The 140,559-nt window shown below is 29.9% G+C and overlaps 12 protein-coding genes and 1 long non-coding RNA gene across 21 annotated transcripts in view; 5 read left to right on the forward strand and 8 right to left on the reverse strand.

Moving 5' to 3' along the window:
• LOC114177796 (type I inositol polyphosphate 5-phosphatase 2-like) overlaps window positions 1–209 on the reverse strand; it is a 3,914-nt gene extending 3,705 nt beyond the window's left edge. The window contains exon 1 of the mRNA XM_028063335.1: window positions 1–209. This exon is cut by the window's left edge and continues 45 nt beyond it. The gene's annotated coding sequence lies outside the window, so the exon portion shown is untranslated.
• A 13,498-nt stretch (window positions 210–13,707) lies between these two features.
• Window positions 13,708–19,468, reverse strand: LOC114175302 (two-component response regulator-like APRR2). 2 transcript variants are annotated; one of them, XM_028060082.1, is made up of 12 exons: window positions 19,109–19,468; window positions 18,260–18,462; window positions 17,531–17,610; window positions 17,206–17,272; window positions 16,792–16,838; window positions 16,420–16,497; window positions 15,782–16,333; window positions 15,306–15,446; window positions 14,962–15,225; window positions 14,775–14,846; window positions 14,601–14,678; window positions 13,708–14,519 (listed from the first exon to the last, which is right to left on the reverse strand). In XM_028060082.1, the coding sequence occupies exons 2-12, from the start codon at window positions 18,387–18,389 to the stop codon at window positions 14,337–14,339; spliced, it is 1,692 nt and encodes a 563-aa protein (XP_027915883.1). In that variant the 5' UTR covers window positions 18,390–18,462; window positions 19,109–19,468; the 3' UTR covers window positions 13,708–14,336. The 2 variants fall into 2 exon arrangements, with proteins under 2 accessions (XP_027915883.1, XP_027915884.1); XM_028060083.1 differs by having other exon boundaries at window positions 13,708–14,498; window positions 19,109–19,465.
• Window positions 19,469–43,488: 24,020 nt separating this feature from the next.
• LOC114176723 (probable methyltransferase PMT14) lies at window positions 43,489–48,547 on the reverse strand. Of its 4 annotated transcripts, none has more exons than XM_028061855.1 (8): window positions 48,324–48,547; window positions 48,114–48,162; window positions 46,758–47,429; window positions 46,463–46,673; window positions 46,040–46,322; window positions 45,453–45,839; window positions 44,100–44,177; window positions 43,489–44,021 (listed from the first exon to the last, which is right to left on the reverse strand). In XM_028061855.1, exons 3-8 carry the CDS (start codon window positions 47,400–47,402, stop codon window positions 43,784–43,786), a joined length of 1,842 nt encoding a protein of 613 aa, XP_027917656.1. In that variant the 5' UTR covers window positions 47,403–47,429; window positions 48,114–48,162; window positions 48,324–48,547; the 3' UTR covers window positions 43,489–43,783. The 4 variants fall into 4 exon arrangements, with proteins under 4 accessions (XP_027917656.1, XP_027917657.1, XP_027917655.1 ...); XM_028061856.1 differs by having other exon boundaries at window positions 48,304–48,508; XM_028061854.1 differs by having other exon boundaries at window positions 48,114–48,507.
• A 6,460-nt stretch (window positions 48,548–55,007) lies between these two features.
• On the forward strand, window positions 55,008–56,923 carry LOC114179262 (vacuolar protein sorting-associated protein 55 homolog). Of its 2 annotated transcripts, XM_028065529.1 has the most exons (5): window positions 55,008–55,259; window positions 55,595–55,726; window positions 56,263–56,302; window positions 56,415–56,499; window positions 56,583–56,923. In XM_028065529.1, exons 2-5 carry the CDS (start codon window positions 55,628–55,630, stop codon window positions 56,773–56,775), a joined length of 417 nt encoding a protein of 138 aa, XP_027921330.1. In that variant the 5' UTR covers window positions 55,008–55,259; window positions 55,595–55,627; the 3' UTR covers window positions 56,776–56,923. The 2 variants fall into 2 exon arrangements, 1 of the variants encoding a protein (XP_027921330.1); XR_003603448.1 differs by lacking the exon at window positions 55,595–55,726 and having other exon boundaries at window positions 56,415–56,685.
• A 3,680-nt stretch (window positions 56,924–60,603) lies between these two features.
• Window positions 60,604–62,598, forward strand: LOC114179183 (probable purine permease 11). Its single transcript, XM_028065425.1, has 2 exons — window positions 60,604–60,787; window positions 61,389–62,598. The coding sequence occupies exons 1-2, from the start codon at window positions 60,751–60,753 to the stop codon at window positions 62,498–62,500; spliced, it is 1,149 nt and encodes a 382-aa protein (XP_027921226.1). The 5' UTR covers window positions 60,604–60,750; the 3' UTR covers window positions 62,501–62,598.
• Window positions 62,599–66,651: 4,053 nt separating this feature from the next.
• LOC114176952 (probable purine permease 11) lies at window positions 66,652–68,282 on the forward strand. Its single transcript, XM_028062156.1, has one exon. The coding sequence runs from the start codon at window positions 66,893–66,895 to the stop codon at window positions 67,979–67,981; it is 1,089 nt and encodes a 362-aa protein (XP_027917957.1). The 5' UTR covers window positions 66,652–66,892; the 3' UTR covers window positions 67,982–68,282.
• Window positions 68,283–68,291: 9 nt separating this feature from the next.
• On the reverse strand, window positions 68,292–69,990 carry LOC114176953. Its single transcript, XR_003603090.1, has 3 exons — window positions 69,813–69,990; window positions 69,236–69,326; window positions 68,292–68,543 (listed from the first exon to the last, which is right to left on the reverse strand). It is a non-coding gene; the product is annotated as an uncharacterized LOC114176953 (long non-coding RNA).
• Window positions 69,991–71,590: 1,600 nt separating this feature from the next.
• Window positions 71,591–76,862, forward strand: LOC114176636 (dynamin-related protein 1E-like). Its single transcript, XM_028061743.1, has 15 exons — window positions 71,591–71,902; window positions 71,990–72,053; window positions 72,232–72,339; window positions 72,999–73,100; window positions 73,636–73,686; window positions 73,787–73,848; window positions 74,297–74,387; window positions 74,501–74,565; window positions 74,702–74,896; window positions 75,016–75,135; window positions 75,220–75,290; window positions 75,483–75,708; window positions 75,898–75,948; window positions 76,032–76,400; window positions 76,569–76,862. Exons 1-15 carry the CDS (start codon window positions 71,774–71,776, stop codon window positions 76,695–76,697), a joined length of 1,833 nt encoding a protein of 610 aa, XP_027917544.1. The 5' UTR covers window positions 71,591–71,773; the 3' UTR covers window positions 76,698–76,862.
• A 5,701-nt stretch (window positions 76,863–82,563) lies between these two features.
• LOC114179460 (expansin-like B1) lies at window positions 82,564–84,084 on the forward strand. Its single transcript, XM_028065808.1, has 5 exons — window positions 82,564–82,842; window positions 82,935–83,041; window positions 83,207–83,388; window positions 83,504–83,636; window positions 83,788–84,084. The coding sequence occupies exons 1-5, from the start codon at window positions 82,719–82,721 to the stop codon at window positions 83,992–83,994; spliced, it is 753 nt and encodes a 250-aa protein (XP_027921609.1). The 5' UTR covers window positions 82,564–82,718; the 3' UTR covers window positions 83,995–84,084.
• LOC114179459 (pentatricopeptide repeat-containing protein At3g29230-like) lies at window positions 84,077–87,368 on the reverse strand. 2 transcript variants are annotated; one of them, XM_028065807.1, is made up of 2 exons: window positions 84,865–87,368; window positions 84,077–84,173 (listed from the first exon to the last, which is right to left on the reverse strand). In XM_028065807.1, the coding sequence occupies exon 1, from the start codon at window positions 87,236–87,238 to the stop codon at window positions 85,445–85,447; it is 1,794 nt and encodes a 597-aa protein (XP_027921608.1). In that variant the 5' UTR covers window positions 87,239–87,368; the 3' UTR covers window positions 84,077–84,173; window positions 84,865–85,444. The 2 variants fall into 2 exon arrangements, with proteins under 2 accessions (XP_027921608.1, XP_027921606.1); XM_028065805.1 differs by lacking the exon at window positions 84,077–84,173 and adding an exon at window positions 84,580–84,752.
• A 1,617-nt stretch (window positions 87,369–88,985) lies between these two features.
• LOC114176554 (ras-related protein RABH1b-like) lies at window positions 88,986–94,480 on the reverse strand. Of its 3 annotated transcripts, none has more exons than XM_028061628.1 (7): window positions 94,465–94,480; window positions 93,900–94,153; window positions 93,074–93,144; window positions 91,632–91,720; window positions 91,066–91,177; window positions 89,820–89,910; window positions 88,986–89,392 (listed from the first exon to the last, which is right to left on the reverse strand). In XM_028061628.1, the coding sequence occupies exons 2-7, from the start codon at window positions 94,014–94,016 to the stop codon at window positions 89,252–89,254; spliced, it is 621 nt and encodes a 206-aa protein (XP_027917429.1). In that variant the 5' UTR covers window positions 94,017–94,153; window positions 94,465–94,480; the 3' UTR covers window positions 88,986–89,251. The 3 variants fall into 3 exon arrangements, with proteins under 3 accessions (XP_027917429.1, XP_027917430.1, XP_027917428.1); XM_028061629.1 differs by lacking the exon at window positions 94,465–94,480 and adding an exon at window positions 94,221–94,337 and having other exon boundaries at window positions 93,900–94,071; XM_028061627.1 differs by lacking the exon at window positions 94,465–94,480 and having other exon boundaries at window positions 93,900–94,214.
• Window positions 94,481–96,279: 1,799 nt separating this feature from the next.
• Window positions 96,280–97,098, reverse strand: LOC114179505 (putative invertase inhibitor). The gene has a single exon (XM_028065863.1). It carries the CDS (start codon window positions 97,067–97,069, stop codon window positions 96,482–96,484), a length of 588 nt encoding a protein of 195 aa, XP_027921664.1. The 5' UTR covers window positions 97,070–97,098; the 3' UTR covers window positions 96,280–96,481.
• Window positions 97,099–130,478: 33,380 nt separating this feature from the next.
• Window positions 130,479–131,307, reverse strand: LOC114177302 (putative invertase inhibitor). Its single transcript, XM_028062582.1, has one exon. It carries the CDS (start codon window positions 131,234–131,236, stop codon window positions 130,682–130,684), a length of 555 nt encoding a protein of 184 aa, XP_027918383.1. The 5' UTR covers window positions 131,237–131,307; the 3' UTR covers window positions 130,479–130,681.
• Window positions 131,308–140,559: the final 9,252 nt, after the last annotated feature.

Here is a 140,559-nt window from a genome sequence, read left to right on the forward strand (position 1 = left end):
TACTATAACTGAACCAACAAGCACTTGTTTTGTGCAGTGTGCAAGATTTTCAGAGCCTAGCTCTTAAATATGGAAACTGTCACTGACATGGTTTGGGCACTATTTTGCAGCCAGCATTTAAATAAGAGGCCTTCTCAGATTGTAGGAATTAACAAAACAAAGTTGGAGTTTTTTGAGTGCTCAATTGTAGAGAGTTCCCATAGAGCCAAAAAGAAAAAGACAGAAAATGCGTGACCATATAGCATTATAGCTAGATATCCACAACCACAACTTGCAGAAGGAGAAAAGAAAAAACAAAGAATAAAAATAATAATAATAATAATAACAATACTGGTCCTAACACCACTTCTTCTAATTGTCTGATAATAAAACGCAGGAAAAGAAAGTCCTAAAAGGTAAACACTTACTAATTGAGATTTCAGGAGATACCTAAAAGAAAAATAAAAATAAACAGCAAACGTCACATTCAAGAGGAGATACATACAGAACAACTAACTATACTTTTGGTGTAATGTAACACTTCTCCATACCAGTATTTTCTTTTCCCCATATTCAGTCAATTATCACTTCTCACACGCGCTTCTCTCTCTTTCTATTTTTCTTTATTATACAAATAATTATGAATATAAATGATAAATGAAAGATAAATGATTGAGGCAGCATAAACAAATATACAATTTCTGGCCAACAGTATTCATACAAAATTATGTGATTAAACTTATGTGTATTTTATATTACATTAAGCAACTGGCTAACAGCAAAATGTAGCCCAATACATTGAAAATTTCAAATGGTTATTTGTTTATTATTGTTAGAACAATAATGCGCACTGTTACTACTATTGCTACTATACGTGCAGATTTAGCAGTGCCACAAAATGAAGAAATGAATACATCATCAAATACCAAAACCGATGACGACAGGGAACGAAAAGCAAGGATGCATACAAATAAAGGGTACAATCACAGCCAAGATCTGCTAATGACCCCACAAAAGAGGAAGCTTCTTTTAAAACAAGGAAGGATCTTATAAACAAAACCAGATTTATTTATTTTTTAATTCATGCTTAGCTCAAATGGGCAACTAATTAATAACCACAGTGTGAACTGATTAGGATTCATTATGGCAAGCCATAGTCGCCCATGTTGTCTTCTCTTTCATTTTCATCACTGCTGCTACTGTTATTATTTTTATTATTATTTTCTCTCCCATGCAAAAACAGGTTAGGAAATTGACAACCTTTGCATAAAAAAACACTGAAACAAAATTGACTATGACAAAGTGAAAGATGGAATGTGAGGGAGAGTGATGAGAGCATGGATGATGTAGGGCCACCGCACTATATGTGAAGAAGATAAACAGTTGAGTTTTGAACTGTGAATTTAATCATATTTTATGTCAATTTGATGAGCAAGTTGGTGGGGAATAACAGATTCACGACAACCTTCGTCTCTCACTCGCAGGTTAGTTACACCTTTCATTAACCGATAACCTAAAATAATGTTAACATTAACTTTTGCTCAACAATGAAAAAGAAGCAATTTTCTTACTATGGCCACGTGAAGATGTCAATCTTTCTCTCTCTCTCAACAGGAAGCTAAGGGGAGGATTTATGACAAGTTAAGAAAGTGTGAGAACATGTGAATGATTTCTTAATTATGTAATTTGATTGAATCCAATCATTAAGGGAATTTTTTATTTCGGAGTAGGATAGGGACTATATATGACTATGTCTTACGGTCGAAAATAGTCTAAATGTGAGTCAAAATTTCACATTGGATAGAATAGACAAAGTTAAATATTACAATCCTATAACCGATATGAAAAATATATATAACTCATCAATGATGTCAAATGTCTTATATGTGTAAGACTAATGTCATATAACTCTATGTAAAAAATGGATACTTAAAATTTTCATTAAAAAATAAATAATGTATATGAAGGAATTGTGGGAACATACTTGTACATCAAGTACACATGCTACACTCTCACAGGTGAATGAATATATAGAAGAAAGAACACATTCTTAGAGTGATGTTTTTGGGAGTTTCCATAATAACTATCTGTGATGATTTAAATTGAATGAGAGATTGGAATTATATAAGAAAGAATAAAGACATATGCATGGTGACATTGGTTATGTGGTTGTTACTTTCGTATACATTATTGAGGGTTTGTGATGGAAAACAAGACACAACACTGTGCTCCCTTCCCTTCCAAATTTGTCTTTCATACTTCATTCCTCTATTTCCTCATCTGCACCATCACTTGATAGAGCCACCATTTTTTCTCTCCAAACTTGTCTTTATATTACCTCTGTCATAAGGTTCACCTTACTCTGTTTCTGTCCATTGTCATCATAGGGTGCTCCTTCTTCTTCTATTCGGAACACTTTATTTTTTAAATCACTATTTAGGTGGTGGTTTTGTTAAAGAACTTGAAGGTAAACTTAATTAATAGGATAAAGTACTTGTGGATACATTCACATACTACTAGATTCATTTTTTAAAGTTACACATACATTTTCTTGTTATTGATTTTATTTTTTCTTGTCATTATTCTCTCCCTATATATATATATCAGTGAATTAGTGAATAAATATAATATACATAAGTTATTGTTTTTACCTCACTAATTCTGGGGTCACTTTTTTTTAGTTATTAATATCTCTCTATATCTTTCTATCTATACACAGATATATTGGGAAAATAAACGACTAGAGTTTATATGATAATATTCTACATTAAGTTTCATTATTTTAACGGTTAGTTTAAGATTTTAAATCAACTAAAAGAATATACAAAATATAAAAACTAAAAATATTTTAATCATGCTTCTATATTGCGTTTTTCAAAATATTTTAAATAAAAAATTAAAAAAGCAGACAAATAATACCCCATAACAATAAAAAAAAATAAATGAATACATGTTGCGAGATAGGATGGATCAGCGTGCACTTTGACCCACGCAGGTTGCGATAACGAGTTATATTATACACACTAACAAATTCAAATATCCTCCCATTTTACACTCCTTAGCAAATTATGAACTAATATATATTTATATATATATATACATTAAAAATGAATATTATAAAGACCAACTAAATGATTAAAGTTACAAAATATATACAGTCGTAATCTATCAATGCAATTCCTGAAACAAATATCTATTTGCATAATTACAAGATGACTCATAAAGTTTGAAACGTACAGGAAACAATGGCGACAGAGGCAATACTGAAGAGATAGAGTTATGATGAAAGAGTATTAGGAGTTTGGCAATTTGAGTTAACAAGCATTAACTTATCATAAGCTTTATTAGCATCTCATGAAGGTTGCAAATTATAACTCCAAAACCTCGCACTATGAATATAAGGAAAATTATATTTTAATTCTTATTAGTTATCTCTATTTTTTATTTTCTGATATGATTTAATATAAATCATTAATTTTTTTAAAAAAATAATATATTAATCAATAATTCATATTAAATAATTACCATAAAAAAAATAGGAGTCCTAATATATTATTCATAAATATAATCGACAAATATCAATTAATGAAAGAAGTATTAGTTGGCATTAAAATATGATTAACACATTTATGGTAAAGTTTAAACGGTGAGATTTGTGATAGCATTAATTTTGGTTGGGTGGTGCTGTCTGTTGCCATCATTGAAATTGAGTGAGCACAATAAGAATTTGGTTACGGCTGTGCTTTGAATGGCGTTCTTATCTTTTTACGTTTTCTCCTATTTTTGGCTGCTTTCAACCTCTTCTATCGCTGGCCTCCACTCTCTATCACAAATTATTAATCAAAAAATATCTATTAATATTTCAACTTTTAATTACTAATCATTTCATCAATTTAATATCCCAATTCAACTGCACTCACATACCACGCAGACCAAAATACCTTATTGCACTGTTGAAAGAGAAAGTTGTTGACTTCCTGCAATGGTTTTTTTTATTTATTTTTTCATTGAATTAGAGGGTTACTTTACTAATCTAAAATCAGAGTTCGTCAAAATCAGATTATAATTATTTATAGTTTGTAAGATTCAACTGTTGGTTAAAGTTTCGCCTTCAAAGAATTTCGGCAAATATAAGAAAAGAAAGAAAATTATATTCACGCAAGAATCGTATACAACAATTGACGTTCGTGAGAGAAGCACGAGTAGAAAAGAAAGATGTGATGGAGAAATAAAAATAAAAATCAGTTTAAATACGTTTGAAATGTGTAATCAAATTGTACGTTATTTTTAATTATAAAATGCATAACAATTTTTTTTTTCATTTTTACAATAATTACTTAAACTTATGCCTAACACAATTCTTAATTGATTGATAGAATAAAAGCATTGAAAATAATGAATGTTAATTAAATCGTAGAAGACATTTTATAACTTATAGATTTTTTTTAATATATAATTGGATTTTGTCCTATCATCACAAATTGTCAGTAGGGGGAATCTTGTGTAGACATAGCATATAAAAGTCAAATTTAGGTAAGAAAATGATTTGCTTCATAATATATAGTACACGTTCTTATAAAAGTTATTGAATTATAAGTGAATTATTTGGTACAATTTAATTTATGTACCGCATTGGAGTAAGTTTCAATTTCTACTTTCCACACAAAATAAGATGAGCCGTAATCATTGTTTTTGTTTTATTAGAGAAAAATATATATTTAATAAAATATTTGAGATGTCCAAACCCTTTACAATTTATGTATAAATATTGTTTATCTAGTAAAATAAATAAAATATTTAGAAACTTGGAGAACTGCCCTACTAACAAATATGTTTTCCTTGCTTACCAATCGAGTCAATCAACACCATTATGTTTACTAATCCAAGTTCAACACCATTACTTAATAAAAGAAAGAACTTATGTGCAATGAGCTCGTTGGCATAAGAATTCTTATGGTGTATGTGTGCTAGTGTTCTGTTTTGATTATTCCTTCCCAGCTTAATGGAATAGACATCGATATTATGCATATTTTGCATATTTCTTCTTTTGTTGTTAGGTTTCTAACGGTTCCTCAAAATTATACTTTCTTTCTTACTTAGCAAATACTCTAATTTTTTTAAAAGAAAGATTCTTGTTCAGTCTCAAGCTTATCGCAATACTTTCATGTACTCTTAAACTGTTTCTAACCTAAATAAGATTAAGTTAGTAGCTATTGTACAAAAAAATATTGTCCAAAAACATATGAAGTGGCATGATCATCCTAAATAATTTGTTGGTTAAAAAGAGCCAAGATACCATTGTGAATGCAATTTGTATACATTATTATTTGGACTGATGAAAATAACATGTCTTGAAAAGGCTTATATTATCTAGGATAATTAAGGAGTGAGTGTTAGTGACTATATAATGAACTTTAAGCCTATAAAATTTGAGAATGATTTCTGTATGTTGAATAAATTTGCACATAATAATTATTCTCTGATGGTTGTAATTTTTTTTTGATTTTGAGACTTTCATGTTATATTCTTATGTTCTTTATTTTAATTTTATTTCTCTATTAATAAATAAAGTGACTCTAGGAATTTCCTAACAATTATAAGTGTAAAAGTATAGTTTTGAATTTATTTATTTTTTTCGTTCATTAGGTCAGAAACCTAAAGTTTTAAAGCACCTGATCAGTCGCTTAAAGGAACGGTGAATGTGACACTGAGAATTTCGTAATAGTTTATTAACTGTTTGAACTTTTAGATGCCTTTCTTTTTGGATATGCAATGATGGATTAAGACTCCTTTTTTTTTCTTTTTCTTTTCTTTAATGCTTTCTGTACCGAGGATTACTATGCATATGTGCTGGCCTAAAAATCTAAATTATGATTAATATTTTTATAATTTGTATACATTTGTTTAATTGAGAATGAAGTAATGAACGGAGATGTTTTTGTTTATGATTGTGGACATGAAGCATATATATGTATCTAACTTACGTGATGCATAGCTGTGTTTCACAGAGGTTTGTGATGGCATTCTTATCACGAAAACAGCAGAACAGCCTTATGATGACATTACAAAAAGTTTACAGAAGGTGAGAAAGTTTTTGAGAATGTATTCTACGACACAAAATTATACCTTTGGGAAAGAAGGAACCAATGAGTTGTCATATTCTCCAACTAAACCACAAATATTGCAACCCTTCTTTAATTTCTTCACACCAATTACCTCTATAACACTGTATGGAGCTGAGAGGGACCTGCACTTTCCCACATTCAAATGCCTACACTCCCACCACTCATTGCTCATACCAGATATTTAATATTATATGTACGGATCAAAAAATTAAAGAATGCTTTATCTTCCTCGCTTCTTGTCTTTGTTTTTGTTCCGCCTAATAAAAAATGGTTCGCTTGTGCGGCTTTTTGGACGCTAGCAAGCCACACGTACACAATAATAATCTCCATTTCAGGGAATCAATCACTTAGATTCAGCTTCTCCTCTAAGAATAAGTTGCAAATACCGACCAAAAATGAGTTGGTAGGAGATTGCCCTAATTAATTATATTATTAATTTCAAATGAGTTGAATACCATGTCTTTCAAATGAAAATACACCAGCAAACGAATTGTTGAACCCCATTATTAGAGCGAAAACTATTTTTCTTGTATCGAAAAAGAACCAAGATGGATCTACAAAAAGGAAAGGATGTATACATGTATTTTTACAGTTAAATAAACTTTTGAAAAACATATTAATTAAAAATATATTGTAAACAATATCATCATATTATAAGGATAAGTCCTTATTGTCAAGAATAAATTATAATATACTTGTGAAATTGAGCAATAAACTATAGAGATAAATTGTATGAATCAAGTTGTTTGGTTTGAGGTCTTAAAAAATAAACTTTTCAACAGTATAGATTAATAAATATAATTTTTCTGATACCAACAACTTGGCAAATTAAGAACGATTTAAAATAAACAGCAATAATAATAATAATAAGTAAATACACCAAAAGCAAGTATTTTAAAGTATTTTCATTGCAAATACTTTGTACAATACTCGCACCACATCTTATTTCATTTGAAATGAATTTCACGTTATCACATCATTTCAGAATTTCTCACAAGTTTTATTTTAATGGTAAGATTTCGTAAGATCCATATTCAATAACTTCTTTATATGTTAATTTTTACAATTTAAGAATTAATTTAATTATATAATTAAATAATCTCATACAACATTCAATTCTTGAATTTAGCATTCTCACCTTAACCTATCTCAATCAAAATGTCTTATTGAATAAAATATTTTATGTTGAAGGTGCTCCTTAGGAGTAAGACGGTGGATATTATCCGAATTTATAACCGTTTTGACGGAAAATTTCTACATTAATTGGGTATGAGTATAAATATGAAAAATTTCTTATTTTTTCAATTGAGTATGAAAATGTAGATATTTGTTCTGTCTCTATTTTCATATTTATCAATAATGTTCGTCCCTGCTATATTATCATCATCGTTTAAATTATTAAAATATTATAGTCAATTAAATAACATTTATATATATATATATATATATATATATATATATATATATTACTATACATTTTTTATTTTTTCTTGCCATCCTGTTTAGGAGAGTGTATATTGGCTGGCAGGTTTCATTCTCTCTTGAAGCATTGGCGGAAGCAATTTGTTTAGCTTTCTTAATTACCATCAAATGCATGAGATTAACTACATTATAATGGCATCACTAATAAATAAAACCAACAACGCGTAATGAACTTTCTTAAAAGAGCCACCTTAACTGAAACTAATCCCACTTACTCCCATGCAAAATTGTAGTTATTTAATATTCATGTCCACAAACCGTCCTAGTTATCACAACCTTTCGCTCTAATTTTGGTATTATCCATAATGGCTCCTCTAATTTGTTTTTTACCCATTTTATAATATAAGGATTAGATATTATTATCGAAATGTGACGTGAGATTACCACACCTTATTGGTTGCAAGATCAATATAATATATTACGTGAGGTTTGAGCCACAAGCATGTGTGGTATACGAAATTTGATGCTAAAACTAAAGAGCACTTCCAACTTTGTTAATAATAATAATAATAATTATTCAGGACCTTTTAATATTATACATATTCAATGTTCAAAATTATGCACAGCTTTAGAATAATACCAGTAAGTTTCCAGAGCCTTCTTAGAGTTTTTAATATAACTCATCACGTCATCTTAATACTTATTAAAACATTAAAAAGAATTTGCATGGAGACTTTCACCTCAACCAACTAACCACCCTACATTATTTTATTTAGTGTTTTCTTTCTAGTGATCAATATTTTGAGTGGGTTGAGAAAATATATTTCTTTGTTACACTTCAAAAAGTGTCTGATACTTTCAGAAAGCAGAGGCCTTTTTCTTCATGCAGCCTACAGTTTGTAACTGCACCTTCACAAATTTCAAAGTCACTATTTTATCCTTGGTAAACTTGACTTTCGGATTACTTGTTTAAGAAATCTTTCAAAACAAGTTTTTTTTTTTAATTTTAAAAAATAATTTTCAGAAAAGGATTTTTGGAATAGACTTTTTAAAACTAGATTTGTTGAACAAGTTTTTTAAATGAATAAAATACATTCTGAAATAAACTTTTCAAAAACAATATATGTTACCTTTTCAAAACAGTATTTTAGAAATAACTTTTCAGAATGAGCTCTCTCTTCCTATGCTATTCAGAACAGAGGTGTAACAAAGACGATGACACTAGCTGTTGGTGAGAGATATTTTAATCTTTTTCTCTTAATATGGGATACATTTAGTAACAATGGAGGTGCAGAAGAAAACAAAAGTGTATCACTAATCATATCAGAACACCCTTTCGATGCCTGCTATTCCCACCTTAATTTTTCTTTTCTTCACCGCTACTACTCTCTTTCTCTTTCTCATGAACATCGCTCAAGTCATTTTGCAGAAATTTATTGTTGATACTTCCCGGATTACTCAATATTATGATTATTGTTACATATTACAAATTAATGATTGCCAATGTTATTTTAATAATTCATAAAATACGATACATTTAATCTTGACTCTCTTTTTTTCAACCAAGATGTCTTTAATCATTCACTTAATTACTCATATGGTACCCACATTTAAAAAATTGTCAATTGCATCTCAACTTTTGAAAAATGTCTCAATTAAATTATTTTTAGACAAAAAATTATTAACACCATTACAGCGTGTCACATATCATTCTCTGTTTTTTTTTTTTGTAAATTTTTTTTGCCACGTGTAAAGTTTCTAATGTTGCAAAACAATTGTCTTGATATCAATTTAGTTTCCATATATGTCTCTTTGATTCAATTTAGTTTCCTCTTTTGTCCTAATTTTTTTAATAATTAAAATATATTTTTATAATCCATTTTTTATAAGATTAAAACTAATTAAGTTAAATATTTTTACAAAATTAAGTATTGATATTTATATTAAAATTTAGTGGTAAAATAAATGATTAACAAAATATGGGTTAATAATATACAATAATGTATGTTATAAAGTAGTTTTAATAAAAAATATTATTATAACATTTATACAATTAATAAATTTTTTCTGGAAATGGAAAGAGACAATATTTTTATTTTGAAGAAAAAGAATTGTGTGCCTATATTACTCTATTAGTATAATATTTTTTTACCACTAAATTTTAATATAAATATTAGAGTATTTAATCTTGTAAAATTATTTATACTTAATTAGTTTTAATCTTATAAAAATAAATAGATTAAAAAATATAATTCAATTATTAAAAAAATTGGAACAAAATTGAATCAAGTATACAAAGATATTGAATCAATGAGACATATATGAAACTAAATTGAAATCAAGACAACTATTCTGACATGTAACACTGATATTGTCACGTGTGACACTAGAGATTTTACACATGGTAACAAAAAAATTTTACAAAACAAAAAGATTAAAAAATTAAAAAAAAAACAAAAGGTTGACATCTGGTGCGTTGTTAACAACATTAATAATTTGTTTTTTCTGAAAAGAACCTAATTGAGACAATTTTCAAGAGTTGAGATGCAATTAACATTCAATTGTTTAAAAAATTGAACAAAATTGAACCAAGTACACAAAGATGAGGACTAAATTGAATCAAGGAGACATATATGAGACTAAATTGAAATCAAGACAACTATCCTGACTTTTTTCACTGACATTGCCACGTGTGATACTAAAGACTTGACACATGATAACAAAAAAATTTTGCAAAACAAAAAAATTAAAAAATTAAAAAAATTAAAAAAAAAAACAAAAGGTTAACATGCGGTGCCTTGTTAACAACATTAATATTTTTTTTTCTGAAAAAAAAATCTCATTGAGACAATTTTCAATAATTGAGATGCAATTGAGATTTTTTTAATAACAAACACCAAACTAACACATCTATTAAAATAAATATAATCCGAGTAATCATTGTGAGCCATGAGCTCGTTCATGCCATTACTCCAGAAACTAAGTGCAACAAGAAGTGACCAGCGTGCATCCAAATGATGTCAATGGCAAGTAAGTTTATCTTTTCTTTTTTTCTAATTAAACACAAGAGTGTTAAATGTTAAATAAATATCGGTATCTGAAGGTTGTTTTGATGTTTAGGTAGGTATGTGAAAATATTGGTAGGAAATGTATGACGACATCTTCCGCAGCCCATGTTGTCCACAAGAAGTGATTTTGTATGTGGAATGACCAAAATAGTGTTGCAGAAAAGTAAAAAACTAAATCTTGCACCATCTAATATCGAAGACGCACACTGCTAAGGAGTACCCAAAACATAGAAATAATTGAGTAATACATGTTTGTTTTCCAAAGTCAGCTATTTGAAATTATTATCCACATTTAGTAATCAATAATGATTGTTTATTTGCTTGAGTTTTCCATCCAATTCAACAATCTAATCGATATTATTGAACAATGACTATACCACCTTACTCGAAAAATAATATTTTAATATGTATATCAAATCCAAACTGTTGTGTCGTGCTTGTGTTGAGTGAAGAAATTAGATTTCAGTTGTGGGAGAAAAATCCATGGTATGAAAACAACATCAAATCCTAGTTGTTCAAAGAAGACTTCTTCTGATAACCCTTAACTACAATTTTCTTGTTCCTTCTAAATTTTAGGGAACAACTACTCTATTTCACTTCTTAAACTATTTGCTATTCATATTATTAACCTCGAATTAATGTTCTTTCTCATTTTCTATTCACATAAATTATTTCTTTACCTTAATTGTTTCAGATTTTATATAAACTTTTGCTTGAATATCTTAATTAAGATACTCTAAATCACCTCGAACACGGTTAACTATTTTGTGCACTTATATTTATGTTTTTCCTCTTGATCTTTTAAGAAAAAATTAGTAACAGTGAGAACTAATCCTACTTTTTATTCACTATCTTTTTTAAGTTTAATTAGTAATTTAGTTTTTAAATTTAAATTTTTTATTTGTTTTTATTTTTATATTTGATTCGATTTTATTGAGTTATAATATTTTTTAAATAGTCAATTTAAGAAAAAAGACAATAAAAATCTTATTTAATAAATATTGAATCTCAATTGAGGAAAAAAAATAAGTATATAAATCAAAATAAATTAAAAATTTAAATATAAAAATTAAATTTTTAATTAAGTTTATATTATATACATAATTTGAAATTCTTAGTTCATGGTTAAAAAAAAAGTATATTCAGTTACAAATTTTACTTTTTCACATAACTTAATAGGGATATGATAAAAAAAAAAAAAGAATAAACAGTATAATAACGGGAGAATATTTACTTCCAGTCATGTTCTGATAAATGTCTTTTTACACCTAATACTAATACAATCACTCAACATTTACTTTTAAGGGTAATATAGTCATTTTAAAAAATTAATGTTAATAAAAAAGAAGAGATAAAAAATTTAAAAAATGTAAAATGGATATAAAAATTTATAAAGGGTAAAAGGTAATTCGAACTCTACAATGAAAGGGCATATATGGTCTAAGCTTAACTTTACTTCTCATATTTGTTCATTTTAATGTAGTTTGTAGATAATAAAGTAAAGATTAAGAGTAAAATATGATTTATATTTCTGATATTAGAAATACTATATACTACTATACATTTATATGCATTAACCTTCAAATTATTATTAAAATATATATTATCTTTTATAGGAATCTATTTGTTTTTCCCTATCTTTCTCATATGCAAACTAAGATTGTGACTCCTTATTATATAGAACTTTAAAAATTACTTGTAAATATACTTCTCAAGATGAAATCAAATATTGGTCGGACTATAATGTGTTGAAAGAAAATGTCGTAAGAAAATAATATTTAAATTGATAAATTTAAAATCTTTTTATACATAATTTGTAATAAATACTGATTTGAATTATTATATTTTATGAATTCAATCGTTAACATGTGTTTAAATTTTCAATTTTATTTTTGGTATAATAATGTTTTATTTAAATGTAAAAGTAAATTATATGAAGTTATTTTATTGATTCAAAATTACAAGAAGATTATTATTTTCTTAAAATTTGACCTAATATGAATCTGATTTGAAAAACACACTGTGAAATTTGTATAATCTATACTTGATCAACCTAATAAATCAAATAAATATGAATTTTAAAATATTAAATTTTGATTGTATTAAATTACATAAGTTAGAACGATGATAATTAAATGTTCTTTTGAATCATACAATTTGAAACTCTTGCATATATAATTACATATTATACTATCTAGAATAAAATTTTGTAGTCTGAAATATATAATTTATAATGTAAAAAAAATATAACATAATACATTTTTAGATTACCATATTTGAATACTATACTTTCAGATAATGTAAAGTAGAAAAGTAGTTGAAAAGTTAATTCCGTATATGGCATCAATTACGACAACTCACATTCTGCCTCCTCTACAAACCACTGCTAGCCATTCCCCATTAGTAAAAGGGAAGGAGAAGCTTGAATTCATGTAAAATATAAACCACACTATTCTTTTTACACAAATTAGGTAATTCTTGTGAAAATTATGATAATGAAAGAAGAAAGAGCCAACATTTATAGCAAACGGGTCCCTTTTTCAATACCCATGTGGTATGCAGGTTTTGCTTTTCAAAATAAAGGCAATAATAGTACCAAAAGTATGCCTAGGAGTGTACAATGAAGTAGGTACTATAAAAGTCCCAATAATAATTTTCTCATAAAATGGATACTAAAAAATATGTTCAATAAATTATTTAAATTTAAGTACTTTCAGCTTAGAACAACGAAGAGAAAAAAAAAAACGATTAAATGGTAATCATTAAAAAAGGGAAATTGTAAATTTAAATGAAAACATATATTTTACTTACTGTATTTCGGTTAAAATAAAATAACCTCTGTTAATATTTATTTACAAGATAAAAATGTGGTGTTAAGTCACAACAAAGAAGGTATTGAAACTTCTATAATACTTTACAAACACGTTTTTTGATAAATTTTCATCTATCATTCAATAAGGTGCTATCATGTCAACATTATGAACTAAGAGGGTCTTAATGCCGATTGTCTTTTTTTCAAAAAGGGAACAATGGAAGAAGAAATAAGGGATGTGCGACTTAGGATAGAAATCGATTCTAGATTTGGTAAAAATCAGAAGAAATGGAAGAAGAGCTAAACAGGTGTCAAAGTGGTGTACTCAACTTTATTCACGACGTGTACCCCATCATCATTATCATCTTCGTCTTCTTCATCATTATTATTATGCATCCCACAGACCCCCACCCCTCATAGATAGGAAAATCACTGTTATGGGTACACTTTATGCCCCCAAAAGTACCACATTTACAACAATTGATATCCCAGTTATGGTGATCATGTATTTACAACCACAAGTTTTGAAGAGAGCATCAATGGATGCGTGGCAAATTCTGCACCGCCCAAGTTGCCTATCGGCTGTTCACCACTGCAATAAAGCACACCTCACTTTTCTCTTCATTTATTACTTGTTGCCTTGTTTTGGCATGTGGCTTTGGATAGGAACAAACAAAGTCTACTTGTTGGTTTTCATCGTGGAATCTGTAACCAGACAGCGGAATAGTAGAGACCTAAAATTGGTTGGTGGGGTGGTGATGGGACCAAATAAGGTAAAACAAAATAGTCCCAACAACAACTCCTAGTTGGAACCTCATTACACTTAGGAAAACAAAAATAATTGCTACAGGGTGTTGTTGTTCATCTGGTGGACCCCCTTTTGGTTGGTCACCATCAGAACAACTCTTGGTGCATGCATCAATGTCACCCTCAATTTGAACCCTTGCTGCTCCTAGGAGGAATGCTGCAAATGCCTTGTCTTGATAACTCAGCCAACACACTGTCTGTGGAAGGGGGTTTCAGTCCCAAAGGCAATGGTAGCCATGGTTTGCTTACTGCCTCTTTCACAACCTTGTCAACAACCTCCTCTGCCTGCATGCATGCATCGTAACACTGGTTACTGCATTTAATTCTATTTCTTCTCTTACGATTACAAACCATTTATATATGACTCACAAGCCAATGGTTGCATACCGGATAATGCTCTAAGGAACTTTGTGGCATCGTAAACGTCTGACCTGTTGCATCCGCATTGAGCAACGCAGGCATGTTCTGAGGAATATCAATCGTACATAGAGACATTAATCATTAACATGCAAAATACTATAGATACTAGGTTAATATCTTCATTGTTATGCTGACACTCACCTTAGTGTAGGGAAAAGGAGCTTGAGGAGGTGGTACTGGTAACACTGGACAGCCCCATGCATCTGCATGCATCTGAAAGATCGAGTAACCACAGGTCAAACTACGTCTCACAAGCATGAGAGCTATATAATATACAAGAAAAACATCATATCCTCATCCTTGAGTTCTGAAAAAACAAAGATATTACCCCTGGAATCGGTTTCCAGTGCCAATGTTCAGCAGTAGGCTGCCACAAGGGATAACCAGGAGAGCTCCAAATATGCATGCCAGCTGTTTGAGTGCTAGATTGTCCCCACATAGGATATATAGGAGCCATAGGAAGGGTTTGATTAGAATGATATGGAGGAAAGGCCATAATTGGTCTTTGAACACAATAGATCCTTTCTCTTTGATTCAGCCATTTCCGATCTTCTTCCTTGGGAAAGATTTGTCTCCTATGCATTCTGTACTTCTGTTTATTTAAAAACTTGTTTAAGTATTGCAGATAAGAAATTGATCAACCATAACCAGTAATGTACTTTATGTAATTACCTGAAGATGGCTTGCCACATTATGCCTTGTCAAACCCTCCACTTTCATTATCTCTAATATTCTAGAAGGAATGGCTTGATCAATGCTTAGTTGCTCAACTGCCTTCACAAATTTTTTGTGCAGCTCAGGCGTCCAGTCTACCTGAGACCAAAACAAAACTGTAACTCGGTGGAAAGAGTACTTCCTAGATTTCCAATCATAGATTAGTTCTGTTTGACAATTCCATTATCAGTTTTTAGTTGATTATAACTTCATGATTATGAATATCGAATGGAATCTTGTCCGAGATTTCTTGATCAACTCCAAGAATGCAGACACAATAAATGGAAACATTGACAGATTAAACAGAAGTTTAGAAACATTTTTCTAAATGTGTCACATAGTCACTGTAATTTTCAAGCAAATAGCAGCATGGGCAAGTGGATTAGAATAACAGAAACATCGTAAGAAGAATGAATAGTCATAAAGCAACTTACTTTCATCTTCTTCCGCCTTGGCTTTATCTCACATGAATCACTAACAACGCCTACTATATTTGCAGATTTGGTATTTTTGTCAGGGTTGCTTAGAACCTTTCTTTTTTGTGTATGTAGAGAGGCAATACTCTCACCCTTGGAAGCATCAACTAAATCCACTTCCTCCCTAGCCAAAGTCATATCAGATTTCCTTTCTTGAGGAGTACTTTCAGTTTCAGCATTCAAATTTCCACAAGTAGTTTCGACAGATTTAGATTCTCCATCATGTTCCCCACTTTCTTTTTCTGTGGAGCAATTAGTCTGGTCTTGGCAATCACCATCGTCTAACAATCTTGTCCCATGCATCAATTGTGGGGTTGAAGGAGCTGGATATTTATCATTTCCAGGAGACAGTACATGATCATAATCAGTAAACCTGGCTGCCTCATCTATATCAATGGATACTTTATTTTCATCTTGTTCATTGTCTGTTGGGAGCTGCAACATAGTCACTAGAGATTCCTTGACAGGTTTAAGCGATTCACACAGGATACTTGTCCCAGAACTGAATGCCTGATTGAGTTCAATCACATGAGAAATTATTATTCTCATTAACTTAATAGTAAATACCATGGTAGTATCAATACAACATCGCAGACCTTGTGAACCACATGCTGCCAGATATTTCTGAGCTTGTCCTCAGAGAGTGGTTTGCTGAGGAACTCAACTGCACCAAGCTTAAAAAAAAATGGAGCTAAGAGTCAAGAAGCTTGCATTACCAATCAGAACCAAAAGAAAACGTACAGTGTCTAGTGAGTTAAAGATCATATTTTTGCACAAAAGATTGAACAGACAATTCAAATAAGTTATCAGTAATTTGGTCAATAATTACAATGAATCAAATGTTTGAATTAGCTAACTACAATAAGGAAAAAAAGTCTAACATTGAAATATAACATAGCAGTTAGCTTAGTTCAAATAATATAGCTTAATAAGATATTTAAGCATAAATAATGAGGATGTAAGCTTACCGCTATGCACTTCATCATGATGTTCAGGCAATGGTTGTTAGAAGTCACTACATGAAAAATTGGAAGTATCACTGGTAAGAAAGATTAAAATGAGCAGAAAACAGCTTTGAAGCAAACTTTTCCCCACATTTTCCATGCAATGCTATCTTTTAGATCATTCACAAGTTAAACTGATAAAAAATATTTAAAATGATAAGTTGCAGGTATGAAAACAACAGCATGCAATGCATTACAAGCTCTCCTAAATTGAACTTTAAAAGCATATCGATGTTTATCTCCTTATCTGTAACTGGTTTTGGTTCAGCATTCAAACGACATAATTGATTTGAGAAGACCATTATTATAGACCAAAGATTATAGTTCTAAAGAACTAACAGAGGTTAAACTAGCAAAGTCATTTTGGTCTATACTTACTAATTATTGGCAAGTCCTTGGCATTCTCAAGAAATTTGAAACCTCCCTGGCTACTGCTTGAACTCACCTGCAATTAGGATGAATGCATTCGGTTAAAAATGATATCATCAAAGTTATAACAATCATAAGATTCAGAAATAGAACTTTAACAAGATACAAGAATAGTCATCCCTTGTGATTCGAATTTAAAAACTTTCTAGTTATACCAATGAAAGAAGTATGTTTTATTAAGTTTGGCAGCAACAAAGACCTTCATTTTCTAATTTTAAATTTTGCAATTACGGCATGATGATTTTTCATTTTATAGAAAATGAAAATCCGTTACCTCTACTATGGCAATGTGGAAGTTTTGAGGTGTACTTGAGATTGCTGACAAAGCTTCATTCTCATCACAGAATGTAGAAACTGTAAAGAAACTCAAAACTTACTAAACAAATGAATAGAGAAAACAAGCATGTACATGACATAAGATATAATTTCAGTTAAAATTGTTTCATGAAGCCTTTTTTTACTAATAAATTCATGTCTAGGCAACTGAAAGGACAGTCAATGTGCAAAATTAGTGTAGACTCGATAGTTCAGACACAGATAACTGACCATTTTTTATACATCAGAACTTTACAACTTAGCCTATATAAGTCAGATAACTGACAGATTTTTATACTTTATATCTTTACAATTTAGACCACATTCAGTTTTGAAAACACATAGTTTTACTGTAAACAAAAACTTTAGCAGCTTCGTAAGATGCAAAGAAATCCAATATGTGAAAACACTGAGCATGCAAAATAAGGATTGTTTCAAATTTTGAAGGCTCCAAAGGGCAACTAAATTTTGTCAAAATTTCTAGGCTCCACAGAGGTACTAAAATCTGAGACCACAATTATACCAATTGACCATATACGAATTGTAAAGCAATGAGGCTTTAGAAGATGCCATCGGATAGAAAGATGGGGACCAACTTACCCACTATGGGCCATACGTGGGAATTGTTAGATGTAGATAAAGAAGTCAGCCATGGCATAACAAAAAGAAGGAATCCAAAAAGTCTTACCATTATAGTCCATGGCTTCAAGCTTTGCCCTTATCTCGGCAGCAGAAATGCTGTCTCCCTCAAGAAGAAGAACCTTGAGTCCTTTGGGAAAATCTTTCCATTCTTGTAAATCATTGGCAGTGAAAACCATAGCTGGCTTGGCATCGTTTCTCAGTCTCCCACAGAAAGTAAAGGATCAATACAGCTTAATCAAAGACCAATTCCTTCAGCACAACCATGAGATCACAAGCTTGATTCAGTTGGACAGGCTTCAGCATAAGACTTCATAACATCTTAAAACAAAACAAGAAGAAGAAAAAAAAAAAAAAAACTCCATTGCACACTCAATTTTGTTCAAATGGTAAACAGCTCATAAATAGGCAACAGAAAATGCAGAACACTGGCATGAGACCAAAGAGTCACGAAACAAGGTTCAGATCAAAACAGAATCCCACCAATTTTCTCAGGAAGCATTTTCTTCGAAAACCAGAATCAAAGACTCTCCTTTTGCATCCCAAATATCTCATTGCTGATTCCGCTCTCACAGAACAGCAAACAGACAAATATGTCATCCCAGAAATTAAGATCTCACGAAGACCAAAAAAAAAACTCCGCCTACCACTCATGACAGCAGAACAAAAGAAGAAGACTTTACACCAAAAAACGGGTCAGGCAAGCTATTCATATCCGTGAGTCCAATAAACAAGCTGAAGGCTCAAAAGGGTAGACATGCATGCACATATTTTAATTCCAAATGTACAAAATTCAAAGAAGCAACAAAGATGAACACTTGGACTTGATCCGAGAGAGAATTGGCATGCCCACACACACACACAAAAAAAAGTGTTCATGTGAAGCCATTTTCATTACCTCCGCATAAAAGAAAATGATTGTTCAGTTCCATTGCTTAAGCTTTGTTGTTTCTCCTCTTATTGCATTGTTAATAAACAGATGGGGAAGATGGAAGGAATGGAAGTTAAGGGAAGAGGAAAGTTAAGTGTTGGCTTTGGAGGGTGGTTCGTTCCTGTGACCACTGTGCAGTTGCCATCAGCAGTTACGGACCACAAGTAAGGCTCTCAAAAAGGTCGATGAACCTTTCTGCCACTTCTTCAAAGGTTAATATTCCAACACTACCCTTCTTCTGGGGATACCGGCAACTTCTTCACCCATCAACCAAGAACAAATGGTTGCAGGAAACCACGCTCAACTACTTATTAATATTATGGTAAAACTTTTAGGGGAATAGTTTCTAACCGATGTTGGACTTTTACAGGTTTTAACCATTTTTATGATAAAGTAACATAACTTCATAAGGTGTCTCCTCCTCATCAGTGCCACTAGACAATTATGAATTTATTTCTCTAGAAAATATAGTTAATGAATTTATAGTTGTTGGGTGCCCAATCATGGTGCATTGATATTCTGCGTATTTGCTTATGCATTAAATTGATCAATAATTAATTAAAATTGATTTTTTAACATAAAATTAATATGTGTTTGGTTTTTAAAATTAATTAAAAAATAAAAAATCATTTTAAATAAGAAACAAGTTATTTTTACTTCTAATGGAAAATCTTCTTTTAAGCAATTCTCCAACGAAACAAGGCAAGTAGGTAAATATTTCAACCCGTGTCGGTACAAAGACGTTTAACTTTACAAACTTTTTTTTTTCTTAGTATTGGAGGTAATTTTATTCAAATTGAATAAAGTAGATACCTAATCAAAAAAAAATATTTATTTGATTATTTTGTTGTTACTATTTTATTTTTAAAAAGGCAATTCGGTGCATTGAAAGAGAAACGTAATATAAATTTTAAAATTTAACTCTCAGAAAAGAGTTCAAAGGAAAATGCTTTTACTTCTTAGTTTTTAAACAGGAAATTTTGTTTAAAGTCTCGCATTTTAAAAGTTAAACTAAAAATCATTTATAAACATATTTTTCTATTAATGGTAGTAGCATATCACTGGATTCTCAAGCGATAACTTATATATAACTGAGTCATAACGATATTATTTTAATAAATTTGAAATAAAAAAGTGAAAAAGAAATTTATCATTAAATTGTGTAATAATTTAATAAGTATTTAATTTAATCTATTATTTTAAAAAAAAAATATATATATATATATATATATATATATATTAGAAGAATAATTATCTTGAATAAAAATATTTTTAAATATATTTTGTTGGAAGAGCTCTTTGAATTATTTTTATTCGCGTTGACAAAAAGTATTTTTAATTTGTTTTCATGTATAGTTTAGTTTTAAATTGAAACTCGATATTTAAAAGAATACTAATAATTTGAAATAACATATCACAATATAAATTATTTATTACAAATTTAAAATATAGTTTAGATTTAATATATTTTTTATCATTATTATTTATATTTTATTTAATTTCATTTTACTATTTTTATAGATTGTAGGATAAGTAATTACTTCAAGACATTAAGATTAACACATATTTCTTTATTTTTAGTACAATAAAAAATTACATTAATATAAAAAATCATTTCATTAATTTTATTTAAACTATTTTAGTAAATAAGATAATTTAACACATATTTAGTAATTAACATTTGTGACGTATGCCTGCGTGTTCAATTATATTAAACATTAACCAATTTCAAATAAACTAATACAATTAAGAATTTAAACTATTACAATAAAACTATAATTATTTTTATTATACTAGAAATAATATATATACCTTACGTTTTAATTTGACCACCTTTTTTAAACTGCTCAATATGATTTTTTTTTTCAAAGGTTATTTTTTTCTATTTTTAGTTATCTACTTTTTCCTAATTTTTTCCATATACCTTTTCTCTCTCATTCTAACCCAACCCTATCTCAACTTTAACAACACTATCAATAGTGGTGACAACAGGGGATGGGAACTAGAAAGGATGAAGGAGATTTCAATCAGAACAAACGAAATGGAATACAAAGTCTTCGAAGTTATATATATATAAAAGAAAATTATTTTTTACCGACGTTTGGTTGGAAAACTTTTGATAATATACACATGATATCACGTCAATGAATAAAAATAAAATTTTATGCAATTTGAAAAAAAAATGTTTGATATGTGTTATAAAGTAAATTTTATCAAATTTTGTCAAAATAATTATCAAATATGCTAAAATCCGCATATTAAAGGTAGGAGTTAGGATAAGAGATAAAAAAATAGAAAAAAAATAGACATATAAGAAAAAGAATAAAAAATTTTAAAAAATTATTGTGGATCGTCTAGATATATAGTGAATAGGGATTTAAAAATAAAAAATAGATACATAGTGAATAAGAATATTGACAAAAAGTAACCCACTGAGTAGTTTTTTTTTCTTTTTAAATAGAGATATTTGAAAAAAGCGATATGAAATTGAAAAATATAATAGAAAGACAAACAATATATTAAAATTTACATTTTTTATGGTGAGATAATTATTTATTAAAAATTTATATATAATATTTACATGGCTAAGTATTATTTATCATAAATTTTAAGTATATAAAACTAATAGTTAATTTATGCACTGGATAAACCAAAATATTAATAAAAATAAAATATAGATAACGCATTATCTCACATATTTTCACATGATTAAAAATTGTTCCGATTATGGCAAAAACACATATTTGAAAAGGGACAACTAACACACGTGGGTGAAGTTTAGCAAAATATTTGGTCAGAATAGATTGAGTTTGTGAAAATATTTTGATGTCCTACTAAGAATTCAAATAACTTATAACACGGTTTAGAAAAAAAGTTTGAAGCTAAGATAATTTTAGGAAGGATAATGTATTAACATATTCAAGATATTTAAGGTGAAAATTAAAATAATCCGTAATCATTAATAATTAAGTTTAAAATGTAAATTTATACAAATAAGATCTAATAATTTAGAAAATTTGTCATAGTTGAGTTACGATGTTGACTTATTATTTATAAATAATAATATTTTAAATAAAAAAAAGTTTTTCACTAAAATACTCTTAGGACATTACATAATTTCAACCATATAATGTGCTTCTAACTTATTGCTAAACACATAACTCTCAACGTGTTTATTACAAGCTAAAATGCTTCACGAACTTCATTCTAGCCATCATCTTTTACATTTTACTAATATTATTTTATTAAGCTGTGTGAGATATTCATTGTTGAATGATCAAATTAACTCTGAAGTTGAGAATGATTATTTTAGGAACTTCAAAAGTGTTTTCATTTAACTCCACTGGCTCAAAATTTCCATTTTATAACACACATATACAATTGTATGCATGTTAAAAGAAGTTATATTTAAGGAATATTATATTTCCAATGTAATATAATATAGTTCATCTTTAACATATACATGATGGCATTGAGTATGGTGGTCCTAATCACAAATTTGATATTTAATGTAAGTATGATGGTCCTTTAATCACAAATTTGATATTTAATGTAAGAACGATGGTCCTAATCACAAATTTGATATTTAATGTAAGGGTTAAATATGTTTTTGGTTATTTAATTTTTACTGAAAATTAGAATTAGTCCATCTTGGAAATTTTGAACCAATTTAGTCTTTATCTGTATAAATACGTGATTTAGTTTTTTAAACCAAATTTGTTTAAGTTTATTTTACATTTCAAACGCATTCTTCAGCTAACATTCAAGCGAACATGTGTTAAACGGTGTAAACAAACTAAAATACTATAATAAGGTATGTTTGAAACGTCAAATAAACTTAATAAAATTTGGTTAAAAGGATTAAATTCACACATTTACATAGTTGAGGGACCAATTTGGTTTAAGTTTTACAAGAAAGACCAATTACAATTTTCACTAAAAGTTGAAGAACAAAAAACATATTTAACCCTTAACGTAATTATCCATTTAAAATTCAAAATGTTGTTATTGTATTGAAGTTTTTTATCACAATGTTATGTGGAATAAGATATGTACAATATTTTTTAAAATTTTAATTAATAATACAAAGATAATATGATATCGATTATTATGTTATTGTTCCCTAGATATGTTAATAATAAACAAATATTAGAATTTAATATAAATTTTTATATTTTTAATTGGTATAATAAAACAAATAGTTTGTCTTTTTTTTTCTTAACACATCACACAAAAAAATTATAAATGAAAAAGTTCATATCATTATTTCTTATTTAATTGTTAAAATTTTCAATTATACTATCAAATTTTGTAGGTAAAATAGATGTCACCTCAAAAATATACTTTAATTCATAATTAAACATAATTAAAAAAAAGCTTATATTTCTTTCATAATCAAATAATTAACATTTCTCTATAGATTTTCAATTGTCTTTTAAAATTATAGTTTCATTGTTGTTTTAATTAAGAATAAAGATAGTTTAATCTATATTTTTTGACCTACTTTTAACTAATTCCTTCAATCACCATTAAATTATCTATTTTAATTCTTTTAAGTGATGTGATGTGATGATTTAATGGTGATTGAAGTGGTGAGTTAAAAGTAAGTAAAAAAAGTGAATTAAAATATATTTTTTCATCTTTTTGATCAATTTAAGTTGTGATTTTAACATTAACCATAGTCAAATAAATCATTCTTACATTATCCATTATCATGATCTTGTTGGACCTTAGTACACTACTCTCACAACTTACTTTTGGTATTTCTGCTAACCTTGTAGCATTCTAGTTGCATATAGCACTTAGGATCCTTCATTATACCACTGATTATTATTATTATTATTATTATTATTATTATATTTGTTATTTCTTGCTTAATAGTTTCATTGTAGTGTCTCTTAAACTTAGACTACTTGAAAGGACTTTTTTTTATTCATATAAACCATTTTTGAATTTTATTAACCTGAGTAGATTATTATTATTTTTTTTCAAATTATACCTTTTAATGTTTAAGTACAATTTCTTTTTGTGAAATATTAAATTCTCATATTTGTTTTTCTAATTTGGAGATTGTTTGTTATTGGAATCCTATTTTTTATGAACGAATTCTTAATAACGATTTTTTTTTTCTAGTTTTATAGATTTGTATATTTATTTATAATAATTATTTTATTAAAAATTTATAATTTTTGTATGAACTCATGTGAATATAAATTTAAAAATTATATTTAATTAAATATTTATAAATTAATCGGGAATAAATAATTTGAAAAGTGATTATAATAACTAAGATAATTTAAATATATTGTAATTATGATAATAGATAAATTATTATAATAAAATATTATAATTATGGTTTTTTTTTATAAAACTAATTTTGATAAATGTATATTTATTTGGTTAAAATAATTTGTGTAATATTTTTGTATAATAAGTTAGTAAAAAATAATAATAATATGATTGTTGGAGAAAATATTTGAAAAGAAATTTAATGTAAAGTTAAAAATTAGTAATATAAATTTAAAGCATTTAGGTTTATTTATAAAAATATTATTTAAAGAAAATAATAAAAAAGTATAGAATTTTTTTTAAAAAGTTTTATTTAGAAAAATATATAAATTTAAAATATAGCAAAATATTAAATTTTGTAATAAAAAGTTTAAAACATTAAAGGAATAAATTCAAATTCAAATTAGATAATTATTTATTGAAGTTATTAGTTATTTTAATTAAAGTTAATGATTAAAAAAATAATTATTTAGTACTAAAAAAATTAGAATAAATGTATTGTAAACAAAGAATACAAAATAAGATGAACTAAGGGAATTGGTTTGAATTAGGCAAATGTATATTTATATAGTTAAAATTTAATTTAATTTTTCTAACTTATTACACACAAAAATTATTGCATAACTTATTTTAACAAATTAATATAAATTTATCAAAATTAATTTTACAAAAAATAACCATAATTACAATATTTTTAAATTATATTATTTATTATAATCATTCTTCAAATTTATTATGCTTAATTAATTTATAAAGATTAAATTAATTTTTTTAAAAATTTATATACATCCAAATTTGTAAAACATTATAAATTTTAATATAATAATTAATTATGAATAAATATATAAATTTATAAAACAAGAAATAAATATTACAAAAAATTATTCTTCAAAAGACATAGATTAAGTCGTATTAATATGCAAAGTTAGATAAAGCATGACAAGAATTTAATATTTTGTGAAATAAAATTGTTCTCGAACAGTAAAAATGTTTAATTTGAAAAAAAAAAATTATGATGATCTATCCAAGTCAATAAAATTCATAAATGGTATATAACAGTAAAAAAGTCACTTGAAAGTTATAATCAATAATATTGTTAAACACATCTTAAAAAGACGTCCGACAAACTATAAGACACAAAAAAGACTAACAAGAATTTGTAAGCGTGAGAATGATGAAAGTATTAAAGAGAAAGATGAAAGAAAAATAGTTTAGAACATAAATTATCTTTGTAAAAGACAATTCTCTTTTTTTTCAAATGTGTTTTATTACTCTTGAAATTTTTTATAGATACATTGAAGGTATCACCACCAATGAGTCAAAATAATTCTCATTCCAGAGATTATAATTTCTAACTTAAAAAACCTTAAAACTACGTGTACATGGATTTTTATTTTTATTTTTTCTAACCGTTTTATTTTTAATTATTCAAATTTAATTATATTTTCATCTATATCCATAGTTAATAATACATGATAGTATTGGTATAATAAAAGTGTAAAGAATCCACACAAAAAAACTGTACAACTTAACTAGGGTTGGACAAAAATAACTTAATTGTAATGTACTTAAGTTAATTGTACTATTTTAAACTAAAAATAACTTAATTATTATTAGTAAAATTAAATTGTACTACTTTTAAGATAAAGGGTAAAATACTGTATTGGAAACAGTTAACTGTTTATACCAGTACAGTTAACTGTAGGTTTCATTTCTCTTGGAATCTCATTCAATTCGTTGCCTTGAATCACATTGGGTCCACAAGCAGAGTGACACACATCGATTCGATCACCACCGAGACTCAACCACCACCGAGACAGATCTTGTAATACACTTGGCTACTCTTTGATAGTATTATAATAATTTAACCACGGAAAATTCTAGATAACTGGTTAAAATTGCTTAACATTCTAAGTGCATCAAGTTAACAAAAGAATAAGAGTTCATACGAAATTTTAATGGTGACACTTACAAAACTTTTGGCTTTCTCTCTGACGAAAAACAAAATGACAAGTTGCAAACGTCTAACTTAGGCATGTCTATGGATTTTGGTTGGTAGCGTAATAGGTGAAAGGGTTTAAAGAAAAAGTTTATATCTACTTAATTCTTGACGGTGATGACTTTATTTTTGTGTACGAGTGTTTTCTTATAGAACTTGACTTGTCCTTTCCTATGTCTGACTTTGAGTGTAGTATGTTATCGGTGATGAATGTGTCTCTGAGTCAATTGCATATTATAGTGCATTGCCAGGCCTATGCATGCAGTGTGCCTCAATCTAATATGTTTTCAAGTTACTAATTGGAATTATAAGGAAGCTATGATACAACACTTTTGCAACATTAAGAATTTCACTATGGATTTGTTTGCTTGCTTCTTCTGTATATTCTTAGCTTCAAATGTGGTGAAGTCACTGTTTGCTTTGTTCATCATACCTTAAATTTTGATCTGCACTGTAGTCTTTTACATTTCATTCTTCCCTCATCATACCTCAATCTAATATTTTTTTACTAATATAAATATGTAATCAGGTTGGAGAACAAAACAGTCAAGTTTATAAGCTGCAATCTTGGATCAGATGGATTTTACATTGCCAGAAACCGTCGAAACTCTCACACCAGCTACTTCTGGGATTGATCCTTTACCTCCTTGTATGGCTACATCATCAACTGAGCATAGTAAAGGTCGGTCAGATGTGTGGGGGCATTTTACCAAACAAGATCCTTATTCTGAGAAGAAGGCTAAGTGCAATTATTGTGGTGATTTGATTAAATATTTGGTTGGAACAAGTGGGATGAGGAATCATTTGATAAGATGCAAGGAAAATCCTAATAGAGAAGCATTCAAAAGGAAAAAATTGTCATCATCAACTACAGAAGGGGCTAGTGTTGGCTCTTCACCAACTATTTCTAAGTTTGACCAAAATGCATCTCGAATGAAGTTGGTGAAGATGTTTGTGAAGTCTGAACTTCCTTTTCGATTTGTGGAAGATAAAGACTTTCGTGACTTTGTACGATCCTTGCAGCCACGGTTTGAGGTCCCATCCCGCACTACATTGAGGCGTGAAATGTGGGAACTCTATGAAGAGGAAAAAGCAAAGTTAAAAAATTTTCTATCAAAGCAGTGTGGGAGTGTTTTCTTAACTACAGACACATGGACTTCAATCCAAAACCTAAACTACATGAGTTTAACAACTCACTTTATTGATGAAGATTGGAAGCTTCATAAGAAAATTTTGAATTTTTCTCAAACAACAGGTCATTCAGGGGAGCTCATTGCTAAACATGTTGAGGCTTGTTTGAATAACTGGGAGTTGAAGCGAGTCCTTAATGTCACTGTGGATAATGCTACAACAAATGATGTTGGGGTCCAATATCTCAAAAGAAGGATGTTATCATGGAATTGTCTTGTCTTAAAGGGAGAATATGTTCATATGCGTTGTTGCGCACATATATTAAGTTTGATTGTGAAGGATGGGTTAAAAGAGATAAAAGATTCAATTTCAAAAATTCGGAGTGCAGTTAAATATGTGAAATCTTCTCCAGCTTGATTTGCTAGATTCAAGGCATGTGTTGAACAAGAGGGAATTTCTTATAAAGGTCTTATTTGCCTTGATGTTGAAACTAGATGGAATTCAACTTATCTAATGTTAGAGGCAAGCTCGAAGTACAAAGATGCCTTCGTCTTGTTAGATATGCAAGATAAGAAATTTGGTGCTGAAATGGCCAAAAGTAGTGGTGTGCCACTAGAAGAGGATTGGGAATATGCGAGGTCTGTTCTACCATTCTTAAAGATGTTTTATGACTCTACCATGCGTATTTCTGGTTCTTCTTACGTCACTAGTCATATGTATATGAAGGAAGTGTTTGGAATTGGTAAAAAGATTCGACAATATTCTGAGAGTACTGATGTGAGCATAAGATTGATGGCAATGAGGATGAAGGGTAAGTATGACAAATATTGGAGAAATCCAAATGGAATTAATATCTTATTATTGATTGCTGTTGTGCTTGACCCTAGGAGTAAGTTGGATTTTGTTAATTACTTCATTGACTATATATTTGAATCTAGCATGGCTAGTGGATTGAAATCAAAATTATTGTCATGTTTGAAAACACTTTATGATCAATATCAAGGGGTTGAGGAGGGTTCTCAAAGTAGCCAACAAGAATCTCAACTAGATGATGAAGATGATGATCCTCATGACATGAGCTTCTACCTAAGAGCTACAGGACGTAGATTTGATTATATATCAGAGCTTGATAAATATTTGAGAGAGGATCCTGAACCTTATACAAAGTCAGTTGAGCTTGATGTTTTACATTGGTGGAAGGTCAACTCAACTAGATTTCCTATCCTTGGAAACATGGCTCGAGAGGTGTTAGCCATTCCCATCTCTACCGTAGCATCAGAGTGTGCATTCAGTACAGGAGGAAGGGTGGTTAATCCTTATCGTAGTTGCCTAACGCCTAAAATAGTGGAAGTACTTGTTTGCACACAAGATTGGTTAAGAGGAACACCTTTCTCTATACTTTTTAACGAGGATCCTAAAGAGTTTGATGAATTTGAGCAAGGTGAGTTTATATGAAAACTTTATATACTTTTTAGTTGATATTTTTAAATTTATTTTAAGTTTTCAAAAATGATGAAATATTTTTTTTTGTAGATATAACTTCTCAAGACGAAGTGGGACCTTCAAGTGCAATTAATTTAGATGATTGAAGATGCATTAAGATGTATTAACATTTTGATGTTGTTTATCGGAGAACTTACTGGAAAACCTATGTCCTATGTATTAAGATGTATAAATATTTTGATTTTGGTGTATTGAAGTATGATGCATATTTCAAGTATTATTTCCTAAGCACTTTCAAAAACGGTTCAAAATTAGTGCAGTTCAGTTCAAAAATAGTGCAGTTCAGTTCTGACGTAGTGCAGTTCATAAAATAGTTCAGTTTATAACAGTTCAGTTCAGTTCATATTATAGTGCAGTTCAGTGCAGTTTATTTTTAAGAAAAACAGTTCAGTTCAGTTTGTCCGAACTGTTTTTCAGTTCAGTGCAGTTCATGCGAACTGTTTTTTAGTTCAGTGCAGTTTTTGGCAGTTCAGTGCAGTTCGGTTTATTTTGCCCAGCCCTAAACTTAACCATTACTATGTGTTGAGAAATCACACTAAAAAAATTACATAGCACATTCATTAAGAGCAGCAAATATCATTAAAAACACATAGAAAATTTAACTTGATTTAGCACCTCAAGATCTATATCTATAAATATTTAATAAAAAGTATTACTATTCAAGTAGAGTTGTAAATCCTTCTTAGTGTAATTTTTTGTAGATCAAAACTGCAAACCGTTAGTATAATTTTTCTGACAAAAATTACAACCAACCTCTTTATACACTCAAAATTGGGATGACAATTTCAAAAGCAACTATTTATTTTTATAATATTTTTTTGTTGTTTTCTTTTTTATATTACTCAATATGTGATTTTGATAAATACTTATTTGAAAATCAACACTATGAAATTTAATGTTTAAAATTTAAGTTCAAATTTTATAAATGCAAACTAAGATTAAAATTAAGGACTCTAACAAAATAATTGAATTCATTGGTTAATAAAATTGGACAAATATTGCATAGTAACATGAAAAAGAAACAAGAAATTCAAATAAAGAAAATAAAATGTTATTGAAACAACAAAAACATATATCATATTGAGAATGACAAGGATTTTGGTGTAAGAGATAAGATAGAGGTAGCGTCTTATGTTGCACTTTTCACACAGATATCTTATTACAGAGAATCCCAATTACTAAAAAAGAAGACATATATATCTTAAAATCAAATCATCAATAATAGATAGATCAAACCATTATTATTGTGTTTGACTCATTGCTATTACACTTTGGTAGTTGTTTGGGTGTTTCACGAAACTTCATTTTCAGACCAGATAGTTCGATTATTGGATTTCATATTTTAATGTAGTGTAAGCTTGGGAAAAGCTTAAGAAAATAATGATTATTTATTAACATTTATTTTAATAATTTTTTATTAAAGCTTTTGTTTTCTTACTCAAGAAAATAACCAAATTCAAACACGCACTTGGACCAAAATTACAATTATTCTAAAATGTCGAATCAATTACATTTTCTCAACTTTAAATCACATCATGGTTTTTGTTTTCTAAATTCGGGTTGATTTTAATTTTGTCCTCCAATTTTTTTATTCAATTTACTATAATAATATCTTTCTTTTCACTTATCACATTCGTCCTTTCGTTACATGAGTATGGAATTTTTTAGACTATATATTGTAAGAAATCTTGAGAGAAATTGGGTCTGGATAATGGATTTTTATTTTTTTAACTATTTGATTTGATCTCTAATTCAGCCAGCAAAACAAAATTATACAAATTTTATATATGTTGGACATCTATAAGAACCTCTAATCAATTTCATTAATCACTGAAAGAAGAAAAATAGCTAGCTATTCAAAATTAAGCTTTGTTGAAAAAGATTATTGGTTTTAATGTTACTTGCAATTGTATATTTATTTTAAAGAAGTACTCATTGGTTTAAGTAACCATTAAAAGAAAAAAATATTTTTAGCTAATTTTTTGTAAATCGAGGGTGAGGTTTAATATGTTGTGGCAAAAATATAAACACAATACGAAAATAAAAAGTAAGACTAAATTAAAATAAATAAAGTTAAAGAGACAACTTAACCATAAATTTAGACAAAAAACGATTTTTTTAAAAACAAAAGAAGTTAAAAAAACTAAATTAGGCTAAAGAAAATTAAAGCGAACATTAAAATTAAATTTAGAAGACAAAAATATTAATTTTATTTATTAAAATAAATAACAAAAACAGGGTGAAACCAACCAACAAAAGGAAAGAAAAATTGTAATTTTTTTAGTAAAACAAGAAAAATAAATAAAAACCTATAAATAATAAATTATGATTTACATCATTATAAATTGTAATATTTGTTCTAACAATTACATTATTATATATATATATATATATATATATATATATATATATATTTTCTTCTTATTTACTCTCAATTTCGTGGTGCTAAAATCCTTCACTTGAAATATCTTATACTCTTGTCTAATATATGATTACCATGGTTGAAAAATAAAACAAACATAGTAATTTGAATTTCTTTTAAAATAACAACATAAATCATCCATCCAATCTAATGGATATAATTCATTATAGTTCCAGGATCAATTCATCCTGTGTTATGATTAATACTAGTCATATTAGATTTATAATAAACAAAAGCAAAATAATTACATTTCTTCTCTATCCAATTTATGGTTGTAGTTCCAGAATAAATCTGTCATGTATTATGATTAATACTAGTCATATTAGATTCATAATAAACAAAAGCAAAATAATTTTATTTCTTCTCTAGTCAATTCTTAAATTTTGCGCAATCTTTCTTAAGTGTCCTTTCTTTTACAAAAGAAACACTTGAACTCTTTTTTTATAACTGGCTTAGCATATATCTTTCCCTTGTAATTAATTTAATTCTCCTTATACTTAAGAGTAGTTAAGTTCATCATTTAACCTTCCTCCATTAGCAACCTTTCCTGTTCATGAACATACATGGTCACTAATTCATTAATAAACCACTTATCCTTTCTTGTGTTATAAGCATTTTTTAAAATGAGCATATTGATGAGACAAAATGTACAAATATAATGTACTAGATATGATAACCTCTAAGACATTCAGTTCACCCACAATGTCCCTTATCCGCATGATGATCACATACTCCCTTAATTTAGGTGAGCTTTAAGGATGAACAATACATAATAATAGTGTTGGTATAAGATTTATCAAATGTGATCAGTTGTCCATCGATAACCTCTAACAAATCTCTCACATTGTCATGTTGATCAACAAAATCCCGTAAGTTGGTCTTTACTAATGCCACAAAGAGACAATTTAACCTCTCCCACTTTTCATAGAGATCAACAACATCTGGGAGTGTTGATTTTAGTAATAAGGATGATTATAGTTTTCTAATAGCATAATCAAGGTTCATCCAACCCAAATGGAGAAAAAACTTTCTCCTCCCAAAACTTATAATTATCCCTTTTAGTTTGGAAATATCATAATGGATATCAAAAATATTCACAGACAGAGAAATTATAATATTTATTTATTTATTTTAAATACATGCTCATTATCATTATTTGATACTATAATAAAATAATGTTTTTTCAATGCAAACATATGTCTTAATGAATGAATCTAGTGACATAAAATTTATTTGTGGGCCAAAGTCATACTCAATTAGACTTACATAATCAAATGATAAAACTATCAGTTTGATCTATGCAAACACATCTTAATGAATGAATCTAGTGACATAAAATTTGTCTATGAACTAAAGTCTTACTCAATTCGGATTACATCATCACGAAATGATATGATAAAATTATTATACTATTATGTTTTACCGATGTAAACATGTGCTTTAATGAATGAATCTAGTGACATAAAACTTCCATGTGGACTAAAGTCTTACACAAATACACTCATCTAACCAAATGATAAAACTATTATACTATTACATTGTACTTATGTAACACACGTCTTAATGAATGATTCTAGTGACATAAAATTTGTCTGTGGGCTAAAGTCTTAGCCAATTAGACCCATCTAATCAAATGATAAAACTATTAAACTATGTTTCTTTTCTCAATTCCTGTAGGCAATTTAGGAAATATAATTCAATATTTATTTCATCCTAATTAATCATATAGATGTAAGAATAGTTGTGTGTGTAAAAATTAATCACATCAATATTACAACATGTTTATTACGTGATTATAAATATAAATCAATTGAGATGTTATGGTCACTCTCTATTTCATTAAAATATAAATATATCCATCATTCAAACATTTAAATAAATATTTGTATCAATATTATTTATAATGCAATCAAAAAATAAATAATAATATTCATTATATAAATTAAATATACAACATATAATTTATGTCAACATATGTTACGTAAAAAAATTTATAATTTATAATACATATAAAACATATATTACATACAAAATCTAATTGGACATACAAAATATATATATATATATATATATATATATATATATATATATATATATATATATATATATATTACGTGTCCAACCTTATAATACTTATACAATTATAACTAAACTTACAAATTATTAATTAAATGCATAGTCATATTGTTAGTATATGAGTAAATACATATTAAGTCCATTAAACATCTCATCAATAAATAAACTATTTTCGGAGTATTTACATTGTTGAAACTAATAAACTCATCGTGATTATGATATTTAGCTTGTTTAATAATTTAAGCTCTCCAATATATATTCTACATGATAATATCTTCTTTGAAGATAATTATTTACATATTTTATGGAGTACCGAGAACTCTTTAATTTCAATTTAGAATAATTTTTTTTATTAACTCTTAATATATGATTTTTTCATCTATTCAACTTAATGTATCGATAAAATTTTAAATTCGATTGAATCATCTAACTTCATGCACACAAAATAATAATTATTGGCTAGTACTTCGCCTACTAGTAATTACATAATACAAATTCTTCAAAATAATATTGTTAATGTCATCATGTGATTACAACTCAGCGATTCAAACAAGCAGAATATATTCAACTAAATTGATATCTTTGTAGAAGAAAGAAATTTCGAGAAGAAAATAAATCAAATACTAGCAAAGAGTGTTACGTAATCAACTTTTCACGGCAGAATAGTAGTTTGATGACCAACACGTAAGGAGGGTACATTTGTCATGTCGCAGGTTATGATAAGATAATAGAGTTAAATATCGTATCTCAATCTTAATAGAAATAAAGTACACAATCAATCATTTTCACTTAAATTGAAGGTTATTCTTATAAATATACATTAGTAAAATAAACTAATAAAAAATAAATTATATGTAACAAAAATTAATAAAATAAACTCTATTCAATTTAAAATATGACTTTTTAAAATAATAGTTTTTGAGATTTAGAGCAGAAAAAAAAACAATACTTCTTAAATATATGTATGTAAGAAAATGAAACATAAATAAGAAATAATATTAAGCATTTAATATATAAAAAATAATGTTACATATTTACTAAAAATCTATCATCGTTTACATTTGGCATTATTTATGGAATAAGTAAATATTTAGCAAATATTCAAACAATACTCTTTGAAGATATTCAAGTTCAAAACCCTTGATAATGTTAACGCATGGGGAGAAGGTTAGCATATACATATAAATCTTCTTTCTTGAAGAAACATTGAATTCTTACAATTATTATTTCATCTTTTGTATCAATATTTAGACTGATAATATAATTGTATATGTAAAGAACATAGTAATACATAATATTACATCTTCTTGTAAATTATTATTCACATTAAGGTAAAATAATACACTATTTTTGCAATAAAATCCGTCCACAACAAAGCTAGTATAACAATGAAAATTTATGATCTCATGTACATTATTTAAACTTTCAATTATTAGACCAATTTTAATGATTTGTAAATTTACATCAGTATTATTTACAAAAAAATAACAAATATTATATATATAGTGAGGTATGAACTCCAAATGATTTAAGCAAGTACATTAAATTGTAACACACGAAATAAGAATTGAAGTAACATGTTGTCGTAGAAATAAAAAGTGTTCCCTCTGCACAAGTCACCATCATTAATTGGTGATGTACATAGGTGGTGGGTATAAGGGAGTTCCCAACTTAATGAGTTGCAACCACACAGATTAATGGCATGCCATGAGTTTCAGTGTTGTTGATTCAGTGAAGCTGTTCAATTCATTGTTTCCAGATATTGGATTGCTCAATCAATTAATTCACCTTTTTTTTTTTTTATCACATGTCACTCTAACATCTCACACAACACAAACAACCATTATTTCCTTCCACCTTTCAAACTATCACTTTGTTTTTTATTCACTCTCCTGCATATTGCTTCTCTTTTTTACTCACAATATTGTTTAATTTATACTTACACGTTGTTTGTTATCTAAAAAGAGAATAAAAAATCGTGTTAGGAGTGATCTGATTGTTCATAAAATAAATAATTTAAGAATAGTGAAAATGATGAATTAAAAATAAATAAAATATTATTATCCCAAATGTGTAAGATTTGAAGTGAAGAAAAAGAGAAAAAGTAGGGTTGTCATCTTGTGCAGTAGACGTTAGTGGTAAAGAGACAAAGGTTGAGCTAAAAAAAAGCACAAGTCCCAATGTTTTGTGCAGATTTATCTGTTCATCCAGTACTAGCAACCTATGTTTTCAAACTCTAATCAATGATGTTGGACAAGGACAACACTACCACTTCCTCACACAAATTCCCTTCCTTCTTTTCATTTCCAGCCACACCTTTTCATCTCACCACGTGCATCAATCTCACCCACAACTCTAGTAACAATGTTATCACATTCACAAGAGTTAAATGCTATTTTTTATTTCTTTAACTTTTTACAAAAAATTCAAATTTATTCCACTTTAAATTCTAATATAATATTATCTCAAATTTTAAAAGTAATAGATATAATTTTTTAATTTAACTGTCTTAATTTCTTTTAATGTGTGACAAGGCATCTTAGATTATAATTGAACACTTTATATTATTTCGCATATCCTAACTTAAATACTCCTCTGAAATATCATTTAATACACATGGAAAATTAAGAAAAATAAATTTAAATTTATGACTATAAAGATAAACATAATTAATCCAAGTAATAATAATAATGTACATCAAACAATACTTAAAGTATGTTTATTTCTTTCTAACGGAAATAAGAAAATATTTCTAAGAGTAACTTTATCATCATAAATATTTAAGGGTCTATTTACTTTCATGAATTGATTGTTCTGTATATCGGAAGAGCCATGATTTTCTTTATTCACTTTAGCTGATTTGGCAAGGTTTGAAGGAATGGATTTAAGGAATTCGGAATACTATGAATCCTCCTTATAGTAGAAAAATCGAAGATATTTACTCTTCATAAAATCCATTTTACTCAAATGCCTTGTTATTTCACCTCAAATTATATTGAAGTTATGAAAAAAATGTAAATATGAAAAGAGAATTAAGAGAAAGGAGTTTAATAATAATTATTATTATATTAATAATAAAATGAAATAATAATAATATACCAATAATTGTAACTCATACAAATATTAAGATAATGATATTTTCATTCATATTTTTTTATCCAATTTTAATTTATTATTTCAATCTATCATTAGATAATTTATTTTTATTTTTTTAGTGATGTGATGTGATGATTTAATGGTCATTGAAGTGGTGAGTTAAAAGTGAATAAAGAAAATAGGTTAAAATATCATTATCTCAAATACTAATTACATAAAAAGTAATATGGTAATCTGTATTTTATATTTATTAAAACATTTTTTTATCTAACATATCAATTAAATCACTCAAACTCACACAAATTTTATCCTCAAATTCATTCACAATCACCTCTAAGGATGTGTTCACTTGAGTGAGTTGATTTGAGGGAGAGAGAGATGATGAATCTGAGTTGATTAAAGGGTGAATTTTGTGTTATTAAATTAAATGGATTTAAAAGTGAAAATGAATGAATTTATAAATAAAGTTTGTGACTGATTTGATAGATTAAAAATTAAGTTTAATGGAAAAAAAAATCAAATCACCAAATTATCCTTGATTTTAAAAATAATGTAAGAGTATTATGAGATGAATTAGAATTATTTTAGAAAAAATATTTAAATGAATAAATTAAAAATAACATATTTTAATAATAAAATATTTATAAAAAAATATTATGATAAAAAAATGTAAAATTAATAATTACTTTTTGAACTTTATTTTTTTATAACAACCATTAAATTTTGGTATTAATTGTTTTTTTAAACATCTTTTTAAAAGTTAACCTATGTTGCAGTATTAAATGACAACATGGAAGCAACACTTTAGGCTTCACCAGAATTACTTCAATAAAAAAAAACAAAAACAAAAAAGAAAAGTTAATGGAGAGTATAACCATAATGTTGTCATTATTACCTTTAAATAGATGTATAAGAGAGCGAATGAGAATATAAATTAATTTCTCTATTTCTTGTTTTCTCCGTTCCTCAAATTTATTAAAATGAACAACTCAGTCACCTCATAATTCATCCTCTCTCGTTTGGATAAATTTCTTAAAAAAATAACACACAATTCACTTTTATATTCATTTAAATTCATCAACTTCCTATCATTTAAATTTATCTATTCAGTGAACATTTACTAAGACTATTATATTCAGTTACAAGATTACGGTAACAACTAAAAGTTGTTCCTTTTCTCACGATTAGTTCTTGATTAATATTAAAAATCTCAAAAATTATCATTTCATCTTTTTTTTGTACAATATTTTGTCAAACACATTTTATTTTTCATACTTTACAACAGGTCTCAAATTTCTAGTTTTTTTTTTTCCACTATCGATAATTTTATTTTATTTTTCTTCCTATCTTAATAAAATCTTTCAAAATAGCGTTTTACTTGCAACTTTTCTGACCTCTTTTAAGTAATTACACCTTACATAATTCTAATTATTTTGTGCCAAATTTTAAAACAACGCTACTTATGTCTAAACTTTTTTTGAGTTTTTTTTTTCAAAATAATATTTGTTTTTAAAGAAAAATTTCTTAAATTAATTTATTGAAATATTATTTATTCAAATATACCTATATAAGAGTTTTATGATTATTTTTCCTTTCTAAAATGGAGAGGAAGGATAAAAAATAAAAATTATGAATACTAATTTAAAATAAGTAATTAAAAATATCAGATTTAAATTTTATTTACTTCCAAAAGAAAAGGAATAAAATAAAAAATAATGTCAAACTTTTATAATATAATTTGAAATCAAATTTATTATTACTGACTTTTAACAAAATAAAAATATTATAATAACAAATATTTATGATCAATATTAACAACAATAACAATAATATTGTAAAATTTTAAATTTATCTTTTTCTACAAACAAATAATTATTATAATAATAATAAATTTTATTCCAATATTATAATAAAATTATATTACGGAATTAATATTCATTGATTCAATAAAATCAAGCACTTATATGAAGAAGCTTTATACTCAAATCCATTAAAACTAACTACTTTACTTTTCATTCATTTTTGTTCTTGAAATTGATCAAATTAATCCTGACCTTCCATGAATCCTAATTAAACAAAGTATTACAATTGGTGACTTGAACCAACTCCCAAGTGTGGCCGAATCTACTCTATATTACATCTCAAAAATGATTTTCCATCTCAAAAATAAAGAGACTTCTAATCTCATTTCAGTCTATGATTCAACTTTATAGATTAAAAACCATTATAGTTTGTTTAAATCTTCAGTACCAAGATCACCACAATTCTTAAAAATCCATGTCTTATTACCAACATGTCCATTTACATTCTAATTCAAAAAATATCGCTCGAAACTTTAAAATCTACCAAATATTTGCTAAAACCGTTTTTAGAGATGACAATGCGGGCTGGGCCGGACCCGACTTGTTTAAGGCCTACACATTGTAGACTGGTTCGCCTGCTTTGCAAAATTTATGTGGGTCCCAATCACTAGCCTGTCTCGTACATCACTTGGTCCGCGGGCTTGTAGGCTGACCCGCTTTCTTATTTTCTTTTTTATGATAAAATTTTAAATGTTTAAAAATTGAGAAACTTTAAGAAGTTTACAAAATTAAGTAAAGATTTTAGAGAGTTGATGATAAATTGATAATTCAACATTTTCATCATATTCATATTCATATTATGATATACACAATGTATTATTTAAATTTTAGCACAATAAAAAATACATAATACTTGTTTTTTCCAATTATACAAGAATTTTGAACGTTAATGCAAGAGTCCATAAAAAGGTAACTAATATATACAAGTACAAGTATTTTCTTTTTATGTGAGCTTGCGAACCGGTCTGCGCAGGCTACGGACTTATGCAGGTCGGGCTACTGTGAACCTGCAGATTCACTACCCTAATCCATACTGTAATTTTTTTGCGGACCTGCAAACTGGCTCGACGGACAAGACTCATATTGTCATCCCTAACCTTTTTTGTGTAATAGTATCATTTGATAATTCTAGGGAGGCATTAACAATAATGATATCAATGGAATCACGTGTAACCATACATTTTAATACCTCAATTCTTTTCACATTTCCCGTGTATTTCCAATTCCATATATATATATATATATATATATATATATATATATATATATATATATATATATATTGGAAAAATATCTGATAATATTTTCATATTTAAATTCTAACTTATTAATCAAAATAATGGAAAAAGGATTTTAAAATTAAAAAATATTTATCTAAAATAAAAATAAATACTTTTTTAATATTAAAAAAGTTAGACATACTTGATATGTATAACTTCTTTAAAATCCCAAATATATATAAGTCTCCACTTGTCAATTGTGACGGTGATGATAAGAATTTGAGAGATGCTTCCCTAATTTCGCTGTTGCTGAAAAGAGTGAGGAGAGGTGTGCATAATAATAAGTATTTGGGTTAAATATGTTTTTGGTCCCTAAAGTTTTAGCGAAATTTAGAATTAGTCCCTCATCAAAACTTTTGACCAATTTAGTCCTTCATCTTTCAAAATGCGTGAATTTAGTCCTTTTAACCAAATTTTGTTAAGTTTATCTAACGTTTCGAGCGCATTTCATGATAGTATTTAAGTTAACATTGAAGCAAAAATGTGTCAAACAGTATATATAATTTAAATACTATCATGAAATGCGTTTGAAATGTCAGATAAACTTAACAAAATTTGGTTAAAAGGACTAAATTCACGCATTTTGGAAGATGAAAGACTAAATTGGTCAAAAGTTTTGATGAGGGACTAAACCCAAATTTCGCTCAAACTTGAGGGACCAAAAACATATTTAACCCTAAGTATTTTGTAGGCAAAGGAGTGTGAGGACTATTAAGGGGGTGTTAATGTTGGATAATTATTTGGTATTCACGGTGTGATCTCTCAAACTCCTTAATGGGCCCAACCAATTTGTGGTGAGTTTGTTACCTTGCATACTCCATTCTCAAACATTACATTTAAGTCGCACCACGTGGAACAACATAAAACTCAAAAACTTGTCCACCAATTCACTATAGAGCTATAAGAATTTTAAGTAGTTATTATTTTATGAAACTCGGTATCTGTTTGCTGATGAAAATGCAGATTAGTCTTTGTTTGTATGAGCTGATTTGGAAAGATTTCCGATTATGGACTTAGGAAGGGAAGATAGAATGATCTTTAAAGAAGGGAATAAATTTGAGTGGAAAGTCAACTAATTTTTAATATAATTATCATTTTATCTTTGATGTTTTTTCACCTTTTTACTGTGCTTGAATTTTTTTTTAAATAAATTTGAGTATAGTAAGGTGCACATGACCCTTTTTCTATTTTTCTATGGCGAACATTTTTTCATAAAGGTTCTGGCTTGAAAAACACTCTAGATTGATAAAATTTTGGCAATTATTATGTGAACCTCGATCAATTATGTTTCTTAAAATAATACTCTAAAATATAATGTAGATTGTTCTTAGAAAAATTATTCTGTAATAATAAATTCTATTATGAGATGTTTCAAAATAATTAACAATGAATTATTACAAGAGGATGTTGTGGGTGGAACCAACATTGAGGAATAGAAGACAATATGGTAATTGTGAAATGTCAACTACCCGCAAGACACAGGCCTGTGTCTCAGGATGTGGTGCTACTAAGACCAACCAATTTCCGTACCAGTACGGCTTATGTGGCTCATGTTCTCACCCTATTCCTAAACAAACCTCCTTCATACTTTGCACTTAGGTGTACTTGAATTTGACTCCCTCGAGCATTTCTTCCTGCACCCATAAAATTTTTATCTCATCTGGCCTCATAATTATAAATATATTAAAAATTCTAAATTTCTTTTATTTTTTTTCACACGGCATCCCTCTTTATTTTCATGCTGCTTTCTTCATTATCTTCCTCATTCATCACCAATTTCATTTTCACATATTTGTTAATCTAAAATGTATTTTTGAATCTGAGAATATATACCGGATTGACCAGTTTGATATGTAAATTTACATATTAAATTGGATAATCTAATATATACTCTCAGATTTAGTAATGCATACTAGATTCGGTATACACTCCTAGATCTAGGAGTATATTCCGAATTGGCCAATGAAGATGAAATTGGTGATGGTGGAGAAGATAATGGAAATAGCAGTGTAAGAAAAAGGAAAAAAAATTAAGATTTTTAATATATTTTTATCCAGGGGTGAGATGGAAATAAAATATTTTATGGGGTGCAGGAAGAATAGAGGGGGTGCAGGAAAAAATGCTGGACTCCTTCAAACCCAAATTAAATCAAGTTATAGAAAAAGGGCTGGGTATTGCTTCCTGTACCGCACAATTACTGACTGAATCCCATACTAACGTTAAAATTTATTTATTTTTGAGTGTAACTACATCGCTTGCTATCATCGTCTCCATTGCAGTAAAGAAACAAGAAAGAAACTGTAAAAACAAAACTTATTTCAAAAGGTTTTTTCCAAAACATATTGTGTATTATAGAAAAGGTTAAAATACTTTTTGATCCCAATTTTCGTCAAGTTTTTTCAAATAAGTCCTAATTTTGGTTTTGTGTTCAAATAGGTCCCAATTTTCGTCAATTTTGTTCAATTGGGTCATTTTTTGCTAACACCGTTTAAATCATTAACGACCATGAACAGTGACTGCCATGTGTCACTTCGTGGTTTTTTTGAATTTTTTTATTTGTATTTTTATTTTTTTTATTTTTTTTTTAATTTTGTTATTTTTTTTAAATGTACACGTGTCAACCTAAGGTGTGCCACGTGTCACTTCGTGGTTTTTTTGATTTTTTTTAAAAAATTTTAAATTTTTGTTTTAATTTTTTTAAATGTCCACGTGTCAATGCAGTAGCGTGTCACGTGTCAAAGTCAATATTCTAAATTCAATTTGGTCCCTATATTTGTTATTTTTGTTCAATTAGGTCCCAATTTTTGTTAACATTAACCAATTTGGTCCTTCTCCAAATTAAAACCAAATTTAATTTTATATTAAAATTTATATTTTTTATTAAATATCTTTATATAATATATAAAAATTCACATCATTATAACTTTGATATAAAAATTAAATTTGGTCACATCTTCTATAGGGGTCAAATTGGTTAATCTTAACAAAAATTAGGACCTAATTGAACAAAAATAACAAATATAGGGACCAAATTGAATATAGAATATTGACTTTGACACGTGGCACACTACTAGATTGACACGTGGACATTTAAAAAATAATTCAAAAAAATTCAAAAAAAATTCAAAAGAATAAAATAAAAAATTCAAAAAAACCACAAAGTGACACGTGGCATACTCCTGGGTTGACATGTGTGCATTTAAAAAAATTTAAAAAAATTTAAAAAAATTTTTTAAAAAAATTTAAAAATTTAAAATAAAAATAAAAAAAATTCAAAAAAACCACAAAATGACACGTGGCAGTCACTGTTCATGGCCGTTAATGATTTAATCGGTGTCAGCAAAAAAAGACCCAATTAAACATAATTGACAAAATTTGGGATCTATTTGAATACAAAACCAAAATTAGGACTTATTTGAAAAAACTTGACAAAAATTGGAAAAAAAGATATTTTAACCTATAGAAAATTTCTAAAAAACTTATTCCAAAAAATCGTTTTTTTTTTCTGAGAATCCTATTTTGAAAAGTTTATTCCAAAATATATTTCATACATTCCAAAAATCGCGTTCAAGAAAAATTCAATATATCACTTGTACGAGGAATAAAATAGTTATTTTGGAAATTCCGGTGTGCGCAAAGAAATTATAGGGGATGCAGGAAGAAAAGCGAAAAAAAACTGGAGTTTAAAATGAACGCAAACATTTTAACTTAGCAATAGAATAAATAAAATTGCAATATTTGAATATTCTAACATCACCAACATTCATCAAAAACAACATCTTGGGCTTAAAAATATCCTTGAAAATGAATTTACTTAATACTAATTAGAACCATTTTATCTACAGTTCTACACTTGGTATAAGGCAGACGTAGAATAAACTCCAACATTCTATTTTCTTTGCTCTACTCTTCTTCCTCTCTTTGCATTTTTGTTCTTTGCTTTTGGGTGTGAGGTGTAAGTTTCACAGCAGAACAGTGGCAGTTTTATTCGTCATTAGATGAGGTTTTTTTGGTGGTGGCAACCCAATATTGTTTCACAGCAACCAAAATCTTCTCAGGCACAAGAGGGCCATCCTCATGATCCACCATTTTCGCATCCCATCTCATCCCTCCCACAATTTTCTTAACCTTATTAAGAACATCAACCTCGTCCCGAATGATGATTGCTCCTTCAGGCCTTAGGATGCGATCCATCTCCAGAAGGATGTCTTCCAAGTTGCATCTGTTAATCAAATCAGTGCCAACATTTTCATTCAATGTCCATTTTCGATCAGGAATTAAGAATATGAACGAAACTTACTTGCCCCGGTACAAGCTAAATAAACCATTAGCATGAATAAGATCGTATGTCCTTGGATATGTGGAAAAGCCTTCACACCTGAAGAAAGAAAAATAAATTCATAGCAAATAACTAGCAGAAACAACTAGTGTAATAAACAATTACAATATGTCTTTTTCAGGAGGTCCACAATTAAGAAAAGAAAAGCACAGGATGAATTTTGATTTCCTACTGGTTTGATAAAAGTGGATAAGAGAAGGTATGGTATAAATTACTAGAAGAGAATGTTTCACAATCTCATCAAATTCCCTCTATACAAAATAAACACCAAGAGCGCTCACATTTCACATTTACTAAACAGGTACCAAACTATTCATCTTTTCATATGTTAGTTTAATTTAAATTGGCAATTAATGATAACGAAAAAACCATTAGAGAGTAACCCATCGAACAGGAAGAAGCTCCTCAAATTCTACTAGGAGGCAATGAAATGGAGAACGGGTTTCATTATCCCATCGTTGTCTCCAAGTCTATATCTGTTTTCTTATTATTTTAATATCAATTAATTATTTTTATAAAACAGATTCATGCAAAAAAAAATGATATTATCGTATATTTAATGTCAAATTCCTATTTTTTCAATTTCAAATATTTAGAAATAAATGATAATTGTATAAATTTTAGTTCATATTACCAAATAGTAACAATTGGATAGAAGTGAAACAATTATATAAAATATTATACAATTACACATAAATAAAATTTCATGACAACCGAAAATTGCATGATTGAACACTTAAAAATTAAAAGTCAAAAATTTTCATGTGAATAAATTAAACAAAAAACAAAATATCAAAAAGAGTAGAAATAATCAAATGTCAGATCTAAAAACTACTTTATTAACTCAAATTGATGAACATCATTTGAACAAAACCGCAAAAAATTGTATAATCAAAATTGTAACAAGAAGAAAAGTACAATTGACATGTGAGTAGATTTTGTGCCTATAGAACAAGCTAAACAACTAGAAGAGAGGAGGAAAAAGTGTGTAGCCAAAAAAATATAAAAGAAAGATTAAGAAATTAAATACTAAGATAATATATATATATATATATATATATTATTACCTAATAAATTATGTACTTTAATAATTTAAATCGGGACAAAGATGACCATGAGATGGGTATTGAGTCAGGTACGGGGACAAAGATATTGAAAAAATTGGATATTCCTCGAACCCGGTCAATCCAGGAATTTTCAGTCAAAATAGAGACATGTTCGAAGAATACCCACAAAAACATGAACTCAATTAGCAAGGAAAATTTTCATGAAATGGAAGTAGCCCACAACGTTAAGAAAATTTAAGAAACATACCAGTCATGATAAATGCCAATCAAACCTCTCTCATAGACAACACCCAAAGTGTTCTCAGCAATTGTGGGCACAACATTCATCACCCAAGACTTCTGTGAATCAAGTGCAGCTGCAAATCCTCCAAGACCTGCATTCATGTCCATCACATTCCGATATCTAGTAGTGCCAATCAATTGATTAATTCTTTTGTAAGCATTAACATGCTTTTTCCATGATTTGTTGTCTTCTTGATAAGATTTAGCTGTAACCCCTGCTACATTTCCCTGGGCTATTCGAGGAGGGACTGCAAAAAGCCTAGCAGGAAACTTCTTTAATTCCCCTCCAGCCACTTCATTTTTGTTATTTACCTCAGGTAATGGAGTTTTACATGTCTCCATTTTTTGGTACCTGCAAAAGGAATCATTGAAACAAGAATGTGATGAAGTTATTCGCAATCTCCTCTTGTCCAAGAATGTGAATAACAAATAAAAAGAACCAGAGAAACAGTGTTTGAAATCTTGCCTAACTATTAATTATCCAAATCTCTTCAACTATACATGATTGCAAGTAACTACCTGAATGAAGTGCATAAAGATAAGAACACTTACCACACATCATCAGCATTAGCTAAGTCACATAAATTGGAAGACTTTCTTTTGCAGGATTCAGCATTTATTTTCTTTCTCCAAATAGCGATATCACCCTTTTCATACTTCTTTTCCCAACAAAGACTTTCAGCTAACTCCTCAATTTTTGTCTGCTCTGCCTTCAAATCTTCCTTGCTTCGCTTCCATGTCTGGTAGTATGTTTTCCAATTAATTGGGGGGCCAGACAAAATCCAGTATCCACCCGGTCTTAACACTCGATCAACTTCCATTAGATACATGCCCTCTGCATTTGCATTGACATATAGGACAAAAGGATGTGAAATCTACAGAAATATGCCTCATTTTGTTTGAAAGTTCATATGTATGATCTTCTACACAATAAAAGGAGAATAACAAAGTGTTCCTGTTGAATTTAGCACTGACCATTTGAAGTCCATGGAATTAGACATCTAGAACACTGGGCCATATCAAAGGCTCTTGATGGGTATGGAAGACGGATAGAGCCAAGAACACCGATAACAGCAGGTACCCCTCGTTCTAGAGCAAACTGAACTTGTGCTTCATGGTTGTCCTTTGGAGCAAAGGACATAGCCAGCACATTTCTCTTTAGCAAGTAGGCTCCCCAGCTCGCAACCTGTAAAATTATAAGTTGATTTACAGAGGTTCCTTTCCTGGTCTGAATCTACATGAGAAGGATAAATTAAACATTAAAACTTACCCCACAACCAGTGTCGAGTGCTGTTCTGACAGACCCGTCTGCAATTGGAATAACTGATGCAAGTTCATCAATATATGCATCTGCTCCTTGAGGAAACATAGTCCCTCCACCGGGAAATTTAAAAACATTTCCCTGGAATTGCACCCAATTCTGAACAGCCTTCTCCACTGTGAGGCTCTTGTAAGGAACATTGGCATAGTAGGCAAAATCACGGCTTTTAGGCCAGGGAAAAGGAGTTGTGTACCCTTCAGGAGCTGGAATGAGGCACCGCAGTTTTTCGTTTTCGGCAGGGCAATGCCTCTCCCTGTAGATCATGTTTTCTCTTGGGAATGTCATTGCTCGGTCTTGCTCTTGGCAAGGTGTATAATCTCTATATTTTACATCACATGCCTTGAATACTTTAGCTTTTGGCTCAGAAGGTTCAACAATTTCTACATCATTGTGATGGGATTCAAAACTCAAATTGGGTAAAACAGTGCAGTCTGTCATCATCTTGTTAACTTTCAAAGCAAGGTTATCTCCTTTCCCTGACCCACTTCTTTGCCATGCCCCCAAAAGATAAAAGAAACAGCACAGACCAAGCACCGCAAATATTGACAGGGGCCTTCGTCCTCTATGGCCCGATGGATTGCTTTTAGAACCCATTAATCGCCCGTTACCACCCTCTCAACCCTATGCAATCAACACCGAAACTCATCACAAATCAAGCAAACCACCAAAATTCAACAAATAACTATCTTAGCACAAAGAATTTAACAAAAAGGTAGTACTGACTTAGAATTACTATAACCCAATTTTGGGGGCTCAATTTCTGGCATGGAAGATCTAAATGAAAGGAAACAGCTTTAACTCTCTTTCAACCAAAGTTTCATCAGAACCTAGTTTTATTTTATTTTCACTAAGCATGCAAGCTGATCTAACCTGAGATTGGTAATGAATTTACACAACGATAAAGGCAAACTTTAAAATCAGAAATTGTTTGCCACTATTATCCGATCTTCACAAAATCCAGAAAGCCACTCTCAAACAATCTCCTTTGAACACTCTCCCAACCCCCAATCTCAACCTTTTATCCGGGTTAGCTGATGATCTAAAATTACATCCAGCGAAAGATAAAGCTCGCAAACGTGAACGAGAACTCAATCGATGAACAAATTAAGCTGGAAGGTCGCAACTAATTCCAATTACTTTAGCAACGACAATAAAGATTATTACAATAATAATAATGACACCGCCAAATAAATGCTATGTTTTTCAAAGAAAGAGAAGAAAGCAACAGGAGCATGAAAGTATCATTTGAGAAATGACCCAGAAAGAAAAGTATTCTGAAAAATTGAAACTTTTGTTCTGCTTCACCTTCTAGATCCAAATCACTCAAAAGAGAGACAGCAGCGAGGTGAGTTACCTGATACAGAGAGAGAGCGAGAGAAAAAGAGAGTTAGCAGTGTAGTCTTGTTGCTGTGTGTGTTTCAGTGGAACAAAGTGGGAAAGTGACTACTAAATGGGAAATGAGAAGGGGAAGAGAAGAAAAAAAATGAGTTCTGACAGTTGGAGTAGTGGGACTACATCAATTTTGGCTATTAACTCTTTATTATTGCCGACAGACAGTAACACAAACTCATTACTGCTTGGTTTTTAACTTCCTCCACTAGTTTTTGGACTGTCGTGTTCTCACAGCTTCAAATACATCCAAATCCAGAACTTTAACACCCTTTGGCCTGCAATTTTGCCCCTGAGCTCCCTCAACTTATTGAATTCCAGTGCTCATGAAACTTTACCCAACCCACTCAACGTATCTTTATTAATTTATCTTTCTTCCATGAGTATTTAACTTACTACTTTTACCCCTTTTTCAACCCTAAAAATAAATAATGTCATGTTAGGAAATTCTCCACCTTTTTGCTATTCTTTTACCACTTTAACTTTTCTATAGATCTCATCGAATGAAATACTATTATGAAATTATGATTAACAGATTCTTCTCTTTCATTAGTTAACTTGTTGAATTGTTCTTTTAAATTTTAAAAATTGCAAGTAAATTGGGTCTTCATTCTCAAATTTATAATCTTTATTTTAATATCCTAAATTTAAAATAAATTAAGTTTCAATCTTTGAACAGTTTGAAAAACTAAAAATGAGTTATTTTTTTTTTGTAAAGTAGTATTGTTTAAAATTTTAAATCATAGTTCTCTAATTTAAAGAATAAAAACATTTTTAAAAAAATTGAGGAGCCAAAACTAAAATTTATAAATAAAATATATTTAAATCATTACAATTCTATGTTTAAAACTCAAACTTTAAATACATGGATAAAGTGAACAAGTTGGTGATGATTAAATTATGCGCTTAGTCGTTATTCATTTACTAATTAACCACCAATTATAATGTACATTGAAAAAATATTTAAAATCATGTGAAATATTAAATAAAATAAATATTTCATATTACAAAAGAATATGTTCATATTTGAAATCGGAATTTTGAGAACAACATCTGTTTATTTAAATAAAAAAGTATTAAGAGATTTGAGTTCTGACCCAAGAGTTAATTTTAATATAATATGTAAAAGTTGATTAAGAAATCTAGTAATGTCCTCCCATTCGGCCACTTCTCTAATTTAATTAAGCAGCGACAAACAATTTATAACCTTAATTTGAGGGATCCAGTAATTACTTTAATCTAAACCTAATTTAATTCATGGATGTCACCTCCTCTCCTTTTTCTAATGATAGGTCTTTTGACTTATTTTCTATCTATTTGTTTTAACGTACAAAAAACATCCTTTTTTTAATTGCACTTTTAATTAAATTGATATGAAAAATAATTAATTCAAACAAAAATTTAATTATAGCATTAAAGGAAAAAAAATGAAAAACACATAAATATATATTGAAATGAAAAAAAAACCTAAAAAAATTGATAGTAAGCAGAGTACATTAAAAGTAAAAAAAAAAAACAAATACTTTTCTTAGTTTAGATAAATAGAACACACACTTAAACGGAATAACTAGGGTGACCAAACTTGATCAAAAAATTTAAAGAGATCAAAATAATGTATTCAAATTTTATATATTTAATTATTATTACTAATATAATAAATATATATATAATTTAGTATTGAAATCTTGGTATGTTTTTCCTTAAAAAAATTATAGTTTTAAAATTGTATTTGATATGAAACTCATTTTAAATAATTTTTTCTAATTTATCTCTTTCTCTATATATTCTTATATTTGAGAAACGTTTTCCTATAATAAGTTTCAAAGAATTAATATGAAACATTCCGCCTACAATTCAAAAAAATTAATATGAAACTTTTCACTTATAATTTTTTGAATTTTAATAAATGGTCCTCTAATTCAACAAAACAATTGAATTTCTAGTAGTATCATGCTTCATGCTTAAAAATAAAATAGGTGAAGAAGTAAATTTATATTGTTTTCTTCTAAAAGATATCTTCTCTTTTATCACTTTAAAAAAATCTATTATTTTATTTTTCATCAATATAACTATTTAAACAAAATTAAGACTAAATTTTCTTTATCAAAATCTAATCAAAAATTGAAAAACATAAATATAAAAAAATATGATAATGAAATCACATTTAAAAAATATTATGAAAAAATATATAGTACATGACTTTTATTTTTATATTCATAAAAAAATAAATATACAAAAAAGTCATAAAAAAAACTAAATATCAAACTTCTATATATATATATATTAATTATAATTTTTTAATTATTTAATTTATTTATTAAAAAATTTGGCTGCAGAGGAAAAAGTCATTCATATTGTAGATAATAAATAGTAGAATATTAAATTAGGTAGAATTTTCTTATTAGTCTAGTGTGGACCTGCAAGCTACTGTCCTTCCTTGCAACGCACTTTTCATAATTAATAAATAAAAGAGACAAAAGACATAATAGGAGGAAATTAGTAGATATTAATAAAATAAAAATATTTATCATTTGCATATGAGAGAAATTGTGACGGAGAGAAGGGGATGGAGAAAGTATAATATAATTAAAAGTTATTAAAACGACCCATAAATATGTCATATTTTCAGTATGGGAAAAAATACCTCATATATGTACAACTTTAAACAATTGCCATCTTGGCCATATTATGTTAGCATGATTTATCTGCGTTCAGATCAGTAATTAATGGTCTGTTCTTCACATACTTAAATATCATGCAAAAAGAATTTCACACTCTTCATATCAACTAAGTAAGCATGGTAGTAAGATGTTTTGGAGACTTAGAAATTCAAAACTAAATTGTTATAGTGTTTTGTTTTATTTATATTTTCATTTTTGTTTGTCAGGAAATTTTTTGTGTCTGAGAATTCATTTAATTATTTATTTACTATCATAAAAATATAACATATGAATAAATAGTTGGTTTAATATTATAACTATCGATATAATTAAAAAAAAAAATACAATTTTGATATAAAAATGTTAATACTAATTTTATTTGAATTATGCTAATAGTTAATGTAATACTTTCGCAAAGTATTATTTTTAATATAAATTCAATGGAGGTCTATACAAAAGACACCGTCCTTCAAAATACAATCTACATATACATTAAATATAAATATACGCATACAATTTTTTATAAATCATATATGAAGAATATTCAACAAACAAAATATAAAATAATGATTTTTGAAAGACTTATATTAAATAAACAAAAGATTACATCTTATCTAATGCACAAGACTTACGTTTACAAGTAAACTTAAGAAAGTGGATTAGGATATACAACAAAGAAAACTTAAGTAATGTTTGAACAAATTTATATTCATGCTAACCATTTAGACGGTGTCAGAGAATTGTATTTGTTAAACTAATTATGGATAAAAATCTTGAAAATTCTTTTGCTCGGTTGCACAGGATAGAATTATTTATATTTTTAGTTAAGTAAAAGATTTTTCTCAAACAAAAATAGGACAAAGATTTCAGCTTTATTTTCGATCCTATTACAACATTTAGACAATACTAAATTTATCCACGAGTATAAAAGTATTGGCTAATCATTAAAAAGACAACGATCTTATAAGTATTGTTTAAAAATTACAAAAAATCTCACTTTTCCAAAATGTTGCTTAAAATAAAATTATTATCTTTAAAATAATTAACATTTTTAAAATAAAATTATAATTTAAAATATGATCAACTAAATATATAAATAAAATAAAAAGTATTATAAAATTAATTTAAATGGTTGTATTTTTATATTTCCATGTTTAAAAATGTCTTGCCTATACATGATTTATTATAGTCTAACATTTTTATAATCCTTGCTTTAAAAGAATAAACAAAGCAACACAAAAAATCGTTGAGTTAAGGGGCTGCAAAAATGTTTTCTATTATCATATCTTAGGCTACAGTTATTTCGTTGTTGCAAATAGGCAACAATTCTACAATTATATATATATATATATATATATATATATATATATATATATATATATATATATATATATTTCTCTTTTTACTTTTATCCTTTAAATGATATATTTTCAAAATTTAAATGTTTTCTTATTTAATCAGCTACAAAATAAATAAAAGCTATCTATAATTTTATTAATTTTTGTTGTTATAAAAAGATGGTTAAATAAGTTTTTAATCCCTAAACTTTGACACAAGATTATAATTTGTCTTTATCGAAATTTTGATATATTTTGGTCCCAAAACTTCAAAAGTGAATGAATACATTATTTTAACTCAATCACGTTAAATGTTTTTGACATGTTAAACACGTTTCATGCTAACATTTAAGTTATTTACATTATTTTACATGTTCTCACTTCAATCTTGTAAAAAACAAAGAAATATATAAAGAATGAGAGAATGTGTATTATTGAGTGTGTATAAAATGTTACAAGAGGTGTGTTATATATACACACACAAAGATAACTCTAATGACAACAATTAAATGGGCCTAAAACATAAATATAAGCTCACAAATTTCAGCTGAAAAACATGGTTGATATGTAAAAAAATTAATATAATTGCATTAAAAAGATTATATATCCTTTTATTTTTAAAATTTTAGAAATTAAAATGTATGAAAATTTTAAACAAAGATGACTTTCAATTTTGCGTGAAAATTTATAGACTAAAAATATATTTATAACTCAAAAAAATAACAGATGCTCGTAAATTAAAGTAAATAACTCATAAATATTAATATTAATATATGACTTTTTTTCACAATTAAAATTGTTTGTTTCTGGTGTTTTATTATTGTATCCTTGGATTAACTTTGTAAAACAATTTAGAAAAATAACAAGAGAAATTAATTTTAGTTCAACATATTTTCCTATAAACATGCTTTTGTAATCTATTGTATTACGGCTTTAGACCTTTTTTTTTTTTTAACTTGTACAAAATTGTTTATAGAGAATTTATTTTATTTTTTTAGAAGGACTTGGGCATAAATTAAGGTAAACAGATCCGATATATTATGTCTGAAATTCAAGTTCTTTTTCAGTAAATGGGAGAGTAGCAGTTTATTTGGATGATCCTAGGCGTACGAGAACATTTGTTGGGGATAAAGAAAACTTTCAGAATGCCACTGGATAATCCCTTTTTATAAGCTTCATAGTCTGGCCCAAAGAAATTTCAATGTAGTCAAAACACAATTACGCATAGTTCAAATAATCCATGTAATTATGAAAGTCTCAATTCCTTTTTCATACTCGTTAATTGCTCTAAGGTTTAGTTTTTTTCCCAACATGTCCTCTTTTTCGCAGTTATTCAATACATCCACAATTTAAGTGAAAACTAGTTGAGCTTTTAATGCATTATTTTTTACATATATAGCAAAAAAAATGTTAATTTTTTGTTTTCTACTTTATCTAATAAAAAAATATAGGTTAAATATGTTTTTGTTTTATTAATTTTCAGTAGTATAGGTTAAATATGTTTCTGATTCATTATTTTTCAGTATAGATTAAATTTAAATTAGTCCTCCTCTAAATTTTGAATCAATTTAATTTCTTATCTTTAGTAATGTGTAGATTAAATATTTGTAACAAAATTTTTTAAATTTATTTGACGTTTCATGGTAACATTTGAATTGTTTATACCATTTGATACATATATGTTTCAATGTTAATTGAGAATCAAACAGGTTTAAAACTTGAAATAAACTTACTAAAATTTGGTTAAAGAATATATTTAATCCAAAAATTATTTACACCCTTACTTGATGGATGAAAGCATTGGTGACCAGTTATAAGCTAAAATTAAGGCTTAATCAACTTTTAAACTTTTCATGACACATGTATGGTCTTTTGTTCTTTTAAAAAGAAAAGAGTTTTATCTCTTTAATTTTTTTTTCAACATAATCACTCATTTTTGTTGCAATCAAATTAAACCACCGTGCAACTGACGAAAAATATAACAAATAAATTGAATATTTTTTTTACTTAATTTCTTTGTTCCTTTATATATATATATATATATATATATATATATATATATATATATATTCTCCGGTAAAGATGAAGATGAAAGAACAATTTTATACTTATATTAAATATCAGAGATGTGTAATACTCAAAACCGAACCCCCATCCACCTCTACCTTACCATCACGAACTTCCACCATTTAGAAAAAGAAATAATGTTTATTAGAATTTATTTAAATTATTATAACTCAAAAATTTGATTATTGGACTAAGAGTTACAAGTTACTGTCACAATGTTAACTCATTTATTACATTTTAATTAAACTCAAGAATCACACTACACTTATGGATTAGTTTTATCTATGATGTTATCAGTTTAACTAATAACAAATAACAAGTTTAAAAGACGAGTAAAAAAAATAACATTTATGAGAATGCTACTACCAGTCTAAGTAAAAAGAAGTTCAACAACAACTGGTCTAGACACCTAATTTTTTTTTTTTTTCTCAATACAATTTGTATTTGACGAAGCTTTGGGCAACGCTCTATCAGAACCTGACTGGTGGATGGACGCTGGGGGAGTAGATGTAACAAACTATTTTAAGATAGGTTTGAACTAGTTACTTAATATTCTGATGATTTTATTTTTATTATTTGTAAGTGAACGTTAATTTATACATTAATTAAAAATAAAATTTTAATGTACAAAAAGTTCTGTAAAATATTATATAAAAAAATTAATTTATTCTTTTATTTTTATTTTTATCTCATAAAATGTCAATAAGTTTGCTCTAGGTGTAAACAAAGTTAGCTCCATCCGCTTAAAAATCTTTGCTGCTGCATTAGAACGAAATATCATTCCAAACGTTCTTGTTATTATCCTATTTTTGTTTCGAGCATATATATATATATATATATATTCAATTTCGTTGCCCTTAATTTGGTGTCTTATAAACTTCTTCAGTTCTTGTACTAGATTGGTTCTTGCGCTTCTTTGCTCTTTTGGCGAGGGAAGATTGAAGATGGATAGAAAGACATGAGAGACGCACACAAACAAACAGATATATTATAGACAGGTAATATTCATGTAATGTTATTTCAAAATTTTGGATAAAATTTTTCACTTCCGTCAGCTAAAAGAATTATGCCTTTTACTCTCTATTTGACATGATTTCTTGTAGCTTTGTGTCGATCTAACATGGAGTCCCACTTGCTCGTTCTAGTTCTTAAGCTATACTAGATTTTGTGTGTCTCACCTTCAAATCTTTGTTGTGCACGTGAGGTTTATTCAAAATAAATGATATTACTTATGACTATGTGCATTAATGTAATCTTTAGAACTGATTCTTTATTTAGCATTTTCTTCAAATTTAAGGCTCTCATAGCAGTATGTTATTATATTTTGATTCAGATATTAGTTTTCATAAAATGAGTTGAGTAGGAGATGGCAGAGTTTCCAGGATATTTCCGTTACTGCTTGAACACAGGGAAACTTCTCCTTTTAGCAGTTTTGGTCTCTGGAGGTGTTGTCTTGCATATTTTGGTCAGTATTTTTTTTTCCCACCTATATAAATGTGAGGCTCAAAGAAAACAATTGGGCAGAGGGAACAGGTTTATTATTTTGTAAACTAAAAGTTTTTATTACTTGTTATGTAGAAAACGGTTAAGATTACAGACATATACTTCAGATCATACAATATTTTTTTTTCCTAGGCAGTTTCTTGTTAGGAGAAAGAGCCTCTTGGATGAAAAAACTTATTCACTTTTCGTTGTGTCATCAAGAATATAATTTATAGCTTACAATTTTAGTCCGTTGTACTTCCGATAGATATAAACAACTAGTACATCGATTACCCAATTGCTATTACATTAACTATCCATCGACTAGTACATTAACCATCCAACAGTTAGTTTCTTACAACGATTAGTTATCACAACCTATTAATATATTTAAATTTATTAAAAACCCAACGGTTCTGCCTAGCCATGGCATGAGTTCCTGAACCAATTCCCTTTCAATAAATTAATCCATCAACAGATGTCTCATCACTGTTTACTAAGATTGGTTCTGTATTGCAGGCATGTGCGTTATATAAAAATTGGTGGCCAATGCTAACTGGTAAGATAAAGCATCATTGAATTGATTCTCTAAAATGCTAATTAATTGTTTCTTGGGAGACAAGAAGATATATTCTTGTACGTTATTAAATATTTTTTTACTCTTCATGCAGCGATAACATATGTGATTCTTCCAATACCTTTGCTCTTCTTCGCGGGATCTGAACGTTCTTCTGTATTTTCTGAATCAGATAACACGTAAATCCTTAACTTTTGTCTGGAAAAGTAAAATAGGTTTGTGTTTGAATTTTCCTAATCCAAGCTGGGGAATGATGGAACAGCTGGATGAATGCAACCAAGTTCTTAAGTGGGGCATCAGCTGTGGGAAGCATTGCCATTCCAGCCATATTAAAGCATGCTGGTGTTATCAGTTGGGGAGCCCTTGCTATGGAACTCTCTTCATTCTTTGTGTTTGTATCTGCCATAATGTGTTACATAAGGATGAATGATGAAGATGATTATAGTGTTCTTTGAAGTCAGGGTGAGGGCATGAGAGGCTTGCTTCTTCCTGTCAAAAAAAATGTATTTATTTACTTTGCAGTTGATTTTTGTTTGTAGGAGCGTCATCACCTTTAGATTTTTTTCACAATAAATTCATCACCTTTAACCCATTTGAAACGAAGAGGCCTTGTTAAATGACGTTTAACAATAAGGCTATGTAGAGACCTCAAAGTCAGAGGACCAGAATTGGAAGGTTTTTCATCCAAAGCAATGAGAACTTGTTAGTACGAGTTAGTACGTATAAGTCACGAGGACCAGAATTGGAAGGCTTTTCATCCAAAGCAATGAGAACTTGTTAGTACGTATAAGTTATGAGGACCAGAATTGGAAGGTTTTTCATCCAAAGCAATGAGAACTTGTTAGTACGTGTAAGTCATGAGGTAAGGAAACATGTGTACAAAAACACACACACACATATATATATATATATATATATATAAAAGAAATGTTTGATGAAAAACAACTTAAAAAGAATTTGTTTACTGTAGAATATTTGTTCAATCTATAGAGTACAATGTCTCATCATATAAAAAAAAAAGTAAAACTTAATACAACAGAATATTTGATAATAATAAAAGAGAATCAAACATATAATATCTCTATCAATCTAAATAAAAGTGGAAGATATATAATATCTTTATCACCCCCTCTCAAGGTGGGCATGAAATTGTAACGTCCCAACTTGGAAGTAGCAACCCGGAAAACAAAAGGATATAATGACTTAGTAAACATATCAGCAAGTTGACTTGTAGAAGGAATATGGAAAAAGTGAATAAGGTCATTAACAAGTTTTTGTCGTATAATGTGACAATCAAGTTCTATATGTTTGGTTCTCTCATGAAGAGTGAGATTCTTGACAATGTGAATAGCAAAATTGTTGTCACAAAAGACAGTATAGGGAGTGGGAACAGAAAAATGCAAATCCCGAAGAAGGTATTGAATCCATTGTATTTCACATGCCAGGGATGCCAAAGCACGATACTCAGCGTCAGAAAAAGACCGTGAAATAGTGGTTTGATTCTTAGTGTTCCAAGCAACCAAAGATGTACCCAAGAAAACACAATATCCAGAAACAAAACGTCGGGTAGTGGCACATGTTGTCCAATCAGAATCAGAAAACGTCTGAGTTTTAAGAGAGGTGTTAGATTTATACAAAAGTAAGTCCATATCTAGGAGCATGTTTTAAGTATTGAATGATCCGTACAACCTGCTGCATATGTGGTTCACGTGGAGAAGAAATAAATTGGCTGAGTTGTTGGACAACAAAACTAATATCAGGCCTGGTGTTAGTCAAGTAAATTAATCATCCAATCAAACGCCGAAAGGAAGAATGACCTGGTAGAAGAGTTCCCTCGTCGGCATGAAGTTTGATAGAAGGATTAGATGGCGTTGGTGCATGTTTACATCCAAGCATCCCTGCCTCTGAAATGAGGTCCAAATAGTATTTCCTTTGATTCAAAACTAATCCATCAAGAGAACGAGAAACTTCATGATTCAAAAAAATTTGATAGGGCTAAGATCTTTAATATGAAATCTAGAATGAAGATGAGCTTTTACAACATTAATTCCAGCAATGCTATTGCTAGTGAGAACCACATCATTGACATAAACCAATAAAACAGTAATAACAGAGACAAATTTCTTCACAAAGAGAGAGTGGTCAGCAGAACTTTGTGTGTAACCAAGAAATAGCTCTGAAGTTAGTTTTTGATTCCAATTACGATTGACTTGTTTTAAACCATATAGAGACTTGTTAAGCTTACAAACAAGATTTGGCTGCGAAAGAGAAAGATTAGGTGGAAGCTTCATATAGATCTCTTCATGTAAGTCTTCATGGAGGAAAACATTGTCAACTGATGAATAAATCAATCACTAGCAGTGGCCAAGGCTAAAAGAATACAGACAGTAGTAAGTTTGACAACATGAGAGAAAGTTTCAAAATAATCAAACCCCTCAGTTTGAGTAAAACCCTTAGCCACCAACTGTGCTTTAAACCTATCAATTGTGCCATCTGGTTATGTTTGAGTTTGTAAACCCAGCAACAACCAATTGGCTTGATGCCAGAAGAAGGAGGAACTAAAGTCCAAGTCTAGTTTTTGTCAAGAACTCAACATCCATAGCCTATTTCTAATAGTCATGTTGAACAACTTCTTTGAAGGAGAAAGGTTCAACTTGTGTAGAAATATTATGACGAAAAACAGTATGGTCAAAAGAATAATTATCATAAGAAACAAATGAATGCATTGGATAAGGTGTGTTGGATCAAGGCGATAAGAGCTTCATAATCCTTCCCGACACGAAGATCGGCAATAGAGGAGAGGATATCAACCATACTAGCACGAGCAGAGGGCTTGGAAGAAAGAGGTTGGACTTTAGTGTGTAGGTTAGAGCCTTGAGGCAGTTCGTGCTTAATCCAACAGGAATCAGAGGCATGATTGGTCCGGTGACAATGGTCACAATATTTGGGATTGCAGCCACCAGACCGAGGAGATCGCCTCGTCCACGTTTGTCAAAGAAACCACCACAAAATTTTTTACCATGTTCCTCGTGAAAGGCAAAATTGGCAATATAATCTTGAGAATTAGAATGAAAAGTAGTCTTAAATTCACGTTCTTGTTGAAAAATCAAAGAGAAAGTTTTCACCAGAGTAGGCATAAGCTCCATAAGCATAATTTGGGACTGAACCTTAGAGAATTCATCATTCAGGCCACAAAGAAATTTGATGACATAATCATCATCACGCTCTCTCTTTCCAGATCTTGGAAATCAAGCCACATGTGCAAGGAGAAGCACATGTACAAACAAGAGTCGTACAATACAAAAAGAGTTCTTTCCAGAGGATTTGAAGTTGTGTGTAATATTGAGAAATGGTGGACATCTTGTCGATAGCTCTGAACTTCCTATTGTAAATTGACAATGCGAAGCTTATCCCCATGAGAGAACCATTGAAGAAGATCAGTTCATATATAAGATGCAAACTCCAACCACATAACATATTGTTTAATGTGGACGTCATTGAGCGAGTGAGCCATGAAATTACCATCTTGTTACAGTGTTTCCAAGCTTCATGCAAGGGATCATTAAAGGCTGGACATGGAAGGGTGCCGATAACAAAACAGTCCTTGTTTTTTGTTTCTAACGCAACAAGCATATCATGTCGCCATTACGAATAGTTGTTATCGAAAAGAAGAGGCAACACCAAGACAAGAACATGATTCTCACCGGGGTGAAGAAATAGTGGATGTGCGGGGTTTGTGAGATGATCAAAACATGGGTTAGGGTGCACAGGGTTTGTGGGAGAACCAGAGGATAACATAGTATTTGCCATGACAGGAAATCAAAAAGAAAGAAGAAAATGCGGAAGATGATTTAAATATGATACCATGTTAGTATGTATAAGCCATGAGAGAAGGAAATATGTGTACAAAAGTGCGTACACAAACGCATAAGAAGTGTTTGGTGAAAAAAACTAACTCAAAGAGAGTTTGCTTACTGATTTATTAGAACTAGGAAAAGATATATACTATCAGAACTGATTGTACTTTTTTGCTAGACATGTTAGATGATTTAACGTGGGTTGATGAAGCTACCATGCTTGTGTTTTTAGTTTGACGAGTCCTCCCTCCTTCACTCGTACACTATTAGCTTATGATGAAAAGAGTTTTAAAATTCGGATTAGGAGAAAATAGATTACGCAAGCAAAGAAAACGCTCAAAATGCCATGGTGCTTATCATTTTCACGATAGTTACCATGTCAACACACACTTCCAAATTAGTGTTCACAGAAATATGGAAAAGTCCAATAAGATCGACTTTGTGAAGTCAAACATAATTTGTCGGTTTTGAATTTACTTCCTGTACTTCAACAACTGCGGCTTACTTGAGCTTGCAAGCGGCACTTCATATCTTGATGATATCCTCTTCTTAGTTTTTATCACGTTTCATTCAATGGAGATTGTTCAAGACCAGCAGCTACAAAATACAGGTTAGTTTCTTGAACACTGCTCGTTAAAGAGAAACTCTTGCATCTTTTTTAAGCGGATGAGTGGAACCTGCTTGGTTATTCTGGAACACAAACAGACACCAAAGGAACATAATTCTCACTGATTTCCAACATCCTCTTCCTTTATTGATTGCTTAAGAATCACTGTTTTTTTTATCAGCAATTTAGAATCACTGCGTTTCTTCTATTATTAGGATTTAATATTAAGTTAGATATTATGACAAACAGGTGGAAGGTGAGCCTCTGTTCGGTCAGTTCTCGTCGGAAAGTGTTCCTTGTATTTGGCTAATAACATTGTCGTGTCCCATTTCAATATCTAACGGTGAAACTTGAAAAAAAAGTTAGAGATTGTTTGGTTGGAAACTGTATGTCTTTGGTTTTATGTCGATTTTCTTCACAATAATTTAATGGCATAAACTAAACAAAGATATAATACTTAACTATATTATTTAGTATTTGGATTAGAGGAACTACTTTCGCAAAAAACCAAAGAAAATCATCTCTAGAGTCCCACTAGTTTAAACAACTTCTGATTATGTCAGAAATGATAGAGCTAATCTAAGTTTCTGGTGTGTATCCTCAGATGATGGAAAACTGCACGACTCTAACAGAAGCACAGATGTCACCCAGAAACTTCAACATGCAAGATTCGAAAAATGCAAATGGTGGTTGCGTGTGTCCCTCTACATAATCTTTCTTCTGGCAGGCCAATCTGCAGCTACTCTTCTGGGAAGGTTATACTATGACAATGGTGGTAATAGCAAATGGATGGCAACTTTTGTTCAATCAGCTGGATTCCCTGTACTTTTCCCACTCCTTTTTTACTTCTCAACAAGAAAGCAGGACAAATTAACTAACGAGCTCAACAATGATTCCCACAAAGCAAAACCAAAATTTTGTACCATTGTTTTCCTCTACCTAGCTTTTGGCTTAATTCTGACAGGGGACAACTTGATGTATTCCTATGGACTTCTATATCTCCCTCTTTCCACCTATTCTCTGCTGTGTGCAACCCAATTAGGCTTCAATGCAGTCTTCTCTTTCTTCCTCAATTCGCAGAAATTCACAGCATTCATATTCAATTCTATAGTCCTCCTTACGATATCAGCTTCCCTGCTTGCAATCGATGCTGATTCTGAGGATCAAATGGGACTTTCCAGAGAAAAACATATAATTGGGTTCTTCTGCACTATTGGTGCATCAGCTACATTTTCTTTATATCTCTCTCTTGTGCAGCTTTCTTTTGAGAAGGTTATCAAGAGAGAAACCTTTACTGTTGTGTTGGACATGCAAATTTACCCATCTTTGATTGCTACATGTGCTTGTGTTGTGGGTTTGTTTGCAAGTGGAGAGTGGAAAAGTTTGAAGCAGGAGAGTAAGGATTATGAGAAGGGAACGGTGTCATATGTGATGACTCTACTTTGGACTGCTGTGACATGGCAAATATCGTCTATTGGTATGCTGGGGTTGATTTTTGAGGTATCTTCATTGTTTTCAAATGTGATAGGTACCTTGTCATTGCCCATTGTTCCCATCCTTGCAGTGATCTTCTTCCATGACAAGGTGAATGGGGTGAAGTTTATAGCCTTGTTGTTAGCAGTGTGGGGCTTTATGTCTTATGTGTATCAACATTATATAGATCACAAAAAAGCCAAGGCAGATAGGGTTTCACTGGCTGAGGTAGAAATTTGCTGATTGTAGAATGGGATGGACCAAATTTTGATGAAATTATTATAACCAGTTGAATGACTCTGTTGATGTTGCTATTGCAATTTTGTGAATTGTGTTTAGTGCAGCCTGATTTGTACTTTTACAAGAAAAATAAAATATTTTATAGAAATTAATATCATTAGTTAATATTGATTACAATTACGTTTATGAGATTATTTTATATATATATATATATATATTTGACTTTCTAAAAATAGGTGAAGAAACTTGGAACAAAGCCTCACATTTTAAATTCTTAACCCTTCTATGTTATGGAAATGCTAATTGGACCATGAGAAACACTCATCTCAGTTATAGAAAAATGAAGCTTTCAAAAAATAAATAAGTTATAGAAAAAATTATTTGTTTTCTCCTAATATAAAACTGTTTATTATTGTTTTTATTATAAAGTATTTATTTAATTTTTAAATTTAACAAAGAAGAACAAATACTATAAACACTTCTCTCTTACTATGACAAGTTTGGCATGATGGACAGCTCTCAAACAGAAAAGAACATTCAGTTAATATTTTGATAAAGTTACCATTATCTCCCTGTATTATGCTAATTAACACTTACACTTACACAATATATAGTTTTATGTTGATCATATTCTTATCAGAATTGCAATTATAATCGATGTACTTTTAAAATATATTAACATTCATTATATTTGTAATCAACTAGCCAGAACATAGGCACTTATTTGTTCACACTTAAAATGAAAATAAGTTGAATTATTATTAGATGTTATAATTAACTGACAAATATATTTCAAGAATAATGTTAAAAAAAATTATATACAAAGATCTGCATTATATATTATTATAATGTTTTTTTTGGTGAAATGCTATCTATCTCTTATTAAAAATAAATTTAATTAAGTTTTAAGTGTTTTATAAATTCAAGTATTTTTAGTTGATTCTTAGTTAAAAATTAATTCCTATTAAAAATTTTATATTTTTTAATTGGACTTATTCTTATTTGATTTTTTTATTGATTTGATTGACATTAGTACATTACTGATATTTTATATTATCATTATTGACATATCTATACGTGAAAAAAAATTACTTAGTTAAAGATTAATTCCCTTACTGAGTATATCTCTTAAGAAAAGAGAGACTCTATTAGATATTAAAAATCTTTGTGTGTTTAATTTATTTTTATATGCTATATTAAAAATAAATAATAACATAAATAAATTAAATTAAAAAAAAATCAATCTTTTAATAAAAGAATTATATATATATATATATATATATATATATTTGTGTTTGCATATATTTAAGTTATGTTCATGTTTTGTAGGTTGGTCACATGATTTAAACATAGTCTGATGTGCATAAGATAGATGAATATCTTCGGTTGATGGAGTTCCCTCTTCTAACCATTTTTTATTGTTAGACAAGAATTTGAATAATTCTTTATATTTTGTAAACCATAATTATAATGGATATGACTTCTCTTTTCTTCAGAAATTGATGGAAATTATAAGACGGTTCATCAAAATGATAAACTTTTAAAGGATCAAGATGCTATCAGGATATAGCGTTGAAATCATTTATAAAGTCTTAGTATGACCATGATGTATGTTCTTGTAGGAGTTATCTTAGGTGATTCATTAGATTTTTTTCGATATGTTCGTGAAGGCTGAGTCTGTAACTGGCACACCTTGATCATAATGCCTTTATACTATCTGGGATTATGACACATTTCTTTTTCTTTAGTCATTCGGAGGCTCTTACGAGTTCAAAATTGCATGTTTATAGACTAGGTTCCATTGTACTAAAATTGGAAATTTTGGTTTTTTTAGTATAATCATGTTATTTAATGCTAATCAAGATAAGTTAAATTTTAATGCATGCAACACATTATTAAGGTACTTTCCCCTCCCGATTACAATCCATTCTAGCCTGGTGTTGGAATTAGGGAGACCGATGAAGTCAGCTACTTTAGGTTGGAATGCCAAGGAAAAGTTTTCATCATTAGTACAATAATTCATATAATTATAAATCATGAAATCGTACCATGATTCGTAAATTTTACTTTTTATAGAAACATGCTATATTGAAAAATAAAATTAATCCTGTGTCAATATTTAATCAAACTCAAATTTACAAAATTCATCACTTTCTCAACATTATAGTAAAGTTAATTTATCTAGTATAAATAATTCAAATTAAAGCAAAAACTAAAATCTCCTCCACAAAGCACATTCATAAAAATATTGGGATGGCAAGAACATCTCTCCTTCGCCACTACTACCTTAAGTTTGACCTAACCAAATATTTCTCTTCACCATTTAAAACTCATGGTTGACTTATAATCAGAATCTATCATTCTAAACCTCTAAACCGTTGCATTATAGAAAAAAAACACCCTTCAAATATTAAAGAAATTATTATATACTATTTTGTACAAAATTATAGTTTAAAATTATAATGTTGTACAGAAATTATAATATTTACACAAATCTAAAAATTTTTAGAGTGAACATTTTGTAAATTGCCACTACAACATTCACTAAAATGAAGGTTATAAGCACCGCAAGTCATTAGAATACTAACTACATCACTAGAAGACCAAGTCATTACAATATTTACAATGTTTTTCACATTACAATATTAACAATGTTTTTCAAATATTAACCATATATAAACGTGAAGACACAAAAGAAAACAAAGAGATAAAAATGATAAAGACAAAAATAATTGTGTCAAGTGTTATTAGAAACAATAGCTATGTTTAGTATCTAAAAATGTTTTGACGTAAACCAAAAAAAGTAGATAAAGAAAGAGAAAGAAATATCTTAACAAAATTTTAGTTTGTAAATGTAAAGTAACTAATATTATTCTAATAAAACAATAATTGAATTATTAATTTAGAGTGAAAGTCAAAATTAATCCAATTTTAATTTTTTAATTTTAAATAATAAAATAATCAAAATGAAACTATTAAAAAAGAATAAATGTTTCGAATATACAAGGAATAACTTTTTTATCTCGTTGTTCTTTGTCTTGTTGTCTAAACCATGCAATATTAAGCATGGATTTTTCCATTTATATTTTACGAAAATATACTAAAAAGTAGTTTTTTTTTTTTTTAAGTCATATTTGCACCTGTACTCTACCATGGATTGTATACAGTTCCAAGAATAGACTTGTATGAATGTTTATTCAAATTATAAATTTCAAAAATCTAAAACCTTTGTTTTTATAATTTTTTTATTAAAAAATACAAAAAAAAGAAATACAAAACAAACAAAAGAACTTTAATGAAAAGTATTCAAAATTGACTGTCAAGTTTAAAACTAACTGAACCTATGCAAGTTAAAATCCTAAAAAATATTAAATATAATCCTAGTGTCTTATAAATATGGAATTTCATTCGCATTTTTAACTATGTCTAATAAAAATTGGAACATCAGTTAGATTTGGTTGTTTTGGTGAAAACAATACCTGTCTTCGAGAAAGACTTTTTTTTTTTTTTACTTTTTTTTATCAAATATATTGTTGTGCACTTCTTCCTTGTAATTTTAGGTGTCAACATAGATTTTTCAAAAAGTCCAAATAAAAAGAATGAGAAGTAAAAATTATAAATTCAAAATTTCTTACCGAAGTAAATTAATAATTTTATCTTAATTTATATAAAACTGAAGGAGAAAACTTCAGACAGAGAATTTATATAAAAAAAGTTAATTTCATTTTTATTCATTTATTTGACCTCTAATTAGTTTATTTTATTTTCTTCTCTTTACAATTATTTGAGAAGTTTATTTAAATGAGCTTAATTTTATAATCAGCATTTAGTTTCCAATATATATATATATATATATATATATATATATATATATATATATATATATATATATACTGCCCATTGCTTAAATCAAATAAGTATTTCAAAAAATTTGAGCAATAAAATATTACGGAGATGCATATTTTGAAAATTTTATTTGATAAACACAGTGGATAGTAAAAACAAATATAAATATTAAATAAAAACAATTCAAAATCAGATATTTCAACTTTTCATGAAGGCGAAGGCCAAAAATGCTTCTTCAATACAAATAGATGAAATATTACATCACGAACAAAAGAGTCAATGGCTATGTGCTGGAAAATAATATAAAAAATAGTGAGAAAGAGTATATGATTAAACCAGAGATTATAAAATGATTTGATTGCCCAAACAATGTTTCAATAGTCCAACTCAATCCAATTTTATTACTTAGTGTGAAAATCATAAGAAACTGCTCCTGCATCCCTCTCTTATCTCAATTGTGAACCAATTCTATTTAAGAGAGAAAGGAAAAGAACTAATCTAAATTTCTTATATTTGTATTCTGCTAGATTACTGTGCTACTTGAACACAATGTCCACAGCTGTTACTCAGCAACCTCAACATTTAGCATTATTCGGAGAATACAAACGTTGGTTGCGTTTGTCCCTTTATACAATCTTTCTTCTGGTAGGCCAATGCACAGCCACACTTTTGGGAAGGTTCTACTTTGACAAAGGTGGTAAAAGCAGATGGATTGCATCATCTGTTCAATCTGCTGGGTTCCCTATACTAATTCCACTCCTATTATACTCCGACAAATCAACCAACCATGATTCCTCCAAAACCAAAACCGAACCAAGACGTTTAGTCATGATTTCCTTGTACATAGGTTTTGGTCTAATGTACACAGGAATGGACCTTTTGTATGCATATGGACTTTCATATCTTCCTCTTTCCACTTTTGCCTTAGTTTGTGCCACCCAACTAGCCTTCAATGCGGTATCTACTTACTTACTCAATTCCCAAAAGTTCACTGCATTGATATTGAACTCTATAGTTGTTCTTACTATGTCAGTTATCCTAATCGCACTCAACACTGAATCCGAGGACAGAAAGGACCTTCCCAGAGAGAAGCAACTAATTGGGTTCTTTTGTGCCCTTGCTGCATCTGCCACGTTTGCTTTACAACACTCTCTCTTGCAGCTCTATTTTGTGAAGGTTGCAAAGACCGAAGAAACCTATTCTTCTCTGTTGAGGATGAATTTTTACCCCATGCTCGTTGCTACAGTCGCTGGCCTTGTGGGGTTGTTTGGAAGCGGAGATTGGAGAAGTATGGGAAGAGAGATGAAGGAGTTTAAATACGGTGGAGTGTCTTACGTAATGACTCTGGTTTGGATTGCTGTGACATGGCAAATAGCGTGCCTTGGTATGTTAGGGTTGATTTTTGAGGTATCTTCATTGTTCTCTGTTGTCATCGGTAACTTGGAACTAACCATAACTCCTATCCTTGCTGTCTTTGTGTTTCATGACAAGATTTATGGGGTGAAGGTTATAGCCTTCTTGTTAGCTATATGGGGCTTTCTGTCCTATATATACCAACATTATCTCGATGACCAAAAGGCCAACCAAGATAAAACTGATGATGGCCTTGGGCTTTCAAAGGTAGAAGAACAAACTTGATAATAGAACAGCACAAATAAAGTTTTTCAAAACTATTTTTATGCATTGAGTTTAAGCACAAATTAAAGCATAGTTTTTTTTTTCTATTATAGTTGATTTTTATAACGATTAATTAGTTGATAGTATAATTGTTTTTATACCAAGAGTATATACAATTTAACTTCGGCAATGCATAAGGAATACAACAATAGATGTAACTTGAAGTCTGAACAAACCTTCTATACATACCGCCTAACATCTCTTGTTAGCTTTCTGTACGGTAATGATAATATCTTGTCCTCGTGTTGCCATTGGCGCATATCTGTACGGCAATGATAGTATCATAAATATTCCCCATATTATCAAAATGAAAACACAGTATATGAAAAAGAATAATCTCCTTTTAAAGGATCTCCTTTGCATTCCTACAGATTATGATACAAGTGTAACTCTAACTCAATAAAGGATGCAACACAAACCATCGTCAGGCTTTAAAAAGTCCAACTAATTAAACTCGCTTAATTCTCTTTTCCTTGGTTACAGTAAGAGTGGCTCCTCTTTTCCCACTGTAGTCAAGTGGAACCTGCAGTTGAGATAAATTTATATGAAATTAAATCAAATTACCTAATGGTAAATACATGGAATGTAAAATAGCATATTAAATGCCACTATATTCCACTAATAATAGAAGTTTTGAATAATCTGAAATTAAAAACAAATAACCATTACCATAATTCATTAATAATGCCCGTCGTCAGTCATCTAAAATTAAAAATAAATAACCATCTCACTCAAAATCAATTGACAGCATATAAAAGAAAACATATTGCAGTGCATAAAAGGAAAAAAAATTAGGGAAAACCACTTCAATCCTTGAAAGTATTAAACTTAAAAATGGTCCTTCAAAGTGTAATTAGTCTATCACTTTTCTTATCATTAGAAAACATCTCACATGATACATATATTGCCTTGATGTTTTCTCTACTTTACAGGTTTCAAACTTAATTTCAGTTCGAATATAAGGAAGAGTGGCACATATATATTGTCCTGAAGAACCTTGAAATGGAAAAATTCATAAACTCAGACGTTGTACAAAACACAACCATGAAAAACAACTTCGAAAAGCATAAATTGAAAAATTAACATTAGCCCTTTGGAACTAGTCCGAGTGACTCCGCCATGGACCAAACTTCTTCGAGACATAGACATGGTTGGTGCTCATTTTCTCCCAAGCAATCAAAACTTTATGACTCCCATTAATAATGAAATACCCACCTTGGTCATACTAGCATTCCCCAAGCTCAGTCAAATCCTTCACTGAATTTTGGTATAATGTGCAGTAACTAGACCAAAGCATTTTAGGAACCTATCATTAAATAATAACAAAAAGAAAAAGCGTAAACACTAATCAGGAGTTTGAGCTTAATCGTTGAAAAACAAAATTAAAAACAACCAGATTTTTTTTCCATATACAAAGGTAATGCATGATTGTAAAGAACATCCTTGGTCATTCATCAAAACTAATTTTGTTGGGAGATGCGAAACACCAAAAGACGAAAACATTGCATAAGGTTCTGAAGGTGCTAAAAACATAATATTATTATAAGTCCTTAATTGGAAAAAAAAAATACCAAAGAGATGGTGACATGCAGAGTACTTGCTGCACATCTAAATGAAAAGTGCAAAACAAATTAACCTAACCAAACAGATATATAGGGACAGATAAACCCTAGATTATAGCACAAAAAGTGGAAGTGACGGAATCAAACAATAAATCCAAAATCAATCAAATTAACCTAACCAGCAATAACCCAGAAGAGCGCTAACAGACGAGAAGAGTGATAGACTTAACTATGTCCGACCACGATGAGAAGGCGACGAAGAGTTGCCTGGGCGACAATCAGAGGGTGTCAATGGCGATCGGTAAGAAGGCGACGAAGAAAGATGACAGGGAGACGACGACGACATGATAATGAGCTCCTTGCAGTTTTGGAACTTTCGCGATTTTAGAATCACAAAATGGAGGGAAGATTTTTAAGTCTAAGAATTAAATTTCTTTAGTTCATTTTAATCCATATTATTTTGTTTAACTAGTTCTTGTGCATAGACACCGATATTTTGTTTATTAAGATTTGATTAAATAAAAAATTAATATTAAGATTAAAATTAAAAAATTGAAAAAAAATAATCACCCGATGCGTATTTGAACCTAGAAGTTACATATTTTCCAAATAAGAAGTGTTACATATTTCCTTTTCATATATAGCAACACACAGGTCTTCCAATATATTACGAAAATTCTGAGCAACGAGTTTTGAAAATTTTCCACAAAATTTGTAATATTTCTTAATTCTTAATGGGCACATTTTCTTTGAGCCAAGATTTGAGGTATAGATTTTTTGTTGACAATTGTAGCATTAATTATGCAACTATTAATTTTCATGAAAAAATTCAAGGAAAACAAAAATTATAAGTAATGAATAAATCTGGTTCTACACTTTTGATTTCATTTTCCATAGAGCCTCTACCACCTTGTGTACCCTTCCACCACCACACCACTTTCCGTAATTTGATATTTGATTCTTTCTCTCCTTCCACCTCTTCATCTAGTCAAGTTTTCATTCTTGGGTTTTCAATAAACAAGATATTTACACATTTCATCCAATCTTGAATTCTTAAAGTAAATTAACACTATTAATTGATGGCTCAAAATAACATTAAAAACACATGAATACGGAACATGGTACAATTAAATATAAGTAGCGTTATTATAATTTACTCTAAACATAATATAAATTAATTTGTATTACAAATGTTGGACTATTTTAACATAATACTCAGGCACACACTATAATAAGTTTTAAATAACTAAAAAAGTTTATATATATATATATATATATATATATATATATATATATATATATATATATATAACAATATTTAATGACATATCGATTTTGTCTACACATTTTATATTTTTGTTTTGTTTTCAATTACATTTTAAACTTAAAAAATAATTCTTTTGCCTAATGCCATAAAAAATAGAATTAAATTACTCATGAACTTTATTCTATTGTTTCATAATATATAATTTTTTTCTTTTTAGTTGTAATTTATATTGTTTATATTATGTTACTTTCCTTCAAATTAAAAATTATGCATTAAAAACGAAAAAATAATAATATGTTTTTAAGTTAAAATAATATAATATAATATAATAAAAAAGATACAGATAAATGAAAGAAGGCGTTTTCTTAAGGAAAATGTTTTTTAACACTAATTATACTAGTTGAAAATCTATTTTTAGAAGTATGTTGATCATTAAAAAACTTAATTTTTTTATTTATGAAAAATTAAAGAATAAAGTAATAGAAGTAAAGTTTATAGAAAATTTTGTTGATATTAAAATAATAATATCCTAATGTAATTATTTGATTGAATATATATCAATATAGCATGTTCAAAAGCTCTCAGTGAGAGAGTGTGAAAATAATAAAAAGGAATTGACTGATACGAAAAGACGGAAGAAAGAGGGACGGAAAGTTGAGCTGCGAAGCCAATAGCCACATGGCAAGTCCACTATATAGGACGCCTCTCCCTTACGTGGTCCATCATCCCAACTCTCTTCCAAATTTTAAAAATATTCTCTCAGAAAAGCGTAAGCACGTAACGGAAAACACACAAACAACAAAAATAGCTTCCCTTCTTCTCATTCCTCTCTTCGTCTTCCTCCTTCCTCTACTACTCCTCTTTCGCTCTTCCACTTCCACACCTTCATTCTCACTCTCACTCCTTCCCTCGCCCAACCAACCAATGGACACCTTGATCGCACTTGTCAACCGAATTCAGCGCGCCTGTACGGTTCTCGGCGACCACGGCGCCGGCGCCGCTTTGCCTACACTCTGGGAAGCCCTTCCCTCCGTTGCCGTAGTCGGCGGCCAGGTTCGTTCTTCTCGCTTCTTCCATTCTTCCCCTTTCTATCAATTTCGCTCTATGCGCTACTCATTTTAAGTCTTTTACGTAATGCAGAGTTCTGGAAAGTCTTCGGTTCTGGAGAGCATTGTTGGCCGCGATTTTCTTCCGCGGGGTTCAGGTTCTTTATTCTTATATCTTTAACCGTTCATTCTCTGATTACTAATTTCTGTGTTCTATTCTGATTTGTGATGTTTGGTTAGGAGAGGGAAATTGTTGGATCTTTTGAAAGATAAATTCATTTATCGTTTTCTGTGTGAATCTTGCTTGTGTAATTTAAGTTTTTCGTCATTTTTTAGGGATTGTGACGCGAAGGCCTTTGGTGCTGCAGCTGTACAAAATAGAGCAGGGACTACAGGATTATGCGGAGTTTCTGCACTTGCCTAAGAAACGCTTTACTGATTTCTGTACGTCTTCTTGCTTCTCATGCAAATGATATTTGTTTTTTATTCCCCATTTCAAGATTCTGGAAATAAGAGTTCCTTAGACTACACATTGCAAACTCTGCATGCATGCCTTTCTTTCTTTCTTTTCAAACTATGTAATCTGTAATGTAGTGAAGTGTTTGTAGCCTGTTTTATCTTTGAATTTTTTTTTCTTTTTTTTCTTGCTGATCTGTCATCCTTTCAGGTTTAATTCTTTGTTTTTTGCATTGGTTGCTAAATATTGTGTCTCGCAACTGCATGTTTTTCATCAACACACAATATCTTAGTTTCTATTTGGCTTGCTACATTAGCATTTCCTGATCAAAGACTTAAAACCTCAACCGATGGTCTCTGGAATCGTGATGACATGAATTATGTTTTGATAGTGTAGGACATTTTACAAAAGATCATCCGTGTAACACTGATTACATGCTATGCATGATTCTTTGGTTGCCTAAAATGATATAATGACATTCGCTGCAAGTGTTATATCTTTTGGTAAATGCTAAGGAAGTTGACACCAGTGAAATTTTTTGAATATATGGTTTACAATACTCAGAAGTAGATAAGCAATTTTCCTATCTTTTGTTTTAGATAAACTATATTTAATTTGATGTTCGTTATCTTTTCATCTTCTATAGCTATGGTTCGAAAGGAAATTGAAGATGAAACTGATAGATTGACTGAAAAAACAAAGCAGATATCTCCTGTTCCTATACATCTCAGCATATATTCCCCGAACGGTAAAGAATTTATATTTATATTTACATTTTCATTTTTTGGTGTGATATGTACCGTACTATTCCTATTCTTAGAAACCCTCTCATGGTTCTGGGATATGGGAAGAAAAAGGTTTTTCTTTTGTTGTCTTGAAGCATAATTGATGTTTTGTGGGAGAGAATATGTAATCAGTCCTTGTCTCCTGAAATCTTGATATTCATGGCTATATGTGCTATTTACTTATTGATTTATTTGATGCTATATTTTTAGATTATAGTTACCAAGTTATGTGACTTGCATTGCTTAAAAATTATAGGCGATCCAGGGTTTTTTTCCTCAGTGCCGTATTTATAATTGAATTGCATTATAAGGTAAAGAATTAATATCATTCTGAAGGAAGAATATTATAATAATCAAGGAACCACCATTCTAATTTTATAAGGGAATTACGTGTGCTTGGCTGCCTCTGCCTATAGTGGGGTTGCTGTCTGTATGTGAATTGTCAATTTTTCATTTTGTTTTTGTGACATTAAAGGTTTTCTATTTTGTTGTTGATAGTCGTCAATCTAACACTGATCGATCTGCCTGGTTTGACAAAGGTTGCTGTAGGTATGTTTTCTTTTTATTGTTTTTTTCTCAAATATACAAAGATTCTTATTATCATTTTCCTTTTTTCGAATAACAAGTCAAGGATCTTCCATTTTTTCAGAGGGACAGTCCGAAAGTATTGTTCAAGACATTGAAAACATGATTCACTCATATGTTGACAAGGTAACTGAAGACGTGCTTTTATAACTATAGGAAGAAACCTTCTCTTGGTCTTATCTCTTTCTTTACTTTTCTTATTTGGTTGCCTTAAAGTAGTTGTCTGTCCCACGTTGGATAAAAGCCTATGAAAGATGATATATAATAAGTTTATCTTAATTTAAATTACTTCTCCATTTCCTGTGATTAACGCACTGGAAATTGTTGGTCACATTAATTCTTTCGTCAAAAGTTGTTAGCATTTTGAATTTTAAATGTTGTTGAGACTTTTTAACTTTTTTCAATATTATATTATACCTTGAATGTGTGGCAGAACGATGATAATAATTTGAATTTGCTCCTTCCAATTAATTTCTCATTTTACATAATTTGTCGTTTTCATAGATTTACTGTTGTTTCAGCTAAGGCCCCTTTTTGGAAATTGTCCATCACATCATTTTTTGTGTTTATGCAGCCTAATTGCTTGATTTTGGCAATTACTCCTGCAAATCAAGATATAGCAACTTCAGATGCCATCAAGGTTTCCAGACAAGTTGACCCTACTGGTATGCTTCATGCATTTTGTACATCGTCATGCTTCAACTATTCAAATTATATGCCTTTATTGTTTTGTTATGCTATTATGGTGTTTTCTTGATACTACGTTCAAAATGTTTAGGGGAAAGAACGTTTGGTGTGTTAACAAAGCTCGATTTGATGGACAAAGGAACAAATGCTCTGGACGTAAGAATCTGGCGTAAACTCGTTAGATTGTATTGTTGACCTGTGATGAACTTAGTCCCGATTTTACGTGAATTTTATTGACATGGGCACAAAATAATTTTACATCCTTCATGTTACCATTTTGAACATCTTGTAGGTCCTTGAGGGAAGATCTTATCGACTTCAAAACCCTTGGGTGGGAATTGTAAACCGTTCTCAAGCAGATATTAATAGGAATGTGGATATGATTGCTGCTCGGTGGAGGGAACGTGAATTTTTCACTACCAGCCCTGATTACTCACACTTGGCCAGCCAAATGGGCTCGGAGTATCTAGCAAGGATTCTCTCCAAGGTTTCTGTTTACCTGACTCGTGCAGTTTTGAGTGTCGCAAGTACATGCTGTTTTGCTAAATTTTTTCTGCTGTCCAAAATTTACTTGGTTGGTTACTTATAGAAGTGATTTGGTTTCAGCATTTAGAGTCTGTGATAAGAGTTCGGCTTCCAAAAGTTGCATCTTTAATTAACAGAAACATTGACGAGCTCGAAGCAGAGTTGACACGCCTTGGTAGACCAGTTGCTGTCGATGCCGGGGTGAGGAGTTATTTACTTTTTTCTGTGTACTACAATATAAAAGTTGAAGTAATTCTTCTAATTTTGTCCCTCTAATTTTATCAGGCTCAGCTGTACACTATTCTAGAATTATGCCGCGAATTTGAACAAGTATTTAAGGAGCATTTAGATGGAGGGTAAGATTTTTGTTTTATTTTCTGTTCAAACTGGTGACCATATCAATAATTGAATGGAGGAGCTGATTATTTAATCTTTGTTGAGAAACTTAAATCACAACCATATATTTTGTTTTTGTATTTTTCTTTTCAATATTTGGGCGTGATTGTGTATTCTTGACCTTTTCTAGTTTCTTTTATTTCCTATCTTAGGCGACCAGGAGGCGATAGAATTTATATAGTTTTCGATCACCAGCTTCCTGCTGCACTGAGAAAGCTTCCACTGGATCGTCATTTATCGTTGCAAAATGTGAGAAAAGTGATTTCTGAGGCAGATGGTTACCAACCTCATTTAATCGCTCCAGAGCAAGGTTACCGGCGCCTCCTGGAGAGCTCACTTCACTATTTCAAAGGTCCCGCGCAAGCTTCCGTGGATGCTGTAAGTGCTTTTGCCTTAGATTGTTTGATTTAGTTCTATTCTTCGATCGGAAGTAATTTGCTTTATTTGATCTTTGTTTATATTTGATCTTTGTTTTATGCTTTCTTTGGAACTAACTTCAATCCTGACTATACTTAGTTAGCTACTGGTATTTCCTAATTCTTATACTATATGCTATATTTGTGGCAGGTTCATTCCGTACTTAAGGAACTATTGAGGAAGTCAATCGCAGAAACACAGGTTTGAGTTATTTTATTTTATTTTTTTGTTGCTGATGGGGTGAATGAAGTAACATGCTTTTATTTAAATGACAATGATTGTAGGAATTGAGGCGGTTTCCAACTCTTCAAGCCGAAGTAGCAGCATCAGCTAATGAGGCATTAGAGAGATTTCGTGAAGACAGTAGGAAGACAACGTTACGGCTGGTGGAAATGGAATCATCCTACATCACGGTTGATTTCTTCCGTAAACTCCCTCAGGAAGCTGAGAAGGGAAAGAATCCAGCTCCCTCCTCTGTAGAACAGTATGCTGAGGGACACTTCCAGAGAATTGGTTCCAATGTTTCATCTTATGTCGGTATGGTGTCAGAAACGTTGAGACATTCCATTCCAAAGGCCGTGGTTCATTGTCAAGTGAGGGAGGCTAAGAGATCTTTACTAGACCATTTTTACGCACAACTGGGAAAAAAGGAGGTATACGTATATCATACCTAACTTAGGATCAAACATCTATGGATATGGGGCATTGGGTGCTTGAACTACTGCTAAATATTGAAAATTTCACAGGATCAGATATCTTGATATACAACGTCAAGAGAGATGGAAATATTCTCGACTAATATTTTTCTGTTTATTTTTCAGGAAAGGGAACTTGCACAGTTGCTGGGTGAAAATTCTGAGTTGATGGAAAGGAGACAGCAATGTGCCAAGAGGTTAGAGTTATACAGGTCAGCAAGGGATGAGATTGAAGCTGTTTGTTGGTCGGGATAAAAAGAATTAGATGATGGATCCTGCTTATTATTATTCGCATGAAATATTCCATTTGTTGATATTTTTTATGCTTACGCTGATCTCGATTCAGAGCTCCACTGCTGTGTACCAGAGTTCCAAATTCTGTGTTGTGTGCGAGGTATATTAAATTAATTCTTAATTTCATTGTTATCCATTGATATAATTGTTGAATTAAAAAAAAAAACTCTGGAATCAGGACTCGTTGATTAACTGTATGCAAATTTAATTAATAGTTGACATGTATTAGTCAACTTGGTTTTTTTGACGGGTTAAATTGGTTAATAGTTGTCAAATTAAACATTAAATTAATTAATTAAACATGTTGCAAGAATTAAATTGATTGACTATGCAATTTTTGAAATCAAATTAGTTATCTTTTTGGACTAAAATTTCACTATTTTAGGGCTAATTTGGCTGGTAAATTATATTTAAGAACTAACTTAACAATTTTTTTTTATCAAGATTATTAATTAATATGGACATTACATTATGAATTCTCACAAAAGTTAAAGTAGTCGATGAAATTATTCCATGACTATTGGATTAGGAGGAAATAGATTATTTTCAGTAGATTTTCAACTTGAGATTCGTGTGAATTTGCATAACTAGATTTTTGTATTTATTAAAATTTTCAGCCAAGTTTAAAAGCATGTTCTCTACGGAATAAAATATTGATGTCCATTAAAAATATTGTTACAAATAAGTTTATACAATATAAAAATATGTTTAAAATAAATCATAAATAATGTCAACAAAATACCTTAATATCTTTTTTTTAAAAATAAATATTATCGTTTTTTTTATCTCTCTAGAAACACTCTTGCTCGCTTCTTCTCCATTCTCTATTTTTAGCCTTTTTCCTTTAGGCCTACAAGCCCTCAACTCACATCATATACATAAAGAGATACTGTGAGGAAGATAAAAGGGCGCCTTTAATTACTTTTATTGATTTTATTGGTCTAAATTCTATGTTTAGTTTCTCTTATTTAGCAATTCAAAATAAACGTTGTAATTAGGGCTTTTGATTTGGAAATTTTAAAATACAAGTTGTAATTGATGGTTTAAAGTTATCTCTGTCATATGATGTGGTTCACTCTTATGATCCATCATAAGGAAACTTTTAGCATTTGTTGATGAACTGTAGAATTGCAATAGGAATGAATGGTTTATGGTGGAAGTGATAAATATTTTGAATTGTGTAGCATTAAGTTTAGACTTTGGTGGAAAGGAAATGATGACTAACCTAGAAGATAAGTTTAAGGAATTGAAAACTAATTACATGCTCTAAAATTAGTTCATTAGAGTCTGATATTAATATGGATGTAGGAAGAAGTCTTGTTGTGTGAGATGAATGTCGTGCACAGAGATGTTTGAGAGAAGATGATGTGTATGGAGAAGATGATAATAATGTGGAAGCAGATGAACATGATGCTCATGGAGAAGCTGATGATTAAGGAGATAGTGATGATTACGTGGTAAAACATTCAAGCACGACTGTGAATTCGAAATATATTTGAGTAGAATTTGGAAAAGAAAAAGTTTATACAATTTTTATGTATGGAAAATTATTGTAAACAAAATTGTGACATACATTAGAGAAAAGTTTTTTAAAGGAATTACTTTTAACCTAGCTTATTATAAAGCCAAGAAATTAATACTTGACACTGGACTAGCTTATAAAAGCCAACAAATTGGCACTTGACATCGCTTATAATTTCTTTTTTTCCCGAGGTTTGAAATAGATGGGTTCAAATGAACTTTTCAACAAAGATGTAGGCCATTTATTGGTATGAATGGTTGCCATTTAAAGACAAAATATGGAGTAAATTCCATCAAAGCAAATTAAGGATATGTTCAGAGATGAATTTGAGGAGTAAAGTTTTTGTATTTTTTTTAAGAAATTTAGACCTAAAAGTGGACAGATTTGTAAAGTTTAGGAGCGTCGGTGGAATTGATTTTTTCAAATCAATTTTAATTGATTGAGAGATTAGAAATAGTAAATTTAATATGAATGTGAATTTATCATCTTAAAATTAATTTTGAATATATATAAACCCAACAGCAAATGGGGAATCCGTTCCCTCGTCTCTAGAATCCATATATAAATGTAATTGCAGTTGTGGTGATTTTAAATGGGAGTGGAACCAATTCTATCATCTCCACCCAGTACAACTGCTCCCTCATGCACGTTACAATACCAAATACTTGCTTGTCATTTTTAAAAAGAGTGGAGGGTAATATAGGAAAAAGGATATGCATACCCTCAAATATCCTCACTTAGGAATGATAATTTGAACATATTATTATGCAAATCATCATCTTTTATCTCTTCAAATCATTGAAAGTTAATTTAGTAATCACTCGCTCGTTCATCCCTTCTTAAAGAAAATCATTAAAAATGAATACAACCTAAGTATCACGCTGAAATGATAATTGTGATGTTGATTTGTGTCACCTAAATAAACTTTTTGCATCATTCGACAGCAAACAAAATTAAACTTTTGCTATTAGAGGCTTCATATTTTTTATGATATAATTTTTTGTAAATTGCGGTTAATTTGTCATTTTTTAGATCTGTTTAAATCATTAATGAAAGGTGAATAGTCACATGTCACTTCATAAATTTTTAATTTTAAAATAAGTTGTCCACGTGTCAAGTCAGTATTGTGACACGTGACAGTGTTAGTGCCATATGTCACACCAATATCACTTTCATATGTCAAGTCAACATCATTGTCATGTGTCAGTGTCTCGTGACTTATATTTAATTTAGTCTAAATTTTCGTTAATTTTGTTTAATTTAATCTCAATTTTCATTCTTTTTTAAATTCAGTTCCAATTTTTTCCCTCCCCAAATTGACCAAACTTAGTCTTTATATAAATGTTAAACTGAAATTTTTATTTACATTAAATATTTTTCATTATTTTTAAACCAACCATAATTATATTATTGGAAAAAAATTATTAGATTTATGTTTGATGTTTGTTACATGTAAAAAAAGGTTTAGAGTTAGTTTAAAAATAATGAAGAATTTTTCTTCTAATTTCAATATTGCTTAAGAATTTTGCTTATTATTTAAAAAGTAATGAAGAATTTTCCTTCTAATTTTAAAAATAATGAAGAATTTTTCTTCTAATTTTAAACTAATTTTAACCCTATTTTTTATATGTAGCAAAAATCAAACTAAATCTAGTAATTTCCTACCAAAAGTATAGTTAGGTTTGGTATAAAAATAATGAAAGAAATATTTAATATAATGTTAATTTTAATAATAATAAAAATAAAAAATTTCAGTATAACATTTATATAAAAATTAAATTTGGTTAATTTGGAAAGAAACAAAATTAGGATTGAATTGAACAAAAATAACGAAAATTTGGACTAAATTGAACAAAATTTGAACTGAATTAAATATAAGTTACGAGACATTGAAACGTGACAACGATACTGACTTGATACGTGTCAGTGACACTAACTTGATATGGTATTGACATTGTCATGTGTCACAATGTTGACTTGACTCGTGGACACGCGATAGTAACTGTTTACATCCCATTAATAATTTAAACGGTGTCTAAAAAATGGACTAAATTGATCATAATTTACAAAAATTTATGACTTTTTTGAACATTTTTAAAAAATGAGGTAGACCAATGATGTATTTAAGCCTATTTTTATTGATAAATGTGGTGGGCACTTATACCATTTTGTTAGTAAGTTACTAATTTTTACCTTTAAGAAAATGAACTTTTTTTTCCTATAAAGAAACAATGAAAAGAAAAAGTGAAGAAGGCAAAGTTGAAAAGAACTTTTGAAGGAGCATATTGGAAGAATATTATGTCTTGATCGAGCTCAACCCACGACTTCACCACCATGGAATGGTCCTACTCCATTCCTTGGGATTTTATCCACAGTTTTAAAAGAAATACAGCTTTTAAATGTTTATGATAAAATATCTGAGCTTTATAGTATGTATATAGATGTTTGTGTAGAAAAAGTTAGGTGTAGCTGAAGCGATAAGACTTAGAAATATGATATGAGTGTAGGAGAAGTTAATGATTACAAATGGCACGCTGGGTCCATGGCATGGCTGATGATGTCCATGGTGGCAGTCTCTGTCACCACCATCCTTAAAATCAATTCTGTCAACCCAACTCTATGTTTCAATATAAATGTTATTTTCTGAAGATGATAAGAGCAGAGTCTGAATTAGATGGATATTTCTAAGCACCTTCCATGGCGAGATCAAGGTTCTTACCATGCCATCTTTAATTGGCCAGTGGGGTCATCAAATTCAGTGCTCAATGCCCAACTCTTCTTCTAATATTCCAATTCAGGCTACTTCATACCTTCATTTCAATCTTGGGTTTTAGCCTACCTGTGAGGTCACCAAATGTCAATTCTCTTTAATATGTCATAATCAACGGACAATGATATTATAAGTTCTAAATTTTTACTTTCATCCTTTACTTATTTTTTAACGTGATTTAGTGTAAATCAGATTAAAGTATCATTATTTTTTTTAAAAAATCAATAATCCACACTAAATCACGTCTAGAATGTAAATGATGAATAAAAAATGGAAATCAGATATAATTTTCCTAATGAAAGAAACGTCAATGCTTTCTGAATGAAATTACTCAAGGATATTGAGACACAATTTTTTTATTTTAGCATTTCCACTATTCATAACTCCATCTATCACCAGTTATCACTAATTATTAATAGAGTTTCGGTCTATATAAAAATTTATACTATATCTATTCTTTTATATATGTAATAACTTATTTATTTTAATTTTAATAAATGGTGCAAAATTATAACATTAATATATAAAATTTACATGCTTTCTTAATTGAAATAGTTGAAATTTAAAAGATATTTCAACCTATGCTATGTTCGACTTGAATTCTCTCCGACCTTTGTATCATATGTAGCAAGTTAAATTAAGAAAGACAGAAGATATCCATGAAATCCTCTTGTTAGGTCAGTTTCAATTGAACTAGTGTTTTTCTCTCCCATCACAGCAGATTCAAAGAGACTAAAGAGAACATACTATACAATCTCTGAGAGCATAGGCAAGAATTCAAATTTAGATTCTCAACTCTTTTATGACTGCTCCATATTATAATAATTTTAGAGTATTTATTATTTTTCTTTCCAACTCATTTTGAATGCTGAATTTATTTTAAGTGGATTTCATAATAAATTTCACATATTTCTATTTCTATTTGAATTTATTTTATTTATTAAAAAACAAAATATCAAGGTTCGTTTATTAACATGACATTGACAAAAATACCAAGTAATATCGACATTCATGCTATTGTTTTTTATTGTTGAATTTGTTGCACTTTCAAGATATCATAGGCTCATGAAACACTGGATTAAATAATTATAAAGTTGTCACCCATCTTCTTCTACATTGATTATTGAATCACCAACCTAAAGTATCTAGTGATTGTAGATGTTCTCATAATTGTGGTGTACTTTAAAGCAATTGGTTTCCATTGCAGAGCAAATATCAGAATAGTTGTTTGAGTAAAGAATTGTATCTTTTTCACTTTTTGCACATCTCACATAAATTTTAACTGTGTATTATATGAAGCTTATTAAAAGCTTTTCAAGTATAAGTTGTAGCATCCATTAAAAATAGTGGAAGTGAGAAAAATGTGCGCATAAGTTTCACTCTGTACTTTTATGAATTTCATTAGTAGTCAAATCCTAATTTTATACAAGAATTAAAGTGGTTTTACTCGTCAAATTAAGACAAACAGCAAGTAGTCTAACCAAGTAACTGAGACAACGTAAGGTAGCAAAAGTTCTCTTATTCAAAATCTGAATACTTTTACTCTACACATTTGGAATGTCAAAGTTGGTAACACTGACCAAATTCTCTATAAATAGGAGAAATTCGGTTCCCTCATTCATCACTAAGTTTGTCTTTGTCTTCTTATCTTAATTGCTTGCTTTCAGTCTTATATAATTCTGTCCTACACATGGCTCTTTCTCTTTTGTGTCCTCTTCTTGCCACCTTTCTTTTCATGCAAACTCTGGCAGATACTTCCTTCCTTCAATCTCGTGCAGCATATTACCCAAACTCTGCAGAAAATGGCACAGATGGTAAGAAAATTAAAATGATTGAACACCACCAAACGCCAAAGATGTAATGAGATTTTTCTAACATAAATGAATGTTCTTATAACTTAATGCAGTTGGTGCATGTGGATTTGGTTCCTTTGGTGCCACTGTTAATGGTGGGGATGTATCAGCTGCTTCTGATCTTTATCGAAATGGTGTTGGCTGCGGTGCCTGTTACCAGGTGAGTTCTCATCAAGCTACATATTTAGTTACATGACCATGCATATATATATATATATATATATATATATATATATATATATATATATATATATATAACAGTATACATTATATTATAGTTTATTGTAATATTTCTCATTATGTTTTACTTTGAGTCTATGGCCAGGTGAGATGTAGCAATAGTGCTTATTGCTCAGGAAATGGTGTGACGATAGTAATAACTGACCAAGGTTCTAGTGCTAACACTGATTTCATTCTTAGCCAACGAGCTTTTGGTGGGATGGCTATCAACAAGGATGCAGCTGCTTCTCTATTAGCTCTTGGCATAGTTGATATTGAATATAGAAGGTCAGATAATTATCTTTTTAATTCATGTCTGCATCAACTACTACATTTTCTTTAATTATAGGTAGAATGTCAATAAATTAAAGAGACTGAACTAGGCCTCTGTTGTTATTTGCAGGGTTTCATGCAGCTACCCAGGCAAAAACATTACAGTTAAGATACATCAGAGTAGCAACAACCCTCACTATTTGGCTTTTGTCTTATGGTTTCAACAAGGAAGTAGAGACATAACTGCTGTGCAACTTTGTGAGGTATGCTTTATCCTTCCCGTGGTCATAGTTAATCAGCAATTTTATCAAATCTTTGAATATGTAATTTAATCAAGACCATGGCTAAAATTGAATATTTAATTTAAAAGGATGAACCAGTGTGATGACTGTAATATCTTTTTGTTGAGTGCAGACTGAGAACTTTGTGTGCAAGTTACTGGATCGGAGTCATGGGGCAGTATGGACCACCACCGCGCCACCAAGTGGACCTTTGGCTTTGAGGATGTTGTTTAGTGATGAAGAAGAGGGAGACGAATCATGGGTCGTTCCGGTTAATAACATTCCACAAGACTGGAAGGCCGAAGAAACCTACGACTTAGGTGTACAAGTGAACCAATAGAAGCAGAAAATTAATGATTTATTAATCTGCTTTGTAACGAAATAAAAAATAAGTTAAGTAAAGTGAGTTCAATCCATTTACCCTATTTAATTGCCCTCCAATAATTTGTTTTTCTCCGAAGTAGCAAGGACGGAGGACATTCTGTGATCTTACTGTAGCATAGCATGTCACCCTATTCCCTGGATATTTCATGTTTAAAATATCTCGATCATATTCACAAGCGTTTTGAAATGTCATTTAGTTTCTCTGCAGCTTTCAATTGATCAACAATTGAGACACTGAGCTTGTCATACCAATAATCAATCACAAGGTGAACAGACGAATATCAATATTTTGAGACAGGAAATAATCAAGGTTGTCGCTAAATATCCAAGAAAAGATTCAGTCATTACAACTCCACATGCAAAAATAAGCCATGAAATATTAATAAATGGAATAAATTTCATTTTAATGGTTTACAAATAGTATGACTAGCATCCTGACTAACTTTGGATGTTGGAAAGTCAAGTAGCTTAAATTTGGAGTGATGCTTTCATTTCTCTCAAACAAGTTAACAATTTATGGAGCAAATATAGTACTGACAAATGACTATACAATAGGAGCATAAATGAACTTTCCCAAAATAATAATTAATACACTCAAAACAATTCCTCCAACTATTTCGTAGTTTGCCAGCTCTTCCCCCAACAACAAAGGCACTAGCACCGGCGTTTGTGTGGGCAGAGAGACAGAGATTTGAAGGCTTAAGCAAATATTCACTGTCATGGAATTTCCAAGAGTATATCAAATAAACTATTATACAGCATTGAATATAATAAAGAAAATGTAAAAATTACATGCATTTGAACAGAAAGATATGTAGATATCAACCTTAAGGAAATAGTGAAGACGTAGTCTTGAATCCTCGTTTGTATCTTTGAGACAAGATAAATACAAGTACTTTATAGATGCTCTTTGTATGTGGGAGTGTTCCCTGTATTGGAGAGATATATCATTCTCTCATCCTACGACCAGTTCCTGGCTTTCCTTAATGTTCTATTTCATATATGCACCATACGACCCAACTTTCTTGCCTGGTAAGAACTGTCACTTGCGAAACAAAGTCGATAAAATCTTCTTATGCATCCCATCTTCACAATCCATCTTACAAATATTTATTCTCTGCTGTGGATTTTATGGATTGATATTTATCAAAGTCACTTAATCATCCCAGACAAGGAGCATTTTCATCAAATAAATGAATTATCATTCACCAGAAAATTCAGAGACCTAAAGCCTTCGTTGGAACCAATCCGGACAATCGTAGAATCTCCATCCCGCAACACATCGTTTTTAGTGCCATCTGCTATTATGTGTTATGGTATCTTTTTCCTTGATATCAATAACATGTCTCATTTCTTAACTCGCACTGCTTCTCTCTCAGTAGTGTTTGAAATAGAGACTCTGCTCTTTAACTAGGTATGATATTATCTTCCTTAATTGAGTGCCCAACGGATAATTTCATCTGCGTTCCTAATTCACTCAACATCGAGTACATAATCCTTTTCCTATAGCCTGAATTATTCTTAACAAAATATTTAGAATCAAAGTCTTCGAGATGAACCAAGCTGGATGCTGCTGCTTTCTGTAACCCCTTCTCTTTTATCATCAATCTTACATGTTCAACGTCATCCCATCTCCCTTGAGCAGCATACATATTTGAAAGCAAAATATAAGGGCCAATATCCTGTGGCTCCAACTTAATGAGTCTCTTAGCTACAATCTCTCCAAGCTCCGAGTCAAAGTGGTTCGTACAACCAGACAGTAGAGCTCCCCATATTGCAGATCCAGCCTTCAAAGGCACCTTCCTTATAAGCTCTTCTGAATTTTCCACCAAACCAGCTCGAGCCAGAAGATCAACCATGCAACCATAATGTTCAACCTTGGGCTCAATTTTGTAAACTCGACGCATAAGATCAAAGTACCACCAACCCTCCATGACCATTCCGGCATGCGTACATGCAGATAACACACTGATAAAAGTGGCATCATTTGGTTGCATACCCTCCTTCTCCATCTCCAAGAACAGTTCAAGAGCTTTGTCCCCATTCCCATGCAATCCATACCCCATGATCATAGAGTTCCATGACACAACGCTTCTGACCGGCATCTCATGAAAAACATCCCTGGCCAAATCCATAGCCCCGCATTTTGCATACATTGTCAGCAGACATGTAGAAAGCAAGACATCAGACTTAATGTTGTTACTTCTGATAAAAGAATGAACCCACGTGCCAATACCAAGCCTCCCTAAACTCGCACATGCCGTGAGCACACTCACTAAGGTAGCCTCATTCGGCATTAACTCTCTTCCTTCCATCATTCTCCCAAACAGCCTCAAACACTCATCATAATTCTTCACACGTGCATGCATCGCCAACATGGAATTCCACGAAACCACATTCTTAACAGACGCAGGCATCCGATTGAAAAACTCAACAGCCAGAGAAACATTCCCAACCTTGGCACACCCATCAATCATGCAATTCCAAGAAATAACATCCCTCTCAGGCATTGTCTCAAACAGCTCATTAGCAGTATCCAAATCTCCAACCCCCACATACCCCGCAATCATGCAATTCCAACTTAAAACATCCCTCTCAGGCATTTCATCAAACAACTGGCGAGCGGCACCAATTTCCCCATTCTTCACATATCCATCAACCATGGAGTTATAACTAACCAAATCCAACCTAGAACATTCGTTAAACAGCATCCGGGCAAGTGTTACTCTGCCAAAAACAGAGTACATCCGAATCAGCGAATTCCGGGCGAACAAATCATGCCCGAAGCCGAATTTAATAATCCGGGCATGATCCTTCAGCCCTTCTCGGAGCGAACCAATGTCGGTACAAAGTTTGATCAAGAGGGGGAACGTGTAGTGGTTGGGAAGGACGGAACGGGCGAGCATTCTGTGGTAGTAGAAGCTGAGAGCAGCAGGGAAATCGGGCAAACGAGTGTAGGCGCGGATGATGGTGTTGCAGTGAAACGCATCGGGGTGGTGGAGATGGTCGAAAAAGGAAGTGGCGCGTGGGAGAGTGTGGGAATGGGAACACAGTTTCTTGATGGCTGAGGTGGCGAAGAGAGGGTGTTGGGAGAGGCCAGAAACGACCAGTTGGACCAAAAGCTGGCTCAACTCCTGCACCTCCTTCCATGACTCCAGTGCCGCAAACAGCACTTGCTCCTGTTTCCCCCTAACTGCCATTTCCTTTAGGAATTAACATTACATTCTGCTTTCCTCCTCCATTTTTCTGTGTTGCCCGTTAACTTACAAAGAAACACTAAATATATATAACTTTACCCTTTTTAAAATAAAATGGAGAAAGTTTATTCAATTTTATACGTTAAAAATCTTAGGAAAATAATATTTTTTAATCTTAATATAATATACTCATAGTCATGCTTTGCCCATCAAACATTTCCATCAATTTCTTTCTTCCTGTTATATACACCTGAGGCTAAGAAATGATGGTCGAGCGAGATATTCAACTTAGCGTATTTATATAATAGAGTAGTGAATATCATTTTAAACTATCTTCATGCCAAGGCTGATGTCATAATTTAGTCTCATTATATTACATAAGTTTTAACATCTCATTATAATTTTTAATCTAATAAAAGAATATTATAAAATCTAACTAATATAATTTTTTTTGCAACTTATTAAAAATAATTACTTTTGAAATAAAAACTTATTTTATATTCTTACGACTCGAAATTTTATTTAAAATTCAAGAGTCCTACATGCTATTATATCAGCAGGTTACGATGAAAAAGTTTTATAACATTTATATGTTAAATTTATAACTCTGAATGTGAACTTTGAGGTAAAGATGTCTGTGATAAACCAATTGAGTAATCCTTTAAGATTTCGAGATCCATGACAATGGCGGAAGATCTGGTATGCCCTATATACTGCCGTTACCGTCGGTCGTGGTAGTCTACAACCAACACAAACTCTAGCCCGAAGGAAAAGCGAATCACACCTTTGGTGCATAACAATAGTCTCGATTAAAATGAAGATAAAACAATAATACTTTGACATTCAACAAATTTTTCCACTCATTTAATATTATCCTCACAACTTTTTTATTCATTTACAAATATAAAAGTTTACTTTTTTACAAATACAAAAGTTTATTTTTTGTATGACTATTTTATTGCTACTATAAAAGTCAAATGAATGTTTTTTTTATAAAAAGAATTCATTGAAAAAGATCATTTGAAAAAAAAAACTTTTTTTTGACATTGATGGTATAAAAAAGCGAATTTTTATATTTATAAAGAAAAAAAAAGAGTGTAAGGTGATGAAGATAATGTGAAATGAGTATACAAATTGATTGTATGTTAAAGTATTATTATTACTCTAAACTTTAAAGATAAACCAAAGACGGACATAACACACTCACACTTAGTAGTTCTAGACAGTCTCTAACATCGTGGGAGGGATACCTATTAGTATACCCAACTAAAAATGAAAAGAAACGCTAGATCTATAATATCAAAGTTTAATAACCCTCATTTCATACTTAATAACTCTGTTTCTCATCATTTATAAGTGAGATCCACAGAAATAACTAACTTTTAATAAAGTTCAACTTATGTAAGGTGTGCGAGAATGTTAACCTTGCTAAAAAAAGAATAATTCCTTCTTCTAGTAGTGAAAAGCCTGATACTTTCATCTTCTGTTTGCAAAAAAGGTTTCATTTTAGTTTTTATCTCTACAAAATACAATGCACATTTTTTACATTAAAGTGAATAGATATTTTTGTGAAATTAAATAAAATAAACTAAAATGAACAGGGCTTATAATTTCACAGACTAACTAAAGTCGGGGCAATACATTATTATTCTTTTGAAGTACTGTGGGGTAATACTAAAATTTGGGTAATACTAAAATTTGGGTAATACATTCTTCTAAATTTGAATACATTCCTAGCTAGCTTTCATAATTATGATAAAGAACAGTAGAAGGTAAATGCGTCAATGACAACTTCTGTCTTTTAGTCAAACCAAACAATAATGAATAACCAACTAACCAATGATATGTGTAATATTAGTTCTTTCCTTGCTACCTCTCCACTTGTTTTTAGTAATTTTTCTCACATAAAGTTGTTTAAGTCGTAAGGACTGATAAATCTTTACAGAACTCAGGCAAATACATTCCAAAATAAATAGCGTGAAGCAGAAAGATACAAAACTTTAGGACAAGGCACATTTAGCAAGCACATCCATCCGACTCAGATTGGGAATCATGGTTACCAGAAGACCTCAGGTTCACGTCGACCATATCTTCCTGTTTTGTGGTAGATAGTGTCTCCATTCCGGGTAATGCAGCAGCAATTTTTCGAAAGAGGGCCTAAAAATGTAGGTTTGATAAAGTGGTACAATAAAATGTATGGACCAGGCATATAAAGCAATACCTATATTGTAAATGGCAGCTAGTATATCTAAATTCCAACATACAAGAAGCAAACATCAGGAAAATTTTATGTTGGTTTGTAGAAAAAACCAACTGTTGTATTCATTCTGAAAGACATATCTCAACTCAATCGGAAATGACGCCTAAAACCATTGTCTGGAGGGGTTTTTATCAACTATCCCCCATTTGAACCATTTAAAACATCTCATTCAAAGCAACATTGGCTTTACACAAGAAAATTATTAAAATATAAAATAAAATACACGCTTCTCACTACCGAGTGGTGAGCATAACATTTTTCTTTTCTACATAATTTCAAGCTGATACTTGTTAAATATTTATGGCAAAGAAGGGAGATATTTACCTTTATATTGAAGCCCGCTTTTGCACTAGCTTCAATAAACATAACGTTCAGCTCTCGGGACTTTGCTTCCCCCTCCTCCGTAGACACTTGCCTGCAGTGTCATATTATAGAATATTAGTCGTAATGAAAAGACTATGTAAAAAGTACACTATTCTGGCAACCATTTTGTTCCTGCATTAATAGGATACAAGGTGAGTTGTCAAGCATTTCATTGGCAACTACCTGCGTATAGGGGATTTCTAAATATTTGTGAAAAAATATTAGTCACTGTACCATAGTAATGCCATGGCGGAAATAAGCTACTGAATGGAAATGCAAAACAGTTCATAAGACATTCAAACCTGCATGCAGAGCATTGAAGAAGCATCTCACGGGCTAAACCATTCATGCTAAAGCCTAAAATAGTAAATGAAGTTCTCACTTTCTTAGATTATCAAAGGGTATGGGTTCTTCTAATTCTTTAAACGAATAGCATGTTAGGCCTCCTACAACTTACAAGAGGAGAATTGGAATTTAGACTTTAAGTGCTAAAACAATTCAGTTCTAATAAAAAGCCCAAATCCCGACTCTTCTCTTATAAATATATTGAAGAAAAGAAGAGACCGAATAAAGCCCCAAAAATGTCATGTTAAAGAAATAGAGGCACTCGTCAGCAAACTAGATTCTTAGTTTTCTCTAGGTCTTTTATACATTGCAAAAGAAGTTTGTGATGTCTATATCTAATCTAAAGCTTGAGCTGTTATTCCTTTCATCTTAGTGGACTTACTTTTGCTGTGAGTCATTCATTCTCAAGGAACTATTAGGAGTGATTAGGTGGTGTAGTGGTTAAATGGAAGGGAAGAGAAGCCGATAAAAAAAAAAAAAAAAAAACTCAAGGAACTATTCAAGGCTGGGAACAGTGGCACCGTAACTTTTCCACGTATGTACAGACAATTCATAACTCATTTAACCACGAAACACTAATCATCTTTTATATGATTGACCAATTTTTATTAACTTCCATCTATTGCTCAAAGTATTGTTCTGAGACTCATCCCACATGATTATTTGTGCAGGTGTACTTTCCTTGATCAAAACAATATCTTCTTTACTAAACTAGCCCAAAGTTTCCGTTAGTGCTGAATTAGTAATTAGCCAAAATGAACATGAAATAGGTCATAGATGATTGCGGATAAAAGAGCCATGTCATGCAACAGGCCCATATAAAGTATCTGACGAAGTCAGTCTGCCATTGATTAGCAATTACCTTTTGTCCACAAGATCAGTTTTGTTCCCAACAAGAACAACAATAACGTCGCTGCCTCTTTCACTGCGCACCTCTTCTATCCACTTTGGTGTGTTTAGGAAAGTCTGGCGACCTATGCACAAATTATTTGAATCGTTCAGAGAGATTCATGTTGTCTAAGAATAATAAGTAGCAGCCGCAAGAGAAAGTTACTTTTGAGAAGCTCTGGTTCTGATAATATCACCTAGTTACCATAGGAACCTTTAGACCCACTTTATGTGAAAAATAAATATTTCACTCACATTCCGAAGAAAGAAAAGGGAATAACTTAAATAAGGTGTAACTTTGTTGTTCTCTTTTAATACGCCAAGTACATGTTCTTCCTCTCAGATATAACTCTTCTTCTCTAATAAGAAATAAATAATGAATCGAAAACTCAGAGCTCTTCAAAATCTACGTTTTAATTAACCGGCATAAAAAAGGAAGAAAACAACTATAATTAACTATTGATAATTGTTGTGGTGAAAATGCGCAAGAAACTATAAGCGAAGGAAATAGGTGAAAGAAAGCACATCTATGTGGCTTACTTGCAACGTCATAAACAATAACAGCAACAGATGAATCCCTAATGTAGCTTGGAATAAGACTTCTAAATCTTTCCTGTCCAGCTGTATCCCTGCGACACATGAAAAGAAAGGTGAGGATTGGAGAGGAAAGAAACTTGAAAGAATTCAATTAAAGTACAATAGTGTCATGCTTCTGTGTGGAAACTAAAAAACTGCCAACCAAGTTGAGTTCAATCCGTTTAGCCACTGCACGTCAATATTTGAAATAAAGCCAAATATACAAAGAGCAGAAGAAATCAAATACTGCTGATTATAATATGGATTATAGAATCAGGTTAGCTTAAATCCACTTCAAAACCTTCTTTTATACTATAAATTACAAAAGAATACACAAGAAGAGCAAACAATATTTGGAAACCATTGCAAATAGACATTGTAGTGAGACTAAAAGTTATGAGATTAAGACAAAAAAGTTTGAAAGTCAAATGGATAATTTTTTTACCAAATTACTGAGACCTTACCCCGTTTAGGTAATATTACACTCACACCTTCCTTTTTTTTTTTACTTTATAATGCTGGACACTCACTGTTCTCTATTCCTTCTGAGGTTGTGTCTGTTAACGTAAAGTTATCACATGAGTTTTAGATGTCCGTTTAATGCATTTTCATACCGAAAAATATCTGTTTAATGCATTTTCATGTCTAAAATTATTCATATATAACTCCTCAAATCAAGTTAGGGTGTGTCACTTTTGGAGATTTCTTTAATACTAACCGGACATTCCTGTTTTCTAATTTAGCTACCATGAGGAAGACAAATGCATCACCTCACATGACGACCTTATATTCATGGAAACAGATCCCTGACGAAACAAGGGTGAGACTGCCATGGCAATATTGAATTCAGATGGCTTTTTGTGGTCTCAAAAATGGATGGGTAAAAGTGTAATATTGGTCAATCAGAAGAAATGTCCATGTAATTTGCTCTAAATTTTTCAGAGAAGAAAGCAAAATGTTAGCAATGATAAAATATCACATCTTCACTAATGCACTTTCTGGTATAGCAAATAATTCTTTGAAATAAATTAAAATAAAAGATAACATACAAAAGAAACAACATAAACATCAAATTATGATGTGTGCACAGTTAAGTAATTTGCATATTTTAGGATTTGTTGGAAGTTGATTACGAAAGGGACGGGAGGGAGACACTGTTTGCCCCTTATTTGCAGGGAAGTTATCTTTACTCACTCTACAGGATTCCAAAATTTAGTATTCCAGTATGGCTTTATCTGAATGAGGAACGCCAAAATTAGATTGAAAAAATATTGCCATTCCCCTTCTGCGCTTCCCTTAAATCTAGACGAAGCAACTTTTTCATCCCTTCCCACAATTTTTTTTCATCGCAAATATTCCTTACACTTCAGAGTAGAGTTTTAAAAAATGATCAAGTAACATCTTACCACAACTGCAGTCTAACAGTTCGATCTTCAAGATACATAGTTTTTGACAGGAAGTCAATACCGATTGTAGCCTGTTTTACAAAAGGAAAAATAAGTTTTGAGAACTGTAAAATTGTAAACGACTCAATTTGGAAAAATGGTGTTGGAAGTCAATGTCTACAATGTAAAGAATATGCATAAAACATAATGCAAGAAAAATGTAAAGAACTCAGTGAATGTCTACAATTATATCTGCTCAGAATGTGTAAGCAGCATTACTGGTGCTACAGAGGTTAAGTAACAGACGCAATGAACCAGTTAAGGGACAGATTACTTTTAGTGCCTAGTTTTTTCTATTTACAAGTAATTTACTACGAAACTTAAGTATTTGACCTCCGTATAGCTCAAGTTGTTGAGACATGTGCTACACTAGAAACTGTTTTCTGTTTCTCTCCTCCCTATGCTAATTCCTCCCATGGAATCGTATAATTCATCATAAACATATAAAAATCACAATTGCATTAGGCACCAAATTTTGGGATGAAAATTATCACAAATTTCTGCATGCTAATCAGTATTGGAAAGAGGGGGAAATGGTAAAACTCAAAAGGTCAAAAGCCGAATGGTAAAAATAATTCCACATCTCAAATCACATTGGCGTCGTTGAACTAAGATTTTCTTAAAAACAAACAACGAAGCTAAATTCGATAAATATCACCAATCCTCTCCCAACTGTAATGATCATATCCCATCCCAAAGTAAAACCGTGATCTCTTGATTTTATAAAGAATGGAGAAAGATTGGGCTATAAATAACAAAAGTACGATCGGATCTGAAAGAAGAAAACCTGATACGTGTTGTCGAATTTGTCGTACATGAAGCGAGTGATAATGCTGGTTTTCCCAACGGACTGATCGCCCAAGAACACTAGCTTGTACTTTGCGAGAGCCGATACTGGCGCCATTCTCACAAATCAACCACAATGCAATGTGCACCTCAGATTTGTGGAACGCTTCACTCTGTCAATGAATCCAATTCAATTCTTTCGATAATTCGATTTTGCTTTTCTCTCTTCAGCAATCTCACAAAGAAAGAAAAGCACTGCGAGAAAAAGAATACAAAGGAAATTAAGTGTTAATTATGATGGGTGTGTGCTGGTGTTACTTACTCTTTAAATTATTATGGTTATTATTATTTCCAAAACAGATCTCTAGTATGTGTTTTTGGATCGTTGATGATTCGAAGCAATAATATTGCATAAACTTGAGAATATGAATTACGGTGTTTATGGACTCTGTTTAGATCAATTTTGAAAAAATAAATACCAATTTAGATTTATTTCCATTTATAAAAAAATATATAATTTATTAATTATACTTTAAAAAAATTGATGAATGAGGAGTTGTTTTTACCAATTGGTGCTGGAAGCCTGAACCGGTAGAGTGCATGTCGGCAAGGATATGATTTAAAGGATGAATACAAATCAACTACACATGATAGCTAGGATCAATTACTTTTTAAAATTAAAATGACGGTCATTTAAACTAAACAAATGTATTTAATCTGTTGATTAAACAAGTTTGATTTACGGGTTAAAAAGTAAAGCTAGAATCAAGTTTTTGTTACATAAAAATGTCATTAAAAGTATATTATTTATTTAGTTTTCATAGTTATACATATTTTACTTAAAAATCATCTAATTTAGTTCATATTAATATTATTTTAATCTCTTTTACTTCACATCGGTTTGTTATGTTATTTATATAGAAATTGCTTTTTTTTCATTATTCACCCGTTGACGCGAAGCATAACCATACTTTTCTAACAACATTTGTATGTTTTTCAGAGATTTCTTGTTACCTCTGTCGAAAATAAATATAACATCAGCATAAAACACATGAGAAGGAACAAATTACCCATTAAACTTATCCTGCTTTGTATGACACCAGAGGAAGACAACATCAAGAGACCTTTACTAAGACCTTCTTCAACAATGCAGAACAATAAAAGAGAAAGATGATCACCCTGACGAACACCCTTATAACAATGGAAGAAAACAACAGATCTACCGTTAACACACAGAAATTCTGACAGAACTTAGAGTAGTTTTTAACCAACTGCAAAATCTGGTAATAAAACCAAAACCACTGCAAACAGTAATAAGATAATTCCAATCGAAACTGTCAAAAGCCTTTTCTACGTCCACTTTGAGAGCCGCATGGCCACCGTAAGTTCATTTTTTTCTGAACGATTAATAGCTTCCGAAGCAATAACAATGCAATCTTTAATGTTCGCCTTCACAAAACCATTCTGTATATGTTGTAGATTTTAGTATCCTGCTGCATAACCATAGAAATTAGTTGAGCTTCGGCTCCTCTAAAATCTGTGTTTCTTGCTCAATTTCCACTTCACAATCATTCATCACAGGACTCTGCAGATTCAACCTCTGCTGCTGTATATCTTGTGAATACTGATCCAGAGCAGAGCAACAGTAGCAGGGTTCTGCATTTTCTTCATCTCTTCGACCCTCTGATCACTCTGAACTAAAGGCATATTATTCATATGATTCAACACTTATTCACATTCTGAAATATTTGTCTATCAGCAGTCATCAGATTAACCTCCAACAAACTTTTCTCAGGATAGGCATGTGCATTTTTACGAAGAATATTACTATTTTTCTGAATATGTGCCTCACCCAGTATCAATGTGCTATTATTTTTTTTAGTGTGCTACTATATTATATTTAATAAAAGAATATTAATAATTTCTTAATCGAACACTTTAATATATATATATATATATATATATATATATATATATATATATTGATCTCTTTTTAGTATTTATAGTTTTTATATACAACAAATAGAAGTATTGAGCTTTTTATGGTTTATTGGATATGTTCAGTTTTTTTTTTTTAGATTTTTTTATTATTTCAAGTTTTCAATGTTTATTTATATAAATTTTAAGAAAATTAATTTTTGGACTTGGATCAATTTATTAGAGCAAGAGTTAAATCGACTTAATAATCATTAAAGTAAATTTAAGATTAACTTAATAATAAAAGTAGAAGGAATCGCTAACAAAAATTAACATATTGAAATTTTCAGAAGGCTACCAAACAAAAAATGACATCTAATAAATTAAAATCCATTATTTTTTATTATTAATTATTTTAATATATTTTTTATATTAATTATTTTAATATTTACATCACGAAATGTTTTCTAAAAAGTCGCGCTGCTAAAAGAAAAAATTGTACTAAAAACTAAAATAATAATAAATAAAAAAAACAGCATAGATAAACCTCTGTCTTCTTCCTTTAGCTATTAAGATACAATACTGGACACTCTTGTTGTCCATTCATTTTGAGATACTAATATAATGTGTCTCGTATTATAAAGAGGAACACACGATACGTATGGATCAATTTAGAATCTGCATAGGGTTTGCCAAATGGATAATGCAAAGCGCAATCCCACATAACTGAAAGAGATTATAATTCTCCTGTGTCAGAGGAGAAACTTCACCTCTCTCTGTAAAACCTTGCTGGCACGTCGATGCTGCTTCCATAACTGAACTCATCCACATCCTAGTTACATCATAATTCCCCGACAAGAAAACCCCGACCGAGTTCACTATTGTCCATGCTGCATCTGAGTAAAGTTCCAAGCAATCTGTTAAGGCCCCCAAAGCAAAGCTACCAACGCTTGTGCTATCCAATAGCTTCTCTATTGTTGCCAACGTGCTACTCGCATTCTCCAGTGCTAGCTCCATTGCAACCAACGCCAACCCTTCAAGATTTGCGGAGTGACTCACCGGAACTACCGGAAGAGAACTTGAGCATAGGCCGTAGCTCAAGATGATAGATTGGTTCGCACATATTTCGCAGGTTTGCTCGATTATGTCCTTGGGTACTCTCCAGGTGGAGCTTGTTGTTCCAAGGGAGAGTGTGGTGATAAACAAGGAAAAAAGGGTGAAAGAGAAAAGCAGTAAAAATGGCTGAAACATCATTGGTTTGGTATGGACTGAAAGTGGTGCGTGTCTGTGAGTGTTGTTGATTCATGCAAAGCCATTTATATATGGTTCATGTACGTGAAGGGATAGAAGAAGCTAGTGGAAATGTAGTGTCAAAAAGGAAATTTCCTTAACGGCTTTTTGCTTGTTGCTTAGTTATAGGAGAGTACAGTTTTAGAGACTTTACATTTAAGGGGAGGGTTTTCTGGGTATGTAGCACTTTCAGTAGTAGTGAAATAGTAGGGTTCGTTAGTAATTTCGTGGAACCATTTAACTGCGGAAGCTTCGTGAGGTCACAGATGACAGATTCAGTACGGACGAAAGTATCGTGCAAAAACATATACCTTTTTTTTTTTCAGTAAATTCTATTTCTGAATTTTCAAGTAGTTCTACAAATTACATTTTTATTTAGGGATAAAAATAATTTTATTTGTTAACATGTATATTATTGTCGCATTCATTTTCGAAAGTAAAGAAATTAAAAAGAATTGCTAAAAGTGCAAGTAAGTGTGTTTAGTCCTTGATTAGGTTTGTTCATATAAGTTCTTAAAAAATATAGACACTTTCTATAGTTCTCGATTCATAAATATAGGCTAATATCATATTTAAGCCATACATTAAATGTACGGTTTAAATAAAGTGAAGTGCAAATCACATTTTTTAAAAATAATTTTAAACTTTTAAATTTTAGGAATTATTTTGTTAATAGAAAATAACATTTTTATACTTTTCAATGACTTTTTTTTTTCTTTTAGTTTAGCCACTTAGATTTCTATAAATTATTTTCTATCCGACATAAACTAATTTCAAAGACCTGTTTTTTTAGTTTAGAATTCAAATTAAAGACAATTTAGTTTATGAACCAAAGTTTTATAAAAGTTAACATAACTCAAGGACCTGTTTAGTTTAAAAATCAAATTAAACATAATTTAACTCATTAACCTATTTAATAAGTTAGAGATTATTTATATTATTATTGTAGTGGCGGGAAACATGAAATTGCTGTCACCATTAGTAATTTGAGAAGAAGAATCTGAAAAATCCAAAGCATCTGCAATAAAGAAGTGAGGTGTGGCAACGACAGAGAAAAGGAAAAGATCTCACTTACCTCTTCCCATTCTGGATAGGAAAATGAAGTTTTGAAAGCATCACTTCTATAATAATATTTAAAAATTTCCTTAATAATTCATATTCATATTATCATAATAAAATTATTAAGTATTTATATATAAAATAAAAGTTGACTAAATACTACATGTCGATGAGATTTTTCAAGGGAGTAGAGGTAAATATATTGGTATATTTTTGCGTTTTTGGAAATGCGAAATTGGCTGAATTATGGAGACTGTATATGCATTGACGCATGCTTGGAAAGTGGGTTTTTGGAGACTCTAGCTAGAATGTGTCTCTTCTTTAATTTGATAAGGCTTCGTAGAGGATGGTTCTTTAGAAACTTAGGAAGATATGAAGGTATGTTTGGATATCTGTCCTAATATTCAATTTAAAGTTTCACCTATTTTTTGTGAATGGAATTATTGTACAGATAAATTAACTAATTTAAAATTGGAGGATAGAGAGACATCTAAGTAGTTTAATGTCTGGTCTACAATTATTAGTTTGAATTTTCTTTATAATAGGTATCATTTAGTGTAGTTTTTTTTTTTATGTATGATTTTCTTTTTTATGAGTTTGGGATGATTATGATATTTGTTTTTTTTTATTATGTTTATTTTTCTTTTAATAAGTTTTTCATATGATGATAAATAATAAATGTATTTTAGAGTGTCAAGCTAATTCAGACGATGATTTTTAAGTAGGGATGGCAATGCGGGCCGGTCTGGCCCGTTTAGGCCCGGCCCGCATAAGGTCCGCACAACGCGGGCTGACCCGTCCCGCCCCGCATACTCCTTGGCCCGCGGGCTCACGTGCCGGCCCGTTTTTTTTTTTTTTATGATAAAACTTTCAATGTTTAAAAATTGAGAAACTTTAAAAAGTTCACAAAATTAAGTAAAGACTTTGGAGAATTAGATGATAAATTGATAATTCAACATTTTCATCATATTCATACTATGACACACACAATGTATTCTTTAAATTTTAGCACATTAAAAATTACATAATACTTGTCTTTTACAGTTATACAAGAATTTGAAACGTTAATGCAAGAGTCCATAAAAGAAGTAATTAATATACACAAGTGCAAGTTTTTTTTTTAAATTTTATGTGGGCTTGCGGGCCGCGAGCCTATACGGGTCGAGTCCGTGCGGGCCTGTGGGCTCACTATCCTGACCCGCCTCGCGTTTTTTCTGCGGGCCTGCGGGCTGAACCCGCGGGCCAGGCCCTAATTGCCATCCCTATTTTTAAGGATGCTTTGTCATTTCAACACATATTAGAAATTTCCGTTACTCTTATAACAAATTGACACCACGACAGAAAAAAGTTAAATAATTTATTTTATAAGTTTAAGTAAAGAATGTCAAATAAATGAATAATTTAAATTATTTTATTTGAATATGATTTTTTATTAATGTTAGAGAAATTAAATTTATAAAATAAAATAACAATAATAATAAACATATGATTTGATTTTTTTTATTAATAAAATTTAAATAAAATACAAAACAATTTTTAAATATATTTTAAGAAAATAATTTAAGGTTGATCTGACATGACAAATTAGATGAAAGGAAATGCGAATTTATTGAAATATCTAATTTGATCAACTCTATTCTTGATAAGAAAAAGATTATTTGACACCATTTGACAACTCTGATAAAGACGAAATAGTTTTAAAAAATTTAACTTTTATATTTATAGAAGAAAGAGAAAATAAATGATTTTTTGACATGATAATAAAAAAAGATTTAGTGTCAAAATAGCAATGTACTTTTGATAAGTGAGTGGAAGGATACCCTAGTTGCCACTCACGCTAGCAATTCTCCATAATTAATTTGATAAGTTTGTACGATTAGAATAAAATAAGAATACCTTTTTCATATTGAAATTTCATTTATTTGTTCAACAATAATTTAAATTCATTTTTAATTAATATTTACATTTACACTTTGAAAAAAATACAAACAATTATGATTAAGACTAAGATTGTGTCCTTATGGATAGATGGATTTTGGGGAGTGTGTGAAGATGAATTTGTATGAATGAATATGTGTGTTTTTTTATGTAAATTTAGAAGATAAAGTTGGTGGACTTGAAGATAAATTTTATAAAAGTTAGTGAATGATTTGAGTGATGTGATAGATAAAATAAAAATTTATAATAAATAAAATTTTATAATTACTAAAATACCTTTGATATAAAAACATATTAAATAATTTTTAAAGAAACAAAGTCAAAATATATTTTTTTTAATAAAAAAAAATTCAATTCATAATACTACAAGAATATATTTAATTAATGATGAATTTGTTGTCTATGAATTTTTTCGACAAATTTCATAATTTAATTTATCATTAATTTAATATTTGGACACATTTATTAGGAAGATCCGTCAATTATATTATTATTTTTATTATTGACGGATATTTACATCGTTAACAAATCATTACAATTATTAACATCTAAAAGTCATTGGCATATTTTGTCACTGAATTTCAAATTTTATTATCGGTGAACATTTTCGTCAGTAACTTATCATTATAGTTACTAATGATGTCAAAAATTTGGTGGCAAATTCTTCATCCACTTCAATGGAGTTTTTGGTATATTAAAGGAAGAAGTAGAGAAAAAGAGAAAGAGGCAATGTAGCGGTGAAGTGGTGGTGGCTTGGGGGCATTGACATGGAGACACATTGATGACGTGGAGGAATGTCAATGACATGGAGGAATGACAACAAAGAGGAAAGTGATTATCGAAGTTAGAGAAGGAAGTGGATGAAAGAGGAACACAAATAGGAGAATGAGGATGAGTTGGAGGTGGCACAATGGTGTGATGGAGGCGAGAAGGGGAGGAGGAGGAAGATGAAGAAATAAAGGGAAAGAAAAGAGGAATATGAAGAAGGAGACCCAATCGTGTATTCTATATCAATGAATGTTACCGACAATCATAATAAAAAAATATTTACTTACATACACTTACCGACAAATTTGAAGCAGTCGATAATTATCAACAAGTATCACCATCCGTTAGTAACACTACAAGAAAATGCTTCATTAACAATAAATTTTAGTGACCTAGGGGCCAAAAGTAGTTGGTCATTATAGTGACCAATTTATATATCAATTTACAAAACAAAAAGTTTTTGATTACTAGAATTATCAGTATTATAAATAATAAAAATTATAATTGGTCGCCTAATTAGTCACTAATTAATTATAGACTAATTTAAAAATCAATTTCTTTAATACCAAAAATCTTGTTACTTAATGTTTGGTTGATATCTAAATTGGTGACAAACAATTTTTGGTCACTAAAATTAGTTGTTAATGAAACATTTTCTTATAATGTAAAGTTTACTGACAACCACTTTGTCGACCGATTGGCTATTAATAGTCCGTCAATAAATATGATTTATTGACAGATTTTTTGTATTGTGTCGTTAGTAATATGTAATCTCCTTGTAGTGATAAAATTAATATCAATGTGATTAAAACAAAAATTACTCCATATATAATCATAAAAATTCCGAGATTTCATATTTGACAAATGAAACTTACATGTAATTAATATGTAATAAAAAAATTTAATTCAAAAGTTGCATAGCACAGCACACAGTTTACACTACACTAGATCACGTATCCGATTAACGTTAGTTAAATATAAATTAAATCAAATATTGCTAATCAAGATACTACATCAATGTAATTAAAATGAAAACTAATCCATTTTAAACGAAATTAAATTTGAGAAAATAAGATTTTATAAGCTTACAAATCAAAGAAAAAAATATATATTCTATGAAAATATTTAATTCAAATGTAATAAGAAAAATATCAAAGGGCTTGTTATTGAGTGCGGGGAAGAGGAATCAGATTATTATATATTGCATCAACCCATGGCCAGATCAATGCTCGCCCACTTCTATTCTTAACTTCCTTTAATTTGTTTTCGAAACATTCTAATATATAATAAACCAGTAAATTACATATATCTTTATTTAGTTTCTCAAAAGCAAGGTTAAAACATTCTTATGTTTAGTGTTTATTACTCTTCAGTTTTAATTTTTTTGGTATTCTTTCTATAATTGTCATATATTATAATATACTATCAAGAAACCGCTGGAATTTTTTGTCACGTAACGCATGCATGATTTTGTGAGCTTTTATTAATGATCCACTATAGTTATTAAAATAAAAGAAAATCGCATTTATAAAAAAAAAAAAACACAGATAAAAATGTAAAAGGCAAAAATGAACACAGGTAATAAAAGAGCGAAAACCAAGAGACAGAAATAATAAATGATGAAACTTTAGTTATGGAAGTATGAATAGAAGAGTTTTGAGGAGGAATGTTTGGTGAGGATTTGGATGAGCACAGAAGGTATTACATTGAGTTGGAAGTAGGCGTGATTCTGTTTTGTTAAAGGAGAGGAGTTTCCACCTTTGGGATGGTTGAATGAGCGTTGACAGATAAGTGGGGTATCTAAGGATTCACTCACTTTGATGGCAGCAGTGTCCAAATCCTTCGCCTTGAAAGCAACCACAGCAGCATCTAATTCCGACAACGTATCCTTGTAAGAATCAAAGCAACCTTTTAGGGAATCCTTTGTGCGTTCATCAAAGTTCTTGTCGTTCAAGAGCTTCGAAATGAAGGAAAGCAATTTTGTTCCGTTGGATTTCAGTAACTGAATTGAATTCACCCAGTAATCTTCGGCGTTGCTGCTTGGTGGCTGCCAATTGGAGAGGTATGCAACACAGAAATCATAGCTCAAACCTTGGTCAAATTTCGAGGCCTCTATGCAACCTTTGGAGACAATATTGGACACACTTGAGCATTGAGAGAGAAAGAGAGAGAAAATGATAACGTATGCTGAGAGTTTCATTTTTTCGGTTTTTGTTTCTCAGAAATTCAAATTGAAATCTATCAAAAACCAATCTGAGATGTGAAAGGAATACAGTGATGCAATGCCAATCCCCTGTGCATATATATAATGAGAAGGGAGATATCATTTTAAAAGTTGAGATAGAGTGTTTATTTTCAATCACTAATAATAAATATGGATCAAAACATGCGATAACATATAAAATCTTTTTTCTAACAGATGGTTCAAATAGTTAACGGAATCGGAATGTCAGGTGTAAGTAAGTTCGTGGATTTTGTTTTCTTTTTATTATTTTACTTTTTATTAACTTTTCTTAATTAAAAAAAAAATTATATGTCAAGTTAGCATCATTACATGATGATGTCAGTATCATGTGACTAGGGATAACAACGGTGACGAGATGGGGATGTGTTGCGTTATCCCATACTTATTTTCGTATAAAAAATTCATCTTCATTCTCATACACATCGCGTAATGGGTATAATTTAGTACTCATACCCGTACCTCTTTTCTTACTACTTCAATATTAATTTTAATGAATTTTTATAAAATAATCAAAAATTACGGTAAAAGAAACATAATATTATCAAATATTTAATATTAGGAGGATGATGGTTTCTTCGATATAAAATACTTTAAAATAAATTATAATTGTTTATATTTTAGACTAGAATAACAAATAAAATTTCATGAGAACCAAAACATTTATTAAATTTGCAAACATGAATGAAACATAGTTCATAAAAATATAAAAGGAAAACAAAAATTCAAATTAAAAAATATTTTAAATGTTTGTTTATTTCAATTTTTTAAATTCTAATGAATATTTATTTTATACACTAATAAAAGTTATAATATCACATCACTTAATCAAAATGACGGAAAGAACAAATAATAAACATAATAATAAAATTTTAACATAGATTTTATATCTTTTGAACTCCAATATATGTTAGATGGTGATAAAAAAAATATTCATGACAATTACATCAAATTTTTATATTATAGTAAATAAAAGTGATTTATACAATTATAGTGAAAAATTATAGTATGATTGATAATGAGTTAGAAAATAAAAAATAATTAGATAAAATATATCAAAATAATATTTTATATGATGAAAATAAACAACAAATACAAATATTAAAAAATTAACAAATGTGTGTCTTATAAACAATTAGAGAGACTATTGTAGAAATCGCACAAAGGAAAACAAAACAAATGTATAATCAAGGGAATGATAAGATGAAAAATACTTTAGAGATCTAAGAAAACTTTTCAAATATCAACATATATACTCAATGGTTGAGAAATAACAAAAAATGTTTTAGCGAAAGAAAATAGTTCTTCAAATGATACAAAAATTAATAATAATAAGTAAAGAATTTTTTTATACTACCTAGTAAATGAAATATTTATGTTATTAAACACTTAAATTGAGAGTATTAAACATTCTCATGTGAAAGGAAAATATACAATAAATAAAAATATTAAAAAATAGAAATATTCAAATGTGAGACATAAATTTTTTTAATTCATATACATCATTTTAACATAATTATATAAAGGTTATGATAAGATGAAAAATATATTGGAGATGTTAATGACTTTCATGACAAACCAAATAATTAGAAGAAATAAAAAATAGAAAGTATATATATATATATAGGGTAACTTAATTAAGTGTGAATATTTTAATTATTTAAACGGAGACGGAGATATGGCGGAGACGAGTATTATGGCAGGGATATACATTCCCATGCCAATTTAAAAAGTCGAGGATTCTCCATACCTATAGATAGTCAATGCGGGGATTTTCCGTCAAAACGGGGATGAGTTCAGACAATACCTAGAGGGCGGGTTTATTTGCTATCTCTACATGTGACAATGTTTTATATTTAATTCAATCTCAATTTTCGTTAATTTTGTCCAATTAAGTGATAATAAAATAAAACAATTTTGTCTCTATCCAGATTAAGTTCAAATTTAATTTTTTATATAAATGTGAATAACATTTTAATTTTTTATTTAATAAAAATGTGAAATTTAATAAAAAAATTAATATAACATTTATATAAAAAATTAAATTTGATCTCAATTTGAATAGAAACAAAATTGTTTCATTTAATTATAACTAAAATGAACAAAATTAACGAAAATTGAGGCTGAATTTAATATAATACATCGACACATGACATGATATCAACTTGACATGTGACACTGACTGATTTGGCACATGACACTAATACTACTACATGATAGAACACGTGAACATTTTTTTAAAATTACAAAAAGAAATTAAAAAAATACAAATTGACTATGCTCACGTTAACAACTTAAAGAATGTTATAAAAAAATCAAATAATCAAAATTGAAACCTTATTAAACAAACAAAAAAAATCACATCAAACAAAAAAAATAGGACAAAAAAATAGTATTTAAACCTAAAAGTTATATACAAAAGTAAACCAAAGTTATTACTTATTTCTTTTGAACTAATTGAAAACATATTTAAATCTTATTACTATCGATGTTTAATAATATTTTTGGAAAACTTTATTTAATTGATATGTTATTCTGGAAATTCATATTTATATGTCATTAATATGTAATCGGAAAATTTAATTCACAAGTCGCATAAATTTACCAATTTTACACGTAGTTAATATTAAATCATACCAACAAAAATAACAATTTCAATTTTGGAAAGAAAAATAAAAATTATATACAAAACATATAAACCAAAACTATTACTTATTTCTTCAAGAACTAATTAAAAACATATCTAAACCTTACCGTTACTATCTATCAATGTTTAAAACATATTTTGAGAAAATTGTATTTAATTCAAAAGTTGCATAATTATATATGAAATTAAGAAATTACAGAAATTGCATGAGCTTATTTGTACTACTAATATAAATTAAAATAAAAAATGATATATATATATATATATATATATATATATACTTTATCTTAAATCATTACTAAAATTTTAATTTTTAAACATTACATATTTATTTAGTAATGAGTCTTAAATGTTATTATTTCTTTTTCTGTCAGTCAACTGTTTCAGAATTTTATTAAAGTCAATTTTAACCGTTTCAAAATTAATTTTAAAAGTTTAGTATTTAATATTTAGTGATATTACAACAACAACTAATGAAATCATAAATATAAAAAGTTGTTAAAGTCAATTTTAAACATTTCAAAATTAATTTTAAAGAATTTATAACTTAATATAAGATCATGAATTTATTAAAGTAAGAAAATCAAATGGTACAACTTTAACCTAAGAAGAAAATATGACTTCTACGGAATTGCAATGTATTATTAATAATTAACTATAGTTTAGTCATTGTAATAAATTTACAAATAAATAATAATTAGTTACTAAAATAGATTCTATTATTAATAAAAAATATATAATTAAATTGCTAACTAATTAATTAAAAAGTAATTTAAAAATTAAAAACCATTTTATTTGCTAGCAAAAATTTTGATAAATAATGTTTAGTGATCAATTTATTTTGATATTTGAAATGTTGTTAACTAAATTTTAGAAACAATATGCAGACTAATTATAGTTCTTTTTATTTATAATATTGATTGTTTTAGTAATTAATAATTTTTATATTTTAAATTAATATCTAAATTAGTTATTTTAGTGACTAATTTTCGATTACTAAAATTGATTATTAATAAAATAATTTTTTTGTAATATTTTTTTTATAATGGTACAAAAGAAATGAGTACAAATTAGTTGTACAGGAAGAAAAAGAAACTTTTAGTGACAAAAAATTATAGTTTGAAAAATAAAAATCGACAAACTTAACAAAATTTGTTTTTTACACCGAATACTGCAGTTTTAATTTATATTTTTTACTTTTTTTTTCTGAGTTTTTTACGTTGGAAAAAAAAAGAATTGTCAAATTGGTTAAAATTTCCTTTATTAAAATATCATTATTTTTAGGTTAAGATCCTCATCAAAGAAAGATCCATGTCCAGAATCAAGAGATGAAACAAAAGCATCATACCTTGATTAAGAGGAGGAATAAGATCTGAATGTGAAAGTGGAGAATGAAGCAGCAGTCTCAGATGATATCACACTGAAAGCCATAAACCCTAACTTTATTAACTCTATTTTGGTGGGAGGGTTTGAGTTCAAAATCAGACACGGTTGCATAGGCCCATTTTCTTTGGGCCCAGTCTAACTGGATAAGTCTTTTTAAGAAGCTACTATTTACACTTCCATTTTTATTCCCAATGTCCCACTAAACTCACTCCCCTCATTTCTGGTGTTGGGAAAAGGGTTGAAGAAGAAGATCACGTGTTTGTCATTGTTGAGAGATATGGCAACTGATTTGGAAGCTCAACGACGTCGACTCTGGTTCCATGCTTGATTGTTTTGGTGAACTATTTTATTTCGATTCTACATACATTCGTAGATAAAACTAATACTTTGATTAAGTTTTCTTTTCTGTCATCTCTTCAAAGAAAATCATAAAGTTGGCTATACAATTTATTTAAATTTTAAAAAAATAATTATTGTTTTATTTTTACATTTTTTTAATTATTAATTTAATGTTGTATTAGTTTATTATTTATTTTTATGTTAATGAAGCATTTATTTTCTTTATTAAAAATTGCAACTGCATAAATTATAAGAAGTTTTTACACAAATATTACTTAAAAATTAATTTATATAAAATTTACTGAATTATAAAATTAAAAAAAGAACAGAATTGAGTTAGAAGTCTCGCTAATTTTGATATTTTTAATTAATCATATCTCAATTTAGTATTTATCATTAATTTTGACTAGATAGTATTAAAGTCAATGTCACCCAAGAAAGTAATTAATTTTGCTCTGGAGAATAGAGAATGGAAAACAGATAAGGAAGAATGTGATACGAACAGGCGAGAGACATGAAGATTTGCACAGGAAGAGAAAAGCGCGAAATGATTAAGGAGGGATTGTGAAATAATGAAGAGAAAAGTGAATTTTAGAGTGGTTCACTAAAAAGCCAATCCCTGACATGTTAAATAAAAACCTCCCACACTTAGTTCAAAAACCCTCCATCAGAAATATTTATTTTTGGAGGTTATTATAAGGCTTAAATATATTTTTGGTCCTCATTTTTCTAGTATTTGTTGCGAATGGTTATCATTTTCACAGAATGTTTAAAATGGTCATCATTTTAACCGAATGTTTAGAATGATCCTCATTTCACAATTCGTGTTTTATTTGGTCCTTTTCTGTAACATCGTTTAAATCATTAACGGAGCATTGTACATGTGGCACGATTTGTATTAGGGTGAATTACGTGTACTGTACAGGTGACTTAATTAGATATTTGGGGATAAATAAATGAGCTAGGGTTTTAGTAGGGAATGTTTGGGCAGTTGGTGAGTTTTGGCAATCTTGTTCCTCCATTCCCAATTGGTATTGCTGCAATCTTCTTCTTCTTGCAATCCCATTATATAGGTATGTTACGGTCTCAATCTTCTTCCTTTACCTCTGGTTGTAATCGTTGGAGGCAACCGTGTTGTATCACTTCGTGCACTATTGGTGGTTCAACGAGAAACGAATTAACCCCGATTTGTAGTTGCAGAGAGATGGCTGCTTTGAGGATGACAAGAACTCCAAAGAATATTGGTAGAAAATTTTGGGTACAATTTATTTTTATTTTTGTGTTAATAATAAATTGGTTTTAATTTTTGGTTTATTGGTTTATTGATTTACAAAGTGGTGGTTCTAATAATGTGGGCTTCAACTTTTTCAAATGGTGGTGTTAATGAAAAGGATGTCATCATCATGACACAAATGAGGCAGATTAATGATTTGGAAAAGGATGTCCACTTCAATTTCACCTTCCACTTCAACATCACTATTCAGACCATTGGCATCCCCAATCTCTACTTCAGCAGCCTCTTCATGGGCCTCTACTTCACCACCGTGGTGGAAAATAACATTGAACCTATCATCATCATTGCCCTAAAGTAAATTAAACAGATAAAAAATATGTATTATTAAGTCTACTTTAACGCAATGGGGGACCACTACTACAATCAATTACAAATAAAATAATGGGAACCATTACACCAACATCGACAACCGACAAACAAACCAACTAAAATAATACCCCACTGAACCCCACCTACAGACACAAACTACACAAAATCATGGAAGTAATTTAGAAACCATGCAGAACATCACAACAATCGAAAGACAAACAAATCCAAAAATAGAATTACGAAAACCCTAACCCACGAGCAAACACAACCCAGAAAACCCTGAACCCACTTACCTCGTTGATGATGATTAACTAGAAAATTGAAATGAAGAGTGCAACTGCAATCCAATAATGAAATGACAAGTATTAGCTGTTTCCTCTACAAATCTGAACTCAAGAAAGATGAAGATAAAGAAATTTCCCTAATTGCAAAATTTCCCCTAAATTGAAAAATTAACGATAATTAACCACCTGTACAGTACACGTAACACACCCTAATACAAATCGTGCCACCTGTACAATGTTCCGTTAATGATTTAAACGACGTTATAGAAAAGGACCAAATAAAACACGAATTGCGAAAATGAGGACCATTCTAAACATTTAGTAAAAATGAGGACCATTTTAAACATTCTGTGAAAATAAAGACCATCCGCAACAAACACTACCAAAATAAATGAGGACCAAAAAGGTATTTAAGCCTTATTATAACTTCCTATAATAAATCCATTAAAACACATAATTTTTTGTAGGGTTAAAATAATTACAATAATATTATAACTTTAATATAAAGAGATTTATTATATTTTTTAACTTTGTAACTCTATTAATAATATGTTAATATATTATTTTTAGTTTTAAATAACGTTTAAAGGTATTACAAATCAATTGATAAAAATTATATATATATATATATATTATTGGAATTTTTTGGACTTTTGGAAATATGAGAGATATGAGAGATATATATGACATGTTATACGGAGGAACATGTTTTTGTATTTTATTGATATACTCTATATATAGAGCAAAATATAACAAATATCAAGTATAAAATATTTAGAATATCTCACTCCTAATCTAAAATAATAACAAATTTCTAAAACTGAAACATATCTCTAAAATTGAAATATTTTCTAAAAACTAATTTAAATAAAAAAATATTAAGTAATATTCTCAACATTCCTCCTTGCTTAATATCTGTTTATTTTATATCTTCAGATTTGATTCTCCATCTTTTGATGCTTGATTTTCTCCTCTTTTTGTGCTTGTAATATTTATTTTTCTCCTTCTTCCATGGCATCACATCTTTCTTCAATTTGGCATCATCCTTCATATTTCTTCTTATATCAGCATCATCTTCTTTTTCTTTGTTCGGTGTGGATTTCATTGGAGTGACATTGGACCTTTTGTGAATATTAAAATGTGAACCTCCATCTACTTTCTTCACTTGGACATCTACTTTCTTCCAAAGATATTTATCTTCTAATTTTGATCCTCCTTTCATGCTCACTTTCTTTGTATCAAATTCCTCCTTCATAAAATTCAGTGCAAATCTTTTGTCTTTCATGTGGACTTTGAATTCCTCTATGTTGTTAGTATTTTTTATCACACATATAATTTATTTTCAAAGGAGACCTTATAACCTTTCTCTAACAATTGAGCAACTCTTAAAAAATTTTGGGCAATCTCAGGAACATATAAGACATCAAAAATTGATTTGATACCTGAATGAGTTTTAATTGAAACTGTTCATGTACCTTTAACAGCAAGGTTTTCTCCATTCCCAATTCTTACCTTGGAAATATTTGATTTATTCAGCTCCTTGAAAATTTCTCTATCATGAGTCATATGGTTTGTGCAACCACTATCTATAATCCAATCTTTTGAAGATTTGTTGGTTGTGACACATGATGTTGTAAAAAGTAGATCCTCTTCTGATTTATCCTCATTTGATTAATTCTCCACAATTTGAACATCTTCTTCAGAATCTTTAGATTTGCATACCTTTTCCACATTTCCCAATTGACCGCATTTGTGACATTTGACATCCGGCCTCAACCAACACCAGTTGGGTTGATGACCTTTTCTCTTGCAATGGGGACAAGATGGAAAAACCTGTGTGTTGTTGTATTTGTTCCTTCTATTTTTCTTGACTATGAGAGCATTATCTTCCGTGTAATTTAAATTACCTTGAACTGCCTCATGATCTTCTCTCATCAATCTTCGTTGTTCTTGTGCTTGTAAGGCATGTATCACCTTTGTAAAGGTAATTATAGACAAATCTTTTGTGTTTTCTAAGGAAGCAATAGATGCCTCATATCTTTCTGGCACCGTCACCAGAATTTTCTCAACGAATCTGGAATCTGGAAACTTTTTTCCCAATAATTTTATCTTGTTGGCAATACCCAACAATTTGTTTGAGTATTCTTTAATTGTCTCTGACTCTTTCATTCTTTGCATCTCGAACTCCCTTATCAAGTTCAAAACTTATGCCTTAAATCTTCTCGTTCCCTTTATATTCTGCTTTCAAGTATTCCCATATTTCTTTGGGAGACATTAGAGTCATGATCCTGGTCATAATCATTTGTGAAACACCTGCGAACAAGCATAATTTTTCCTTTGCCTTTCTCGTTTTCTTTTCTTTATGCACTTTCATTTGAGCCGTGGTGGGATTTTCAGACAAGGGAACATCATCTTCCTCCACAACTTCTCATAGATCTAGCCCCTCTAGATATGTTTGCATCCTTACCGCCCATAGATCATAGCTTTCACCATCAAAGAGTGGAATAGCGACATGTGACATATTTTCTTCCATTCTATCGGCAGTAAGAACAATGGCTCTGATACCAGTTATTGGGATTTTTTGGGCTTTTGAAAATATGAGAGATGTCGCAACCGAAATCGCGACGGGACGGCGAACCAAAAAAGAAAACGAGGTTTGAAAAGAGATTGGAGTCGCCACCATAATTATTCTGGAAAACTATGGAAAACCGTAAAGATAAGACAAGTCTGCGAAAAACCAGATTTCAGATTCGGGAGTCGGTTACGCGTAGGGAAGGTGTTAGCACCCTGCAACGCCCGCCTGAAGGCGGTACCTTTAATTGAATATGCAAAGTTGATGTGATTTTCAAAATGTTAATTTTCCCCAAAAATAATGAGAGTAAAAAATGTTAAAAAAGAAACAAAAATATATATTTTTATTTTTGGGCCCGACAAGGATTGACCTTGGTCCTACGTATTCTCATTCAAAATGAGAAATCAGGGTTACGTAGTTCTTTAAAAGATACTTGGAAAACTATTAAGAAAATGATTTGATTTTTTGGAGGTGAACCTGACAAGGACTGGCCTTGCTCCTACGTATCTCAACGGAGAATCAAGGATCACGTAGTTCTTAAAAAAACTTTTGTTTGAAAATGTTGATGTTTTTATATTTTGAAAATTTTATATTTTTTTTGTATTTTTTGAATTTACTTGAAAATACGCGTCACACGACGCGAGCGGTCGGACAGACACTAAAAGGGAAAGAAAACTATTTTTGGTATATTGAAAATAAGTGTCACGCGGTACGAGCGACCGGACAGACACAATAAGGTGAAAGAGAATATTTTTCATTTTTTTTTTAGATTTTTTCTATTTTTTATAATTTTTGTAATTTTTAATAATTTTCAAATTTTTTGTTTTTTTTAGAAATGAAAAAGAAATAAATAAATAAATAAAATAAAAAATAGTAAAACAAAATAATAAAAAAAGAAACAATTTAATTAAGAAGGATAAAAAATGGAAAGCAAATTATGGAAGTGCATGAGTAATTAGGGGAAGGTACATGGAGTAAGTGAGGTGTGTTTATTAAAAGTGTTGGTGCGGCGAGTAAAATATAAAACAAGCCAAAATGAGAGTAAAAAGTGTGTGCAGGGGTGTGGAATTAGTAATTATGGAGGTACGCGAGAAAGTGAATAATGCAGCGAAGCCTAGCAAGCAAAAAAACAAGGTGGGAGTGCAGGGTCGTAAAAATGTAGGTGCACGAAGTAAACACAATAACAAGCCCAAAATTAATAAACAAAGATATGGGGGTGCAAGACTGTAATATATGGGGTACATGGAGCAAACAGGTGGGGTGAGTAGAGTGAGATAGAGGTGTTGGAAGTAAAACAAAAATCAGCCCCAAGAAGGAAAGAAAACAAATGGATTCGGGGTGTGAATAATAGAACCAGGGGTGCAAAAAGCACAGTTGGCCTAACTAAAAAAATAAAAAAAAAAATCAAAAGGGGAAGGTGTAATTAGTGGCATTGGGGGTGCGGAAAGCAGTCTGATACTAGAGTTAATCTTCTTCTTAATGTGCAGAAAGGCTAGCACGCGGGCGATTGATTTTTCCTATTTTTCTGCTTTCTGTTTTTGATTTGTGCCGGGTTGTGACGGTGAATTTAGGGATTTCGCTATATTAGTGGGTCGGGGTGATGAATGATGAAATCTTTGAGTTGGTAGCAGTGGGCGTGTATGTTGTTCTTGGTTTTTATGCAGGTGAAGGATGAAGGTGAGGATGAGGGTGGTTCATGTTCAGCCTAGGAAGATGATGATTGTGGATTTAAAACAGCGGGGGAGATTGGGTGCTCTTGGGGCTGGAATGGGATGCCACGGGATTGTAGTGGAGAACGAGTTTGAGGTTGAAGTGAGGACGTCAATGGAGGGGATTTGCACGGGGGTGGTCTCTGTTTTATATTTTTGTGCAGGTGAATGATCAAGAAAGAGGTCAACTGATGATGGAAAGGAGCATGACAGTGATGGGAGAGGCAATGGTGAGTCTTTGGAGATGATCATTGGCGAAGAAGATGAAGGATGAAATGGCTTATTCGGAGGTTCTTGTTGGCGAAAAAAAATGAAGTATGAAGATGGCAGGGATAGATGGATGGAGTTCGTAATTGTGGTGGTTGAGTGAGCATATCATTTCTCGCATTCGAACAGCAACAGGGCATATAACATATTTGAAAAACATATTTGAAAGATGCAACAAAATCTCATACACAACCACATCAGGTTATTCAAGGGTAAGCATAGGAGGCCAAACACAACATCTTTTAAACACGCTCACTCAAGTATTCGTGTGTGTTGAAGCTTACCTCTTGGAATCCTGCTGGTGGTCTTGGATCTGCTCGAGTCTGCGGTCTCCTTTCTTTTTTTTCTCTAGCCCGAGAGATCTCTCCCTTCTTCTTTTCTTCACCGTGATTGGTTGTGGCTGGTTGGGGAAGATGCAGGTTGAAATGATGAAGAATGTGTGTGTTTTTGGCTGTCTGCTTCTGAATTCTATTCGCAGTCCTCTCTGGAAAAAAATGGGTTCCCCTTTCTTCTGCAGAAACCGGTTTCCCCTTTTTTTTAGAAACGTCTCCTTTCCGCCCTCCTTCCTATATGAACTGTATTTTTGAAATGGTATCCTCTCCCCTCTGCGAGTGAGCTGCCCCTTGTGCCAGAGTCCTCCCTTTTTCAAATGGTTTGACTGTTGTTCTTACCATGCCAGTTTCCTCTTTCATTCATATATTTTGTGTTGGTTTTAGAAAAGGGCCAAAAATGAGATGCAGGTTGCCTTCTGCCATTCCACCGGCGCTGTCATTTAGTGATACACTTCCCACCATTTCCTTTCTCATGCCAAGTCTCAAAAGTGCAGAGAAGGCATACCATTGACTTTCATTTTACTTTTTCTCATTTTTATTATTTTCACCTTTTTTTACTTTCTTTTTTATATATTTTTTAAAAAGAATAAAACAAAATAAAATAAGAAAAGTAAACAAAATATTAAAATTTAAATTAAAAGTTTAAAGATAAAATAAAATAAAATAAAAAGGATAAAATTAAATACAATAAAATAAAATAAAGTAAAGTAAGATAAAATTAAATAAAAATTAAAAATGGGATGAAAGTAAAAGTAGGAATATATCTATATACAAATCAATGTTCACTTTTTCCTATTTTTCCCTTCTCCTAATTATTTTAAAGGAAAATTTTTTATTTCTTACCCGGACGAAATTGGGTGTTGACAAGAAATATGAGAGATATATGTGAGATGTTATACGAAGGAACATGTTTTTGTATTTTATTGATATACTTTATATATAGAGCAAAATATAACAAATATCAAGTATAAAATATTTAGAATATCTCACTCCTAATCTAAAATAATAATAAATTTCTAAAACTGAAATATTTTCTAAAAACTAATTTAAATAAAAACGATATTAAGTAATATTCTCAATAAATATATATATATATATATATATATATATATATATATATATATATATATATATATATATTTAGAGATGGCAAATAAACCCGTGCCCGTGGGTATCACCCGAACCCGTCCCCGTTTTGACGGGGAATCCCCGCTTTGACTGGGTATGGGTATGGGTATGGGTAATACCCGAAATTTTCAACTGGGGATGGGGATGGGGATATATATATACCCGCCCAAATACCCGTCCCCGCTTAAATTACTAAACTATTTATAATTTATTAAATAATCTAAAAAATATATATAAATAAATAATATATTTACACATAAAATATAATATAATATAATATAATATAATATAGTATATATACATATAAATAAAATATACTTATATATATATATATATATATATATTTACACATATACATGTAATATAATATAATATAATATAATATAATATAATATAATATACATATAATATATATACATAATAATATAATATAATATATATAATATATACGTATAAAACAAATTAATCATTTAACTAGTGAGATCTTTTATAAACAAATTTATAACATTACAAATTTATAAAAATTTAAAAGAAATATATATATATATATATATATAAGCATAAAATATCTACGCATATACATATAATATATATACATAATAATATAATATATATTATTATATTTATATTATTATATAATATAATATAATATATACTTAAAATAAATATATATCTATAAAATATAAATATATATATATATATATATATATATATATATATATATATATATATATATATATATATATATATATATATATATATATATATATATATATATATATATATAAATAAACATAAGATATCCACACATATAATATATATACATAGTAATAATAATATAATATATAATATAATATAATATATATAAATAATTATATATATATATATAAACATAAGATATCCACACATATAATATATATATATACATAGTAATATAATATATAATATAATATAATATAATATATATATATATATATATATATATATATATATATATATATATATAACATATTTCTCATTCTCTTTGTTTTTTGTTATATAACATATTGACAATTGCTTCAGTTTTAGATCCAAGGTACAAGATGGACATGTTAGAATATTATTTTTATAAATTGTATGGTAATGATTTTGATCTGAAACTTAGTAGGATTCGTCAAATGTGCTATAATTTGGTTTTGGAATATCAATCAAAAAAGAATGAAACTTCTTCTTATAGAGCTACATCATTGGAGTTGGGAAAGGATGTTGATAATGATGCGAATGAATTTTTAGAGTTTATGGCAAAAAAGAAAAAATCTAGAACTACAGTTATGAAAACAGAGTTGGATTATTACTTGGAAGAAGATAATTTGCCGGTTACACAAGAATTTGATATCCTATCATGGTGGAAAACAAATGGGTTAAAGTTTCCAACCCTTCAAGCAATTGCAAGGGATGTTTTAGCTATTCCAATAACAACTGTAGCTTCTGAATCTGCTTTTAGTACTGGTGGTCAGATATTAACTTCTCACCGTAGTCGACTTCATCATATTACTATAGAGGCTTTGATGTGTACAAGAAGTTGGATATGGAACTCAAACCATCTAGGTAAGTTACTCAAATTTATTAATATTTTTTGTTAGTATTTTTTGTGAATTCTCATCTAATATTCTACATTTGGTGTTTGTAGGTGTTAAAAAATTAAAAGGAAAAGATGTTCTCATGAGTGAAAATGAATCTGATGAAGAAGGTACATTATATTCTAGTAATTAAAATTTTCAATTTCAATTATTATATCATATCTAATTTTTCATTTTTTTTCTATGTGTAGGTGGATCGAATGCAAATGAAACCACTGATCATTTGTAAAATTAATAAATATTTTGGTTATTATAAACTTTTAGTAATGTGTAATTTTTTAGCTTTTATATAATTATTTGAATTTTATTTAGTTGTTATTTGATACTTTAATTTGAGATTTATACTATTATAATATTTTTCTTAATATTTGACATCATGAAAATCAAAAAGAGTATGTTATTTTAATATTGAATATTTTGATAGTATCATGATTCCGTTGGTGTGATTTTTAAATTTTTTTTATAAAAAATATTTAATTGATATATGGAACAATAAAAAATGGGTATGGGTATGGGTATAAGAAAATACCCGTTACCCGGTGGGGATGGGGATGGGTCAAAAGTTGTATACCCGTTGGGTTTGGGGATGAGGATGTGGATGAATTTTTATTATGAGGATGGGGATGGGATCATGATACCCGTACCCGCCCCGTCCCGTTGCCATCCCTATATATTATGTAAAAATATTATTAATACTATTTAGAGACATAATTTCTTTTATAGGATGTATGAGAAATATTCTTTTAAAAATAAACAAGAATTATATTTTAGTCTTTTTTAGCAAATAAACTAAATTTTGTGGTTAGTTACTTTTATGTCAAAAATCACAACAATTTTTTTTTTCAATTTTATGTGTTAAAACACACAGTATTCATGCATCTAATTTTGGGATAAGAAATTTGACACATGATCTTCTTATGTCTAAAATGAATACCTAAGGTTCATGCATTTGATATGGAACCATGTTCGACACGAATATTGAGTTCTGAAAGGAACGTAAACACAATACTGTTCCTAGTACTTAATGAGACATCTAAACTTAATTTATCATTTTGAATTAATTAGCCAAATTATCATGAGTCAATTTCTGAATCTGGCTGGACTGAGTTAGATTAACATTCTGTTAACTAAATTAAGTGGGCTTCTTCCTGCATCTACAAACACTACCTACAATTTATTTTTTAAATTTCTATTTTCTCCCTCACTTAAAATAATTAATTTTTTCTCTATTTAGATTTTTTTTTCTAGCGGATATCGACATCAAATTCTTTTTTCCTTTTATTTTATGAAAGTTGATATTTGATATTTGTTTTAAAAGTTTTTTTCTCACATGAATATCGATATTTAGTATTATGATTTTTTTTATACAAAAATTTATATCCGATATTTAATTTTATTTTATGAATATTGACATTCGGAATTTTAATTTTTTTTATTACAGGATGTCAACATCAAGCGTATATATATATATATAAAAAACGGATGTTAGTTTACATATATATATATATATATATATATATATATATATAAACCTTTTTAATGTTATTTTATTTACTCCTCTTTTACTGTTAGTTTTCTTAAAATTTATTTTTATTTTAACTTTTTAAGTTATTTAATATATATGCTTAATTTACTTTTATAGATGAATAATATTTTGAAATAAAATAAAAAAATTATATATATATATATATATATATATATATATATATATATATATAACAAATCCTTTAATTTAAATTTATTTTGAACTTTTTATTGTTATTTTTAAAAAGATATTCATATTTCAATAAATTAATATTTATTTCTTCATAATTATAAAAATTATTTTTTAGAAATTTGTTAATCGGATCTCTACATCCGATTAACATTTGAAAAATTATATTATTTTTATAATTTATGTTAATTTAAATAATTAATAATTTTTATTCAACAAAAATTAAACAAATAAAATATAGTTTACTTTATTTTGATTTATGTAAATATTTAAAAATTATTATAATAAAATATTAATTTTAATCTTAAAAAAATATTTTTTAAAATTTCCTTAACCGGATCTCTACCGGTTAACAAACATTATGTTGTTTTTTTTAATTTATGTTAATTTAAATATTTAATAATTTTTATTAAATAAAAAATTGAACAAATAAAATATATTTTACTTTATATTAATTTATGTAAAAATTAAAATAAATAATATATTAGTATTTATTAATTTTAATCTTAAAAAAATATATTTTAAAAATTTGTTAACATAATTTCCGCATCTGATTAACATTTGTAAAATTATTTTATTTTTTAATTTATGTAAATTCAAATATTTAATAATTTTTATAAAATAAAAATTTATCAAATTAAATATAATTTACTTTATATTAATTTATACAAATATTAAAAAAATATTATTAATATTTATTAATTTTAATCTTAAAAGAATATTTTAAAAGATTTGTTAACCGGAGCTCTACATCAAAGTTTGTAAAATTATATTGTTTTTTTAATTTATGTAAATTAAAATATTTAATAATTTTTATTAAATAAAAAATTAAACAAATTAAATATAATTTACATTATACTAATTTATTAAATGTTAAAAAACATTATATTAATTTTTATTAGTTTTAGTCTTAATTTTTTTTTAAATTTTGTTAACCAAATCTCCACATCCGCTTAAAATTAGTAAATTTATGTTATTTTTTTAATTTATGTAAATTTAAATATTTAATAATTTTGATTAAATAAAATAATAATAAATTAAATATAATTTACTTTATATTAATTTATGTTAAGATCTACGACTGTTAGTGGTTAAGATGAGTGGAAAATGTGTTAAGGGAAAGGAAGTTCTAAGAGTGACTTTAAGTAAGGTTTTACAAGCAAATTATTATCAAGGTTTCGTGACAAGTTTCTCAAGTGTGAAGAGAGTCGTCAAGACGTTAAAGAAAAACATGATCGGCGCTTTAATGATTGATTATTCTTTTGCAGTTTATTGTGGTTAAACACCTCATATGTGAAAATGGTTGTTGATCAGAGTGACGCAGCGGAATAATGGTGGGATATACTTATCAATAGTGGGAAAACAGAAAAAGAGGGGGTATCTTACTCTTAACCTGGTGGTTGATGTGGTAGTGAGTTCTTTAAAACAACAGATGTGTCAGTGTTATGAAGATTTGTTAAAGATGTTTAGTGATCATCAACAGCTAGAAGTATGGAGTTGCATAGAGGGAAATGGATAGGAAACGAGAGAGCAAAATCAAGTTATGGTTTTGAGTTGTGCTATCACCGTAGAAGTGTAAAAGTGCTAGTATATGTTTTAAGCGGAAAGAGAATTGCAGTGGTTGGTTCGACAATGAAGAGTAAGAATTGGTGGACAGATGGTTGAAGATTAAAGGGTTTAATAAAATGCTGAGAAAGTGTCAGAATTTGGGGTCGTTGTTGCCGCAAGTGAAGGGTCTACTCTGGAAGTGGGATAGCATTATTATGGACTTTGCTGCCCTGGTCAAAGTCAGTATGAGAAACATGATGTCATGAGGATGGTGGTGGATAGGGTGGTCAAGAATGTTATGAAGTTGTGTGTGACCAAGTCAGATGAGTGGTACCTCAAGGAAGAAACTAGATAATGAGAAGTGATAACAATCGCGTTCTAGGTTGAGATCGGTTGCAAATCTTTACATTTTGGTAAACACCTACTAGAAGTAGTGGAGAACATATGGAAGGTGGGTCAGCATATCAGACATAAGTGGGTTGGTTAGGTGTCAATGATCATTCAAATTTTAAGGTGGAAGGTGGAAAGTCACTTTGAAAGTAGTGACTAATCCAATCTATATTGTTAAACATATATCGCTTAGCACAGAGGCAGAGTTTTCAGTCAGTTTAGCTGTTGCAATCGTTAAGTTAGTCATGTCTAGGTGGTTGTTGTAGAGAACATGAGGAAAGCATGGTTTTCTTTCTATCTGACGAGTGAATTTTCGGGGACGAAAATTTTTCTTGTTGGGGAGAATGTAAGACCCTAGAAAATGGCGTTTTAAAAGTGATAGTGGTTTAAAAATAGTGAGACTCGATTATTTTAATATTAAAAGATTTTAGTATAAATAGAATTGTTATAAACGAGTTTCATTATTTTAAAACACACCATCTCTCTAGAAACCACTTTTCTAGAGTTCTCTGACTTCTCTCTAGAGGTTCTGTCTCTCTGGTCGTCTGATTGAAGAACCGAGACCGTAGGATTGATCCTCTCGGCGAGCTCTTCAAATTGGACCGATCAGTTTCTCCGTTCGCGTAAGTTGAGTTTTCGCTCTTTATTTTAGTCTTTTTCTGTTTTCTGTTGCATGCAGGCCCTCTTCCGCTTGCATGCAACGTTTTAATCATCAGTATGAGTCTCTGCTGATCAGTGATCATAACGGTATGTCCTGATCGTTCTTGTGATGTTTCTATATGTAGATAGAGCATCCTGTGGAGTTAGAGGTGTTGACGTTTTTAAGGCGTTGACATTTATAAAGTTGTCTAAACATGATAACAGGTAAGGGAAGCTAACTGTTTTACTTGAATTTCATATAGAAATCATTCTGATGACTTTGAATTGCATGATTGATTGTTGTATGAGTGCCTGAATTGTGTAATTGAGTGTATGCTTGGATTGTGCTAGATTTCTTTACTGTTGCATGTGAGAATAGATTGGGAATTTGGTATTTTCGCCTAAGCGAGCAGCTCTCGCCTGAGCGAAAACACCAGAAACTCATCCCCTGTTTCTGCGTGAGATCTCGCCTAGGCGAGCCAGTCTTGCTTGAGCGAGAGTCACTCTCGTCTAAGCGAGACAGCTTAGCCTGAGCGAGAATTCGCCCAGAGTTTGGGTTGTTCTCTGTTTCGAGCCTCGCTTAGGCGAGAATGACTCGCCTAAGCGAGAGAGCCCTTTTCGCCTGGGCGAGACCTTCTAGCTTGGGCGAGAAACCCTGCAGTTGAGTGTTATTTCTTTGTTTCTAATGGATGAAGCTATGTTTGAATGTTAAAATATGAACTTAGCTATGATATGCATGAATTGTTATGACTGGTAATATGTGCGGTGAAATTGCATGAAGTTGGAATATGAGAAGAAGTGGTTGAACTAGGATTTCAAGGGAAATTCTAAGAGGAATGTTTTAGTGTATGTAAGGACATAAGGACTCAGTTTTGGTTGGTATCCTGACGCTCCTAGTAACCATTAAGACTCATGTAGAGTATGATGGATTACGTCGGGGGGAGTAGCAGGAGGTCCTGGTCTATGGACCCGATCCGCCATAGAGGTGATGGGACTTACCCTGGGAGTGGTTGGGTGATAACCCCTTGTGTCCAAACTCTGCAGAGTTTGGGAACCATCGCAGGTGCAGGCCACCAAGAGATCCGATGTCGCTTACATAATCCGGATATTGAGTCTAGAGTCATGTAAATGTGTTGTGGTGGTCTATATGATTATGGCGATAATGAGAAAGATTGTGTGGTTTCTGTTTATAATTGAACTGCATGATTCCTTAATCAGATTAGCTTACCCTTGCTTTTTGTGTTCTTGTCTTGTGTTGTATGTTTCCTTTTGCGATGATCACCTATTCGGTGGGAGCAGATGTGGTTGCAGTGTCAAAGGCACTTCTGGAGGATGAAGAGCCATCGTGTTAGTGTTGAAGAGGAGGTTTCCAGTGGGAGCTTTAGCAGTGGTCAGTAGTACAGAGTTTATTAGTTTAGTTTAAGTGTATAAGTGATATATTTTTATAGTCATACCTTTTGTAAGACTGTATTAATATATTGGGTACACTGGATTATCTGTTTTGGAACTATGATGAAACTCCCTATTTTTTTATTAGTTTTAAGCTGCTGAAATTGGGATGTTACATTTATGGTATCAGAGCAATTCGTCCTTAGGATGACCTGAGGGTTGTGGGTTTGTCATGTCTTTTTTGTGTTGGAGTTCGAGTTTAGTAGAGTTTGTCTTTGAAACCGAAAGTATTAAGAACAGAAAACGTCTTGATAAAGTAATGAGGGTGCACACTCATGACTAGATCAAAGATTATTTTCCTTTCTTAATTTTACTGGTTTGAGAAAATAAGAGAGATAGAGAAAAGTTTTGGCTATCAATAGATTTTAGAGTTTTGCTTTCTGTGTCCATGTTTGTTTTGTTGCACCTCTGTGGTTTGCGTTTAGTGTTTATAGTGATAGAGGAATGCAGATTCAACGTCAACTTGACCTGCTTACCTTTGTGAGGGTTGGATATAGCTTTTGAGATAACTTTTTGTCTCAAGGATATAGGTTTGTTGTATGAAGTAGATCGATGCGCGAGGAAAGTTAAGCTTTGGGTTAGTAGACTGGATAAAGAGGTTAAAATTTAGCGTCAATGTTTAGACTAAGGAAGCTTCAAGGGCAGGCTCACGAGATCAAATTTCACAAGTTTTCCAAAAGGAGTTGAGTTCAAAGGTTAGAAATATTGAAGATATCAGTGTATGCCAGCGCAACAATGTTTGGGAAAAATTAAATTGGTTCTACATCATGGCAATTCTGAGGTTCAGAGTTATCTAGATACATGCAATGTTAGGAGAAGTGTCATTAGATATAGTCGTAAGACCATATCTAGTGCTTTATTGGATTGGTGGAAGAGAAACAGTTGGTAGATCCTAGGTTACAGAAAATAATGAGATTGTTTGGCATCGAGCAAGCTAATAAAGATAAAGATCGTGAAGTGTAAAAAGACGACAAATCCCTAATGGGAGGTTAAGACATATCAGAGTTTGAGGATCAGTTAGGTAAGATGATGTTTCCTAAGTAGAAAGAGAAATAATATGTGGATGAGAATGAAGTGGCATAAAGGTTTCATATTAGGTTCAATAATCAAAAGGAGATGCTTGGATCTTTTCAGTAGACAGCGGAATGTTTCAAGGAAAAATAATTCATGGGCATATGCATTGACTTTGGGGCTAAGGTAGAAAAATTCAAGTGTGGGGAGAAGAAGTGAACCGTTAAGTTTGATCTTGTGGGAACGATAAAAGCTAGAGAAGGCAGAGTACCGTAAATAATGAAAAGAGAAGAAAAATCTTAAGTAGTTAAAATGGTGTCTACGGTAGTTGGTGTTGGAGTTGTTAATGCAAATTATCAAATTCAGAAGGTGGTGTTTGGGATATGAGTTTTGGTTTCGTTCGTGATCATAAAACCTTGGTGTTGTCAATATGGTAAATGAGTCATGGTTAACTGCAAGGAAGAGTTGGAGTTTGAGCTAGTAGTTTTTCTTCTATGGCGAACGAGTAAATGTTTCTTGGACGTGTGGTATGTTTCGAGGTGATCAAATGATTCAAATTCAAAGTTAACTTAAATTGTTTCCTTTACAAGGTTTGGGAGCATAAATCTCAAGGGTGACTTGGTTGTTTTCAAAGCTCATTCTGGTGGAATGTGGTATCATAGGAAGTAATGTTTCTTGTTTCAAGAAGGTGAGTAAATGGTTGTGCATCAATGTATGGAACAAGTTGAAAAGTGAAGACAGAGTGTTATCGGTATGAGTGTTTATCTAGTAAAGGCCGCGAAAAACATATGCAAGGGATCTTAGTGGTGAAGCAGTTTTAGTTATGTTATGAAGCAGATGTTAGAACAATCACCGACAAACGATGGGATTCATTATGGCATTGATATATGAAACGTAACCAGTATCAATAGTTTTACATTGGATGGTTTTGCTAAAAGTGTGGAGTCAAGACAACAGGTGGAGGAGTCCTTAGAAAAGCAATGGTTTAATCGCAGTGTATCATCGTTAGTAATCTAGTCTAACAAAGTTTGGAAAGAGAAGTAATTATATGTTAAGATCTACGACTGTTAGTGGTTAAGATGAGTGGAAAATGTGTTAAGGGAAAGGAAGTTCTAAGAGTGACTTTAAGTAAGGTTTTACAAGCAAATTATTATCAAGGTTTCGTGACAAGTTTCTCAAGTGTGAAGAGAGTCGTCAAGACGTTAAAGAAAAACATGATCGGCGCTTTAATGATTGATTATTCTTTTGCAGTTTATTGTGGTTAAACACCTCATATGTGAAAATGGTTGTTGATCAGAGTGACGCAGCGGAATAATGGTGGGATATACTTATCAATAGTGGGAAAACAGAAAAAGAGGGGGTATCTTACTCTTAACCTGGTGGTTGATGTGGTAGTGAGTTCTTTAAAACAACAGATGTGTCAGTGTTATGAAGATTTGTTAAAGATGTTTAGTGATCATCAACAGCTAGAAGTATGGAGTTGCATAGAGGGAAATGGATAGGAAACGAGAGAGCAAAATCAAGTTATGGTTTTGAGTTGTGCTATCACCGTAGAAGTGGAAAAGTGCTAGTATATGTTTTAAGCGGAAAGAGAATTGCAGTGGTTGGTTCGACAATGAAGAGTAAGAATTGGTGGACAGATGGTTGAAGATTAAAGGGTTTAATAAAATGCTGAGAAAGTGTCAGAATTTGGGGTCGTTGTTGCCGCAAGTGAAGGGTCTACTCTGGAAGTGGGATAGCATTATTATGGACTTTGCTGCCCTGGTCAAAGTCAGTATGAGAAACATGATGTCATGAGGATGGTGGTGGATAGGGTGGTCAAGAATGTTATGAAGTTGTGTGTGACCAAGTCAGATGAGTGGTACCTCAAGGAAGAAACTAGATAATGAGAAGTGATAACAATCGCGTTCTAGGTTGAGATCGGTTGCAAATCTTTACATTTTGGTAAACACCTACTAGAAGTAGTGGAGAACATATGGAAGGTGGGTCAGCATATCAGACATAAGTGGGTTGGTTAGGTGTCAATGATCATTCAAATTTTAAGGTGGAAGGTGGAAAGTCACTTTGAAAGTAGTGACTAATCCAATCTATATTGTTAAACATATATCGCTTAGCACAGAGGCAGAGTTTTCAGTCAGTTTAGCTGTTGCAATCGTTAAGTTAGTCATGTCTAGGTGGTTGTTGTAGAGAACATGAGGAAAGCATGGTTTTCTTTCTATCTGACGAGTGAATTTTCGGGGACGAAAATTTTTCTTGTTGGGGAGAATGTAAGACCCTAGAAAATGGCGTTTTAAAAGTGATAGTGGTTTAAAAATAGTGAGACTCGATTATTTTAATATTAAAAGATTTTAGTATAAATAGAATTGTTATAAACGAGTTTCATTATTTTAAAACACACCATCTCTCTAGAAACCACTTTTCTAGAGTTCTCTGACTTCTCTCTAGAGGTTCTGTCTCTCTGGTCGTCTGATTGAAGAACCGAGACCGTAGGATTGATCCTCTCGGCGAGCTCTTCAAATTGGACCGATCAGTTTCTCCGTTCGCGTAAGTTGAGTTTTCGCTCTTTATTTTAGTCTTTTTCTGTTTTCTGTTGCATGCAGGCCCTCTTCCGCTTGCATGCAACGTTTTAATCATCAGTATGAGTCTCTGCTGATCAGTGATCATAACGGTATGTCCTGATCGTTCTTGTGATGTTTCTATATGTAGATAGAGCATCCTGTGGAGTTAGAGGTGTTGACGTTTTTAAGGCGTTGACATTTATAAAGTTGTCTAAACATGATAACAGGTAAGGGAAGCTAACTGTTTTACTTGAATTTCATATAGAAATCATTCTGATGACTTTGAATTGCATGATTGATTGTTGTATGAGTGCCTGAATTGTGTAATTGAGTGTATGCTTGGATTGTGCTAGATTTCTTTACTGTTGCATGTGAGAATAGATTGGGAATTTGGTATTTTCGCCTAAGCGAGCAGCTCTCGCCTGAGCGAAAACACCAGAAACTCATCCCCTGTTTCTGCGCGAGATCTCGCCTAGGCGAGCCAGTCTTGCTTGAGCGAGAGTCACTCTCGTCTAAGCGAGACAGCTTAGCCTGAGCGAGAATTCGCCCAGAGTTTGGGTTGTTCTCTGTTTCGAGCCTCACTTAGGCGAGAATGACTCGCCTAAGCGAGAGAGCCCTTTTCGCCTGGGCGAGACCTTCTAGCTTGGGCGAGAAACCCTGCAGTTGAGTGTTATTTCTTTGTTTCTAATGGATGAAGCTATGTTTGAATGTTAAAATATGAACTTAGCTATGATATGCATGAATTGTTATGACTGGTAATATGTGCGGTGAAATTGCATGAAGTTGGAATATGAGAAGAAGTGGTTGAACTAGGATTTCAAGGGAAATTCTAAGAGGAATGTTTTAGTGTATGTAAGGACATAAGGACTCAGTTTTGGTTGGTATCCTGACGCTCCTAGTAACCATTAAGACTCATGTAGAGTATGATGGATTACGTCGGGGGGAGTAGCAGGAGGTCCTGGTCTATGGACCCGATCCGCCATAGAGGTGATGGGACTTACCCTGGGAGTGGTTGGGTGATAACCCCTTGTGTCCAAACTCTGCAGAGTTTGGGAACCATCGCAGGTGCAGGCCACCAAGAGATCCGATGTCGCTTACATAATCCGGATATTGAGTCTAGAGTCATGTAAATGTGTTGTGGTGGTCTATATGATTATGGCGATAATGAGAAAGATTGTGTGGTTTCTGTTTATAATTGAACTGCATGATTCCTTAATCAGATTAGCTTACCCTTGCTTTTTGTGTTCTTGTCTTGTGTTGTATGTTTCCTTTTGCGATGATCACCTATTCGGTGGGAGCAGATGTGGTTGCAGTGTCAAAGGCACTTCTGGAGGATGAAGAGCCATCGTGTTAGTGTTGAAGAGGAGGTTTCCAGTGGGAGTTTTAGCAGTAGTCAGTAGTACAGAGTTTATTAGTTTAGTTTAAGTGTATAAGTGATATATTTTTATAGTCATACCTTTTGTAAGACTGTATTAATATATTGGGTACACTGGATTATCTGTTTTGGAACTATGATGAAACTCCCTATTTTTTTATTAGTTTTAAGCTGCTGAAATTGGGATGTTACATTAATCTTAAAAAATAATTTTTAAAATTTTTTTAACTAGATCTCCTTATTTAGTTAACATTTGTAAAATTATGTTGGTTTTTAAATTTTTATTAAATAAATAAATAATTAATCAAATCAAATATAATTTACTTTATATTAATTTATATAAATATTAAAAATTATTATATTAATATTTATTAATTTTAATTTTAAAAGAATGTTTTTTAAAAATTTGTTAATCAGATTTATAACATTTGTAAAATTATGTTGGTTTTTAAATTTTTATTAAATAAATAAATAATTAATCAAATCAAATATAATTTACTTTATATTAATTTATATAAATATTAAAAATTATTATATTAATATTTTTTAATTTTAATTTTAAAAGAATGTTTTTTAAAAATTTGTTAATCAGATTTCCGCAACCGATTAATATATGTGAAATTATATTATACAAGGAAACTGTGGTTCTCAAATCCTTCCATCAAATGTCATTCGATTTTCAAATCCTTCAGACATTCGTAATGCCGCAGTTCAAAATCTAAATATATAATCATATATTCAAAATGCATGAATTGGATGTTGACATCGACGATTCAAAATCCAGAATCAGATATCGACATCTGTAATTAATATAGGAAAAACCATTTGGGGTGTAGGAGAAGCTTCCTTTTCAAATATTTCATTTTTTCTTTCAATTTATTTTTTAATTCTCATTTTGTCACTCAAAAGTAAATACATTTTTTCTCTTACTAACTAACCCATTCTAACTTTTTTTTTTTAACATATGTCAGACATTAAGTATGTTTTTGTTATACGAATGTTGACATCTAGTATTCTTTTAAATTTTTGTCCTTACAAATGTAAACATCTACTATTATGTATTTTTTTTATTTCATCTACGATGTCGACACTGTTATTATATGTTATTATATGGATAACAACACTTCATACTTCATATTTTTCTTGTTACACATATCGACGTCCAATTAACATAAGTATTAAAAAAATTCTTATAAAATATATATATATATATATATATATATATATATATATTTATATTAATTCTTTTATTAAAACTTTGATTTTTTTAATTTAATTTATTTATTAATATTATTTATTTTTAATATAGCATATAAAAATAAATTAAACATATATATAAATACATATTAATATTTTATTTTATTCTTAAAATTTATATTAAATAAAAAGTAAATAAAAAAACTAATTAAAGAATAAAATAACAAATATATATATATATATATATATATTATTTATTCTTTAATTTTTTTATGTTATTTTTTTAAAGTTTCTTTATTTTCTAATTTTTTAGTTTGTTATTATATAATTTAAAAATAAAATAAAATATAAATCTCTCTCTCCCTCCCTCTCTCTCCTCGTTTTATATATATATATATATATATATATATATATATATATATATATATATATATATATATATATTAACGGATGTCAGAATTTGTTGTAAGAACTTTTTTAATATATGTTAGTCGAACGTCGACATCGACATCCGTAAATGAAAAACATAATATAATACTTTCGATATTTATAAATGAGAAAAGAAAAATATTGAATGTTAACATTTATAACAGGCAAAAGCTGAAAAAGAAAATATTAAATATCGACATCAGTTGAAAATTTTTTTTAAAATGAATTAGTTAAAGAGAAAAAAGATAAATAATTATTTTTAATGGATGCAAAAGAAATGTTTGGAAGTGGAAGAAGAAACCCCTAAATCAATTACTATAGGCCAACCTAGCAAGATCATCGGTTTTCCTCTATATAATTATAAAGAGTTAAAATTATCAAAACAAAATTAAATTTTATATAACAATTCAATAAAATGATTTCAATCACTGTAAACAAAGATAAAAATTAATGACAAATTTAATAAATTAGATTTAATAGTAGAAATACATACACTAAACGAACATTTTTTATTGTTTAATAAGATATAAAACTTTTCATTTTATTATAAATTTTTATTATTATATATTAATATCTATATGTTGTTATTTTTTTTCTGATGTACAGCTTCATAATTTAAAATGTATGAATCTGTACTAATAACTTTGTAAATGCGAGAAGAAAATGATAGAAAAATATGGAAAGAAGTAGTTTATTTTGCAGAGATGGCTAATGAGACAAAACTAACTAATGTGCGAAAAATAACGTCAAGTAAGTTACTTAGAGAAAATGACATCCCTATAAGGATGGTGGTACAAATTAAACGTAAAGTTATTGCATGGAATGGGCCACCACCAATCATGGGGGCATTTTCCTCCTTCACCACCATAATTCTACTTCACTTCCACTCATTCCAACAAACACATGTACAAATGCCAAAAACAAACAGATTTACTTATGTAATTCATTTTAGCCAACGTACCATAAGGGATATCGAGTTAGAGGTGCTGGAAAACTGTCCAACCACGTTAGAAGATGGGTGCATGTTCCAAGTCCCAATCATCCACGTGTCAGATCAACGTTTACTGTAACTACTCTCTTATCTATTTCATCACTCACCCATCAAAAAAAATAATACAAAAAGAATCAAAACTTATTCCCAACTGTTATCATCACGCAAACCAACAAAAAGAGACAACCAATAAAATGACATTTTAGGGTAAAATGAGACCAAGAACTTTATTGGTTCACACAGCATTTGTGCCATACGAAGGACATAATTTCAGTCTCTATACTCCATGACAGATAGAGAATTTTGCACAAACTATATCAGGCTTATACAAAGCTCGTAATATTAATGTATAATTGTATATGACATGGTTAATTAAGTTTTGTCAATAATGTTGACGAAACATTTGGAGGAAGGCCAGAGATATTACATTGAGTTCAAAGTAGACTTGATTTTCCTTTGTCAAAGGAGACGTTTCACCCTTCTTTTCCTTGAATTGATCTTCACATGTATCAGACGTATCCAAAGAAGCACTCAACTTTATAGCAGCAGTGTCCAAATCCTTGCGCTTGAAAGCAGCAACAGCATCATCTAAATCCGAAAGGGAATCCGAATAAAGATCAAAGCAATCTCGTAAGCAAGCCTTTGCGTATTGATCAAAATCTTTATCCTTCAAGAGCTTTGAAATGATGGAAACCATGTTTGTTCCGTTAGACTTGGTGAGTTGAATTGACATGTCCACAAGACCTTCGAGAGTGGTGGGTGGTGGTTTCAAATTGGAGGAAGCATCTTCAAGGGATGCAACACAGAAATCATACTTCAAATTTGGATCATTCTTGGATGCCTCCTTGCAAGATTGAGAGATAAGATTAGAACTGTTGGTGCTTTGGAACAGAAAGAGAAAGATAAAGAATATCAGTAAGTACGAAGAGAATTTCATTCTTGGCTTCTTCTTTTCTTTCTAATGATCGAGTATGTTTCTGAAAAAATGAGATTTAATTTAATCTACACATCACTTGTACTATATATATACATATATTAAAAATTTTAGATTTTGGAAATGAAAGAAATATATTATACGAAAAACATAAATTTATTTTATTGATATATTTTATGTATATATATAGAAAAAATATATATGAATCTCAATTTTTAAAATTTAAATAATAGATAAATATATGTTTATATCTATGTAAAACAATATTATAGAAAACCTGAAAGAATATTTAGAAATTAATTTAAATAAGAAGATATTAAACAAAAATATTCTATATATAGAACCAAATATAATATAATGTTAAGTATTTACATTTTCTTAATTTTTATTTTATAGATTTAAATAATTAATAAATACATTTGATTTTTATATAAAAGATATCATATATAATAAAAAGAAAAAAATTTAAAACTAAATTAAATAATAAATATTACTGAATATTCTCATCAATATATATTATATTATCAAGTTAGGTGTTGCAGCAGGAATCTGATGCTACACGCTGATTAATATGAAAGAAAACTTTGTGGGAAGGCAACCCTGATTAACAATGAAGGTAAACATGGAAGCCACATGCATATATTACTCTAAAATAATAAAAAGCTGTGTAAACATTAAAATATTACATATGAGACCATATACTCTTAAAAAATGAAGTTACTCTTCTTATATATATATATATATATATATATATATATATATATATATATATATATATATACCCATTTTTATATATAAGAGAAGGATAATATATTGTGTGGATAAAATTGGAAAGTGATGATAAGAAAGATGAATTAATGTAGGACGAGATATGCACATGTTCGTGAAGATATTTGATTAATTTGAAGTTTATTTTTGACTTTATGAACATCAACAATATTTTTTTTTTCATTTTTAGTATATCATTTTTTTATATTATTTTGTTAGAGGTTTTCACCTTCTTATAGGAAAACTTTTTCCTCTTTATCTCCGTTAAGTGTGATCATAAGTCATAGTTTGATTCATTTAGTATTTTTAAATATCACTGGAATTGATTTTTCTGTCATGTCTTCCGTTAAGTTCCTCAATAATTCAGAGAAAGAGAAAAAAAAATCAAATCCTAAGTTAGAGTACAAATTGAAAAAAATTCACTCAATAATTTACATATATATATATATTGTTAGGAATAGTCCAAGTATGAATGAAAATTTCACATTGGATAAAAAAGATAAAGTTAAACACTATATAAAAATAAAGACTCATAACAACATTGTCTCAAGGTTTTGATGTAAAAGTTGTGTCAAAGGTCTTATATGTATAAGACTAATGTCATATAACCATATAAAACCACAATCTCTTAATGACCATGATTATAAACCATATATATGAAAAAAATATATTTATATAACCCAACAAAATTCAAGGGAGGTCAAAAGAAAAGTTTTAGCACAGGTAAGGGTTATAGTTAGGTATGTGAAAAAAATCTGTACCTACTGATAAAACATGCAACGGGTACGAATATTTTTAATACCCGCATGTTAATGGGGTGAATACGGGTATGGATATTCGCACCCGCTATACTCTAATTTAAATTAAAAAAAACATGATTAAAATATTAACATATTGATTTTGAATGAGTTATTTTTTTTATTAATTAGTTATTTAAAAAATTCATTTTCTTGTAAACTGTCATTCAACACTATTTAAATGAGTTATTTGGACTTTGTTTAAAATTTATGAATGTTATGTATTGTAATTTATTTGAATTTACAATTAAAATATGTTGTTAAATATTTATTTTTAATTTTTTTGTAATTACCTGCGGGTACCCGTCGATATCCATGGATATTGAAAAAGTATGCAGGTACTCGTATAAAGATACCCAACAGATATGAGACGTGGTGGTGGATATTTATCCAACGGGTAGAGTACCAGGGAGCTACTACCTCTACCCGTACGCTACCCGCCCCATTGACATCCCTAATTACAGCATAGCTACAAAAGACAACACATCCATAAAAAGGTCATTAAATCATATAGATGTCACATACAATATATCTAAGGGTTAAATATGTTTTTAGTCCCTTAACTTTCAGTGAATTTTGGAATTAGTCCATTTTGAAACTTTGGACCAATTTAGTTCTTCATCTTTCAAAATACGTGAATTTAGTCCTTTTAATCAAATTTTGTTAGGTTTATTTTATGTTTCGTACAAATTTCAAGATTGTATTTGAGTTATTTATACTGTTTGAGACAATTTTGCTTTAATATTAAATCAAATACTATTATGAAACGCGCTTGAAATATCAAATAAATTTAACAAATTTGATTAAAAGGACTAAATTCATGTATTTCGAAAAATGAAAGACTAAATTAGTCTAAAGTTTCGAAATGGACTAATTTTAAAATTCACTAAAAGTTAAGAGACAAAAACATATATTTAACCCTGTATATAAATACATGCATCCCATCATCACCAATAATATATAATATATAACATCAAATAGCACATGCATATTATCAACATGTGTGTTTGAGTATTGTATCATCACTAGAAAAACATAACACTTTTAACATCGATTACTTTTTACATTCTACAGTGAGGTCTAAACTGGTGTAGAAATGAGACATATATAACTTTAGTCGGTATCACAAATGATATTATATGTGTAGTAAAACAATTCAAAATTGCATAAAAGGGACACAATATTATTGTAGCAAAAGACATTTCTACATGGATTGATACTTGAATCGGTGTAAAAAGGTTCACATATTACATTAACCTACACTACTACCAATGTATTTTTTGAAAGTTGCTTCTTCTATGTGTTTCTTAACCAAGATATCAACTTCTAAAATTTCTTACATCATTATCATTCATCAATACTTAAATGACTTCTCGTCACTTCAACACCACTTGTTCCAAAGGAGGGAGAAGTACCTCAACCTTTCTCAGCGTCCATACTCACATTAATGCTTATACTACTTACTAAACTCTAAAATTTCATCAAGTTATCATTGTCTTTGTTTTACTAACTTCTCTTATATTATCAATACAACAAAGCTATCCTAATTATCTTTCTATCCTAGAAAAAAAAAATTAAAAATTAAATTTTATAAAAATAATTAGTGAAATAAAAAAATAAACTTTATAACTTATTTATAAATTTCTGTTATTTATTTATTTAAAATTCGTCTTTCTTAAAATTATAGATCTTGCACTATTAATATATAGTATAATTTTACAAAGTATGGGAGAGATACTTGTGAGCCGTTGTCGGAAACTTTGAGAGAGTAGGCTACGAAACCCGAAAACTAACATAAAAAATAGCTAAAAGATAACTATGATTTTGGAACACGCAAAATTTTCAGGTTCTTGTGGTTCCATTTTATAAAATATTAAAAGTAATTTAAAAAAATATATTAAATTTTGTTGTTAGGCAACCACATAAGAACCAGAGAAAAGTCATGTGTCAAGTTGCAAACCGTGGTTTAGTTTGTTGCTTCACGGCTTCACGCTTAACAAAATAAGCCCAAACACCACATAATATAAACAGGTAGTATAAAGCTGCTAACATCCAAAATTGGAAGTACCTAATTCAAAAGAGTTATAATGTTTGTAGAGATAAATGCTAAACTAATTAATACGTGGTTGAGCTTTACGTCAACAGATGCGTTTATCATGCCAAAGTAATCAAATGATTGATGTTGTAAAATTTAGTTTTTTTTTTTTTAAGAATGATTTTAAAATCATAAATGTTAGTTGTTAAAATTCCAAACTGTGTTTGAGAATATAAATTAAAATTTTAATCATTAATTTTTGTAAGAAATGAACTTTAAGTCTAACCGGATGAAACAATAGATTCAACAAACATTAAATTTTGCTATGATAGGTTTTAACCCCACAAAATTAGTTTATAAATTTGTAAATTGAAGTTTGTACTCACTTATATATTTCAAATTGACCTTATTTTTAATTGATGTGAAACTTTCAATAAATTTCTTTTGTAAAAAAATATTTTGTGTTATGTCGACACATAAAATACAATAATCATAATGTACCACAAATCTTCCTACAAGTCACAAAAACCATGGAAAGTTGCGTATTATTTTTCGTACAAATTTTTAAAATTTACTATTTAATCTTCTTTTAACATCACATGGGATGTACCTGTTATGTAACACGAATCTGATTATAAGTTACACAAATCTACCCTTATTGTTTGTACTAGGTGTTGGCTTGAAGAAAAAAAAAGACCAAATCAGATCTCAATATAAGGGGAATACTGAACAAATGAGTGGGGAATTGCATATTACTTTCTGTACAATTTTTTCAAATATACTACTCAATCTTTTGTTTGTTATTCAACGACATATATTTCTTATGTACCACGAATTTGCTTACAAGTCAGAAAAATCATTGGGAGATGCATATTATTTTTCGTACAAATTTTTAAACTTTACTATTTAATCTTTTTTTTAACATCCTGTGGGATGTATATGTACCACGAATCTGATTATAAGTTACAAAAATCTACCCTTATTGTTTGTATTAGGTGGCTGGCTTGAAGAAAAAAAAAAGTCAAATCAGATCTCAATCTAAGTGGGGAACAATGAACAAATGTGTGGGGAACTGCATATTACTTTCCGTACTATTTTTTTAAATATACTACTCAATCTTTTGTTTGTTATCCAATGACATATATTTTTTATATAGCACGAATTTGCTTACAAGTCACAAAAATCATTAGGAGCTGCATATTATTTTTCATACATATTTTTAAAATTTACTATTTAATCTTTTTTTAACATCCTATGGGATGTACCCTTTATGTACCACGAATCTGATTATAAGTTACAAAAATCTACCATTATTGTTTGTACTAGGTGGCTGACTTGAAGAAAAAAAAGGCCAAATTAGATCTCAATCTAAGTGGGAAACAATGAACAAATGAGTAGAGAACTGCATATTACTTTTTTTACTATTTTCTTAAATATACTAATCAATCTTTTGTTTGTTATCCAATGACATATATTTTTTATGTACCACGAATTTGCTTACAAGTCAAAAAAACCATGAAGAGCTGCGTATTATTTTTCATACAAATTTTTAAAATTTATTAATTAACCTTTTTTATTATTCTATGGGATATACCTGTTATGTACCACGAATTTGATTATAAGTTACAAAAATCTACCCTTATTGTTTGTAATAGGTAATTGGCTTGAATAAAAAAACAAGCCAAATCAGATCTCAATCTAAGTGGAGAACAATAAACAAATGAGTGGGGAACTGCATATTGTTTTTTGTAAATTTTTTTTTTTTTACATATACTAATCCGTATTTTGTTTGTTATGACATGACATATATTTCTTATGTACCACAGATTTTCTTACAAGTCACAAAAATCATGGGAAGCTGCGTATTATTTTTCGTACAAATTTTTAAAATTTACTAATTAACCTTCTTTTTATCGTCCTTTGGGATGTGCGTGTTATATACCACAAATTTGATTATAAGTTACAAAAATCTACCCTTATTGTTTGCATTAGGAGGCTGACTTGTATAAAAAAACAGGTCAAATTAGATCTCAATCTAAGTTGGGAGTAATGAAGAAATGAGTGGGGAACAACATACTACTTTTTGTACAATTTTTTTAAGTATACAAATCAATATTTTATTTATTATCCAATGACATATATTTCTTATGTACCACGAATTTGTTTACAAGTCACAAAAAATAAGGGGAGCTCCGTATTATTTTTCGTACAGGCTGACTTGTATAAAAAAACAGGTCAAATTAGATCTCAATCTAAGTTGGGAGTAATGAAGAAATGAGTGGGGAACAACATACTACTTTTTGTACAATTTTTTTAAGTATACAAATCAATATTTTATTTATTATCCAATGACATATATTTCTTATGTACCACGAATTTGTTTACAAGTCACAAAAAATAAGGGGAGCTCCGTATTATTTTTCGTACAAATATTTGAAATTTACTATTTATACTTTTTTTTATCATCCTATGGGATTTACCTATTATGTTCTACGAATTTGATTATAAGTTACAAAAATCTAGCGTTATTGTTTGTACTAGGTGGCTGGCTTGAAGAAAAAGATAGGTCAAATCAAATCTCAATCTAAGTGAGAAACAATGAACAAATGAGTGGGAACTGCATATTACTTTTTGTACATTTTCATTTTTTAAATATACTAATCAATCTTTTGTTTGTTATACAATGGCGTATATTTCTTATGTACCACAAATTTGCTACAAGTCACAAAAACCATGGGAAGCTGTGTTTTATTTTCGTACAAATTTTTAAAATTCACTATTTAATCTTTTTTTATCATCCTATGAGATGTACCTGGTATGTACCACGAATTTGATTATAAGTTACAAAAATGTAGCCTTATTGTTTGTACTAGGTGGCTGACTTGAAGAAAAAAACAGGCTAAATCAGATCTCAATCTAAGTGGGGAACAATGAACAAATGAGTGGAGAACAACATATTACTTTTTGTACAATTTTTTTAAATATATTAATCAACCTTTTGTTTTATATTTCTTATGTGTCACGAATTGGCTTACAAGTCACAAAAACCATAGAGAGCTGCATATTATTTTTCGTACAAATTTTTAAAATTTACTAGGGGTGGGCAAAAAATCTAATTTTTTTGATCCAATCCACTTTTGCTCCAATCCAATCCATTTATAATCCATTTTATTAAAAATCTAATCCATTTAAAATCCATTTAATGGATATGGATTTCAATCTAATTTACATTTTATATATCTTATGGATTGGATATCCATTTTATAAATCAAGATTTTTAAATGTGGATAATCCAAAAAATCCAATCCAAATTTTCAATTTAAATTTTTAGTTGGGTTAGATTAAAGGTTGAGATGGACTATGCTAAATTCAGACTTGGACGGGCCTTGCTCGATGACCTATACGGATCGGGCAGGCGCGACGACCATAAGAGGTTGGGCGAGCCTAAAGATATGAACGGGCTAGGCGGGCCCTACGACCCGGACGGGCTCGAAGACCCAAATGGGCTTGACAACCCAAACGGGCCTGACGACCCGGAAATGCCCGACGACCCAGATCGGTCCAATGACCCGGACGGGCCTGACGACCTTAACGTACCTGACGACCCAGACGGGCCCCACAACTCGAACGTGCCCGCCTACCTGATTGGGCCCGACTGTTTGGACGGGTCTATCCGGGTCGTCTGGCTTGTCTGGCCCATCTGGGTTGTCGGACCCATTCGGGTTGTTTGGCCTGTTCGTGTCGTTGAGCCTGTTCATGTTGTCGGGCCCGTCCAGGTTGTCTAGCCCATCCAGGTCGTCGAGCCAGTTCGGGTCGTCGAGTCCATCTGGGTCGTCTAGGTCCATCCGGGTCATCCGGGCCTTAATGACACAAGTTTTAAAAATTTCAATTTAAATTTCTTTTATAAAAAATGGATTCTGGATTTTGAACTTGATCCAAATATTTGGATCTGGATTTTGAAAAAATCCAAACTACTTTTGCTAAAATTATGGATTTGGGTCAAAAATCTAATCCAATTATTTGGATCTAAAATAGATGTGGATTGGATCATTAAAAATCCAATGCATGCCCACCCCTAAAATTTACTAATTAATCTTTTTTTATCATTCTATGGGATGTACGTGTTATGTACTACGAATTTGATTATAAGTTACAAAAATCTACCTTATTGTTTGCTTTAGGTGGTTGACTTAAAGAAAAAATAGGCCAAATTAGATCTAAATCTAAGTGGGAAGAATGAACAAATGAGTGGGGAACTGCATATTACTTTTTGTACAATTTTTTAAAATATACTAATTAATATTTTGTTTGTTATCCAATGAAATATATTTCTTATGTACCAAGAATTTGCTTACAAGTCACAAAGATAAACCGTTATTGCTTGCATTAAATGAATGACTTGAAAAAAATAGGTCAAACCAGATAGGTAAATAAGATAGGCATAATAAACAAATAAGTGGGGAACTTTTTATTACTTTTTGTACATTTTTTTAACATTTACTAATCAATCTCTTTTTGTTTGTCTAATGAGATATATTTTTATGTACTACGAATTTGATTATAAGTTACAAAAATCAGCCTTTATTACTTGTACTGGCTTCAAGAAAAAAAAAAGGTCAATAGGTAAATAAGTGGGGCACAAAGAACAAATAAATGAGACCAAATGTGTAAAACAATATCGATGATTAAAGATTAAATTGAACAAATATAACTAAAATAGGGACCAAATGTGTTAAATTAAGAGAAGAAATAATATATAGAGTAAATAGAAAATTATTATGTTTAAAAATCTAATTGAGTATAATTGTTCTCTCACTCTTTAACTAATGAAATAGATGAGTTTGGATGTAAAATTTTAAAGAGAAGTAGAAAAAAAAAGTGATAAAGGAAAGAAAAAAGAGTAAGAGAAGTGAGAGTAGAAGAAACTTACGTGACTATGAAAGTTTAAAATTAACTTTTTTTACAAAAATACGTTAAAATAATTATAAGATTTTTTTTTAAATCTTAATAAAAACTATGTGTTAAAATTGAAGATTTGTTTTTAAACACTTTCAAAGGGTAGTAAGAGGGTCTATAAAATATATTTTAAAATTTTTAATAAATATAGTTTAAATAGAAATATTTTTTATTTAAGAATAAAATTTTAAAATTTATTTAGCATGAAAATTTTTCGTAAGTTATTTATTAATATTCTAAATAAATAATTACTAAAATTTATATAATGATTAAAAGAAAAATTGATGAAATACATTTATTAGTGTGTTGGGGAGGTATTGCCCTTTAAGACTACTTATTACCTGTAGATTCTTTTATAAAGAAAAAAATAGCAAGAAATACACTGTGATTTTTGTTGTGAGATATTTTTAATAACAAATAGTTGTGGACGTTTTGGTGAAAGTTTTTCCACATGAAATCAATGTAGATATTATTTGCAAAGTTATTGTAAGTACTTGTTATAACTTTTTGAAAAATATCTTATGTCCACATCAATTATATTTTGTAGCAAACAAAAGTTTGCAGCCGAACAGTTAAAAAGTATATATTCATCGGAGATTTTCTTACACTGACAAATTTGTAGTTAATAACGTTATAATAATTGGCAAAAAAAAAAGGTAGACGATGTTTTCAGGTAATTTCTTTACAAATCATTTTGCGAAGAAAAATAAAATAAAACATTATTTAAATCTTTTATATTTAAGTTTGACCATATGCATTGTGTCAAATGT

The sequence above is a fragment of the Vigna unguiculata genome, chromosome 3, assembly GCF_004118075.2.
Source record: "Vigna unguiculata cultivar IT97K-499-35 chromosome 3, ASM411807v1, whole genome shotgun sequence".
Taxonomy (NCBI): Eukaryota; Viridiplantae; Streptophyta; class Magnoliopsida; order Fabales; family Fabaceae; genus Vigna; species Vigna unguiculata.

Bases quoted from the DNA above. Each gene is read 5' to 3' on its own strand.
- LOC114175302 (XM_028060082.1), bottom strand. From the start codon at position 18,389: ATGGTTTTCACTGCCAATGATTTACAAGAATGGAAAGATTTTCCCAAA. The intron at 16,839-17,205 runs GTAAGTATAGAC...TTTTTCATGTAG, and splicing joins CAAGGACTTGCCAATAATTA to TGACTTCTAACAACCATTGC. The intron at 14,520-14,600 runs GTATGCAACCAT...TGCAGTAACCAG, and splicing joins GTTCCTTAGAGCATTATCCG to TGTTACGATGCATGCATGCA.
- LOC114176723 (XM_028061855.1), bottom strand. From the start codon at position 47,402: ATGGGTTCTAAAAGCAATCCATCGGGCCATAGAGGACGAAGGCCCCTG. The intron at 46,323-46,462 runs GTCAGTGCTAAA...ATGCAAATGCAG, and splicing joins AATTCCATGGACTTCAAATG to AGGGCATGTATCTAATGGAA. The intron at 44,022-44,099 runs GTAAGTTTCGTT...TTTGATTAACAG, and splicing joins TTTAGCTTGTACCGGGGCAA to ATGCAACTTGGAAGACATCC.
- LOC114179262 (XM_028065529.1), top strand. From the start codon at position 55,628: ATGGCAGAGTTTCCAGGATATTTCCGTTACTGCTTGAACACAGGGAAA. The intron at 56,303-56,414 runs GTAAGATAAAGC...CTCTTCATGCAG, and splicing joins TTGGTGGCCAATGCTAACTG to CGATAACATATGTGATTCTT. The intron at 56,500-56,582 runs GTAAATCCTTAA...ATGATGGAACAG, and splicing joins TTTTCTGAATCAGATAACAC to CTGGATGAATGCAACCAAGT.
- LOC114179183 (XM_028065425.1), top strand. From the start codon at position 60,751: ATGGAGATTGTTCAAGACCAGCAGCTACAAAATACAG. The intron at 60,788-61,388 runs GTTAGTTTCTTG...GTGTATCCTCAG, and splicing joins CCAGCAGCTACAAAATACAG to ATGATGGAAAACTGCACGAC.
- LOC114176952 (XM_028062156.1), top strand. From the start codon at position 66,893: ATGTCCACAGCTGTTACTCAGCAACCTCAACATTTAGCATTATTCGGA.
- LOC114176636 (XM_028061743.1), top strand. From the start codon at position 71,774: ATGGACACCTTGATCGCACTTGTCAACCGAATTCAGCGCGCCTGTACG. The intron at 72,054-72,231 runs GTTCTTTATTCT...GTCATTTTTTAG, and splicing joins TTTTCTTCCGCGGGGTTCAG to GGATTGTGACGCGAAGGCCT. The intron at 75,709-75,897 runs GTAAGTGCTTTT...TATTTGTGGCAG, and splicing joins CGCAAGCTTCCGTGGATGCT to GTTCATTCCGTACTTAAGGA.
- LOC114179460 (XM_028065808.1), top strand. From the start codon at position 82,719: ATGGCTCTTTCTCTTTTGTGTCCTCTTCTTGCCACCTTTCTTTTCATG. The intron at 83,042-83,206 runs GTGAGTTCTCAT...GTCTATGGCCAG, and splicing joins GCTGCGGTGCCTGTTACCAG to GTGAGATGTAGCAATAGTGC. The intron at 83,637-83,787 runs GTATGCTTTATC...TGTTGAGTGCAG, and splicing joins CTGCTGTGCAACTTTGTGAG to ACTGAGAACTTTGTGTGCAA.
- LOC114179459 (XM_028065807.1), bottom strand. From the start codon at position 87,238: ATGGCAGTTAGGGGGAAACAGGAGCAAGTGCTGTTTGCGGCACTGGAG.
- LOC114176554 (XM_028061628.1), bottom strand. From the start codon at position 94,016: ATGGCGCCAGTATCGGCTCTCGCAAAGTACAAGCTAGTGTTCTTGGGC. The intron at 89,911-91,065 runs GTAATTGCTAAT...ATGACACTGCAG, and splicing joins ACTGATCTTGTGGACAAAAG to GCAAGTGTCTACGGAGGAGG. The intron at 89,393-89,819 runs GTAAATATCTCC...CTACATTTTTAG, and splicing joins AAGCGGGCTTCAATATAAAG to GCCCTCTTTCGAAAAATTGC.
- LOC114179505 (XM_028065863.1), bottom strand. From the start codon at position 97,069: ATGATGTTTCAGCCATTTTTACTGCTTTTCTCTTTCACCCTTTTTTCC.
- LOC114177302 (XM_028062582.1), bottom strand. From the start codon at position 131,236: ATGAAATTCTCTTCGTACTTACTGATATTCTTTATCTTTCTCTTTCTG.